We start from the raw sequence: 102042 nt of genomic DNA on the forward strand, positions 1-102042 counted from the left end.
CAGATGTCAGGAGATGCGGCAGCCTCCTGGTGCCTGGTACAGCTCTGGGCACATCAGGGCTGAGGCTGGTGGCAGCACATCTGGGGACAGGCGTGGAGCACCTCATGAAGCCGTGGGCTCCTTTGGGTGCTGCGTCCCCATCATCGGTGTCCAGCCTGATCTGGGGCTCTCCAAAAAATGCCTAAATTCCTCGTCAGGCAGATTCACCACAGCAGGGGGGACATATCTGTGGGGATTAATTACCCTTGTTACCAGAGCTGCTTCCTAATGGGGACAGCTGGGGCTCGTGGGGCCTGCGGGGTGTCCACAGGGTGTCCACGGCTGCGGGGACAGCCAGGGTGGTCCCCATCCTCCTGCTGCTTCTCCGGGGGTTTGGCTTAGAGGGAGCTGGTGGCTGCGACGCAGACGCTGAAAGCTCCAGCAGGAGAGGAACCATCCAGCGCGGCTCCTGGTTCTCGTTCTGTTTCTGCTCATTCCCCTGCTCTCTCTCCCCCCTCAGATCTGGACATGGCCAGGGAGGCCAAGCCGAGCCGGGCCAGGCTGGGCCAGAAGAGGCAGCACAGCAGCAGCCTGTACCAGTGAGTGCCGTGGCGTGGTGGGGAGGGCATGGAAGTGGGGGGAGCTCCTCTTCCTCACACTGCTCTTCATCCCTTCAGTCCTTCTTCCGCATGCCCTTGGTGGTGGATGCTCACCCAGCTCCATAGGAGGTCCCGACCCTGTCCCCGTGGGCACCTCCCTAACCCTAACCCTAACCCCAACCCTAACCCTAACCCCAACCCTAACCCTAACCCTAACCCTCCTCACCGAGGGTCTGAGGCTTCTTCTACCCAGGAGAAGAGAAGATCCCTGTGGTGTCCACGTGGTTGCAGTTTGGGCTTTTAAATGAGGTCCCTCGGGGGACAGGTGCCCAAGCAGAGATCTGGGGGCATGGTGTCCTACCCACGCGGGGATGGGGGCCACCAGCAGAAGGGTAGGTCCCTGTCCCTGTGTGAGTTCAGCTCCTGGGCTCCGCAGGGACCCTCATCCCTGCTGGATGCCACACGGGCACGTGGCACAGAGGGGACCAGAGCCAGCACCAGGCTCTGCCTCTCGTTAGAGAGCTTCTGGATTGAATTAATTGCTCTGCCCGTTGCCATGGCACCGGGGCCATGCAGGGAGGCAGCGCTGGCAGGGCAGGGACCACGGTCCCCGTGGCTGCTGGAGCACGGAGCCGCTGCATCGCTCTTCCCGCGGGATGCTCTGAGGAGCCGTGCTCATCCACAGCAAATCCCATCTCAGGGTCACACCGCAGAGCGAGGCCAGCACGTGGCGAGCCAGTGACCGCACGCGTCCGGCTTCGTGCGTAGAAATGGCAGGAGGCAACACCGCAAGTCCCGGGGTGCTCCTTCCTCCCCGGCGGGACACGCTGCCCTGGTGGCAGCAAGGGACAGAGCGCAGGTGCCCGAGGCTGCTGTGGCAGCGGCGATGCTCTGAGCTTTGTCTCACCTCGTGTGAGGCTGAATCCAGCGCTCATCGACTCCGCGAGAGCTGAAGCGGCAAAATGAGCATCAGCGCCTTGCCTCCTCCGTGGTGTGTGATTTATTGCCGGCGTGCCGGCTCCCCGCGCGGGAGGCAGTTTGGTGACAGATCGCCTCTTAATTTGGAGCTGAGCGAGCTGTCGGCGTGCTCCCGCAGCCAGGGACTGTGAAATTCAACATCAGCCAGCTCCAAACCCAGAGCCCCGCTCCCGGGGATGGGGACACGCGGTGGGCGGCTGTCCCTGCCCTGCGGTGCCACGGCTGGTGACTTGCTGTCCTCTGTCCCCTCCCGCAGCAGTAACTGTGACCTGGACTACGATCTCTACAGGGACGACTTCCCGTACCGGTGAGCGTGGCGGCACAAAGTGGGGGCCCCAGGAAGGCAGCCCCAGCACCCTGGCAGAGGCTGCGCTGCCCCCAAGCAGCACCTGTGCTGGGGCTGTGCCAGTTATTGGGGTGGGGGCAGCGTTTTTATGCTCACGCTGCTTTTTTTGTGCCCTCGCAGGGTGTACGAGTACCAGAAGATCCCACCCCTCATTAACCGCATCCCCGTCAAGGCCAGGAGAACTCACACAGGAGCAGGAGGCAAAAGCAGCCCGAGCCCCCAGCCCGGGACACGGAGCAGCAGCAGCAGCTCCACGGGGACACGGACAAAACGTGAGCGGGACGGGGTGGCTGGGCTGGAGGGGCTGGGTCCTGCGGGAGGCAACGAGCCGGGGAGCCTGGCTGCGTGCCCCTCGGTGCGTTGCAGCAGTGCCTGTGCCCACGCCTCTTGCTCGGTGCTGACCTCGTTGTTACGAGGTTTGGGGTGGGATCCCGACAGCTCCTCTCGCCCGCAGTGCGAGCCGAGGAGCTGCACTCCATCAAGGGGGAGCTGAGCCAGATCAAGGCGCAGGTGGACAGCCTGCTGGAGAGCCTGGAGCGCATGGACCAGCGGAGAGAGCGGCTCTCGGGTGAGGGATGCTGCCTGCCCCGGACCCTGCCGAGTCCAAGCCCTGCTGAGACATTCCCCGCACCGGTCCCCTCCCCTCGTCCCCTTTGGTGCCATGGGGCTTTGCCTCCTGCCCTGTGAGCACGGTGCTGGTGCTCTGCATGGGCACGCCGAGCTCCTGCTGTCCCTGTCCCCGCAGGGTGCAAGGAGAGCGAGAAGAGGGCGGAGGCGGGCGCAGCGTCACCGTCCCCAGTGGGAGAGGGCTCCTGGGGCAAGGAGGGGACAGGAGGGGACGGGCACCTGCGTGCCATCGACAGCGCGGAGGAGAGCACGGACACAGAGGAGACGGTAGGGCAGGGGCCAGCTGCCTTCCCCCAGCTCCCTGCTTTGCCAAAACCGGGTCCTGGTGGGCTCTGGAAGGGACGCTCCGTGCTCCCCGGGGTGCACCCGAGTGCCCCGCTCTGCTTTTCTTTTTGCAGATGAAAACGCACATCTCGGACCCCGAGGGGAGCCACTAGACGGACTGGGCATGCTGGAGCCTTCCCGGCGTGCCAGCGGCTCCTGTCTTGTGCCCGTCTTTCTTTCGAGGCTTCCAGCTCGTGCCACACTGGTGCCAGGTGCCTGCTCCCGGCACTCACGTCCCTTGCCATGGTGCCAGCAGCCCCGTGTCCCACCCTGGCCAGCCACGGTGAGAGAAGTCTGTGTTTGAGTGCGCTTTGGGTTTGTTTTTATTTGTTTTTTTTTGTTCCTCCCGTTTTCCACCTGGGGATAAGTACACAGGGAGGGCAGAAGGCCCACGTCCCGAAGGAGCAGCAGCCTGGAGCAGAAATCCACGGTGTCCTCCCTCCTTGGATAAAGTGCCCCATGCACACCGGTCACATCCCAAACCCTTGCCCCCAGCTCGTGGTGCTGGAGGCGACCGCCCTAAAGCGGAGCCAGAGGGGCTCTCAGCACAGGACAAATCCCCAGCCCCATGCCACCAGCACCATGGCACAGGGTCTGGGGGCTCCCAGTTGCCTGTGGATTTTCCTCACCGGTTCCCCCGGGACTCCCACCCTGCTCCTGGTAGCAGGACAGAGCCTCTGCCCCGGGAATTCACGCCCCCAGCCCCACTCCCCCTGTCCCGCAGAGCCATGCCACGTGTCCGTGTCCCTCGTTCCTAGATCGTCCTTGCTGGTAGGAAGTTGTTCTGTATCTCTAATTTGCTCTGGTAAAAGAGTGTCTTGTGTTGGAAAGGAAAAATAATAAAATTTGTATTTCTTTTCTCTGGTTATTTGACTCCGAGGTGGGTTTTTACCACTCTAGGTGTGTCTGAGAGCTGCTGCAGCTCGTGCTGGGGTCGGGCACTTCGGGTAAGCGGCCAGCACCGCACGCAGCGTGCCCCAAACCAGCTGCCCCAGCAGAACCCGACCCTTGCTCCAGCTCCTTTTCCCCCAAAACCAGGTCAGGGTTTGCAGGGAAGAGGGCCCCAGCAGACTCAGGCAGGCAGAAGACTCACCAGAACAGCCTAATTTATTGTAAAAAACGAAACAAAACAAAGCAAAACACAATGTCTCTGCCACCCTGGAGCACCACGGGCAGGAGTCATGGAGGTCCAAAGTCTGTGATGGGACACAGTGGTCGTGGTGGGGACGTTGTGGTGCCAGGGCTTGTGGTGGTGGGGCTCAGCTGCCTGGGGGGACTCCAGCGTCCCACGGGGTGGCTCAGGGAGAGGTGGCACCAAGGATGGCTCAGGGAGCCCCTAGAATTGTCCAGCAGCACCAGGGGTGTCTCTGGCGGTGTGAGAGGCAGCTCCAGGAGTCTCCAGCAGTGCTGAGAGCTGCTCCAGGGGTCTCTGGCAGCATGAGGGGTGGCTCCACGGGTCTCCGGTGGTGTGGGTGGCAGCGTGGGCAGGTCCCGGGGCTCTCCGCAGGCACCAGGGGAGGCTCTGGGCATCTCCAGAGACTTGTGGGGTGACTCAGGGTGGCTCGGGGACCCTCCACCTCCACGGGGGGACCCCTCAAGCACTGTGCGCCGCATCCCTGCGCTTCACCGCCCGCAGCAAGCTCTGCCTCAGCACGGGGTACAGCCGGTGGCACCCATCCAGACCGAGCCTCAACGCCTCCCCCCAGCTCTCGGGATCCCCTCCGCGGCCTCCCCCGAGCACCGCCGACACCTGGTTGAGCGCGGGCAGCAGCGCCAGCGTCAAGCGGGCAGCGGCTCGGCGCTCCTCGGCCTCACCGGGCTGCAACAGCCAAGCTCCGGAGGGGTGCCCGGGGTCCCGGCAGAGCGCGCAGCCCACGGCCAGGTCGTACATCTCCACTCCGGCGTCTGCCAAGGCCAGGGAAGCGGCGCTGATGGCAGCAGCCAGCGCAGAGCCTCCGTCCTGCAGCAGCAGGGCGCTGACAGCCAGGCGAGCCCGCGGGTACCGAGCCAGGCGCACCGCCGGCTCCAGCGCCTCCCGCAGCGCCGCCGCCGCCTCCCGCTCCGCCTCCCGTTCCGCAGCACCCCCGGGTCTCGGCCTGGCCCCCCGGCTGCTGAAAGGGGCTCGGCGGAACTCGCACACCAGCCTTCCCCCTCCTCCTCCTCCTCCTCCTCCTCCTGTCGTCCCCCCACCCGGCTCGGCCGCCTCCCTGGGTCCCCATGCGGCGCACAGCACCTTGGTGCCGCCGCTCAGCTCCACGTAGGCCGAGCCCTCGGCTTGGCTCAGCAGCCCGGCGCGGGCGAAAAGAGGGCGCAGGGCGCAAGGGTCCCGCGGCCCCGACCCTTCTCCTTCTCCTTGTCCTTCTCCTCCTTCCCCGGCCCCCTCCTCGTCCTCCTCGGCCGCCCACAGCGCCGGCGGCTGGGACTCGTCGGGGCCCTGCAGGCGGCGGTGATCCAGCGGCATGGTTACAGCAGAAGGAGAAAGAGGAGGAGGAAGAGGAGGAGCGCTGTCGCTCCGCCCCAGCCCGCCCCGCAAGCAGCAGCAGCAGCAGCAGGCGGAGGGCAGCGGTGTTTATTGGCAGCTCCAAGGGGCGCAGGGGGCACAGCAGCAGCCACGGGGGGATTCCAGGGGGGGTTCAGGGGGTTCCGTCAGTTTTTCAGCTCGCCCAAGTGCAGCCGGGCAAAGTCCGTGGCCAGCCGGAGAGCCTCGGGCAGGCAGCCCACGTTCTTGCCCGTTGCCTGCGCCGAGACGTCCTTGCCGCCGCCTTTACCGTCCATCAAGCCCGACACCTCCTGCACCCACTGGCTGGCCTTCAGGCCCTTCTTCACCGTCTCCTGGAGAGGAAAAGAAGGCAAAAAGGAGGTTGACGGCGAGCAGGAGCAGGGCACGGCAGGACAGAGCTCCTGGAGGAGAGCATCTGGCCCCATGCCTACAGCCACATCAAGTCACAGCTCTCCCCCTTCCCCTTCTGCTCCACAACCAGGACCCGCTGCCTCTCCCCCCCTGCTGCAGCCCCCTGACAGCACAAGGCTGTGGCTCTTGCCACCCTGAATGATTTTTGGCCTTGTAACATCAGACAGAGCTGCTGTCTGGAGGCTGCAGATCCTCCACCAAGGCACAGACACTCGCACAGACCCTCGGTGTTACCTGGGGTACTTGGCACAGGCAGGTGATTCTGCCAGCTTCATTATCTACAGCGAACAGCATGGTGGCAGTCTGGGGGGAATGAGTCTTGAAGAGCTTCAGCGATTCGTTCAGGGCCTGCAGGAGGACAAAGTCACAGTGGGACACCTTCCTCGGGGCTTGCAACCAGCCTCGCTCCAAACCCTGCAGTATTGTGCAGCCACCAGGGCTCCACCGAGACTTTGGGGACCTGGACGTGCATTAAAACAGCCAGCAGCATCCTGCAGTGCCCATTCTCTGAAGTTTTCTTTGGCACCACCTCTGGCCTCGTGGCAGGCTGCCTCCTCCCCCAGCTGCCTGTCCCCTCACAGCTGCAGGGAGCTTGCAGAATTCGTGGCTGTGCAGCCCCAAAGCAAGCAGCCCTGTGTTTTGCCTAAGTGTAATGGTAGAAAATGGGGAAAATGCTCTGCTCGGGTGTGACGAGAGCTCCCAGCAGGAAGGAGGAAATGTTCTGCAAAGATCAGGACTCAACCACAGCGTAAAGAAGCTGCAAGGGATCAGACCCATCCCAAAGGTTTCCCTGTCAGATTGCCACACCACATTCGCACCCACTGCGGCGAGGGCCTCGCAAACAAAGCAGATTTTGACTCCCACACAGCTGCAAGCAGCAGCGCCAGTGTCGTGGAGATGGAGACAGCAATGGAAAAGGCAGGCAGGAGTCTGTGAGCAGCACCAGCTCTGAGGCTCCCAAAGTGGAAATGTAAATAGGGCATTAAAAGTTGGCTGTTCCAGCCTCACAGCACGATCAGCCCCCGCTGCACGGCACTTGCGAGGAACAGCGGTGCAACAGAGCGCACACAAGGGAGCTTTTATTCACAACAGAAAGAAATTTAACTTGTGCTAAGGGGGAAGGGGCGGCTTCAGCCCTGGCTGGATTAGAACAGGAGCCTTGCTGCAGCGGATGCAATGCCCTGGAGCTGGGGAGCAGCTCCGTGATCTGGCCCTGCCCACGCTCAGCCCAGAACAATTTCCAGAGCTGATCTTGAAGCCTGCATTTTTGTGTCAGGACTCCTTTTGGATGAGTCTTACCTGGAACCCGATGCAATTTCCATAGGGGTCCCTATCCTTACCAGATCTGGAAGCTCAGCAAATGGTCAAAACCTCCCCAACCCTGCAAGCCCCTTTGTAAACCCAGTGGGATGCAGGAAATACTGCGGAGGTCCTGCCCCTCTTCATTGCCACTGCTCAGGGCTGGCAGGAGGCGAGACACTTTGTCTCCCCAAGCAAACAGAGAGCACCCCGCTGCTCCTCAGGCACACGGGAGGTTGTTGAGGAGGGACCAGACTTCCCCGTACCTTTGCTGAGGCTCCGTTTTCCATCTCCATGATGACCACTGGCTGGTTAGGGTGACTCTCAATGACTTGCTTGGTCTTCTCCAGCACCTGAGGACAGCAGTGTTCAGACACCCACACGTCACAGGAACCACCCAGGGTGCCCCAACACACCCGTGGCCCAGCCCAGAGCAGCCCCACGCTGCAGCACCAGGAACAAAAGATGCTCAAAGGTGCATGTGTGTTCTGCGAGGTGGTAGCAGTGCTGTGCGTGGTTCCTCCTCCAGGAAAATCCAACGGGATCCAGAGGAAGAACCACACACCACCCTTACCCTGCACCCAGGTGCAGGGACACCACAGCTACGCCAGGAGCACCCCATCTTCCACGGTAGCAGGCATGGGGGCAGCCACAGCTCAGCTCCCTTGCACGCTGGGCACAGTTGGAGCTCCCAGAAGAGCTGCCCATCAGTGCCCCCCACGCTGCCCTTTATTCCCACCCAGGGCTCACTCGTTTCTGGATGTCAGCTTTGCTTGCACGGTCCAGGTCATCCATAACTTTCTTCAGCGCCTTAACAGCCTCTCTGAGTTCATCCTTCTGCCACTGCGGGATCACAGCAGTGGCCAGTGTCTGCAAAACAGGCGGGGGGGAGGGTTAAAGGGACAGGTGACCGTGGCAGGAGGCAGGCACGCTGCACAGCACTCATAAACCTCTAGGGCCTTGTCTGGCAGAGCCTGATACACTCCCCTCTCCCATTTTCTGACAAGGCTGCAGCTCCCACAGGACGCAGAGCTGGGACCTCTCTTGAGTTTGTGTCCTACAGGGTGCTGGCATAAGATTTCAGTTCACCCCCAATTAAACCCTTGAGACTAATTGAGACGAGGTGACCCCAGGGGAGACGGAGGAGCAGGAAGCTGAACCTGGGCCTCGTTAACGCCACCCGGTGCTGGCAACCAAGGTCCCAGCACTGCTGCCACCCTCACCTCGCTGAGGTCCGTGATCTCCTTCTGCACATCCTTGTTGGGTGCTGTCTGCACCTTCACCTTGGCATCCAGGGCTGCCAGCAGTTTCTTGAGGCTGTCCACCTTCCTGAGGGCCTAGCAGAAAACATTTTGAGTTATATCACGCAGGGAGAGCTTCCAGGCTGGGCTCCTGGCCATCCCCGTGAGAAGGGTCAGGAAGGCTGCAGCCCCAGGCATGGAGCTCAGTAACTCCGAGGGAAGTAGCAGAGCCATGCAGTGCGTGTCCAGAGCCAGGGTGTGATGCTGGCCGGACTCTTTGCCAGAAAAAAATGCCAAAATCCTCCCAAAAAGAGGAGAGCAGCTCCCTCACCAGCCCCCTTCTCCCACTCTAGGCAGCACCAGCCCAAGCTTGTCCAGGACCAAAGCCACCTGCCTCTGCAGCAGAGGATGGCACAAACATCAGGTGGGAACAGCTCCCACCTCCCCGTTCCTTGCCATTCCCACCTGATGGAGACCACGGTGCCAAGGGGCTGAACAAGTTCTGGGGTTTGCCAACTGCTGAGAGCTCTGCACCCACAGCCCGTGCTGCAAACCACCATGAGCTAACCCTGCAGCCACCTCTGGGACCACCTCAGGCCCTTCAACCACTCTAACACGGCAGCTACTGCCCAGACTTCCCTCCCACCCCCATCTCTCTTTGTGCTGTGTTGGCAGAGCCCAAGCCATGAGTCCCTCAGGTTCTCAAGCCAATACACCCTTGTGCTGAGCACCCCAGCAGGGATACTGGGCAAACTTTAATGAAATTAACCTTGGCAAAGGGTTAATATGTGTGCATGCACGTGCCCGTGGTTTCCTGCAGGGCTTGGATCTCACAGATCTCTCCTGCCTCCTCTTACCTTCCGAGCTTCGGCTCCAGTGACTGCCACTATCCTCCGGATGCCTTTAGCAATCGCTTCTTCTGAAACAATCACAAAGTGGCCAGCGTGGCCGGAGTTCTGCAAGTGCCTTTGGAAAGAACCCAGAAACAGACCCGTAACAAGGGGAAGTTACAAGTCCACCTCTCATCTCAGCAGGATTCAGCATGGAAAGCAGAAAACCACCCTGCCAGGGAGGCACAGCCAGGGACAGACAGAAAATCCAACCTAGCCACCAAAAGCAGAGCAGCAAGGGGAGGGTGGCAAGGACCGGCACTGCCAGAGACTCTGCATGTGAGCAGGAACAGCATGCAGGCAGCTTCCCTACACCTGAACAGCCCCCAAGAGCCCAAGATCCACAGGGGCTCCTTTTCACCCTCCCCACTGCCTTCCCCGGCCTCTCCTGATACTCACGTCCCTCCGCAGAACTCGATGGAAGTGATGGAGCCCGCAGGGCCAGAGGGGTCGGCCAGCAGCTCCTCCACAGGGATGCCAATCGAGACCACGCGGACAGGGTCGGGGTAGGTCTCATCAAAAACTGCCCGCAGTCCCTGGATAGCTTTGGCTGCTGCAAGAGGGCAGTCCTTGGCGTAGACAGCCTGCAGAGCACAGGAAAGGGGTGTGGGTGAGAGCTGGTCCTGTGAGCTGTGACTCAGGGGCTGCATTTCCAAGATATCCTGACTTCCTCTGAAAGATCTTAAGGGGGAAGTTACATGCCTCGCCTGACCTGGGGTTTGTGGAGCTGCAGGGATCCCAAGATAAGTGATAAATCTTCAAAGTCCCTGATGCCTGTGCCTGCTCAGACCCCCTGTGCAGCTATACATTCAAATCGTTTCTAACCATGAGCTCCTGAGCAGGACACGAGGTCCTCCTGGGGCCTGATCTGGCACAGGGCTGGCTCTACACAGAGCAACTCTCTTGTCTTTGAGGATGCATCACCACTCTGCTAAACTCCTCGGCTTTTGCAGACAATATGGCACTAGAGCAGGCAAGGAACCGCTCCAACCCTGCAGAGGGCTCGGTAGCAATGAACAGATCAATGTACACGGAGGTTTCCCACTCAAAATCCTCTGAGGTGATGCAAATCTATGCACAGTACTGCATCAGCAGCTCCTAAGACTCCTACTGGGCCAAACTTCCAGTATCCCAAACCATCCAAAAACTTGATTCAAGTTATTTTTTTCCTGATTATACCTCTACCAGCCAAACCCAAGGATCAAAGAGAGAGCTGGACCCTGTATGAGGAGTCAGTGGGAAAAGGTGGACAAGACGTAATTTTCCTCTCTGCCCTGACACTCCGGGGAAACAGCAGTGTGACAAATATTGATCTGCACTGATCAACAGTACAACACACAACTCAGTCCCAAGGAGGGGAGCACAGTGAAGGAATGGGATTCAAACCAGCCTCCTTCTGCAAGCTGGTGCCTCAGCTGTGCACTGAGCCCAGTCCAAACCCTGCAGCAAGCCAGTGGATCTGCCAGGAAAAGGATGGGATCCCTCCTGGAGGATGGGGGCAGCTAAGCACCATCCCACCCCACGGGGCTCACCCCTGCAGCCCGCACCCACCTTTGCCTCCTCAATCATCTGGTTGGCGATGCCTTCAACCTTCTTGATTTCCTGGGTCGACAAGGCTCCCTTGGCTGTGAAGTCGAACCTCAGCCTGTCGGGTGCGACCAGCGACCCTCTCTGGTCAGCCTCTCCCAGCACCGAGCGCAGGGCGAAGTTGAGGATGTGGGTGGCCGTGTGGTTGCTCATCACCGGCCTCCGCCGTGTCTGATGGAGAAAGGCACCGTTAGCTGGGATCCCATATTAGGGCCACACCGGTCCCAGCATCACCTCTGGCACTGGAATTGGAGGCTCCTGTGCTGGTTCAGCAGAAGCACGAAGTAGCTCAGGTGACCAGAAATAACTTGCTGCCTTGGAGCCTCAGCTAAGGGAGCAGGGCATTCCCCACCACATTTATACGTGGTTTTTCCCTGCCAGTCCCCTTGCTGGGCCTTTCTGGAGAGACACCAAGGACAGAGCAGGTCACGGACACTGATCTCCCCTCAACAGGGAAAAGCACTGCAAGATGGGAGCCTCCTCTTTTGCTCCAAAGGTGCCTCTACAGGGAGGGGAGATGCATTTAGCAGGCTGGGCTCCATCCAGCACTCAGACTGAGCCTGCCGGAGCTGGATCTGGAGCAGGGCAGGCAGCCCAGGCTCTCCACTGCCACCCGCAATGCTTGGGGCTCAGAAGACATCCAGCTCCCTGTCAGGACCAGAAGTGTGGTTCTGCTGTTGCTCAGCAAGACCCAGCGAGCGTGGATGATCCTGGAAGGGCCACGTTGCTTGCCTGAATCGTGTGCTGTGGTAACACCGTGCCTGAACTCACCTCGTCGATAGACAGCAGGACCTGGTCTCCTACTTTCAAGCTTCCGTACAGAGTTCCTATGTGAAGCACGTAGCCTCCTCGGACCTGCACGTTCTTCACAGTGAATTCAGTTTTCTGTACAAAGAGGGAAAAGCACCCAGTGACGGAGGTGACAGGCCAAAGGACACAGTCCAGCCAGAGCCCTGAGCTACAACTGGAAAGGAATCAGTGAGAGCTGGACTGGAGCACGAGGTATGAGAAAGCAAAATGCCCCTAGGGCCACAAAACAGAGGTAAGGGAGTGAAACTGGGGCATGGTTATGGGACACAACATAGCTGAAAGGGGCCCTCAGCTCGAGAACACTGTCGAGAACACAGCCACCCCCATCACCAGAGGCACCCACATCCTGGCGACAGCCTGATGCTGCAGCAGAGTTCAGCACAGCCTCCCAATAAGCAAAAAAAGCCTACTGCAGCGTATCTGTGCTGTGCTGCACCCCTGAAAAGGAAACCTGTACAGATCCCAACACCTGCCACAGTCAGAAAAAAACCCTAGAGCTTGCTTGGCCCCTTCTCCTCTGCACACATCTGCCCAGGCCCCAGTTGAAAGGCTCTCAGTGACTCACATCCTCCCTGCTGTCGTCGTCCTTGACCATGTAGCCCTGGTCATAGATCTGCCCACCCTGCTCGGCGTAGAAGCAGGTCCGGTCCAGCACTATCCCGCACTCCTGGCCGGTGGACACCTCCTCCACAAACTTCTTCTCCCTGCGGATGGCTTTCACTGTGGCCACCAGGCTCCCAAAATCTGTCACCAAGACAACAGGCAGCGTCAGTAAAATAGGAAAACCTTGTGGACACCACACGGGAGCAGAATTTCGCAGCAACACGTCCCAGCCACTGCAGGAGCTACCACATTTGGAGGGGGTAAAGAGGAAGGACTAGGGCAACAGCTGGATAACAGGGAATTTCATTCAGTGCTCTCAGTGGCAGGCACAGTCACTTCCTTCCACAGTTATGTGGTAGAAGTCAACAGCACACATGGCTACGAGCCTGGTGGCTCCTGCATCGCCACCAAATCAAAGAATGAGCAGAAAGGGCCAGGGCAAACAAGTGGGCTGAGGAGCCTTTAAGGACCAAGCAGAATCTGCAGTCCCCTGTGACACTGGCAAAGGAACAGCCAGGAAACACAAATAGAGGAGTGTGGAGACACAAAGCTGCAGGAACAGGAATCCCCTTAAGTCTCTCTGATCAGGTCAGCAACAGATCTGAATAGTAGGGCAGACCTGGAACAGTCTTGCCCTTATTTCTCTGCCCCATTTGTCACAAGCAGGCTGTTCACCTGCACCCATTTCCACTCCCACCTCCACATCCCAGGAAAGACAAACCCTTGCTGAGATGCATGCTAGGAAGACAAAGCAGCTCCTCCCAAAGAAATGGGGGAGGAAAGGGTTTGGCAGCAAAGGTTGCTCCTGAGAGGGCTTTTTCATACCGTAGGTCCCGCTGGGATCTGACGTGTAACTGTATTTTGGAGAGTCGTCGGTCACCTCCAGCCCTTGGGCCCTTAGCTCCTCGATGGCATAGATGTCCAGCATGAGGAGGTCCTCCCCGCCAGCACCCTTGCCCTGGGATTTCAGCTGCCAATGACAAACACCAAAGTTTAAGAAAACCTTCCCCAGCAGTGGCGGATGACAGTGCTGGTGTTTCCCACAGGGCACTGGGAGCTTGAGGGGAGAGTGCGCCCCGTAAGAAAGGAGCGGAGACCCATAACCACAGAATAAAATGCCTCCCTGCCTGCTCTCAGCCCAGCTCCCCCACAGCTGTTACCTACCTGTGCGTTTTTCCGCTCTTCTTCAAAGCCCTCCATGTCCACAACAAGGCCTTTCTCCTCTGCAATCAGCCCGGTCAGATCCACAGGGAAGCCGTAGGTGTCGTAGAGCAGCCAGGCGGTATCACCTTCAGAGAACAAGCAGAGAAGTCACCGTGCCTGTTCCGTGAGACACTGCTCTCCCCTTGGCTTTGTGCTACTGCAGGACAACGAACGGGGCTGGTGAACACAAATGAAAAGCTCCTCGCTGCCAGCCTCCAGGGCACAGAGATCGCACTACCACGGGCACCTCAGAGATATGAGCAAGTGAACACAGGCCAGAGAAGAGAGGGGTGGCCCGGCTCTGAACAAAGATCTTTTTATTCCAGCTCTGTGCCCATCCCACCTTCCACTATCTCTCAGTTCCAGCCCACCTCAGCCCCTGGTCCCAGATGGCAAATGCCTTTTGGGGCATACAACACAAGTCACAGCCTCACCAGGGATGGTTTTGCTGTCGCCCAAGCTCTGGATCTTCCTGTCCAGGATACGACGTCCTCTGCTGAGCGTTTTCAAGAACTGATCCTCTTCTTCATTGATAATGTCCTTCACCATATCTGGGTCCTTCTTCAGCTCAGGAAAGGCATCTCCCTGCAGACCCAAAAGGATTCAGCATGGAGATCTGCACACCTCAGCAGATGAAGTCTTCAGCAGCTACAGTGGAGAGGGGGGAAGAACTCACCAGTGACTGCACCACCACATCGACCAGAGTAGCAAAGAAGCCCTTGGGGGCGTTGAGCTTCTCATGGGAGTAGCGCACAGCCCGCCGGAGAATCCGCCTCAGCACGTACCTAGGAAAAGCAGAGCCCTCAGTGCAAACATCACACCTCTGATTTGTTCTCAGGGGATCCACCAGCACCCACCTACCAGCACCCCTTCCCAGACCTCAGCCCCAGGACTTAAATGTTGGGAATTGGCATAATTGTTCGATCTAAGCTTGCTTTAAGCAACCAGGGTAGGCCTTAGAAATCTCAGGGCCTGCTGTAGCTGAGCAAACCAGGCTGCCAGAGTAACTGTGAGAAGCTCCCACGGCAATGACTCCCACATCACCCAATTAAGGAACTCAGATAATATTGTTATCAGCAGCTGGCCTCAAGGACTAGGCCTACATGGCCGTAAAGCACAAAGGGGGTTGTTTTCCTAACTTCTAATCAAAAGGGGGGTTCTTTTCTTGCAGGTGGTGTTATTTTCTTAACGGTTTGTCTGAGTGCTTTTGACCAATAATCTTGTGTGAAACACTGTCCACCCCTGTAAAATTCACTATAAAAGTTGGACTATTCGGGCAATAAAATGGTGAAGCATGATCTGACTCTGCTGGTGTCTGTCGTGCTTTCGTCCGTGCTTCGCAACACTTAAACTCCCTGTGAGCTTAAAAGCCAGTCCTATGAGTCCAGCAGAACCCACGGCACAGCCCTCCAGCCCAAATTTAATTGCTTTTTGGACAGCAGCACTGGACAGCAGCACTGTACAAAACAGACTTTTGTGCCTATCTGTCCACAGCAATCTGTTTTGGGCACTGATACAGCAGGACTAGTACTCACAAGAACCCTCAAACCTGTGCGTCCTGGCCTTTTGGAAGGACTTTGCCAGAGGGATCCAAATACAGAGTAAATATTCTGCTGTCTGCTGTTTCAGTGATGAATTCAGACACCCCAGAGCCACCCCAGGTCCCACTGCCCTCGGGGAAGCCGTGCTGAACAGAACGGGCACAGCAGCACGGCGGCAGCTCCCTTCTTACCCCCTGCCAGTGTTGTCAGGTCTGCCCCCATCGGAGAGGGCCAGCGTGATGGTCCGTGCGTGGTCTGCCAGCACGCGGTAGGCCATGTCAATGCCATCTGCGTCCTCAGCGCCGACCTGCCCCATGTACGGCCTGGCACCCGTGCCCTGAGCAGAGAGAGGAGGAGGCGTTAGGCAAACGGGGTGATAACGGACAGCAGGGATCAGCAAGGAGGCAGAACAGGGGCCAGCCTCGTCCCGCTGCCACACAGAAGGCATATTCCTTCGGGAAAGGGGTGACTCGGTGAAGGCAGGGGACACGGAGGGCTGTGAGGCTGTGTGTGCTGCCTGCACTTCCAGGGATGAAGGGTGTCCGAGGCCAGAGGGAGGTGAAGCCAACTTAAACCACCACTGAGAGCCCAGGACAGAAGAGGGAGGGAGGGAGGGGTCAGAGTATACAGGGAACCAAAAGGGAAATCTGTTTGGCACACTGGCTCACGGGCTCTGCCTTGGCATAACGTGCCCAGCCAAGAAACCTTTCAAACTCTGATTTCAATTTCAAATGTCACACAGGACAGGGTCCCAGCCCCTCTCTTTTAGGGCGTTTCTACCTGTACCCAAAGGAAAGACATTGCTCTAACCACACCATGTGCAGGCACTGCTTTGTTCACTTGAAACACCTGGGAGAGCTGCACTGCTCCTTGTGTCTCTTTCTCCTCTGCAAACATGCCCCAAGGCAGCAATTACTGGGCCAGCCAGAATTCCCACCCTTGGCAAAGTACAAACCCATGGGGCTCACAGTAGCTGGGAAAGCAGAGACCTGCAGACACGACCACCCCTGTTTGACCTGCCTCGTGTATTTCCCCAGAGACCAGGGAATGGACACAGCTGGATCAGGCCCTGACTCTCCAGTTTGTACCTTTTGGATGGCTTCAAAGTAAGGAAGGAAAAGGTCGGTGTCGTAGTTGGACATCTTGTTCTGCAGCACCGAGACCAGCCGCTCCAGACCCATCCCAGTATCAATACTTTTCTTGGGAAGAGGCTTCAAGGTGCCGTCAGCTTCCCTGCCCAGCCACAAAAACAAAACAAAACACAAGCTGGTAAGGATGGAGGCCCTGCAGGGGCATCCCCAAATCTTCTCTCACCTTTATCACATTTATGACATGGGCCCACAGATGAGCCACACAAAAAGCAACTTTAATAAAATAGAATTAACAAAACTCAGTGGCAACTTAGACCCACGGTAGGATGGCATTTTAATTCCTGACAGATGAACTGAGAAAATTTTTCCAGTCTGTCCCCCAGACCAGCACGGCTGATCTCTTCTACACAGGTGGGCTGGGGCCAGAGCATCACAAAGCACACAGCTCCCAGACAAGTGGGAAGAACAAGAAAACCCAATCCTGTTGGTCTTAAGAACCCAAGGGGAGACCCTAAATGAAAAGCAAAGCTCCAAATGTGCTCCCTGGGTCAATAGCAGTGTGCCCAGCCTCCCCTACAGCTCTCACTTCCAGCGGGGCAACACCAGAGTTCGGCAGCTTCCTAGAGCACCCAAATTGCTGGTGATGCTTGCAGGTATAGGAACGAGGCCACAGCAAACAGCAAAGCAGTGCAAAGGTGCCTGGGTTAGAGCGCTGGGAGCATAGGCTGGGAAGCAGCTCTTAACTCACCTGTTGAACTGTATGAACACCAGGTTCCAGATCTCCAGGACATTGGGGTCATCCTGATTGACCAGGTGCGAGGCATCCCTGTCCCCAATCCGGTCATAGTGGATCTCACTGCAGGGGCCGCAGGGGCCTGTGTCTCCCATTTCCCAGAAGTTATCCTTCATATTGCCGGGCAGAATCCTGCCCTCAGGCAGCCTGGAACAAGAAACTCCTGCTGACCAACAGAGGCAAGAGTTCCCCCGCCTAGGGGGGAATCTCACAACAGAAATCTCAGTGCGCTACTTCCCTGGATGAGCAGATGGATCGTGAGGGCAACTGAAACTACCCGGGGGCAGAACATCTATCTGCCTTATGAAAGGAAAAGGGTGGGACTGGAGAGGACCAGGCTGAGTGGCAGACTATGACTGAGGGCTAGAAAAATCCCAGAGCTTCAAAGCAGAATCGGACACACTCTGAAGGCAGAGGTCCCCAAGCAGCGACTAAGAGGATGATCTCTGAACATACACAAACTGGATACTGGGAAGGGAAGATGAAAGAGCAGAGACCGTGGTCAGGGTTGCCTGCTTTCCCTGAACAGCATCTTCTCTGCCCTCAGAGGCAGCACACTTGGCTGGGCAGGCCACTGACCTGACCCAGCAGGGCACTTCTTATGTTCTTAAGCTTACACAAGAGATTTTGAAATGAAAGCTCTAGGGCCTGACCCGAGCCTCAGTCTCTTCTGTCTAATGCCAGTGCTTCCTTTTGGCTTTGTAGCTCCACCACCCTGCAAACCTTATTTGTGACGTTTCAGTTTTGTTACAACCTCCTGTTATATATGCTCTGCCTCGTAGCCCATGGCATCTTTCTCTGAATAAAGCCACGTGGCTGCTGTTCATCAAAACACGCAGCTTTCTCGGTTAAAGGCCCTCACCCCAAATTCAGCCAGATCTGCTTGCATTCCAGATCTGGTTGCAGTCCTGCAGCCTCATTTCCACCAAAGTAGGTGACGTAGAGTCTTTCAGCAGGGATGCCAAACTCCTTGGTGAGAAGGTCCAGTGCCAGTTTACAAGCAAGTTCCTGCAGAAGGAAAGATGAGGTGAGCAAGTGAATGCAAACAGAGCCTCTCTTCACTGTGCAGTACCTGCCCAAGCAGAGTACCAGCTCTTGTAGGTATCCCTGGCTGCCTTGGATCTACCCAGTAAGTCTCTCAAGCATGCAGAAACCTTCCACACCAAGTCTCTCCTGATGTCCCCTTGTATTACCAGCTTTATCAGACAGAAGCTGGACCAAAGCAGCTCTCTGCTCTGAAACAGTCGAGAGCTTTCAGATTTTTGGCATAAGAAAAGGGCAAATTAATATATGCAGCAAAAAGGGCACGAGAAACATCTCACATAGCTTTCCAGATAGCATGTTCTCTGTCCAAATAAAAAGAGCTTGAAATCTGCTGTTATGCTGTATTTTTAACATCACCGTCATGATATGAACCCTACACTAGCACGAAGCTTGGGAAAGGACGTTGATATTTCATGATCACTCCTGTGTGAGGTCCATCCAGTCACACAGCACATGCAATTCCCCACAGCTCCAGGACAACCACTAAAACCTCTACAGGAAGACTCCAAACCGCCAGAGTCAATACAATCAGCTTTGTCAACCTCAAGTGATTAATCACAAAACATTCTGCAGTCAGAGGAGCTTATTCCAAGGAAATCAAATGTATGTTAAGAGCTACTCTGTTTCAAGAGATTCTCCCTCCTCTTGGCAAATGCTCTGCTGGGTTCATAGAGACAAATAATTTTTCCGGTTAGCCTGTTTTACCTTGAAATAATCCCCAAAGGACCAGGACCCCAACATCTCGAAGAAAGTGTGGTGGTAGACATCTTTTCCCACGTCATCCAGGTCGTTGTGCTTGCCCCCAGCTCGGATGCACTTCTGAGTGTTGGTAGCTCTGCTCAGTTTAGCAAGTGGGTGCGAGGGGTCGATAGTGTTGAGGAAGATGGGTTTGAACTGAGAGGACAGAAAAAAGGAGAAATTAAGGAAAGCACGAGGAGCTTGTTTTCATATACTGAAAGCCCCAGGAAGGCAGTGTCATCTACATCACAGTACCACTGGTCTGGATGGCCCTGAGGCAGCCTTCAGAAACTCCAAACCTGCTGTCTGCGGCATGTGAGGAGGATGCAGGGCCCAGCACACCCACACACATGCCTGGGGCACACCAAACCCCAGGACTTCCAAAGGGACTGAGCATAGCCAGGTTCTGAATTGTTGAAATCAATGAAAACTCCAGCAGAACCCTTCCAGCAGCCCAGCCCCAACGGCTCATTAAAGATACTGTTACTAGATTGTGCCAAGATTCTCGCTGCAACTATTTACAGCACTAGCTGTGGTCCAAAGGGTCAAGGAAGAGAGACTGGCAGCGCTCACACTGCATCACAAGCAGCCCAGCAGGCACAGGAACCTCTCCCAGTGCTTTGGCCAGCTCTGCAAGAGCACATGGGGCTCCAGCAGACACTCTGGCCACCTCTTTGTGACCCTAATATGGAGAATGCAACAGTAATTTTTCCACACAATCCACAGAAGACACTGCTAGTTATTTTGTCTGTTTGAAAATTCTATCTTCAGGATGCAAAGGGCCAGATATGAACCTCACTTTAGCAAAACCAAAGCAACCAGCTCAGCCCAGGGAGCAGGCAGTGACAGGTGAAGGGAGAGCCAACCCCCCTGCAAGCTGAAGCACTTACAGAGCCAACCTTACATAGAAAGGAGTCACCTAAGAAAAGAAGCGTAAACGCACCAAGATGTTGTCTGCAGGAGGTTTTAAGATCCATTTATTGCCTAATAAACATTAGCTAAGTCCTGTTGTCCAGTAGAAGCTTATTAGGAAGGAATGGGCACACCAAAAGCTCTGCATACAGCTCCACAGACCGCAGCTGCTACAAGATATGTTCACAAGGACCAGAGTGGGACCTACCTGATTCATACCAGCATTAGCAAAGAGCAGCGTGGGGTCATCCAGGGGGATTGTGGAGGAAGAGTGCACATAGGTATGCTGGTTTTCCTTGAAGAAGTCAATAAATCGTTGCCGGATCTGGCTAGCTGTCAGCGTGGATTCCATCTTGAAGCTGCAGGCCCAAACCCAGCAGAAGGGAAAGCGGCAAGGCCCCGCTGCAGTCTGAGGAGAAGATAATCACAGGATCATTAGGCTTGGAAAAGACCTTCAGGATCATCCGGCCCAACCAGCCCCCTAGCACCAATGTCACCAGCAAATTGGCGCTGTCACCTCGGGCAGGAACACCGGGATCACAGCTTTCACCTCATACAAGGGCACTTTAACACTAATTCTCCACAACCCCTCGGTTTAACGATGAGCCTGCCCCATACGGCGCTGGCATGGCCCTCAGCACCCCCCTCCGGGTCCCAGCACCCCCTCCCGGCCCCCCCAGGCTTCTGCAGCTCTGGAAACATCTTTACAAAGGTTTTTTTTGAGCCAGCGAGCTCCGTGCCCAGCCTGCCCAGGGGCTGCCCCGCTGCTCCCCAGGGGAAGGCCTGGGCGCCCCGCGGCCGCTCTGTGGAGGCTGGGGCTGGGGCTGGGAGCCACGGGGCCACCCGCAGCCACCGGGACCGGCCCCTCGCGGAGCCACCACAGCCCGCAGAGCCGGGAAGGAGCCGGAGATCCCGATCCCGATCCCGATCCCGATCCCGATCCCGGTCCCGGTCCCGGTCCCGGCCCTACCTCGCCGGGCGCCGCCGCCGCCCTTCGCCTCACGCCGCCGGCCTCACCGCAGAGCCCGCAGCGCTGCCCGCCCGCCTCTGATTGGCTGCCGCGGCCGTCACTCATCCGCAGCTCCGCCCTCCCCGCCTGTCCCGGCCAAGGGGCGGGCCGCCCGCTGGCTGATGCAATGGAGGGAGGCGGCGGGCACGTGACGCGGCTTGGGTGAAGCCGAGTAGGAAGGCGCCATTTTAAGGTTGCCCGCAGTGTGCCCTCAAAGGGGGCTCGGGGGCTGCCCTGAGCTCTGATGGAGAGGTGCCCGTAGGGGCTGGGTCCTGTGGCCCCGGGACTTCTGCTGCTCGGTGCAGCCCCGCATGCGATCTTCTGGTCCCATCCCCTCCTGTGGAGGGCACAAGGAGCTTCCCAAGGCTCAACCTAGAAGGTCAAGAGCGTGCAAAGCCTGTGCATGGCTCAGAGGGGGACAAAGTCGAGTTGCTGCTGCTAAAGGGCAGGCTCCTGTGCTTGCCATACTGTACACAATCACAGAGTCACAGCACAGATTGGGTTAAAAGGGACGTTAAAGATCATCTAGTCCAACCCCTGCCATGGTCAGGACACCTCCCACCAGGCCAGGTTGCTCCGAGCCCCATCCAGCCTGGCCTTGGGCACCTCCAGGGATGGGGCAGCCACAGCTCCCCTAGGCAGCCTGTGCCAGTGTCTCACCGCTGTCATCGTGAAGAATTTCTTCCTAATATCTAGCCTGAATCCACACTCGTTTACTTTAGAGCTGTTGCCCTTGTCCTATCACTACACTCCCTGCCAAAGAGTCCCTTCCCAGCTTTCCTCTAGCCCCCTTTAGGTGCTGGAAGGCTGCCGTAAGGTCTCCTCAGAGCCTTTTCTTCTCCACGCTGAACATCCCCAGCTCTCTCAGCCTTTCTTTGTAGGAGAATACCTCCTCTGGACCTGCTCCAACAGGTCCATGTCCTTCTTATGCTGGGGACCGCAGAGGTGGATAAGTCCATGTCATAGCAGGTACCGCTCTGAAGGGACTGTGCCCTTCAGAAAGTCCATGTTGGAGCAGGGTAAGGGTTCACTGCAGTGTTAAACCCTACAGCCTGGTCCAAAGGGGAAATGGGTGGAGACTGTAATGGCTACACTTTTAAACTGTTGTAACCCACAATTTGAGTTGTATGTGTTGTTAGGAAGTACTACAGCAAGAACAACTTTAACCAAGGAAGGACAAGCTTCACAAGAAACAGTGAAAGTGCTGCAGTGACCTGATCTGGGGTGGCTTTGGCATGCAAAAACTCAATGCAACGCACCACCTCACCTGTCCTGAGTCAACACCATAACAGACAGAGGCCAAGTCACAAACTAAACACACTCAGTGTACATGTTATGGACATTTTATAGATGTTTTACAAGGGTGGTCCTCTCCAACCAGCATGGTTCCGCAGGTGTCTTGACAGCATTGTGCTCTTGTAGATTAGTCTCATCTCTTCCCTACAGCATCCCTTCTGGCTGCTCTTGAAGCCCTTCTGGCCCCAAGCTGTGTTTCCTGAACCATGAGCAAGTCTGAACTGCTCTCTTGCTTGGCCTTGGTTGCCATCAGCCACTTCCAAAGGTCACTTGCTGCTTGCTTTCCTCAGCTTTGCTGTCCTGCAGCTGATCCTGGTCCTTCAGCCCTCTTTGCTTGTATCAGCTGTCTCCTTCCCAAGTAGCCTGGAAGGAAAAGAGGAAACTCCAGTCTTGTTGGTTCCTAATGGCAGTTCTGCTCTGGGTGCCACTTTGCTCCTGCTCAGCAGCAGGAGCAGGCAAGTCTGTACAGTGCAATTGCTTGCATGGGTGATGACACCCTCAATAACACCTTCTGCAGTGGGTCTGAGTTAAACGCCAACCAAATCCACACCCAGCAAGCTTATTTATTTCTCCATGGCCACAGACTTCCCACCGAGAGGGAAGGAACCATCACTGCTTTTTCCTCTCCATGCTCTTTTCACTTGAAAGTACATCTTCCAATCTTAGAGCCCCTTTGGCATCTCCCAGTTGCTGGCCCGAATATTTATTTGGCGAGTGCCAGACCTGGAATCACCCACATGTGCAGGGAATAGCCCTGTCCCTCTGCCTGGCTGAGCAGGGCTGGGCAACAGATGTGTGTTTTGGCCACATCCAGATGTGACAGATCCATCCCCACTACTTTCCTCTCCCCACTTAAATTCGGGTTGCTCCAATTCCTCAGCTAAGCACATCCATTTTGGCTGAGACTTTTTACGTGGCGGTTCTTTGTTTCCTTTAGCACGTTACTCACTTCTGCCTTCTGTGTCCCCAGGCTGGTCTGGGCTGCAGGAGCCTTGGCTTTGTGGGCACCTGTTGGTCTGCTAGGCATCCAGCATTGTCCTCCTGTGGACGATGGGTGATGGAGTGAGGACAGGAAGATGGGTGAGGGCTGTGGGCTTGGTGCCCAGCAGCAGGAGGATGGGGCTGCAGGGAGCTGAGGGACTTCTCTGCTGGCTCCTGGGTGAAAACGTGTACAACTTGAGCCTGCTGCAACCTCACTGCTACAAGCAGAGCTCTGCCCTCCCTCTGCACCCAGGCTGGGCTTCAAAAGGTCTTAGATTATCATCCCCAGGTTCAACTGTCCCAAACTCACCTCCCGTATCAGGAGATCACCAGCCACAGCCCAGAGTTGGACCTGCTTGAGTCTCTTCCATTTCTTGGTTGTGTTTCCAATGCTCTTCTGAGCTCTGAGTAGAGGTGACTCTTCAGATTTGGGAGCTAGGGCTTTATTGATGTCAAGTCTTGGGGAGCAGGCAATGCAGTAGACATGTGGCCTTATGATCACTGTTCCCACCCTGGTCCCCCAGCTCTGCCCAAGGCAGGCAGGGTGCCAGGGCTGCTGCTGACACCATCGCTGTCCCCGTGGGTGCCCAAAACCACACCCTGGGCTGTGCCCATGCTCCCATCACGCCAAGGAGGTGGCAATCCCGCTGGGTGCAGCCTGTTTGTCACCACCGTGACAGTCTCACCACCTCGGAGATGGCCGCGCTTCCTCGCAGCGTCCTGGTGACGGGGTCCAACCGGGGCATCGGGCTGGAGCTGGTGAGGCAGCTCGCCGCCAGCCCCCAGCCCCCTCAGCACATCTTCGCCACCTGCCGGGACCCTGATGGTCCAAGAGGGAAGGTCAGTGCACGGGGATGTCCCCAGGCCAGGCCCTTCACCTGATAACTCCCCCAGCAAAAGCAAAGCCACCACGGTCTGCTCTGGCTGGGGTGACCCGTGGATGAGGATGGGATGGGTGGGAATCCGTGGCTGGGACCACAGCGGTGCCACCGGTGACTTCTAAACCCCTGCTCCATCCCTTTGTCTCCAGGCCCTGCGAGAATTATCCGCCCAGCACCCCAGCATCAGACTGGTCCAGCTAGGTACGGTGAAACCTCCCTGCCCATGCTGGGCATGCTCCTGGCCCTCTGCTCACCGTGGGGATGGGAACGGGGACAGCTTTGCCAGACCTTGGTGGTGGTGGCAGCTTGGGAATGCCTGGGAATGTCTGGCAGAGCTCCCCACACGCTGAGCTGTCCTCTGGCTGGGTGCCATCAAACTGGCTTCAGAGGGAGGCAGAGGTGGGTCCAGACCAAGTTTCAAGGGAAAGGCATGAGATCTGTTCTCCAAGGTGCCCCAGTTTGCCTAGCGTTTTGGGTTGGGATGCACAGGTTCACGAACCAAACAGTTCCTGAGTAGCAGGGTTGGGTTGGTGTATCTTTGGAAGTGGCCACGGTCACATTTCCTTTGGTATTGATAAAAGGAGAGAAAAGAAACAGGCTAAAAGGACACATAGGAAATGTGGCCATGCACTGGTGTTAGCATCCCAGGTTGCTGCTCAGGCTTAGAGGCATGCTCCTTTTTGGGATGTCTGCTGGGTTCAGTGACAAACAGACCTGGAGAGGACAAAGACAAAGTGAATTTTTAGCATTTCTTAACAAAGCAGGCACCCCTGAAGTCAGTCTATACTAAAAATATCTGCAACTCTCTCTCTTATAATTGAATAGATTAATGAAGTAGAAAATCTTCTTTGTAATAAAAAATTAGCATCTCCAAAAATACCTGTGAGCCCCAACTGGCATTATGTGATAGGAAAAGCAAACTTACTTTGCTCACCAAAGCATAAAGGGGACACCTCAAGGGGTTGTCCATGGAATGAAAAACCTTTCCAAAAACACACGCACTCCAAAAGACAGGCTATAATGTCCCAAAATAAGCTAAACAAACCAACCAACCAAAACAAACTCTGTCTTAAGGAATGGTTAACTTCAAACTGATAACAGTAGTGATCTTTTCAGAAAGGAAAGAATTTAACTCTAAAACGAGCAAGTCCTGTCACATTCTTTCATTCTCAATTTCTTTCTTTCCCTTTCTAATCCCTTCATTTCTTCCAGCTGAAAGCCGAGGCTTCTGGGTGTGCACATGGCTTGTAGGCACGTTTCAGCTGTGGTGGAGAGGAGTTAAGAGGTTGCCTGAGGGTAATTTGGCTGGTCTAGCAATAGGAACGTGATTGTCCCACATGCCTGACCCCCTTCTCCCTTGGAGCAATGACTTGGCCAGTCCAAACACAGAAATTAATCATTCACCCCAGCCAGTGGGCAATCCCTTGCATGTGGTGGAGTGACAGAGTCCAGAGCTCTGCTCGTTCGTCGCCCAAAACGAAGTCACCAGAAAGTGTGCCGTGAAGTGTCATGAAGCTGATGATACATGAAATGTTCATGCTGAAATGTCCACACCGAAATGTCCGGGCTGTTGTCGTGAATCCCATGGCTGCTTCCCCAGCAGCCCAGCAATGTGTTGGCTGGGGGAAGGCTTTTGGTGCCAGCAGCACCAGCCCCGAGCTGACAGGCACCTGAACATGTTTCAGCTCTCGCTCTGCATCCTCAGCCCAGAAGTCAAAGTCCAAAATCACAAACAGCTCCGAATTCAAGCCAGGTGTTGAGAAAAAGATGCTGGTTTCATAAGGGAATGCTAATCTTCCAAAAATCTATGCTGCCCTGTGGATAATTAACTCCCACACTGCAGCATTTCTCATCAAATCCCACAGACAATTTTCTCATCAAATTCCCCCCACAATGTTCTTATAGCACCTCCCGAAAGGCCTGTGCTGCTGGAGTGAGTCCCAGTCACTCAAATGCTTTAAAAGAAGACTCGAGGTCTTCAACCACCACCATAAATCCACCAAACTGGTTAAAAATGCCAAAAAAAAAGGTGCCCAAGGTGCCCATGCACATGAATATTCATGGAGCTTACGGTCCTGGTGGTGCACTTGTGATATAAAAAAGCAATAGAGATGTTAAATTTTGGTCTAACCTGCCCATTTCAGATGTGTAATGTGTTCATGTGACCCCTTTTAAATGAACAATGGGTGTTTCTGTGGAGAAAGTACTCATCAAGCAATGCAGATCCTGACAAGCAAATCCACAAACTCAAGCAACCAAACACAAACTTAAAAAACACCACCCCTACTGGTTTCATGAAAAAAAGGGGCAAATAAATCTTAGCAGGTTTTCAAAGAGATCCAAACAGGTGCTTATCCCTGTTATAAACATTTCAGGAAAATCAGTAGTTCTGGTTGCTGGAGAGGGCTTGAACCCACAGCCTGGGCTGGAGCATCTGTAGAAGAGGGGAGGCTGAGAATCTGCAAGCAAATGTTGCAAGTCCTAGGAAGTGGTGGTGTGGAAGATCAATTTTAGCACAAATTGTTAAAAAAATAGATAAGATCACTCTAAATGATCTGAGTGGATATCAACCAGGAAAGATCTTTGTGTAATTCAGTAATAAAATGAATCTGTCCCCAATACATTAGCAGCCCCAATGGCCACTGTGCAAATACAGAAGGACACCAAGAGCGTCCTTTATTATTTCTCCAAAAATGCTATCCATCATTTAAAAAACCTGTACACCCAGCTGTGGTTGGCTCCTAGCAGAAATGACACATGAATTACATCTGGGAGCTTCACTGTGCAAGGACCAAGCACCTCTTATAAAATAACCCTTTGGTTATTTTACCAAATATAGTTCTGTCCTTCTTTTTGCCCCGGCAGACACAGTGGACCTGCCCAGCATCCGCAGGGCCGTGCAGGTGGTGGAGTCTTGTCTGGAGGGCCAGGGCTTGAACCTGCTCATCAACAACGCCGGCATCGGCTCGCACGCCACGCTGCAGTCCGTGGACTCGCAGGAGATGCTCGCCGCTTTTGCCACCAACGTGGTCGGGCCCCTCCAGGTCGCCAAGGTATGCGAGGGCTTTTGGGGGTTCTCCTGCACGGGGAGATGCTCTCCTGGGTGGAATGAGCCACGCTGATGGGAGCAGGGCCGTGGCTGGGGGAGCAGAGAGGCTTGAGGAGCAGCATCTCCCATGCTTTGCTCCTCCTGATGGCTCTGGCCTGGCCCATCCTTGGGGCATTTTCCAGCTCCTCCTCCATGGTCTGCAGCCATGGTGTGAGGACTTTCAGGGCAGGCCTGAAACCCTCAAAAGGGTCTGTATTAACAGAGCGCGGGTGTCCTTGTGTCAGGAATTCCTGCCGCTGTTGGAGAAGGCGGCGAAAGGTGCGCAGAAGACAGGGCTGAGCTGCAGCAGGGCCGCGATCGTCAACGTGTCCTCCAAAGTGGGCTCCATCGGGCTGTGCCTTGGGGTGCTGGAGGCCCCCATGTACCCGTACCGTGCCAGCAAGGTGAGGGGCTGGGGGAGGCGCTGGGGACCGTGGAGGGGAGCTCATGGGACCCCCCCACCCGCCCCAGGCCACCCATCCCCAGCCTGGTCCTCCAAGGGTGAGCACGCAGAGCACCAGCCCAGGCTGTGCCCATGCTCCACAGCAGGGCAAAGCCCATTTCCCACCTCCACAGCCCTTCAGCTGCAAAATGTCCCCCTCCCACCCACACGTACCCAGCTCCCTGAGCCCAGTGTGGTGCTGGCATGGCCGTGCCTCTTCCAGGCTGCCCAGAACATGGTGACCAGGTGTCTGGCTGCAGAGCTCAGGGACAAGGGGATCTTGTGCACGGCGATCCATCCCGGCTGGGTGAAGACGGACATGGGGACAGAGCAGGTACTGTGCTGTGCAGGGGAGGGGCAGCGGTGTTGTGTCCTCTGCTGCTCGGTGGAGCTGAAGGCCTGGGGGCAGCTCCGAGGTCTGCCTCCACAAGCACCCTGCCCTGCTCCAGCTGGGAGGAAAGGGCACAGCAGCACCTGTGCACGCTCCAGCCTGGTCAGACCCTGCTGCTCACCATGGGCCATGGCAGTGACACCGATCCTTGTCCTCTTCTGCAGGCACCCATGACGGTGGAGCGCAGTGTGCAGGGCATCCTGGCGGTGCTGGGCAGCCTCTCACAGGAGACCTCCGGCGCCTTCCTCGACTGGGAAGGGAACAGCCTGCCCTGGTGACAGCCAGCTCAGCCCCCCACGTCTCTCCTGCCCACCCATGGACACAGGAAGCAGCTTCTCCCCCTTCCACACTGCACGTGTGGCTGTGCAGCGCCCTGTAGCCCTGCTCTGCCCACACTGACTGTCCTTGCTCCATGCCCTTGGACACCTCAGCCCCTGTGGGGACCCCTTGCTGGCTGGATCCTGTGCCCCTGCCTTGCTTGTGCTGCCCCCCAGAGGGTCATTTCCAGCAGAACACGTGGGTATCCCCAGTATGGGCAGGGGACAGGAGCAGTGGGCACTGACACGCACACAGATGAGTGGGACCACCCGGGAAGGAGCTGCCCTCTCCAGGCTCAGAGTGTGGCAGAGCCTGTTGAGTGCACAGACAGATACGGATGGCAGCACTGCTGCTTTCAGACAAAGGTTTATTGAGGATATGGTGGAGAATGGGAAGCAGCAGAGGGGCTGCTGCCAGGATCTGGGCACGAGGCTGTGCCAGCGTCTCACCAGGGCAATACTTTCCCTTCCCAGTCCAAGAAGGTCCCGGTGTCCTTCTCAGAGAGGGAGGAGATCACCTTCAGCATCCCTCCTACGCTCTCATCTACTGTCAGGGGGGGCTGCAGGGGCAGAGAAAAACATGTAGCTCGGGGTGACAACAACCTCCCATGGAAAACCAGCACAGGGGCTCGGATGGACCCGCTGTGGTAAAGCTCCTACCTTCTTTCCAGCTGCGTTCCCCATGTCCGTCTGTACCCAGCCGGGATGGAGAGCAGCACAGAGGATGCCGTGTTCCCGGTAGCCCAAGGACTGGCACTTGGTGAGCATGTTCAGAGCAGCCTGCAAGGAGACACCGCAGGGATCAGGGTGGGGAGGGGACGCATCAGAGCCCACAGCCGGGGCAGGCAGGGCCAGTTCCCTGCAGCAGCTCTGTCCTATGAAGATCCTCTCAATTAGGTCTGGGACCAGGCACAGGGATGTGCCTTGAGAGGGAACCAGTGACTGACTGGAGCTCAGCCGCAGTGGTGAGAGTTGCAGGGACTGAGGGGAAGGCTGGGAGGTGTGCAAGATCCTTCAGAGGAGAAAACGTCCCGGTTCGTGCCCAGCAGTACCTTGCTGCAGCGATATGAAATAGCTTGTCCGTACTCCCAGCAATAGACGTCCTGAATGGAGCCAGCATAGCTGGACATGTTGATGATGGCTGCCTTGCTGCAGCTCAGCCCCGAGCCTGGGCTCCCCTGGGCAGCCTTCTTCAGCAGGGGCAGGAACACCTGTGAGGAGAGGAGAAGCGGGGGGTCCACACAGAGGCCGTGCAGGGGAGAGGACCAGCTCCTTCTGCAGCAGGCAGCGCCGCCACCAGCACTGCCAGCAGCCGCCTTCCTCTTCCCCCTGCCCCTCAGCACCAGCCCCAGTCGGTTCCACCAGCTTCTTGCTCGGGAGTGCCGGGCCCGTCACCAGCACAAGAGCGGAGCTGGGCCCAGTCCCACCGGCCCTTTCCGACCCCCTGGGAGATCCAAGGGGCAGGGATGTTCCTGGAGCTGTGGTGGGGGCCTCACCTGGCTCAGCAGCAGGGGCCCAATGGTGTTGGTGGCGTACACCTGGGCCATGTCCTCCGGTGTCTTACTGTCAAATGATTTATAGTGTGAAATCCCGGCATTGTTGATGAGGAGGTTGAGACCTGAGTCCTTGAGGCGCTCCCCGACGCTGGCTGCAGCCGCCTTGATGCTGGCGGGATCGGTGACTTCTGCAGAGCCAAGGCGGGGAGGTGAGCAGGGAGCCCAGGCAAGGGACCCTCAGCCTCGGGGCACAGCCTGGGCACCTACCGAGTGGGATGATGACCAGGTTGGGGTGCTTGGAAGCCAAGTTCTGCAGCTCCTGCAAAAGACAGGATGATGTGGGCACAAAGAGGCAGGGCTGGCTGCACAGAGGCTTTGTCCCAGCACTGCCTCACGCCCACTGCCCCGCTCCCCATTGTTTCTGCACCTCCTGCTCCCTCCGTGCACCACCATGGCCATCACCTGCCCCAGCAGCAGAAGCTCCCCGTCTGGCTCCGAGGAGCCCTGGGCACCCCAGGCACAGCTCATCCCATGGCTGTTCTACCCCAGCTTTCTGTGCCCCTGGACTGGGCTCAGGGCTGCAGCCCCATGATGGAGACCCTCACACAATCCTGCCTTGCACCGGGCGCTGCCCTGCCCTGCTGTCCCCCACCGCCACCAGCCTCACCTGTGCTCGCTGTCCCTTGGGGTCCCGGCAGGCTGCAAAGACCCACTCGGGGGGGTTTGGCAGCCCCAGCAGGTGCTGGACTAACCCCAGGCCAATTCCTCGGTTGGCTCCAGTCACCAGAACGGAGCGGACACGAAGCCCTCCCATGCTGCTCTTTCTGCCTCTGCACGGACTCTGAAGGTGCCTTTCAGTCCTCAGTTACCTCGTATTTTCCCATGAGGGCTTGTATCTGCTCTTTGCTTTAAGGCAATATTTGCAGTCCCCCAGCCTCTTGGCTTTTTTCCACAGCCTGGATCCGCCTTTTCTGGTGCTGAGTGACAGAAGTGGTGCCCAGCGTCCTGTCCAGGCAGGGAATGCCCTGGGCTGCGGGTCTGGATAGCCGCTGCTCACTACCAAGCCCTCTGACGCACTCTCTCCTCTGCCCCACTGTCAGCAAGAAAGCTGCCTCCACTCCCAAGGCCACGTCAGCGCAAGCATTCGCTCCGAGTCGCAGGCACTGGGCTGGAGTCACGTTGCTGCTCTTTGTACCCTCCTCTTCTCGGCTCCACCAGAACGTGAGCTGCTTGTTTTCAGGGCCAGAACTACCGCTGTTCCCCCATGGAGGTGCCTCCTCTCTCTTGGGCCACCAGCTTCTGTTCCTCATGGTCAGACAGGCAAGTACGGATGTGTGGACCATGTGCAGCACAAGTTATTGACCTTAATTTGTGCAACACCAAAGCCATGGGCGGGGACAGAGCAGCGAGAAGAGGTGAGTGCCCCTTATCTACTGTAACAGGCTGGAAAACCCAGGAACCCTTCCAGCTCTGACTGGAAACCCTCCCGAGCTGCCCAGAAGAGACCTTTTGCTGAGGGTCTGCTGTACCAACCGGTCTGATGCAGTTTAAGCTGGAAGCGTGAAAAAACAAAATTCACACCCAGCACACAGCAGACACCCAATCCCAGGGTGGTCCCAGTGCTCCTTGGCTTATGTCTGTGCTGGTGAGGCTGACCTGATCGGAGATGATGGATCAAAGTTCTGTCTTCCAAAGACAACATTTGACTGGTCATCACAGGAGCTTTGGGGCCATCCAGAATGTCCCCCAGGACCTCAAGCTGTGCCTAAATTAGTAGATGAGCATCACCAGTGTGTCCACACAGGCTGCTTAACAGCTTGCAGGTGAGAATCTGAATGTAGCACAAGCTCCCCAGGTGTTTTCTGCTGCAGCACTGACCACACCATGCACAGACAGTTTGTAACAGCAGGAGGTGTTCCTGGAGATGCAGAAATGGTCATGTAGGACAGTCTTCTGCACCTATCTAAGATAGTTAGGAGGTGTCTTGTGGATAGTTTAAGGAGATGAAGAACGGCAGATCATGTGTGTGCCACAGCAATCAGGCAGGACTGGCTGGGTGCAAGCTGGGGGAGTCTCCCCTGCCCCAACAGGAGATGATGCTGCATGAGAGACTCCTGTCATCATCTGCACAGCGACCAACCATCCCATTAAGAGATTTGCTTCTGCGTTAACTTCTGTGGAGATCCCAATAAACTAGGCTGCTTGTGTTCTGAAGCCAAACAATTGCTGTCTGCTCCTCTGTGTGGCAGGAATTTGTCATGGCATTTCAGGGACAGACGGTGCACGCTGTACCCAGCCCGGTCCTCACCCCAGCCTCCAGACTGAGGGCCAAAGGAGGCCGACTGGGGCAAGCCATGACCCTCACAGCCCCGAGCAAGGAGGGATTTCAGCCTGGCGAGAGCCCTTCTGTGCCACCAGGCATCTTCTGCGACACTTTGGCTGCAAATGAAAAGCCAAGGGCCTGTGCTCGGCCAGCAAAGGAACCCACCGTACTCTGTTGTGTCAGTGAGGTTCGCAAAGCCCTGCCTGGAGGAGGCGTTTGCTGTCCCCTTGGCTTCTTCCCAGGTGGGCTGTGCTGCCTAACTGCAGGATTTGAGCACCTGTATGGTGTTAACATAAGAGGAGATGGCAAACGGGGAGGACCCTCCAACTGAGCGTTATTGCACCCTGCAACAGGTTCCCCAGGGAAGCAGTCACTGCACCAAGTCTGTTGGAGTTTAAGAAGCATTTGGACTGTGCACTTAGTCACATGGTCTGAATTTTTGGGTGGAACTGTGTGGTGCCAGGAGTTGGACTCAACCCTTATGGGTCCCTTCCAGCTCAGGATACTCTAACTCTACTCTAACTCTACTCTAACTCTACTCTAACTCTACTCTAACTCTACTCTAACTCTACTCTAACTCTACTCTAACTCTACTCTAACTCTACTCTAACTCTACTCTAGAGACTCCTTCCAGCAGGCGAATGCCCATGGAGGACTGGCACTCGGGCAGCTGAGGAACCCCTGGAAGCACAGGAAAACACGGCATTTCAGGTGGGTTATCAGGAAGAGGTTCTTCACCACGAGGCCGTTTGTGCACTGGAACAGGCTCCCCAGGGACGCAGTCACGGCACCGAGCCTGTTGGAGCTTTAAGAAGTGTTTGGACTGTGCTGTTATTTACATGGTCTTAACTTTTGGGTAGACCTGCAGGCCAGGAGCTGGGTAGACCTGCAGGCCAGGAGCTGGACTCCATGATCTTTACGGTTCTTTTCCAACTCGTGAGGCTCCAAGAATCAACGAATTAACTGAAGAACGACCAAACGGCAACCAGCAACGGTCCAACACCAGGAACACACCCGGTACCGGGCCGCTACTGGGACGTGGGACCGACTCCGGGACTCGACTCCGGGGCACGGCTCGGCCCCCCGCAGCCCCGGAGCCTTCTCCCCGCCCGCCCCGAGCCGCTCCGCCCCGGATACTGCGGGGCCCGGCTCCGTTTCTCTTCCTGGGCCGCGGCGGTGTGGGGCGGGCAATGGCGGCGGCCGCTTGCCCTGGCAGGGCTGAGGCGACGCCGGGGGCGAGGTGAGGCGAGGCGGGGAGCGGGGCTGGGGGCTCGGGGCCGGGCCCGGCGGCTCCGTGAGGAGCGGAGCTCGGCTCCTTCCCCGATCCCGACCGCCTCGCGTCGTCCCCTCGCAGGTTCGTGTACGAGAGCAAGAGCCTGTCCGCCCCCAAGGTGTACGTCCTGCAGCCCTGGATCGCCAGCCTGCTGCTCAACTACGAGAAGCGAGACGCCGGCGGGGACCTGCTGGCCGGGCAGGTGCTGCGGGTATGTGCCGAGGGGAAAGCAGCCTGCCCCGGGGTGCTGGATTGGAGCTGGAGGAGCTCCTCTGCACCTCGGTGCTGTCCGGGTTGGGTTCTGCCCCCCTGCATGTGCCCGCTCACAGAGTCCGCAGCCTCCCCTCCTCCTGCTCTGCTTTGCTGGGGGAGCGCGGGCAGCGGGTCTGGAACCCCCTGCTCTACCTGGTGTGAGAAAATCGCAATTTTCTTCACACAGGATCTTCTTCTTTTATCCATGATTGCAAGGGTGGGTGTCCTGCCAACTGGGAGCGCATTATAGCAAACAGATCATAACCTTCTATTCACAAGCTACCCGATGCTCCCCTATACCCTATATGTACAATTTTTCTTTTTTTCAACCCTTTAATTTCCCCCTTTTTCCTTTTTTTCCCCCCATTCTTATGTTTTGAGAACCTCTGATCTTTGTTTTGCTGTTCTCACACTGCTCATCCTGTTTTTCCCAAGCTTCCACCTTATTTTGGCACAGTGAGGCCTTCTACTGCCCACTTACCTACTTAGCATCTCCCCTTATTATGACTACACAACTACCTTGGAATACAGAAAATTAGTTTTCTGCTGCAAAAACACAGCTTAGTTTCTCACACTGGGGCCTGGAGGGACCCCGAGCCGTTCCTCTCCTCCTCCCTCAAGTCCTCCTGCCCCGTGATTCAGGCTGTGGGGCTCCTGGTGGCAGGACCTGCCCCTGTGCAGCCCTTGCAGAGCTTTTGTGCTGAGGTTTTGATGGCTCATCTACCTCAGGTGTCAGGAGAAAGCCGTAACGAGGGAACCTTTGTCGGTCTGCTAGGTGTCATAAATGAAGAAGGAGGGAAACAACCAAGCTGAGTCGGTGCTGCTGACTCCTTTCAGACCTTGGAGGTGTGATGCCCAGGGAGGAAGGGTGAGAGCTGCGTATGGATGTTTGCTCTTGCTCCTCCACCTCACAGCGAGCACTGTGGAGAAAGGCGGGCTGAATTATCATCAGCTGCGGACTCACTAACGTAGTCACATAACTACAAGTTGTGTGAGTAATTTGGTTATGTTAATATGTAGATAGCAGAATTGCTAACTGCTATCCTCTGATGCTTCACAGTCCCCTCTGTGATGTGGCCAGTGGGCTGTGTTTTGGAGAGGTTGGATGAAGATGTGGTGAGATACCCAGCCACACAAATGGACATGAGCTTGGCAAGGGCAGGACATGCAGTTTCTTTCTTGTGCTCAGTTGTGATTATGGTCTGGCTGCTGGAGAGTTGTATCCTTACAGAAGGATGGCAAAAGATGGGTATTGTCTTTTTTTTTTTTTTTTTTTTTTTTTTTAATGGAGGAAGAGATAAGATGGGAGAAAAAAATGACAGCTAGAAGACCCTGTGTTCCTGTTCCTGACCCTGTCTGAAGATGGGGAGGTGGTGAAATCGCTGCAGTTATGCCTAACTTCTTCCTTACCTGTTTTGGACTTGTAGTTTCCAAACCTACACTCCTTATTTTTGTATTTTTTTTTAATTTATTTTTATTTTTTTTTTTCTAACCAGTCCTGTGAGCAGCCCTGTCTCTCCCTGGTGCCAGGGATTGTCAGACTCTTATTGCCAGCACAAGGTCCCAGCTGGCCACAACTGATCTTTCGAGCATGGTGTGCGACACTGCTCTCTGTGCTGGTATTCAGAGTTGCTTCCCTTTGTCTCTTGGCTGGCGGATGATGAGGACAAGAGCATCTTAAATGACACGTGCACATCTTTTGTCAGATGCCAGTGGCATTTGTGCACAGTGTGATGTGCGATTTCATGTCCCCTCTGTGAGTGAAGAACATGAACCAAGCCATAGGTGTGTAACAGGGACTGCAGTGCTTAGGGCAGGCCAGGACTGACCCACAGCTCCCAGCCTGCTAGTCAGGTATGTGTGGGACGTGGAGAAGCTCCTTGCATCCATCAGGGGCTGTGCTGATCGAGTGGGTACATGGCTTAGAATCAGTTCAGGGTTGATACACCAGGACCTTTGTAATTCTGCTCTTTCCCACTGCTCTGTCTCTCCCTTTGCTTTGCTAGAGTGCATGTTGCAGGCCTGCCCAGCTCCTTTTGCTTGAATTCCTGCTGCTGGGTTGGGCAGAAAAATGCTTGGCTGTGCCTTCTCTCCCCCCTTACTGTTGACCACTCTCTCACACGATGCAGCATGTCCCTTATCGTGTCTTGGTGCTGAGCCTGCCCGGTCCCACCGGGGGGCATGGGCGCATACAGCACCCCTTGGCCCTGGGGCAGTCTTTATCATCTGGCTTCACAGGGAATGGTGAACTTCTCTTCTAAAAGCCCATGCTCTCATCCAGGCACTCCTTGTTCACTGGCAAGTCAATGGGTGACGCTTTTTTCCCCCCCCTCCCCAATGTTTTTGATAGGTTTTGAATGACTCGAGTGTTCCAGACCAAGCTGGAGCACTCCAAGATGCTGAACTACAAGTCTCAGATGGGTCCTACTACATCCGAGTGGTCATTACAGCTGAAGCTCTGCGGGCGGAAGAAAAGTGGGTTCTGTCGTGACTCGGCTGTGGCTGGGACAGCAGCTCTCCACAGCTGCTAGTGGGGCTCCTGCCTGGTCTTTTTTCAGGTTTTGTTAAGCCTAATCAATAATGGGGTGGGAAATCAGTGTGAAAGAGGCAGCTGCTGCTAGATGGGGCCAGCTGGAATTCTGGCACTTGGTGCTGCAGTTATGGCTGGCTAGGAAGTGCAGGGATCGATGGCAGAAATGGTGATGCCATATTAACGTGATCAGAAATGACTAAAAAGCCTTTGCAAAAGGAGTTGGAGTGTTAACCATGATATCCTGGGCTGCTCCTTCAGTGCTAGCAGCTTTCCTTGGCTTCTCCATTTGGACATAACCTCTCTGTTTTTCAGCTGGGGCAGTGATAAAAAAGGCAAGGATAAAAAGCAGCTCTCAGCATTGTGCTGCTCTCAGTCCCTGACATTCGTGCTGAGAAATATTCCAGCATGCCCCCCCTGTAGTTGGCATAGCCGTAAGGGGAGCCCCACGATGTGTCTGGGTGGTCTGACTCCATTCTTCATCCCTCCAAGACAGTCCTTTTCTGTTCTTTTTCTAGCACCCACATTCACCTTAAGCTTTCCAGCCTTCTTTGTAGAATTATCGTCTTGCAGAAGTACACGGTGTGTTTCCGGGAGGAGGCCAGGCTGGTGAGTGCTCTGAGGAATGGAAGTAATTTGAGGCTGGAGGGTTGTTAGCAGGACTGGGCTGGGTGCTCGCAGAGGGAGGGAGCAGAGCTGTGGCTGCTCGCCTGTGCCTCACGGGACTCATGTTGTTTACCTCAACAGGAGGACTGCGAGTTTTATCTCACCGCCCATCAGTTCATCGTGCTGCCCATGGAGAGGCAGAGGATGGATTCGTCCAACGGGTACGTCCAAGGTGCAGGCTGGGGCTGGAGCTGCGGGTCGGTGGGGCTTGTGCATCTCCCCAGAGCTGGGGAGCTGGTGTCTGCCACGCAGTGCTGAAGCTGGGAGCCCTTGGCACAGCAGCGTGCACCAGGCTAAGGGATCTGCTGCTGCAACCTGGTTGTGATAGAGATTTTTTGTCTCTTTGACAGAGGAATCTCTGTGTTGGGAGCTCTGAAGGAATGCGTGCATGGGAGTGCCACATCAGTAACTGTCTTCTCTGTTGTTGCAGGAACCACGAGCCCTCTGTGCTGCAGAAGATAAAGGAGCTCTGGCTGTAAGTACAGGGCTGGCGATTGCCAGGGAACACACATAGACACCACGATGAGAGCGTGCAGGCTCTGAATGTGGTTAGAGTGGGCTGGTAAGGGCAGGTACATTGTGGCAGTTCCTCGTTAATCTGTGGGACTTGCTGCCCTGAGATGTGACAGAGCTGAGCAGAGAGTACAAAACGAGTCACTATCACGGGTAAGAGCCTGCTGACACTGATTCCAACCCCAGCCTCTTAAATGGCAGAGCTGGAAGAAAACACCTCTGGGGAATGTGTTCCTACCAGCCTGGGGCAGCATGCCTGGGCGCACATTTGTTCTTCTCTCTCACCTCTCCTAGGAAGCCCCAGTTCTGGAGATCCGGAGGGGTCTCCACTGGTCTGTCCTCAGGAATGAGGCCCCTTCCTGGGTATTAGAGGGATACTGAGAGGAGCCTGGGGCTGGATCTGGCACCAGCAGGGAATCCACTAGTTCCACGAGCCTTTTCTCCCAGGACAGAGTGCTCAGTCTGTAACGCCCTGCAGCAGAGAGCTGCGAAGGGCTGCTGGCTTGCATGTGCCTTGGTCCTAACCCTTTCTCTTATCCTTGGTTATTGCAGGAGGAGTGCCTCTCTGGGGACTGCTCCCAGCTCAGGTAAGCAGTTGTGGGGGGCACACAGTGCCGTGGCTGCCTGCTGGGGGCTCATGGCCCTTCTGAGCATGGTCTGTGTTAAGCAGATCTAGCACAAACACAACCAAATGTGCCAGTGAGCTGAATGACCGGGCACTGCGCCTGCCTCAGCCTGGCTCTGCTGGCAGACTTGAGCCTGCTCTTGCCCCAGAGGTCAGGGAGGGCCTGCCCCTGGCTGCCCAGATAGCAAGAAGCAGCATTGTGTGTGTTTCTTACAGGAGTCAGGATCAGTCCCACACACCCAGGGCACTAGCACAGTTTGTGCCAGAGCTCTGCTTCAGGGGCTGCAGCGTGAAGGGCTCCTCGAGTTCCCCTCTGCCCCTTCTGTTCAGGAAGGTGCCTGCATGTGTGAGCTGAGTCTAGCTCCAAACACACCTTTGTATTTCCCGTGGTCCTGGTGGGGTTGTCTGACCAGAAGCAGTGGTGGTGTCTTTGTCCTATCTGCTTCTGAAATGGCTGCCTGATGTAATCCTTGTAGTATGTTGGGAAGGTATCTGAGGACCTCTGTGGTATGGGGAGAAAAAATGCAGGACATGCAGTTTTGTGTTCCCATGGGTTTCATCGCACCTGGCAGTCACGCAACAGAAAGTTGCATTTGCAAATGAGGCTTGCCTGAACTGAGGTGTCCCTTCCACTAACACATGTGTTGTTCTTGCTTCAGACCCATCCATCTCACAGCTGATTGATGTGATAGGACAGAACCAGCTTGAGACTTTGAAGGAAAGTGCTGAGGAATGCTTGGATTTACAGGTGTCCAAAGAGACAGAGAAGGACGAGCTTCCCGTGACCCAGTGGGAGGCAGAACTCAAGAAAGAGGTCAGTCCAGCTGCTGCAAAGTTCCTGGTGTGGACGGAGCTCTCTCTGTGACCGTCTGGGGCAGGGCTGTGACAGCTCGTGGTGGGGATCCTGCTCTGGAGGGGTGGGAGAAGGAAGGGGAAGAGCAGTGGGCGGATCCAGAGGTTTGCTGGAGGGCGAGATGGTGTTCGGCTGCCAGCTGTGGGTGAGCTCCTGTAGCTTGAGTGAGACTGAACAGCAAAAAACAAGTAACGTTTCTCATTTCAGCCACCTGAGGACACCTTCACGGTCCCAGCCAAAGTCCTGGTAATCCCTCCTGAGGAGGAGGTGGTTGATGGCGATGCTTCCAAGGCAGGTGAGTGCTGTGGCTTCGTTTGGAGGGTAGGCAGGTCAGCAGTTCAAAACCCAGTCAGGTGAAATAAGGGACTTGTTCATGGTTATGGACTGAGCACAACAGTTGGACACCTAGAAGGTGGAATTTTGAAAGCTGCAGGCCCCAGGATTGCAGAACACCCTGAGAAGTTTGTAGTTCTCTAGGTCCTGAGCCTGCTTGGCACCTTCCTTTTCTCGCTATCCCATTCCTCACACAGCTGAGGTGCTGGAAGTGCTGCCAGGTGCCTAAGATCTCTCTGGGAAGGGGAGGAGAATTCCTTTGCTCTGGCTGTGCAGCGTGCTGGTGTGTGAGCAGCAGTGTTCCTTTCATTGCAGATGATGTACGTGGAGCATCTCCTGAGAAGGACAACTATGACAGGACAGTGCCAGATGACCAGACTGGCATCTCCCAGCCCAGCTGTGAGTAGTGGGACACGTAGATCCCATCCAACCTCTTCATATTTTCCTCTGAAGTCTGCTCAGCCCCTTCTGCCCTTGCATTTGAGCAGAGGAGGTACCAGCAGGGCCAGGTCTCTGGAAGACCAGGACTCCCAGCACTGAGTGAGCAGGGAGCAGTCCCATTCCTGCATCCTGTCCTGCCTGCTCTCTGGGCACTATCTCCACTGCCTGGATGAGGTCTTGGTCTGCACAAGCTCAGAATTATTTTCAGTTGTTGCAGGGTTGGGAGTAGACAACAGCTTTCTTGGTTCTGCACTGAGAAATCGCTCACCAAAATCACTTTTCTGCAGCTGCAGAGTCAACGGTGGTGTCAGGGAGCTTAGATCCATCGCTGGACAATCCTTGGAACATGCTTCCCACGATGTCTTTGACTCTGACCTCTTCAGAAGGTGAGTCTCCGTGCTGTGTGGAGCACACACGCTTTGCTGGGAGCAGACAGTCCCTCTCCTGTCGCTGCATGAATGCACGGCTCCTCCTTGGCTCTGCCTTTCTTTCCCCTGGCCAGAAAGTAGTGCTGTGCCTATCTGGTGTCCGCAGTGGTCCCATTTCCCTCTACCTGCCTCATTGCAGCTCTGATGCTCGCCTCCCCTGTCTCATGTACTGGGTGTTACCACCAGCAGCGTGCCCCTTGCCAACATGACAGTTTTTTGTTTGTTTTTTTTTTTTCTCATTTACCAGAGCAGTCCTTTCAGAACAGCTCTCCACGCAGGCCGCAGGACCAGCAGGACGTGGCTGCTGACAGCAACACCCCTGACCTGCTGGAATCGTGTGGCCGCGACTCTCCCCAGGGCCTGCTGCAGGCTGCCCCTGCGCAGGCTTCATCTCCCTCGCTGCTCTCCTCGTATGGCAGCATCAGTCCTGTGAACGCTGGCACCACCTGGGCAACATCAGCTGCAGAGGCAGCCTCCAGCTCCCCCTGTGCTGCTCGAGGCCCGCTGGTTTTGGAGGACTCCCAGGCCAAGCTGCCAGCTCTCTCTCCAACATTTCCCGTCCTGCCCAGCAACCCCCCGGTGTCCCACACCAAAGGGGTGCCTCACCAGGAGCAGGCAGACTCCAGCGGCACAGCTTTCTCTCCAGACATGCTGAAACATCACCTGGCTCACGCCAGGACCCAGGGAGGAGAAACCCCAAAGGAGAGCAGGAAGGCCAAGGGTGCCAAGAGGAAGCAGGTGGTGGGAGGTGGCCCGGAGCTGCCTGAGGGGTGGAGGTCCCTCGGTGGACTGCAGCAGAAGCAGCCTCGATGCGGTGCCTTTGGGGGCATGGGGAGAGAGGTGCGCAGGAAGCTGGAGTCCACGAGCACAGAGGGAAAGAAGAAGATCAGAAGGGAGGAGCACAGGCCACAATGCAGAGAGGAGTCCCCAGAGGAGGAGGAGGAGGAGGAAGAGGAGGCAGCCTCAGCGAGCGGCCCCAGCTCCACGCTGGAGCAGCACAGAGTTCTGCAGCCGGTAAAGATGAAGTAGCGGGTGCCTGGCTCTGTGGGAGACGGGCGGCTGAAAGCAGGCTCAGCACAGCCCTCCTGGCTCCTGGCAGAGCTGCGGGATGTGGGGAGGACCCCTGGCACCAGGGGCACTGGGTGAAGGGAGCTGGGTGGGACCCAGCCCTCGCTGGAGCCTCTCCCAGGTGAAATAAGAGTGGAAGGTTCAGGAGCTGAGGGAGGAAGGGAGGGACAGGAGCGTTTCTGTAGGCGCACCAAGCTCACTGTCCTCTTTGCTTCTGCAGTACGTGAGGGACAGGCCGCTCCAGTACAAATACAAGGCCCCAAGCCCTGAGCTCTGCCAGCAGATACGATCTGTCAGGTCAGTGCAGCGACGGACCCTGCCCTCTCACAGCCCTGAGCCCTGTGGCCACTGCTGTCACCCTTAAAAGCCCGCTAGCCCCGTGGCACCTGGGCACTCCACCTTGCAGCCCAGGGGGTCCCTCTGGCCTTTCCAACTTCCCTGCATCAGGTCCTGAGCTTGTCCCACCCCCCTGCAAGCCCATCTGGGCACCGTTGTGTGTTCCCAGCTGGGTTCCCTTCTCATCCTGGCTCCCGTTTTGGTTTTGCAGGATCTCCAAGGCGATGCTGAAGTGGGCGTGCTGGATTCTCACAGACAGGGACGTGGATGCCTGAGCCGAGACCACCTGGAGCCCAAGTGCGCTCTGAGCGGCCTCTTGTCTCATTTCTTGATCAGTTCAGCAAACTGCGTGGGAAGAGCAGGTGGGGGGGCGGGTGAGGGGACCAAGACCCCTGTCCCTAAGGGGGGGACTGGCCTGGATTCAGAGACCCTGGCTCCAGCGCTGCCAGGGAGATGACCTGCTGGAGTCCAGCACCCCCAGCCCAAGGAGGGGGAAGGCATCTGTTCAGGGATGCCAGAGCGCATGAGCTGGGCTCACTCCCACCTCAGTACCACGCTGTTCCTGTGATGTTCCTATCACAGCTTGGAGCAAACAGCCTGGCCTGGCACACAGGAACGCGAGGGGACCTATTCTCCCTCTACCATGGGCAGATACGGCTACAAAGCCCTGGCACCTGCTCCCTGTCCTGAAGCCAGTTCAGCAGTTTGGACATGTTATCGATAGGTTTTGATAGGGCTCTGCACAGTTTGTTTAAAAAATAGCCTGCGAGGTTATGCTGTAGAAATTAAAAATAAAAGTCATATATTTTTTAAATACACAGCTCTTGTATTAAAAAAAAAAAAATAGGGAAGGGGAAAAAAAAAAAAAGCATTTTGCTGCTTTGTCGTAAACATCGGTGCAGGTAATGCATTTGGTCCAGAGGTGGAGTGGAGGTGATCTGCTCGTGGTTGCCACAGGAGAAAGCCACTTGGTTTTGGGGTAACGCTGGTGACAGCTGGAGATCTGCAGGGACGGAGAGGCAGATGTGGCTGGGTCACTCGAAGAGTAGCGGCTACGGAGCTGCGGCTTGAAGTGCGATGGCTTGTGGTCACGCTGCGAGAAGTGGAGGGCGCCTTGTCCCCGCGAGCTGAGGAGCAGGAGGTGAGCTGGGGGCTGGTAGGCGTGGTGACAGGGCCCTGGAAACGCCTGCTAAAACCATCTCAGCCGCTGCACACCGCCGGGCTGCGAGCACCTCTGCCACCTGCTCTGCCTCCCGGATTCCTCCCTAAAATTGCCAGCGTTCCTGCCACCACCTGCAGCCCACCGGGCTGTGCCAGCAGAGGCAATCCGGGGAGACGAGCCGCTTGCCACATCCCTGCATCCCTCCATCGTGGGGGGGTCCCGGGGCTGTGGCCACAGGTCTGCGCCCCCTGGGCACTGCCGCTCTGTGCCAGTGCCCCCAAACGGGGCCGTCGCTGCACCAAAAACTGGCTGCTGCCTTCTGGAGTAGACGGCGACGCTGCCAGGCCCTCGGCCACGCCAACGCGGTGCAGGAGCGGGACACGGAGCAGCCCCGGGGGGGGCACTTTGTGTCCCCGTGCCCCTGTCGCTAAACACCCCGTCACCGTGCGCTTGCTTGCAGGGTTTTATTGGGGACAGTGCAGCGGCATGCAGGGGCTCACTGTCCCAGGGCTGGCTCCCCCCGGCCTGGCACGGGGCTTCTTTGGTCTACGGCTGAGTCTTGTGCGTTCACAACAGTCTGTGTCAGGCCTCCCGGCCGCTCCCCGTGCCCCGTCGCTCCTGGTTGTGGTTCCTCCAGCCCGCCACGGGGCCGGTCCTGCGGTGTGGTGCCTGGAAGAGCCGCGAACGCTGGGGTGAGTGGGTGCAGGCCTCGCTTAGCACGAGGGGCACTGCGCCTCACTCCAGCCTCACCTCCTGCCTCCGAGGATGGGCTGTGCTCGCCGACCACCTCCGGCCTCCGTTTCAGCACAGGCGACCGCCGCAGACGGAGGGGAATCGTCACGGCTGGGGGAAACACACGCAGACAGCACATCACCACCATGCCACCGGGGTGGGGGACAGCTCTGGGCCCGAGGCTGGGGGTATGGCAGCGAAGCAGGGTCCATGTGGGGCACGTTTGGGTGCCGAGCGTGTCGGCAGCTGGCCCCCACTTACTTCCCAGCTCGGCCAGGCACTGCGGCTCCCTGAGCTGCTCCTCGTGGACTGACACAGCCCGGCGGCCGCTGGGCGCAGCCAGCCGCGGCGTCGCCAGGCGATTGTCTGCAAAAGCAGCGGGAGACGGCATCAGGAAGTCGGGCCGCCCCCGGGGCACACCACACGGCCAAGAGTCACCGCTGGTGGTTCGGGTACCTTCGGTGCCAGAGCGGGGCGATGCGGGCAGGGGGGTGCCGGCGGCCGGCTCCCCGCCGTGGCTGACGCGGCGCGGCGGCGCGCTCCTCCCCGGCCGCGGCAGGCTGCTGCTCCAGGCCTCGCGGCACGCCGGCTGCCCGCTCTGCTCGGGACCCGCGGAGCAGCGCCGGGGCTGCTGCTCCCAGCTCGGCCCCGGCAGCTCCGCGTTCAGCTGCCGCCCCAGCGCCTTCCAGGCCGGGCTGGGCTCCGCCGCGCTGCGCAGGGCCACGTCTGCGGGGAAGAGCGGGGCTATGTCCCCCAGACCCCACAGAGGGGGACCAAGGGCTCCCAGGGTTCCTTGACCAGGGTTGGGAAGCCCTCAAGGGGGGTGGGACCCTGCCCAGGTGCCCCTTCCCACCTGGTCTAACCGTGAGCACACCTACCTGTGGACACGGAGTGCGTGCGGGCCTTCAGGGACGGCGGGGAGTCCGCAGAGCTGTCCACGATGTCCCCTGCAAACACAGGACAGCGGCCGGCTTCAGTACACCCAGGTCACCCTGTGCCACCAGCCCCCAGGCCTTCAGGGAGGTGGCACCCATGGGTGGAGGAGATGTGGGCCCTCACCGTCTGACCCAGCTTTCTTGATCTCGCTGTCTTTGCTCTGCAAGGGAAAAAAAAAAGATGGTGAGAGGTTGGGGATGAGAGGCTGGAGGGGCTCAGGAGGGACAGACAGACCACGTAGCAGCCCATATGATGGTCCCCTTGCATCGGGCTAGGTGACAGGGGGGTGGCAGCACAGCTCAGTGTCACCTGTCCCGGGGGGCCACCACCTCGCTGTGTCCCCCGGGAGGCTCCAGCCCCTACCTGCTGCTTCTTGCCCTCGGCGCCCAGGCCCTTGGTGACGCCCATGCGGTGCAGCATGACGTGGACGCGCTGCTCGAAGGAGTTGGGCAGCTCCCCGTCGCTCTTCTCCAGGTGCCTCTTCTGTGGTGGGACAGCAAGACCGTGCCGGGGTGAGGGGCACAGCACCCATCCCTGTGGGGCTTTTGCTCAAGGGTCCCCGTGGCTCCATCTCATCCCACCACCCCCCCGTTGGTGGGAACAGCGCCCAGCCCGCTGACAAGGTCATCCAAGGTGACATTTTGGGGCTGCTTACCTTGTCCTGCCTGACCCCCAGCGCCTCCTCGTCCTCCCCGGGCAGCAGGATGAGGGACTGGGACTTGCCCTCCCGTGAGTACTTGGGTCTGATCCTGCGGGCAGCCTCCGGGGTCTGGCTGTGCTCGGGCTCGGTGCTGAGGGCCCCCTCCTCGGATTTGCTCAGCGCCTTGCCCGGCTCGCCCGCCTTGCTGGGGGCCCGTAAAATGTCACTGAGCATCGAGCGCCTGCTCCTGGGAGCCGCCGCGCTGCCCTCGGGCTCCTTCTCGCACCGCGAGCCCCGGCTGGATTTGGGCTTCTTGAAGGCAAAAAAATTCCCGATTTTCTTCTTGAGGGTGCGGGAGCTGGAGGACACCAGAGGGGCTGATCCGGGGCCGGTCTCCAGCACCATGGGGCTGGGGGGAAGAAACATGGGGAAGATCAGCTCGAGGATGGGTTGTGTTCCCCACCACCCCCCAAATTATGGATCCTGGCTCAAATTATGAACCAGGTCCCACCACCACTCTCTCCCACCCACTTTGCCCATGGAAACACCCCAGGGGGACACAAGCTCTGCCCCGCTGGGTGCCCAGGGCACCGTGTGCCATTCCCCCCAGCATCCCTTCAGGCACTCAGCCAGCACGGCGGGCAAAGACAGCCCTGGGCATGGTCTGCAGGAGCACCACGCGTGGCCATGGATGGGTGCTGGGACCCGTCTGGGGGCTGCAGCCACCCCCCCGGCTTACTGCAGCTCCTCGCTGATGAGCCTCTTGGTGAAGAAGTCCTCCAGGCCCTCATCCACGCGGGTGATGCTCCTGTCCTCGCTGTTCTCATGGACCACGGGCTGCACCTGCGGGCAAGCGTGGTCATCAGCCTGGTCATCAGCCACGGGTGGGCTCCCTGAGCCCCCACGTCAGCCAAAAACCCACTGCACCAACAAGTACAGCCCCCACATCCCGAGCAGCACCCTCCTTGCAGGTGCATTGCCTCTCTGACCCTCCTCGGGGACTCTTGGTGGCCAAGCTTGCCCTCTGGGCACTGCCGAGGCGAGGAGCAGCTGGATGGCACCTCCTCATCTTGCAAGAGGGAGCCTTTGGCAGGGTTTTGAGCCCCAAGAAAATCATCCAAGCCCCCAGAGGGAGATGGAGCTGGTGCCCTGAGAGATCTGCATCCTGCCACCTGCACAGCCGGGCTGGTGCTGCCCCTCGGAGCCTTTCTCACGTGAAACCCACCCTCAGCCACCTCGGGGCGACCCGGTGGCCAGGTGAAGGTCACCCACTCGGTGCCAGGCAGCAAATCTGCCCACGGAGGGAGTGCCCGGCCCTGGCACCGCGTCGGTGGCTTCCTATCGACCAGGCACTTCCCTGCTGGTGCCATTCCAACCCGTAACGCCTTTTCACTGCAGCTGGAGTCTTGCCTCTCCTTCCTCCTCCGACACCGGCGGCGGTGCCCGGCCCCCGCGCTGCGCTGCAGCGTGCCAAGGTGACAGCCCCGGGGCTGCGGCCGAGCAGCTCCTGCTGCTCCTCCTCATCCTCGAGCCACCGGTGAGCCGGCCACAGGTCTGCCCAGCCTGAACACCGCCGGGGCTTTCTGATGCATGCACGGATCCAGACACAGCTTGGTGCTGGGGGAACAAGCTGGCACCATCGGGGTCCAGCCCTGCTGCCACCCACGGGGTTTGGGTCCCCCCAAAGCCCTCTCCCTGCTCGCTTTGGGTGACAAAGCTCCTGGCAGAGGGTGACCCGAGCTGCCGACAGCCTTGCACGCACCCAGCCTCCCCCCCTCTGTCCCCACCACCTCCAGCTCTGCGCCCGGAGCACCCAAAAGTTGCTTTTTGCTTCCAAAGCAGCCGGAGGAGAAGGCGAAGAGCTGCAGGCAGCAGCTGCCCAGCACATCCCACCCCTCTGGGGCTGAGCCCCAGTGCCCGCAGCACCGAGGGCTGCCTTTCACTGCCTGATGCTCCCCAAAACCATTTCCAAACCGTGGGAGAAAATTCATCACGGATGGATGGAGGGACCCGGAGCCATTGACAGGCACACAGCCCCCTGCACGCACTCTGATTTTTTTTTCCCCTCCCCGATTCTCCCCCAGCCCCTGTGCTTTGCATCGCAGAGTCATAAACAAGGAGCGGGTGCCCGCCTGCCCCCCCCTCAAGCCCCCTGCCCGTCCTCCGAGCTCTGGCTGAGGCGCATAGCAGGGAATAATCACATCATAACCCGGCCGCTGCCCCGCGCATCCCGTTTCCCCGCCGACGAAGGGAAAAAAAAAAATAATAATAATAAAAAAAAACAGAACCCATGCCCATCCACCCTCTCCCTCCTGAGGAAAAAAAAACCACCGTGGGGCTCACGTTCGGCTTGCTCGGCGGCTGCTTGTGCCTGCGGTTGGGCCTGGGCCTGGCTTTGGTGCAGTGCTCCAGCCTCTCGCCCGCGGTCGGCAGGTCCATGAGGGCTTCGGCGGGCGGCGTGCCGGGGAGAGCACCGGCGGCGGGCTCAGCATCCTTTGTGGCAGCCGGGCGTGCCTTGCCGCTGGCCGCCAGCTCCAGCTCCGAGGGACCTGGCGAAGGGCGAGAAGCCCACCGATGGCCGGGGGGATGCGGGGATGCTCCGCCAGAGCTTGCGCTGCGCGTCAGCCCCCGGGGTAGCGGCGTTTGCAGCGCAGCCGGGGACGGATCCTGCTGCCACGCCGACACGGCGCAGCGCGCTGCTCCCCAGGGATGCAGGGGGAGGGATGCTTGGGGACCCTCGCAGCTCAGCCCCGAGATGCCCACCAGAGCGAGCGGCTCGCCAAAATGCGCTCCCCTTCCCCCCCCCCTCCTCGCCGCCACCTCCAGATGGGATTTTTGGGGATGGGGTTAGGTTGCGAGGCAAGGGGTGATTTGGGACTGCCCCCCTCTTCCTTCCCTCTGTGTGTTGTTCCAGCCCGGTGGGCAGCTCCCTGTGCTGTCTGGTTAGGGGTAATTTGGGGGAAGAGGTAATTTGGGGGGAGAGGTGGGGATGCTGCAGGGTTTGGGGTGTCAGGGGTCCAGATGGATGCAAGGCACCGGGGTGCAGTGTGAGCACTGCTTCAGCCAAAGCAGACAGGCATCACAGCCACCCCCCTCCCCTAAATCAAAAGCCCCCCAAAGGCTGCTTGTTTTCCCCAGCAGCCCCCCCGCCACGATCCTGACACACTCCAGCTGACCCCGGGCAGCCCACGTGGGCAGGGTTTTGTGGGATAAAACCAGCCACAAAAAACATCTGCACCCTGCAGCACCCATGGGTGATCCCCCCCCTCCATACAGCCCCCAGATGTGACGTCTGGGACACTGAAACCTCCAGAACTGTCCCCAAACCTCCAGAACTGTCCCCAGACCTTCCAGCGTCCCCACTGGGGAGCTCGGGGAATTTTCCCCACTGGACCTCACAAGGATCCTGCAGGAGCATCACACCCCAAATTCACGGTGTGAGCCCCCCTGTCCCTACAACACCGCGGTGGGGACATGGGGACACCCCGGTGTGGATGCCGGCTGAGCAAGCAGGGAAAGCAGGAGAAAGGTGGCCTTACTTCTCACGGTCGTTGTGGGCCGAATGCTCCTGAAGTGCTTGTTCTTCCTCCGCAGAGCCATCTTGTACTGCAAGGACAGAAGGGTGCAGAGAGCTGTGGTGCCCGGCCACCGGTGGCACGGGGACAGCCGGGGGACGTGGGGTCCTCCCGGCTGGAGATCTGAAGGTCTCCTCATCGTCAGGGATCATCGCTCGCGGATCAGCACCGCCATGGATCACCGTGGTGGATCACCCAGCATCACCCCGCTGGGTGCAACCACCGCCCCTCCATCCATCCACCTCCTGCCCAGCTCCCCCCTGGCACCCCAAGAAGCATCTGCACGGCCTGGGTGCTCTGCTGGCTGTCACCCCATGCCACATCCAGAAGGCTGGAGGGGACACGTGTGGCCGGGGGCATGGCCAGGACGTGCCGCAGGCTGTCCGAGCCCACAGAGGCAGCAGGGTTAAGCCTGGCATCATCCCCTAATGCGGATAAAAGCCCGTGGGCATCATCACGCAGCGGCGGGGTCAGCACTGAGCCCAAGGGGGGGACCAAGCCCTACCTCCTCCACCACGAAGCCTTTCTCAGCGAGGTCCGAGAGGTTCCTGCTCCGCGCCAGCGCGGCGGCATCGTCCTCAGCGGGCTCCAGGAGATCCAGCCCGTGCGTGGGGAGGCTCTCTGCCTAAAACCATTAGGAAGCGCTTAAATTATCCCTCCGGCTGAAGCGCGACGTGCCGCTCTGCTCCCTGCCTGCGGCTGGGATTTGCGAGGGGATTTAGGGCTGATTAGCCGGCTGCTGGCCCCGGTGGCACTGGGTGCTCCTGGCCCAGGTGCCCGGCTCCACCCCAGCACCCCACCACGCTTCCCTGCGGGACGTGGAGGAGCCACACGACCTTAATTCTGCCGTGGCCACCTTGGGAGAAGATGTCCCAGGAGGAACATCAAGCAGGGTGGGAACGGTCCTGCTCTGTGGACAGCAAACCCACGCTCACCACGCTGAGTGGTGTCTGCTGAGACCCCCACCTTGCCACGTCCCCTCCGCGGGGTTTGGCCCCCCGGCACTCACCAGCTTGCACTGGGCAGCAGACAGGTCTCCCAGCACGGCATCCACAATGCAGTCAGCCACGGCGGCCGTGACAGACAGCTTGATCTCACTGGGAGCAGAGAAAGGTAACTCAGGGATGCCACAAGTCCCCAACATCGGTTCCCAGAGGAGACATGCAGCGAGGCAGGACGGAGCAAGGTGCCTGCAGCCCCCCTGCCTCCATGCTCCCCTTTCCCAGCAGTGGGATGTGCCTGCAGGAACAGCACCCCGCGGGACTTCCCAGCCCCAAACCGGACACGAATGGGAAGCCTCGCGTTGTTGGGGTTCCCCAAAACCACCACCGAGCCCCACGCTGCTGGAGGAGAAAGGAGCAAGGCACGTCACCCACTTCAGCTTGCTGAAGACGTCGGTGACCATCTGGTCCAGGACGGCGCTGAGGTTGAGGTGCTCCTGGAGGTGGATGCGCTCCGACATGGCGTTGACCAGCTGGTCCCTCACCCCGCTCCTCTGCATCACGGGTGGGCACAGGCTGTGCGCCGTGTCCATCGCTGCCTGCATGATCGCCTGCGGCAGACCCGGGAATTTTTTGGGGAAAAGGGGAGTTTTCGGCACCTCACCAGGAGCTGGGTTTTCTCCTGTTTGTTCCAAGAGATGCTGTGGAGGGTACGGATGGGGGAAGTCCCCACATCTGGGGCTTCACTGCAGGTTGGGGTAGGGCAGACAAGCATCCCATGCTGCTGGCAGCCCCCTGATCTCCCAGCAGCTCCCCATGGGTTCCCACCTGGATTTCCCGGCCGCAGGTCTGCGAGGCTTCCTCCGTGAGACACTCCAGCTTGTGCTGCAGCTTCCCGCTCTGGTACGGGGTATTCCCCGCTTCGTACAACAGGGGCAAGATCTGTGACGGGGACAGAGAATGCATGGGTCATCCCGCGGCACCTCACCCTTGCTCTGCTCAGCCACGGGAGGTCTGAATCCATGGGGAGCATCCCCTGCATCAGCAACGTGCTGGGGCCTCCATCAGTGCCGAGCCCAAGAAGTGAGGATGGGTGCCATGGGCCAGGGGTGTTGCTGAAGTGGGGGCCCCCGAAGCTGCTGCAAGAGGGGTGGGCGAGCAGGGAAACCCCCTTGCTGGAGAGGGGTGTTGGAATATTTTGGGACTTGTTACAGAAAAGGGTTCAAAATGTGTAGCTGTCCTTTAACATTTTGCAAGCTCACACGCAGCTGTCGCGCTGATGATACCGATGTTCACTGATTGCTGGCTAATCACACCGTTAACGAATCAATAAACCACTTTGATCCCAAATCCGAGCCCTTGGGGCCATCTCCCCGCCCCGGCGCACAGCAGACTCACGCTGACGGCCAGGTTGGCGTTCCTGATGGCTTCCTCGGCACAGAGGATGTCCGCCTCCACCTCCCGTCCCGGGCAGGAGCTCAGGATGTCGACGTGCTTCTGCAGGCTCAGGCAGATCTCGTTCACCATCTGGAGCCGAGCGGAGGAGCTGCGTCACCCGCGGGGAACCCGAGCGTCGCCGCCAGCTCCCCTGCACGGCAGGGACGGGGCGAGCTGCCCGTCCTGCCTGCTGTGCTCGGGGCTGTCCCCGATGGGGGGGACAAGGGACGGGGCAGCGTCACCTGCTCAGAGGAGGAGGCCAGGATGCCCTGCTGCAGACGGAAGGTCTGTGCGGGCAGCGCGCGGCGCATCTGGTTCCTTGCCAGGCAGGACTGGAGCTGCAGCAGGAGGATAGATGGATGGATGGATGGATGGATGGATGGGTGGGTGGGTGGGTGGGTGTCAGGGGTCAGATCTGTTCCCCGGACCCCAACCCCAACCCGTGTCCCCTCACCTTGTGCACAGCCTCCTCCGTCCTCTCCGGGTTGCTGCGGTACGCCTGCGCCACGTCGCTCATCGGCAGGGGCATGGACTTGAGGGTGTAGTTCCTGCCGGGGGAGGGATGGGGTGAGCAGGGGGCACTGCCCCGCCTGGCAGGGATCTCACCACGGCAGCCTGGTGGGGACTGCCCCTTGTAGGTCCTGTCCCATGGAGGTCCTGAGCCCACCCAGGTCTGGCTTTGGGGATGGACAAACCATCAGTGGATCAGCAGACCCCGATGGGGCTGCAATGACCCACGCTCTCCATCCACCCACACCAGACCAAGTCCTCTTTGTTCAGACCCCCAGAGCACCTACACGGCCACACAGCAGCCTGGGCAGGTGGATGATTTCCACCCATCCTTCACGGCAAGGAAGGAGAGGAGCATGGGGTCTCCAGGTCCCCACAAGCAGCAGATCAGTTCATGGGATGGTTCATGGGATGGGGCTGGGGAAAGCTGGGGACAGTCTCTTCTGCACGGTGGCAGCGGGTCAGGAGGTCCAGGCTGCTCCTTCCTTACCTCTCCAAAGCCTGAGCCACCTCCAGGAGGCCAAGGGCAGTTGTGTTGTTCCTGTCCCAAACCACGGTCCTGCAAAGAGGACAGGAATGAGCCTTGCCCGCCTGCCAAGCAGGGCAGAGCCTTGCCTGTGCTGTGTCCTCAGCAGCCTCCTTCCCTTTTCAGACACAACGTGGTCAAAAAGGGGCATTTTAGGATCTGGATGACAGAGCCCAGTGAGGCAGTGACTGCATGGGTCCAGCTGTAGCCTCCTGGATCATGCAGATGCAAAAAGGTGGCCAAGACCTGGGACAGGGCCAGCCTGCAGGTACAGAGATCCAGCTGCTCCCTTGCCCTTTGCATGTCACCACGCATGTCACCAGCACAGCTGGCTGTCACGAGAGCAAGATATGGTCACAGCACAGCCAGGACCAGGCTTGTTGTCACAAGGACCATCCTCTGGTGGCATCAGCTTCCCCACCAGGACCATCATATCACAGCCACCAGGGGAAAACAGCCCCCAGGAGGAGCTCTGCGTGGTCCTGCTGCTACCTGAGCTTCGTGTTGATCTGCAGGGCCTTGGCCAACATCTTGGCACCGGTGTCGCCCATGGCGTTGCCGCTGATGTCCAGCGCCGTGAGGCTGGTGTTGCTGCCCAGGGCGCTCAGCAGGACGTTGGTTCCCAGCTTGAGGCGCGACTCAGCCACGGACAGGGACTGGAGGGGCTGGGTGGGAGAAGAAGAGGGGGAGACGTGGCCGTCCCCGTCACCCGGTCGCCCTGCGGAGCTGCAGCCACGCGGTGGGGACACGTGGGCAGCCCCGGGGATGGAGGCTGCTCGGTGGCTGAGGTCCAGGCAGAGGTGGGATGGTTGGGGGTGGATGGGGACGGGTGATACTCACGCAATCATCCTCCTGGGTGAGCTGGACGATGCGGTGCAGGACATCCAGCAGCCCGTCCCTGCGGGAGAGGCGGGCGGTTACGCGCGCACTCAGGGTGCACGGCGCCAGGGGGGCTCCCGGCCTGGGGACAAGGTGCCGCCAGCACCACGTACTTGGATTTGATGTTGAAGTTCTTCCCCAGCGAGACGTGCCGGATGGACTTGCTTCTGCCAATGGACAGCACCAGTGTCACCATGTCGGAGTCGAAGCCTGCGAGAGACGAGCACACTGCGATGCTCCTGGCCCTCCGGAGCACCGAGGTGGCACCGTGGTCCCCACAGGGACCCTCACAGAGCCACCACGTGGGACAGCAGAAAGGTGCAGCCCCTGGCCCTCTTCCCATAAATGCATCTGGGGGAAGCTTGGCATTTTGGTTAAAACAGAGAGTTTTGGAGCATCTGTGAGCCAGGGGGACCAAGAGCAGGATGAGTTTCTGATGACCCCAAACACCTCAGCTTTCCTAGAGGTGTCTGGCTGTAGAGACACTGTGTGAGCTGCTGTGAGATTTCAGCAAGGTCGCTTTAAGCTTTGTGTCCTTTTAGGTGAAATTAAAGAGGCAATAGGATTGATTTCTGCAGTAATTAGGGTGGCTCTCCCATAGCCCCATGGCTGCAGAGGCAGGACAAGGTCAGCAGCAGACAGCAAATTCCCGTGGAGAGGTGGGATGAGATGCAGCCCATGTCTCACCTAGCCTCAAAACCTGAGCCAGCAACGTCAGACTGCTTCGGATGAAGCAAGCTGAGGAGGTTTGTGGCACGAGAGATGTGAGGTGACAATTTTAGGCAGATCCTGAGGCAGGAGGGGCAGCACCCCCTGATGCTGGGTTAAGCAGCAGGGGGGGATTCACAGAGCAATGCCCTGGGCGATGGGTGGACACACCAGCACATCCTCTGAGTGGCCAGGCAAGGGAAGCAGGTCAGGATGAGCGTAAGGGTGCCTGGTGGGACTCCAACCCTGTCCTACACACCCACAGATCCGAGCTGGCCTTAGGGGAGCAGCCTGAGGCAGGAAAACCTCCCCTGGGTGCAGAAAGGGCAACCCACCGTTATCAGACAGATCCAGGTCGCTGATGGCGCTGGCGTCGGGGATGAGATCCTGGATGACCTGGGCCCCTGCTGACCTCAGCTGGGAGCAAACAGCAAGATGTCAGCACAAGGGGAGACCCACGAAAGAGATCCTGCTGTCGGGACGGTCACACAGACCCATGGCACCCATGGGCGCCCTCCCTCACCTCGCAGCTGCTAAGATCCAGGTGCAGGTCGCTGACGTGGCTGTTGTACGCCAGCCCTTGCAGCATGGCCCTGGAAAAGTCCCCAGAGCCACCCATCAGCATGGGCAACGTGGGCTCTGCCCCTCGCAGCCCCATCCAACATCCCTGCAAAGCCCCAGGTGAGAGCACCCGGACTGCATCCACCCCAAATCCACCCCGTTGGCAGGCTCCCATCCCCATCCCACACCTGACGGCATCTGGAGGCAGCTTGGTACCCGCCACGGAGACGTGCCTGAGCGCACGGGCCTGGCTGAAGAACTGCTTGATGTCAGGAGGGACGGCTTTCACCTTCCTGGAAGAGAAGGGCACAAAATGGCATCACCTCACCATCCCCAGCCGCCCGCCTGCTCCCCTCTGCGATCCGGGGCTCACCGGTGCGAGTACGTGTTTTTGGAGAGGTCCAGGTGGACCAGGCTGGCGCAGCATCCTCGGACCAGCGCCCCAAAGAGCTGTGAGGTGTGGGGAGGAGAAATACCACTCAGCCAGGGCACGCAACCCCAAAATGGACCAGAAAGGGCAGGGTGCTGATCCCCACGGAGGTGGATTTGGACTCACAGTGTCCAGGGAGCAGTCGGTGGCAGCCAGGCTGAGGTGTGTGAGCGAGGCGCAGCGGCCCAGGAGGCTCTGCAGGCTCTGCAGGAGAGAGGGGCTCAGCACCTCGCCCGGGACCACACCACCCACCCCACAGACCCCATCAGCGCTGCTCCATGCTCACGGTGGTGTCCTCCAACGCCAAGCTGCCGGGGTTCCCCGAGAGGTCCAGGTGCCGGAGCGAGGCGCCGATGGCTTCGTTGGCTGCGAGCGCCTGGCACAGCGTGCTCATCCCTGCACGGGGGGAGGAGGAGATGGGTTTTGGGCAGCAGCACGGCCTCGCAGGGGGCCCCACGGCCCCTCCAGGAGCACAGCCTGGATGTACCTTTAGCAGCAAGCATCGTCCTGGCCAGGTTGAGGCTCTGCAGGCCCTTGGGTCTCTTCTCAAAGTACCGGCTGAAGGCGATTACCCCTGGTGAGAGCAGAAGAAGCCCTCAGCACCTGGGTGCCTGCACCACGAACAAGTGGGGCAGCGTGGGCCCCACCACGGGCATGGTGACCCTGGGATGGATGGAGGGCTGGGATATAGAGATAAATATCTCGTGTGGGCTTGATCTGGTGCCATCAGGTACCTCTGTCCTCCAGCTGGTTGCCGGCGAGGTTGATGGTGTGCAGGACGGAGTCGGGGTGTCTGCTGAGCGCCTGGGCCATCCTCTGCGCAAAGTCACTGCGGGGAGGAGGACACCGCCGGGAGATGCAGCCACCACCCCGTGGCCTTACAGGGATGCGCCACCATGCCGGCTCCATGCACAAGTAGAGCCTTTCCCCCCACCCAAGGACCCCCACGTTCCTAAATTCCCTGCCGCAGCACCAGGGATGACCACCCCATCCTCCAGCCTCCAGTTTGGGCGGCAGGAGCTCGTCCTGCCAGGTGCTGAAGCGCTGCACCCAAACTTTGGACATTTTAAGAATTCGGCAATGCAGCCACCAAAGCAGCAGGAGGAAGGGCAGGGGATTCCCTACACATCCAGCAACACCACAGGGCCCCCATGGGGAAGCGAGGCCCCCCCGTACCATCTCAGCCCGCTGCTCTCCAGCGCCAGCTCCTCCAGCGTCACCGACTTGCTGAGCATGTACAGCAGCTGCTCGGCGATCTCCTGGTTCTGCAGGGGACAAAGCCGCTCAGATCCCGGCACGGCCATCGGGGACAGAGGGCTCGGCACACGCGTGCACTCACCAGCCTGAAGTCCTTGCAGGAGAGCTTGGTGAACCACAGGTTGAAGGACAAGGCCGCGACGCTCAGCGCCACATCCCTGCGGGGACACAGGGATGAGGGTGTCAGCAGCCATCCCCGCAGCCCCTGCACGTGTCTCCGGGCAGGGTTGGAGTTTGTGGCCCCATCACGAGGTGCTAACCCGTGCAATAACAGCAATCTGGGGACGCTGCAAGCCCTCCGAGCCGTGCAAAGCCTCGCAGCTGCGAGCGGAGCCGGCTGCTTTGCATGGGGAAACGCCTGGCTGATGAGGCCTTCAGCTCACGCCCCCGTAACAGTAACGGGCTGCCTGCCTCGTTTATGTGTTAAAAATGAACTCTGCCCGGCCTCGTGCCCCACGGGACAGGGCTTCTAGCGGTGGGAGGACAAGCACAGGCTGCAGATGTGTCCTCCCTGAGGTGCAGGGTGATGAAAGCTCTGAAGATGAGCAGAGGAGCGCGACGTGCCACCCGGTGACCCCTGCCCCTTGGGGACAAGTGGTGGCAAGGCAAAGGGCGCCGTGCAGCGGGGCCGAGGCACTCACCGGCTCTCCAGGTGGCTGAAGTCCAGCAGGTTGAACTCCCGGCAGTCTTGGCCGTGGTAGATGTTGTCCACATCCTGTCCGAGGGGACAGACACACGGACAGAGCTCAGCGCCAGCTCCTGGGAAGGGCTGCGGTGCCTCAGAGCTTCAAAAAGTCCCCTGGCCATCAAGGCAGCCAAACCCCAACCCCAGCCCTGGGATGTCACCAGCTGGAGCAAAGGGACCCATCCTGCTCCCACGGGGCCAGCAGCTCACCCACTGGACCTCCTCGCGGAAGACAAAGCCGTTGTAATCGCATAAGGCGGCGTAGGTCTCTGAAAACCCACCTGCAAAGAGAAGGTGGCACCGTCAGCCCTGCTTCCCAAGGAGAACACGGAGGAGGACCCCCGGGGAGGGCAGAAAGCAGCAGGACGAAGGCAGGGGCTCTCCCTGGATGGTGGAGCCTCTGCTCCCAGCTGCTTGTGGTGGTTCCCCTGGCACGTTCTGCTTTCCTGCTGCCCACAGAGCCCTGGCCTCACAACCCCGGTGTCACCCCGATGCCCAGTTTCCCCTTTACGATGACCCCATCACTTGAGGAATTAATGCATGTAACAGTAAGAGAGGTATGCCAGGAAACGTGCTCACATCATCATCTTTTCAGCAACCACCTCCTCGTCCCTGCATCCCGCTCCAACCCTCCTCCCTCTAAAACCTCTGGAGCCTTAAAAGCTCCTGCTCCAAATCGGGCTGCAGAAGAAGCCGCTGGTTCTGCAGCAATATCGTACCAGGTGGATGGGAACATCCCTGGCTGCTCACCCTCACCCGTCCTGCCCCTTTTTTTGGGGAGCTGTGTCCCCCCAGCTCCCAGCCTGGGTGTGTGCTCACCGCAGGGCCCCTGGTTGCTCTGCAGCATCTCCTCCAGCGAGTCCGTGACCCTCCGGATCCTCTCGTACAGGTTGGGGGGCGAGTTCTTGAGCAGCGTCCTAGGGAAGGACCAGGGACAGCGTGGTGGCGGGCTGCCAGGGGAGCATCCCCACAGGTCGTGTGCCAAGCCCAGAGGATGACCAAAAGCATTCATCCCACTATGTTCGGGGAACAGGGAGCTCATTTGGCCTCCATCAGCGTGGCTTTCTCCTACCACAAGGACCCAGCAGATGTTTTTTGGACCTTTCTGAGCCCTCTGGTCCCTACAGGACAACCCCAAGGAGCAGAGGACCCTCACCCAGGGGATGAGTCTGGGAAGACCTTCTTCAGTGACATGGTGACGTGGATGACAACTTGCTCCACGTCGTCGAAGGACATGAGCCGGAAGGAGTAAGGGGACGTGTCCGTTTCTATGACAACCTGCAGAGGCCAAAGGATGGGAGATGCCTGAGAACACCGCCAGCGTCCCCAAAACCCACAGACACAGCGGGGACAGCAACCAAACACCCGGCCTCTGCTCGCATCCCCAGCCTATGTGCACAGGTATGGCCGAGAACATGAATTCATTAGCAATGTGATGTGCCAGAACAAGGCATCGATCCGCCCCCAAAATTCAAGTTTAGCTACTGTTTAGCCATCCCAAAACAGTCAGGGGGAGAATAGGGTTTGATCAGCAGAAACTGCAGGACGTCAGTCCTGACAAACCTCCCTCGCTGCCCTGCTGCGCCAGCCAGCCCCTGACGGAGGTTTCCTCCCCGAGTTTCTCTAATTGGGTTTCCAGGCTTTTTTAGCTCCCGGCTCCTCCCAGATCCCATGGCAACACGCTCAGTGATTTAATTACAGGCTGGCTGAGCCACAGGAGCGAGATGGCAGCGATCTGCTGGGACCGCAGCCTCCGGGCTTCTCCAACCCCGGCTCTTGGAGCTCAGACCTGCAGCTTGATCCTAAACAGATCGCATCCCCCCCTGCCCAGCCTGTTCTTTCTGCAAGTGAGCACAACAAAGGATGCTAAAGGGGACCACAGCCCTGCTTTGGGCCCTGGCGACCCGTTCAGGCATCCCACTCCATCCTGCTCCGCTCCCACTGCCTCGGCCGCCTCGCTGTAAGAGGATTAGTGGGGTTTAAAACACCTCCCAGCTAAATTTGACATCGTCTGGGTTAAGCCAGCCACAGTTTATCACCTTGTCCCCGCCAAGCAGGAGCAGCCAGGGCTGCACCCACAACTTGTCCCCAAGCACCCGTGGGTGCCCCCGCGGGGAGGTGGGTGCCACTCACCACGCTGGGCTCTCGCACAGCGATGTCCCTCACCTCCAGGAAGCTGAAGCTGCTGTGCACCTGCATGAGAGGAGGGTTGGGACACAGAAAGGGACCCAAGGGTGCCCCCCCTCTGCCCCACGCTGACCTGGAGTCCCCTCCTTCACCCCAGAGGCCCCGCACTCACCCTGACCGGCAGCATCGCCGGCACCACGTAGGCTCGCCAGGGCGTCAGCACCTGAGGCAGGGGGAGATGGGTGGGATGGGAGCAGGGTGAGGCAGGAGCTGCTGCCCTGCACCCCTCCACATTCAGTACGAGGGGAGAGAGGAGCAAGGCAAGTGCAGAATTCGGATAATGAGGTCTGCAGCTTGCAGCAGAGTCCCCATGTGTGCCGTGGGTTTGGGCCCCCAGCCCCAGCTCAGGCTAACTGCAGAGGGATGCAGTGGGGGACGCTGCACGTACCAAGATAAAGTCGTCGTACTTGGATTTCACCTGCAGCTGGACGCTCTTGACCAGGAGAATCTTCTTTGCCCCCAGGGAGGCGGTGATGCCCTCTGGAAAGACCGGTGTTGGCGTCTTTCCTGCACCCCTGTGCCCGTGGGGGGCATGGCACAACGTGCCCAAGGAGACCCCCCTGCTCCCCATGCCAGGAAGAAGCGCTGAGCATCCAACTCCCCTAACCCACAGCAGCAGCCCCGTGCCCTACTTCCAGAGGGACCAAACACCCAGCACATCCCCCAGGGGTAAGCCTCAGACTGAAAGCTTTCACCCGGTCCCTTCTCCGCACAGCCATCCCGCTCGGGGGTATTTTTCTTTGTGGGTCTGTCCCCACGGGGGCTCTGCTGCCTCGGTTACGCACCCAAGGGAACAAAGGAGAGTAAAAACGAACCGTGCAGGTCCCCATCATCCCCAGGGACCCACCCTGGTCGAGGTGGGAAGCAGGGCTGCAGTGACCTGCTGCTCCTCACCAATGCAAGCACCGGTGGGGCTGCTGAGGCTGCAGCACCTCCAGACCTCCACAAGCTTCTTTTTTAATTTCCCAATCGAATTTTTATTTTCTCCAAACAAAGCCAGGAGGCAAGAGAACTTCCCCAAAGCTGCAAGGTTTCTCGCATCCCTCCCTGATGAGCCTGGGGCAGCCCAAGGCTTTAGCATCACCAGACCCTGCTGGCCAGCAGGAGGAACCAGCCTGGTTTCGGGGATGCTTCTGACCTCAGCAGCATCCTCGAGGAAGCGGGCTTTGCGGGAAGGAGCAGACTCACCCAGAACCCATTGAGCAGCGCCTGCAGGCCCCGAGGAGCCCCGAAACTGCTCCCGCTGGCCCTGGCGCAGCTGCGGGGCCGAGGAGGCCGCAGAGCAGCGGGCACCCACGCGGCAGGAGGAGCAGCGAGGCGGCTGCTGCTTACCTTGCAGCTCAGCGGGGATCCCCCCGGGGGACGTGGCCATGGCGGGGACCTCGGGCGAGCCGGGCGGTGGGATCAGGGCAGCATCCCCCAAGCGCAGCCCCTGCTCGGGGCGAGGGGCACGGTGCCGGGAGGAAGCGCTGAGGTTACCAACCGGCAGCGCTGCCGCCTCGGCGCCTCCTCCCCCTTCCAGCTCTCGGTGCCTCTTCCTGCCCCGTCAGGCAAGATTTACCCAGCGAGCAAGAGATGCGAGATGAGAGCAACACGGCCCACGCAAAGCCTGCGAGACCCCGCGCCGGGGAGCACCCTTGAGCTTTCCGTGGAGGCCAGGAGCAGCATCCTCGAGTTGGAGGCTCCTCGGTCTCTTCTTGTCCTGCAGCCAGCAGCCCCAGGGTGGTTTTTGGGGACACGTTTCTGCCCCGGTGGCTGGAGATGGGTGGTGAGTGTAGAAAGAGAGGCTTCCTGCACGGGGAGGCCAGCCCGGCTCCTTCACCTTGCGTTGGGCACCCAAGGGTTGGTGGTGGTGGTGGTGCAGATGGGTGCTGGTGCCCATGGCGCGGTGCTTCTCCAGAGCTCAATGTCCCAAATTTCACACCCGGGTGCCCCCTGGCCAGCCCCAACCACTGCCCCAAAGCCAGGATGGGAAGCAGGAACTAACACACTGGGCACACACCAACCCCACTCTGCTCTCCCAAGGAAGGCTCCAGATTGGGCAAGAAGGTTGGAAGCAGTCCAGGATGGAGCAGAAAACTGTCCTGTGCAGTGCTGTGGGACTTCACTAGACACAACATTTCTCAGCATTGGTTCAGCAGATGCTACCAGGGACTCAGAAGAAGGTCCTGAGGGAGGATGGTGCGCCCACCCCCATCCCTTTGCTCAGCTCCGTGAGGTTCCCTGCAGCCCAAGGCTTGCTGAGGTCCCTCTGGTCCCACCTTGAGCAGATTGACTGCTCCCTTCCATTTGGCATCAGGCACACACCTGCTGAGACCCTACCTGTTGCATCAGCCAGATCATTAACAAGATATTAATTAATAAGATGTTAAACAGTGCTGGTTGCAGGGTTGATCCCTGAGGACCGTGGAACCACCAACATCAGCTTTCATATTGCTGACCATGACGAAACTGGTGGCCCAGCCAATTTTCCAGCCTCTGGAAACTGACTCCAGAGTGACTCCAGTTTGGCTATGAGGAGGCTGCAGGAGACCACGTTAAAGGCTCTACCAAAGTCCAGTTGGACATTCACTACTCACTTCTTGCCCACACAGCCTCCTTGGAGGATGTCAGGCAGGCTGGATGTGCCCACGACAAGGTGAGTGTTCCCAGTCAGCTCTTTGGCTCTTGTCCACCTGGAAATAGCACCGAGAAGGGTTTGCTCTCAGAGGTGTCTGCCCGAGGCAGAAGACCCAGCTCAAACTGAATGAGGAAAACCAGGCTGTGTGACAGCGCTGGTTACTGAGCATGCATGTGGAAACCAGGTCAGCTGAACAGACTGCGAGGTAGGAGTCAAGGGTGAAGAAAAAGGAGGAGAGTCACAGGTGATTGCTCCCATCCCCATGAAGCCCTTGCTTGGGCCTCTGAAAAAAAATACCCAAAGCAGTCTTTGATAAATTAACAGGCCCAGTCTATGTGCATGAACACTGCTCTTACCTATTTTGTTAACTACTGCTGCTCAGAAATTGTTTCCTCGGGAAAAGCAGAGCAGGAGTTGCCAGCGGTCCCTTGGAGATCAGCCGCAGCTTCCCACGCGTGCTGCTGTCGCAGGCTGCGCCTGGCGGGGCAGGAGCTGCCAAGAAACACAGCACAGTCAGCACAGCAGAGGAGTCGGGAGCAGTTCCTGCAGTCTTTGTCCAAACACACCTCTCAGGCTCCTTTCCGTTCAGCCCAGCCACGCACACAGCTATTGCTGGAGCTGGGGGAAGAGCTGGCAGCATGAGCCTTGGGGTTTCTTGGGATTTGGGGTCACTCAGGGCTGGGTGCAAGGCACAAACTGCGTGCAGACCAAGGATGGCCTCTGCTAGAGCGCGCACAGCTCCTCAGGGCACCTTCGCAGGTCAGTAGTTAAAGCCATCACCAAACATCTTCCACGCTCCACTTGGCAGCAGAAGCCTGTCCCAGTGTCTAAGAGCTCGTGGCTTACCCGTCGGGCTCACGGAAGGCAGACTGACAGCAGTCACTGCAACCCCAGGGACGTGGCATCGATACACGCCGCTGCTACAGCACAAGCAGAACAGGGCAGAGGGATGGCAACAGCCCCCGATGGCTGCACATCCCTGCTCCGTCACACCAGCACACGCTGCAGGACTACGGCTGCCGACACCTTCAGCTTTCTGGCTCACCACAAGGCATGCCTAGCTCCAGGCTAACACAAAATTGCATTTCCTTCGGAGCACTGCCTCTTGTCTGAAGTATCTCTACGGGTTCGTGAGCACACAAGCTCCTTACCCAGCTGAGGAAACGCGTTGGGGTTTGTCCACTTCGTCTGCCAGACCTGGGCAGCCTCACAAGGCAGCCCTGATGTTTACATCCCCACCTGCTGAAATAAGCTCCCGTCCTCCTCAGGATCCCAGGCATCAACCCCAAGACAGCTTTGCTCTGCAAGTTTAAGAAGGACCTCGTCTCAGGATCAGTGACAGGTAGTTACCACACACCTCTTTCAATACTCCTGACATTACTTCTTGCTTAGAGCTGTAAATGATACAAGTGTCAGTGAGCAGCCAGTCCAGCACATTTTACATTACCTGCAAATACCTAAATTTACCTAAATTGCCTAAACACAGCCCCAGCAGAGCAGCTTGGACACCTGGGACACAAAGGAGCTGCTGTAAGGTAGCTCCATGCACTGCCTACGCCACAGTAATGATGCCTGGTTATCTGCACACTCACCTGTGACTGACAGCAGCACGCCACGATTTCATTTCACAGCTTGCCACCCCACATTCAGCACGCTGTAGAGGAACACCCACGACGAGAAGAGCCCAGTGCACTGTAAGCAGCTGCTCCGTTTGCGCAGGCAGGCCTGCAGCATCCTTCCAGGAGGGGCTTTACAGTCCGGAGATCACTGCCAGCTCATGCAGTTGTTATGCCCAAAGAAAGCAGCCGGTGAGCACGCATGTTAATCCATTATTATTTATTAGCTGTACAGCAGTATATTCTCCTTCCCAGCTTTCAAACCCCATTACATATTTTATAACAGTATTTTTTTTCCCATGTTGGCTTCCTAAAATAATGAAAAATATCACACAGTACAGCTAAGTACAAAAATGCATCAACCTAGAGTCTGATAGCTAAACTGATAGCTCTCTTAAAAGCGATACATAGAAGAAAAATTTGTTTGAAATCAGCAAGACTGAGGCTCTATAAAAAGCTTACATATTTTAACATGTGACAGTTTCATATACAGGCATCATTTGTATTTCACATTATTCCTTTTTGTCTTTATTAGAGATCCAAAATTGTGTAATTACTGACCTATTAAAATTTCCTGGCCCAGGTTTTGAGGGCTGCAGTGACCCACTTATAAATCACCACTTCTGCCTTAACATAGGATTCATAAACACAAAATACAACTACAAGATAGAGCAAAGAAAATGTAGTCGTGAAGTTATAACTCAAAAAGAAGGTTAATTATACATGTTTCAAATGCCAGTTTTGTGCATTTCAAAACCAGATTTCATGTGTGGGTTTCTGTTGTTCTGCAAGCAATAGTCTGGGTACATCTCTACGTGATTGGTTATCAACAGTTTTTCCAACATTTACACTCTATCGATCTTCTTGTCACTTAGTTCAAAAGGAATTAAAATACTGGGGTTTATTTAAACTGCATTTTTGCATACCTCTTAATTAATGGAAAAAGATTTAAATGTAAAAAAAAGTTATTTACAAGCTTGACCATTACAGAAATGCTTTGCAGAAAGCAAAGCATATTAAGGACAGAAACCAGTTGGAGCATGCCAAAACTACCGTGTGCAGCCGACTTGGAGAACCGGAGCTAGTCAGTGGGGAAAAGCAAAAAACATTTTAAAAGTCTAGAACCCTCCCAAGTCTGCATTTACAGTTAAAAACACTACTGAGAGAAGGAGGCTCAAGGACTCTGGGAACTGGAAGGGCAAGTCCGGAGTGGTTTACCACATACTCTAGTCAAGGCTTCCACTTTTGTATAATAAAAATTGTTGCATGTAAAGCTGGCCCAAGGACCGTGTTTACGATGCAGTTCAGAGCAAAACTAATCAAGCACCTCACAGGAAACCCTCAAGGACTCCAAAATATTTCCTAATGTTCCATGATCCTGTAATGCTAACATAAAACAGCAAGTTCTAGTTAAATCACATTCTAACATCATTTTGAAGTTTTATTTCCCAGTATGTTTGGTAAAATGGTCTAAAATGATGCATTTCCCAAAGCCAAGAAAAAAGGTAAAAGGAAAAATAGATTTGAGCCGCTTAAACACAGCCCAGGCCAGTTCAGTCATCCAGCGTGGTCTTCCTCCATCACCGGTCCATCATGCTGAGAATCATCTCAGGAGTGAGGTCTCCGTTTGGAGCTTCCACTACAGCAGGCTGAGCTTCCTCCTCTTCCTCTACTGTTTCTGCATCGGGTTCTTTCTTTACTTCAACTATAATATTTTCAATTTCACCAGTGTTCTGGTCTTCAACCTGAATGATTGCTGCAGCTAGAAGGGCAGAAAGAAAAGGGTGAGGGAGAAGAATTACACCTTTTTTTTTTTTCTGTTGTTGTTCCAGAGCTGGTCTCATCAGATGATTTTTTTAGTAGGCATTTAGACTCTTGCATGGAAAGAGAAGGCGGGGCCCACAATGAAGGCATTCCCACATCAGTGCAGTGATTCACTCTGCTTCACTCATCTAATCATCAGCCTTCTGTTTCCTTGCCTCTGTATAAATACTTGCTACCAGCACAAGTATCATAAGGTACACTGGAACTTTAAGACATTATACAAAGGGGATTTTGCAGAGTAATCCACAAACAAGGCTACACCAATGTCTGGATGTGTATCCAATCAGCCTCTCTTCATTCATGGTGCAAGGAAAAGCTTCAAATTTAGGTGAGTCTGGTGACACTAGTGACAGAGTCAGCACAAAATGCTTCCACAGGTTGTTATTCTAGGACGGCCACAAGGACACATCTGTAGCACTGAGCAGACAGCCAAACCACTGGGGAGCCATCACCCCCTGCAGGAACAGATTTGCCTTTCCTGCTTTGTTCCTAGTTGGTTGTTTTGTGTTTTTTTTTTTTTTTTTGAATTTTAGACTTTGCAGAGTTATTGATTTTTATTCTTAAGGAGAAAACTCTACAGTTGAAACTGTCTGCACTCATGTTATGCTCAGCAGTGTGTTCACTTGTGGTTGAAGTGTGTTAATTTGTGGTAATATCTGCAAAAGCCTGCAAAGGTCAGAATAACACAGTGATTGTGCTAACAATTACTTTAACAGTAACTGTACATTAATACACACACCAACTAGGGAAAAAAAAAAAGAGCAGTTTGCTCATCTGTGAGTTTAAATAATACTAAAAAAAAAAAAAAAAAAATCCTCTCCTTTTTGCATAGGCTGAAGCAATTATGCATCCTCATGACCAGGAAACACTCGTAACTCTTTTCAAACCAACAGTGTGGTCTTTGCAAAGTAGAGGCAAGTACAGTTATTTATTTATTTTAAATTAGCTCACTTGAGGGGATCAGTTCTCTTGTAAGAATTGCCAAATCCAAGGAACAAAGCAGTTCAAGCAGAGTAACACGAGCTTCAAGCAGTGACTTACGCTGGGATTGTTTTGTTTGAGTGGCAGCTTTGCCTGGTGGTCTTCCTCTTCTTTTCTTACTGGGAGGTGGTGCAGGAGCCTCTTGCTCGACTTCTGGTTCAGCCTCAATTTCTACTGCTGTCTCCTCCTCATCTTCATTATCATCCAAATCTGGTTCAGCATTTTCCTCTAAAAGAAGTATTGTACCAGTTAAATCTCCAGTTTAAACAAGAACGAAACATCTACCTACAGAAAACCACCAAATCCTCATCCAAAAGGAGTCAAGTCAGGGGAAGAAGGCAAACAAGGCCTTTGTCGAGACCCTGGTGGCACAAACTGCTAGTTACCTTCACACTAGAGGCGACAAATGGCCATTTAGAAAGGCAAAATGAAACATGACTATGTTAGACTATGCAATAAAAGCCCATGAAGGAGGTCAGAGAGATGTTGGCCAGATGGGGAACCCAAACACGACACTGCTGGGCTACTCCCAGGCCCATCAGAGGGGCCATCAGCCCACTGCAGCGCCACCTGCACAAGAGCAGGCAGGAACCCAAACCAAGGACTCTCAGGAACAAACACCTCGTCTAAGCCACTCCCAGGAGAGCCATCAGCCCCCGCTGTCTGAAGTGCTTCATCACAAGGGTCTGCTTCACCATAGCTTTGCTCACCGTTCTTAGAAATGTAGAAGTTGCAGAAACTCATGAAACTGCAGATCAAGAGATAAGAACAACACTGCACCCTGCAATTCTCAGCAGAGAATGTAGTTGGAACCTCGTCCATACTGCTACTCAGCTCACACTGGTGAATTATTTTTCTATCAGATGACTCCTGAAGAAGTCAGTCAAGACTTGGCAACTCATGTGAGGATGGAGGAGTTGTCTCAGCCACAGTCATACAACACTCACCAGTTCATCTAACAAGCATGATTCTTGACCACCTTCTCCCAAAACAGTTTTGAAACCCAGGCAATACAAACTAAATAAAATTAGAGTTTTCAACCTAAGTGATTCTATGATTCTACATTTACTGGAGGCCTACAAATCAGATGTGATTCTGGAGTATCTAATTTGTAACATGTTTTGATTTGGTTTCCATCAAGATTTTACTCTTTCTGGCTCCAAGATGTTTCCATGTTTTAAATGAACAATTAGCTACATGTGCTTTATACAACTGACTGTAACACCTTTTCAAGAATCTGTACAAATACAAGCTTCAGAAATTGGAGTTTCTGCTGTCAAGGTTTGCACAACCAGCAGTTTGACCATACCCATCTTAATTCCTGTAAAACCTGTTTGCCACGTAAGATTTTCAGATGCACATTCACCAGAACGTATCCCTGTTGCCCCAACCTACACCCCTTGTTAATTGCAGAAAGCACTTCAGATGGAAGACTAATTAGCAACACTGCCTTTGCAGAATCATCTTTGAGCTGGCTGTTCTTTAGACTCCATCTGGATTTTCTTGCTGAAGACATGACCATTTTCCCTCCATTGGGGGAAAGGCTATGAGCTTTTCCTTCACAAAGAATACCACAGTGAAGGCAGTTTATCTGCTGCAACAGCTCCTGTTCTGGAGAAGCTTACAAACAGTAGCCACCCTATTACGAATTACACCCAACCCATCTTCTGGCATGCTGGCCAGCACATCCAAGAGCCCCTCAGCGACCATCTTCTCAATACCAGTGTGTCTGCAATGACACCTGTCAAGTGGAAGACACCACCAGCTTCCTGACCCTTTAACTGGCTCAGCAGGCTTTTTCCAGGAGTCCATCAATTGCCAGCACTCTCTCCACCACTCTCTTGTATGCTCCCTTCCCTTTCCCACAGAAGGAGCCAAGTTAATCCAACGCTGGGGTTGTTTGGACATGCCGCATGCTATCCTGTAGCAGTAAGGTGGGAGCACGTGGCATTTCGTAACAGAGAAACACTGAGTTTCTTCTGGGACACTAAAAACACTACCAGAGAATGTAACACACAGAAAAGCAGGAAGGGCAGGAACTGAGTTTTTTCAACTGCACGGTCTTAGGAAGAGCAAGGATGGCAGAATCCATACTATCCATTACAGGCAGTCATTTCTGTACCTGGCCGTATACTACTATTTTTTGGTTACCAACTAGATAAAAGCCTTTTAAGTACCAAAACAAAGCTGCCAAGTGGACAAATTAACAGCTAACAAAGACTGAATCACAGGTCTCTAACTCTCAGAGTTTACTGAGTTGTTTCTTACCACTGTCAGAGGAATCTTCTTTCTTAGAGCGCATCTTCCTCTTTCGGCCACGTTTGCCCTTCTTTGTTTCTCCCCCATTCTCTCCTTCCCCACCATCTAGGCCAGAACAATTATCAGCATGTCTGGCCATTGTGTTCTACTCCATGGAAAAGATGGAAAAAAAAAAAAAACCACAACATACATTAAAATAGGATCAAATGTTCTGGTCCTGTATTTACAAACATATTTCTGACAACTTCTGATTAACTAAGAAACCCGGGCAAGCTGGAGAATTGGGCCCACGTGAACCTAATGAGGTTCAACAAGTCCAAGTGCAAGGTGCTGCACCTGGTTCACAGCAATGAGACATGAGGACAGAGCGAGAGAACTCATTGAGAGCAGCCCTGCAGAGAAGGACCTGGGGGTCCTGGTAGACAAAAAGCTCGACATGAGCCAGCAGTGTGCCAACTGCATCTGGGCTGCATCACCACAGGAGTATTCAGCAGGTCAAGGGAGGTGACTGTGCCCCTTTGCTCTGCCCTTGTGAGGTCCCACTTGGAGTCCTGTGTCCAGTCCAGGGCCCCGGCACGAGAAGAAGATGGGTCTATTAGAGCAGGTCCAGAGGAGGCCCACAAAGATGACTTTTATTTGTAAAGTTGAATTTTCACTTTGTTCACAATGTCAGTGCTAGTACACAACAGTACTAATTCTGAGTTATATCAGGTCTCATCTAAGAATTGTTCTGTTTAAAAGGGTAGTGTCGTGGCCTGTATCTCAGTGACCCTTCCCTGTGGGTAAATATGTCATTGTTCCCCTCTTCTCCCCCCACCGAGCCTCACCAAAAAAATCTGTAATTCAAACCAGTACGTTCCCTTACCCTGCGAGTGAATGTTTTACCACACTTGGAACAGACAAAGGCAGCAGGGACAAAGTTGGGATCATGGTATCGTTTGAAGTGCATATCAAGGAGCTGTTTCTGACGGAAGGTTTTATCACAATGGCTACAGGCGTAAGGCTTTTCTCCAGTATGGGTCCGTTTATGCATGACCATGTGCCGCTCCTGACAGGAACAATCAAGACAGCAAGAGTAACTTAAGTAACTCATACAAAAACAGATGAGATGATTTTTCAGCCACAAAGAAGCCAAACTTTAGTTTAAGAGCAGAGTCAGAAAAAGATGGTTCTGCAGGAATGTGAGAACATCTCAACGAATGGTATATTCGGTCCTAGCTACTGCCATCCTTACAGACTTATTTCTTCATCAACAGATACACCAAGGTTGTGACTTATCTGCCTTAGAAGGTACTGCTCTACAGGGGGGAAGCACTACACCAAGCAGCACAGGCCACCAAACTTTTCCTTTACACCCTTCAAAAAGAAGGGGAGAGCTTATTTGATCTTGTCAGTCAAACTTAACAGCTAAGATTTCTACCTCCTGTTGTCATCTCCTGCTCCAGTGCTCAGAAGGGGTGCCAGTCCCACCAGCTTACCTGTCTGCATGCGTAATCACACTGGTCACACTTGAAGCGCTTCTCGTTCTTGTGAGACTTTTGATGCTGTATGAGGGCATAGCGTTCATGAAACACAGCATCACAATAGCGACACTTCTTGCCCTGTTCAATGTAGGAATGCTGCTTTCGCAAATGAACACCTAGGATCAAAGAAACAGAGGCTTTAACCACGATGGCTTTCCAAACACGAAAGAGACAAGTTTGTGGTCCCTTAGCATTATTCCCTCCACATATTCCTGAATCAAGTCAGGCGACTGAACAGTTAATTTAGGATTCTACCAAAAAAGAAAGATATGTAAGTAAAAGCAACTAGAACAATTTCTAGACAGAAAGGTCTTGCAGAAAATCTCCAAGTTTTCCCACAGTTAAATTCTGGTTTACCATTAGTAGTCATCAATGTTCACACAGTGCAATTCTATTTGATGTTATGCCACGTACGGTTTGTTTTTTTTAACTTAAGTTATTATACACAAAAAGCTCTGCAGGCATCTTAGATGATTTTTCAAACCATCTACACTAATCTCAAAACACAACAGACAACGGGGACATCAGCAGCCAGGTCTGATGCTGACAGTATCTGTCCACAAGGATTCCCTTGGAGGACGGTGCAATGTGAGTTTTTGCTAGTGAAATTTATGTAACACATGAAGATTACCTAAGTAAAACATAACAGTCCACAAGAGACTAAGACTACTCCGAATTGCCTGAATATAGCCAGAAGCCAGGTAATACGTTGGGAAACAGGATTTTCTGCAAGACTGGAAGCCAAAGTGACAGGGATAGAAGGCAATGAGGATACCAGCAGATAATCCTCAAGAGAGGTTTTAGCTACTCCTTTAAGATACTCAAACTAAGAGCATACCACAGCTGCACAAGGTAACCTGTTGTAGACTAAACCATTATTAGGAGAAAGATTCTTCATAGTTAACATCAGTTTTTCTCTGTTGTAAACCAGTTCTCGTTTGCTCTGGGAGACACCTGACATCATTTGGCTGCCATCCACTCAAACTGCCTCTCATTGTAGCACTTCAAATTCTTCTTTATTGGAAGGGAGCCTGCCTTTCCATTACATGGTTGATATTTTGCTTATTTTGCTTACAGACTGAAAGTTCTGCCAAATCGTGGCTTCTTCTTTCTCAGCTGCTCTGGGCATGATATTATTTTTCACGTTCTTGTGCATCAGAGAGCTTGCCTGCTGGAATCACTGCTCACTAGATCAACACTGCTACTGCAAGGACTCAGGGCTTTTGTGGCAACTCTGTCTCCTATTCTGTCTGTGGCACACAGCTCCACTTCCTGGAAAATGAAAGTATTTATTCAAATTCAAGCCTTTTAGCTCAGTCAGATGTATATGGATGAAATGTAATGGCCTCCGACATGAAGGAGGTCAAGCCAATTGACTTTTTGGTTTCTCAAACCTAATCCACACGTAGTTGTAATATTAGTCTAAATTCAATAAATGCCTTACATCTATAGTCCTGAAAATAGTAACTTGCCTTGTACACTTGGAAAGCATCCTACGCTTTCAAGTAATGAAAAGAAACAGAACGTTCTCAGTCTGCAGCAGTTATGGTAAGCTAAGTGTGTATTACAAGCCACACATTTAAGCCTTTGCTTCATTTTGGAGTTATCAGAACTATTAGGTTAAAAAGCAGACAGCAGTTGGCTTACTTGAACTCTAATTTTGGGAAAGTCTTTTGTAGTTATTTTCACCAAATGACCGCTTCTCAGAGATACATACCCAAGTCACTCTTTCTCGCTATAACAGTATCACAGTGAGGACAGTGAAATTTGGCCACGTTCTCTGTGTGCTTCTGCAAGATGTGCATCTTCATGGTACCACTTTGAGTGAAGCGAGCATGGCAGATGTAACATTCATATGGCTTCTCTCCTTCAGTAGCAGAAAGAAAAAAATAGCACAAGTACTTTTATTAAAAAAATCTAACCAAGAAGCCCCAAACCTCTCAAACTCGCAACAGACAGCTAGAAGATAGAAATAGTAACTATAGAAAGATCTCAATGTCTCTTTGGAAGTTTTAGTTCTTTTATGCATCTTTCTGCAAAGAAAATCAAGTCCACTCTTTAAGCAAATCAGTTAAATTCATACCCTGAGGAAACACCTGGAAGGCTACCTGCTGACTGCCACAAAAAAACAAGTAGCATCAGATTATCTTTTTTTTTTTTTTTTTTTTTTGGGGGGGGGGGGGGGGGGGGGAGGATAAGGTTTCTGAATACTTATGTACATGCAAGGGCAGTTCTTCCCCCTTCAGGTTTAAGGGTATCATCAACCTGGCATTCCAGTAACATTCTGTGCTAAAAAATGCTATTTCTATCAAAGAAAAAAATCAGGGTCTTTATGAACTACAGACATGAGATGCATTTATAACTACACAGTTATGAAACTGAAAATGGCTCTAACCTTTAACTGAAACACTAATAATAGAAGAAATGTCTTCTTTTCCTACTAGAAGGGGACGTATTTTAACACCTTACATTGAAACCAGATCCTCCAAGCTCACTTCTCAGTGTAGTAATTACTAACGTTTTATGAATTTTATTTGAAGTGCTTATAAACTATGGCGCATACTCTTCAGCTACAGAAAGTATTTCTTTTTTTTCCAATTAAGAGTGTCACCATGCATTACACAGTCTCAGCAATCTGACACTGAAACAAACCAAAAAAACCACGTCAACAATACCGGAGTGGGTTCTCATGTGCCTCTTCAGTTTGTAAGTATCCCTGCTGGCATAGCTGCACAAGCTGCACTGGAACGGACGCTCCCCAGTGTGAGAACGAATGTGGCGTTTCAATTTGCTAACCTGAAAGCCCAGAATAAGACTGAAGTTAGCATAGATGAGCAGGTCAGACTTCCAAAAGTACAAGTCAAGAAAAAGATTTTCATTTTACCTTGTCACTAAAACAAATATAAGCAAGCACGTTTCAATACCACTCTCATGCAGCACATAACCACTCCCTCTCTCCCATTGTACTTCATCTGCCAACCTCATTCACAAACAAGCCTTGTCCTTCCCACATGCAGCACAGCTTAATTTAGAGTTTTGTGCTCCTTACTGGTATCAACTATGCCGTTGTTTGAGGACACACTAAAATTTGAAACTACCCTGGAGAGAAACAATAAAATGTTCTGGGAAACCAAAGCACCTAAGGAGAATATTGGATGGTGGGGGAAGAGCGTAATGTCCCCCCACACCATACATTTTTCTCCAGAGGGTGCTTTCTTGAGTGTTCTCCATTTACTTTGAGATAGAAGATAAATTCTTGCTAAGAAGAGCTGAAGTCTAGACCTACAATCAACAGGGTGACTTCATTCTTTTGCTCTCCTGCTTTTATCTAGAAGGCGTGAACCCAGGTTAAAAAAAATCAGCATAAGGAATTTTCTGCTCAAGTAGGAGCATGCTGCATAATCAACAACCATTGTCCACAAAATGCAGCACAAGCTCACATTAAGACCAATTTGGTCGTTCTTTCTTAACACATACTATGAAAAATCATTGCAAATGCAGTTTACTCAGCACTCGAAACCACAGGGCCCAAAATTACAGCACTGCAGTCACAGCTCAGGGAGATAAACACAATCCCTTGCTCAACATCCCCCACTGTACCCTTCCTCCACTACACACGTCCCGTATTTTAAGTCATGTTGCTTATATCTTGCTCCAATTTCTTATCCCCATCAATTCCTATTAGAACACAAAGGTTGTTCTTCAGCATCAGTAACAGCACTGCACTGGGGAAAGCATTCAAACAAGCTTTGTTTACTTGAGCAAATTCAACAACCAGCAGATAGCAGCAAAGGTGATTTTCAGTAATATTGAGGCAAAGGGCCATTAATTTTGGCTACAGTCACCTTAACAGCATAAACAGATAATGCGTAGAATACATGTTTCTAAAACTGTCTGCAGAGTACATCCTACTCAGGAGATGGCTGCCTCCTTCAACATGGAGCACACTACAGTTCCTGTCATCACCTTTAAGACCAATTAAAAAAAAGCAAAACCAGTAACAACTATTGTCACCAACAAAGGAAATGGAAGTCATCTAGGATCTCAGTGTGCTCTCAGTGCTCTCAAACCGGTTTCTCATTAACTAAGGAAAACCCACCATTTGTTTCCAAGAACAGACCTGATTTATAACTTTTTTGCTTAGATTTTTTTTTTTTTGAATGGCCAAGGAGGAAATGCCTAAGAGCAGAGCTTGTAACAGATGGTGAACAAGGCTTGAACTATACAAGCGAATATTCAGAACTGTAACAATTAACTCACGTACCTCCACACTAGCATAATCGCACATTGAACATTTGAAGGGTTTCTCATGGGTGTGTTTGTAGCGGCGATGCCGAACCAACTCTCCACTGGTCACAAAGGCCATGTCGCAGTCTGGGCACTTGTGAGGGCGAGTACCTGAGCAGTTGCAGCAAGACAGGAAGATGATGACATTCAGATTTAGCGACAAAAGAAGATACAGGACACTCACAATGCCTCTTGGTTATTCACAAATCTCAAAGCACCCAGCTAGACATAACACGGGTATTGATAGGAAGAGAAAACAAGAGATTACCTTTTTTTTGGCAGAAACATCACAAGACACGTATAGTTTCATCACAGTTTAATTACCTGTTGTTTTATACTAGAAACTCAAGTAAGGATTAACAGAAATGTGCTACAGATCCTACCACTAAATTGGTCCTGTTTTATAAACACCCCACTTTGGTTTTCAACTCCCTTATGTTTCTCTCCAGCCTCTTTCCTTATCTTATTTCTCTGCAAGAAGCAACAGCCACGTGAAGCTTTGAACACAACTACTAATAACCAAGACAACTGGAACATTTTCTGCAGCTTTAGGTAATTTCAGGTCAAGCCCGGGACTGGTTTTCTATGTACAGGATGAGCTCTGCACCTGACCTGGCCAGGCAGAGAATAACAGCATGTATATGAGAAATGGACAGCAGCCTTGCATAGGTTCTTCTTTAGCTTGTTCCATAACAGGTAATGAGAGATTCAAGATAGATCACCTTGCCTTTGATCTAAAGACAAAGCAGATGCTCCAAAAACAACTTATACAAAAGCAAGAGTACCTGTGTGAGTGTTGAGGTGGTTCCTCAGTAACGTGACTGTCCGGAAAGCCCTGCCACAGAGATGGCACTTATGTGGTCTTTCATCAGTGTGGCTTTTCATATGGCGGTCCAAGTTGGAACGACGTGGACAAGTGTAACTGCACAGTTCGCACTGGAATGTCTTCTTTACACCTAACCACGAAGGAAATAATCTTTACTCTCAACAGTACTGTGGTCTTCCGCATAACGTTAAAGAACAGCAGTGAAAAGGAAAGATTCCTGTAGGTTTAGCTGCTATGAGGAACAATCTTGTACCATTAAATCCAACAGCATATCCTTAGGAACACAGGCAATGACTAGCTTGGCTTGAATTTTCATTAGTATGCCAGTACTCAATGTTCCTACTCCACTTTAAAAAGGGCTCCTTAATTTACAGTTTTAAGTTTCCAGAAAGGAGAAGTCAGATGTACGTAACGCTGTATTTTACACCATTTACTCTACTCAGCACTTGGTTAGAAAAAACAAAGCTTATTATACTGTTTGTTACCGATGTAAAATGTGCACACAAACTCTTAAACATGTATTACAGCAAAATGCAGAATCTTTTCAGCTGTAGTTATATGGGAATACAAATGTCATATCATCAAACCAAGGCAAATGAACTCCTCTGTAGCCTATATGCATGACAGGAGACTTACCCACAAAACAGTAGAGCTGAGTATTCTTATGTAATGCAGCAACACTGGACACGTCTCTTTTACTCCCACTTGCATCTACCCGGTCACTGCAACCATACGGCAAGGTCCCCTCCTAACAAACACATTCCCAAAACCCCCTTGCTAATGACAAGCTTACCTTTCTTTTTAATTTTTGTTGGTTTAGGTGGCTTCATGTTGCCCACCACCTTTTCTGCATTGACCTCAGACAATAAGCCCTCCTGCTGCTCCTCTTCAAAGTCATAGACAGAGACATCCACGTCTTTGCCTTCCTCAGTGTAACGAAGCTTACTCTTTTTGTTTTTCTTTGTTTTTTTGGCTGGTGGCTGATAGTCTGGATCTTTTTGCCAATTGGGATCTTCCTGTGGCTGGAGTTCACCTTGTTCCAATGTCTCCACCTCACCATTTGCACCCACTTTCACTACTTGGAAGCCTTCTGGTAAAGGCAGGGTGTGGCAGATCATGGGCTCTCCTTCTTGCAGGCCTCCTTTGGAAACCTCGTTTTCATAAGCTCCCTGAAGCTCTTCCACAGATGTGGTGGCAACAGGTACAGTCACTGGAACAGGTACTTGGACCAGCTGAAGCTCACCGAGGTTTATAGGCTGCTCTTCCATATTAACAACCTGAAGAGTTATGATCTGTGTGTCATCCACCGTGGCCTCTGTCTCCTGAGGCACCGCACCTTCCATGACTTCAGTCTTCATTTGAAGAAGAGTTGGATCCAGCTGTTCCATCATCACCATCTGCACTCCGCTGTTGACATCCTGCACTACTTCACCTCCGTCTGCTTGGTTTGGTGGTATATGACAAGCATCGTCCTCCTGTCCGCCTTCGCGGCGTCTTTGATAGGTTTTTCTCTCTTTGCCCTTAATAAAAGTTTCTGATTCCTCCACAATAGCTTCAACTGCCTCACCTTCCATTTCACCTTCTTGCTGTAAAAACAAAGAGAGAAAATGAATGCTGCACATCATCCGAGGTATTTTAACAATTGCACAAAGCCCACAGAGGGACAAGTGGCCTAACAGAAAACAAGCAATGCAACAGCTGCAACATATTGTAGTTCTATTCAGCAAACAGAAACTGAGAATTAAGGATTAGTCTCTGCTAGCCTCCTGTCCCTGTAAACCAAGTCAGTCTCAGAACACTCTCAGAGATGAGACGACTCTACCAGTTCCTTGGAAAGGAAGGAAAACAAAGAGATGAAGTGATATACATATTCCCACTTCTCAAAGACCGTAAATCCTACTGGCAAGACATAAAGTAATATTACTCTTTACTGAGCTTCTTTAGTATTTCATTTAGCAATATCTGTCACTCTTTGGCTATAAATATCAAAAGCAAAAAAAATACCGTCACAAGCAAAAAACTTTCTATTTAAACTATTACTTTTGAGAACTACAAAGTTTTTTCAGGGAGAAAAAGCACTAAAAATCGAGTACAAGAATTTAAGTCTTCAAAGTTACTGTATATATTCTTAGCTGTTTGATAGTGGAAACGGTTATTTCCTGTAAGTTTAAATTTCTCTGCACACTTGACTGGTACTGTTATTGAAACAAAAATAAAAAAAGACATGATCAAGTTATTCAAGCATATTGTAAGCAGCCTGAGGTTCAGTTCCTGCTCCCACCCCGGGGCGCTGCCTGGCCTGAGAGCACAGTGCCCTCCTCCGGCTGAACGAGCAGCAGCAGGGCTCAGAACAGCTTCACTTCGGTGTAAGCGATCTGCACTCAGAGCTGGGGGACTCCGAGCCTTCTTGTGAGAACTGGGTTAATTTTATCCACACAGACCCAAGCACACAACAGTGCTAAAGCTGTTTGGGAAGGCCTTAGTTGTAATTCTGAACTGTTGTAATTCTGAACACAGCCATACACAAGCACAGCATTTTATGCTCTTCTTTCTCCCCAAACCATCCAGCACTCTTCTCAGCATTTGCCAAGGAATATGCAATTCCTGTACTCTGATTCTGTAGGAAGGTTGCTTCAAATCATCATTAAACAGTTATGTCTTTTTCTCAAAAAAATAAATAATAATGCCAGTTTCCCTATGGACTTGTGATAAAATTCCAATCCCAATACCAGATTTTGACTTCCACATTTTGCTATTATATCACCTGACCTTTCAAGACCAGACCTCTTTAACCTGTTTTTTCAGCTCAGCAGTTAAACCTCGTTATCACACTAGTTTCAAATGTCTACACAATCTTGGATATTTATTTTGGAGATACATGGGTACATACACATGAACACGAAACACAGCCGTCAGTCCTCATTAGCTGTTAAGAATTACAAGACACATTATTTTTAGACTGGCTTTTCTAATATTCTCCACTTCTGCTGGGAGAACACGGTTCTTACTGTTCTTCAGCCTGTTCTGTCTAGGGTCATCTATTTACACGTGGTCTTGATACTGGTTGCATTTCTTTTGGGCAGCAGCAGTCTCCAGGGGGCACCAGATACCCAGAAATACTGGCATATGGCTTCACAAGCACTCCCTGCAGGGATCCTGCCTCTCCTTTCTTTAGCACCCCTCAGCATTTCAAGTCACAGCAAATCCATATGGACAAACAGCTGAAGTACCCGAGATGATGCAAGTACTTAACACTAGCCAGCAGGAGATCAGAACAGAGATTTGCTCTTTGGCCTAGAGCAGCTGTGAAACAATCAGAGCAAATTGTCTTTCAATTATCTCAAGTATTTGTAGGGATAGAGAAGGAGAAGCCTTTTCAGGTGACCAAAAGTCTCAAAGGAAAGGAAGGAGGGAGCTAAACAGAAGAACACGATAAATGGCTGGGGTGGGTGGGAATTAACAAAGGATTTCTGATAAGGCCTAAAAATACTGAAAACCCATCTGCAGGGCTAAGGCAATTCTGTCCTGATGCATGGCTTACGTTGGCAGGAAGGTTTGTCAGTTCCAGAAGTAACGCTGGGGTCGCTCAGGCTCGTGCTGAGACCAGGTAAGTGTGCAAGCAAGACCTTGTTCAAAGGGCACTCGCAACGGGAGGATGTGCACACGTGTGGCACAGATGGAAGGACTCACAGCCACTCAGCAAAGAAACCAAGCCATCCCTGCCCCTTCTCCTACGCTAGGGACAAGCATCTCTCGCCACAGAGCTCCCCAGCACTATCACGATGTCCTCCAGCAGTGAGCCAGCCGCACGGCAGCAGCACTACCAGGAGGGTCTCAGCCCCAGCTCATAACCAAGGTAATTCAGCAGACAAACAAGGATTTACTCCTGCCTATTCCGTGCTATGAGATATGCTCTGTTCCTTGCGGTAAAAATAAATTGATCTGAAAAATGGCTGTATTTTTAAGCCAGGTTCTTGTCACCAGGGGAAATGCTACAGTATCTTACAGAGAACTATCAACGATCCAGGCCACGTTGGCAGTGTACCACCAAAAATAAAAAAAGAAAGCCGCATAAATGTACAGAAGGTGCCTCAGTTATCTCAGTGAGTCTTGGCCAGCTCAGAAATTGTGTCCAGCTGCCCAGGTTTGTCCCCAAGAAAGTCTGATTCTTCAGATTAAAATCCTCCTGTAATGCATGCACATGGATGGACGGATGGCCTCTGAACTCAAGGGGAAGGGAGGCAAAAGGTTGGGGCTCTCCCCTACTGGACCAGCCCTCTGGAGCTACTCTACCTTTGCACTGCCCATCCAGCTTCACTTCTCAATCTTTACCTTCAAGTATTTTTTGCTCCTAGAAGTTATATTCCTCCCAGGCCAAATTCTGAGACTGTTTCCAATATTTCAGAGAACGTGTCCTTTGCTATCATGAAGGACATTATAGCAGGACACTGGGAATAGTAATTGCTGAACATATTTTGTCTTACCCACCTCCTAAACTTTTGTTTCTGGTTTTTATCTTTATCTCTCTTCCTACCTTTTATCAATAACTTAGTTCCAGAATGACTGAATCTAAAAAGGAAAACAAAGAAGCAGGCTAACAGTAGATGTTATAGAAAAGTCAAGACTGAAAAGAACTGCAAGGAAGAACTTCCAGGAGTGACCACTTAAAAACCACGAAGCATCTGAAATCAACAACTAACACAATTCCCACATCATAGTTCAACCAAACCTTCACACACCTGCTCCCTCAACAGGCTCTAACGATTCAGATGAGACACAGCATCACTAACCAGGTCAACGCACTGTCACAATCCAGCTAACCAGATAAAAAGCTGGAATGCCAAAAAAACAGATCTAAGATTATTCCAATAGGTTAATGAGTTACTTATCTAAAAAACTGAAGCAACCAGAAATACGATGGGGGCAGCTTATTCAAAAAAAAAAGAAAAAAAAATCAAGATGTTGCTTGAGAGAAAGAAATTTAATTCCATCCAGCCCTGCTGATTGCTGCACAGGAAAAAGTCTCAGCCACGTTACAGCACAACATTTTGCCACCCAGGGCCCCTCACAGAAGCCTCACGGTTAACTGACACAGCATTCATATTGAAAGTTTAAAATCTTAACATTCAGAAATATGATTTCAGAACATTTCCAGTACAGCACAGCTGACAAAACTCGCAGTAACTAAGATTGAGAGACACAGCATTCAATTAACGCATTCCCACAATAACATTCATCTTAGTCATAGAAGCATTAAAGACAACTTGCTGTGGATGTCAACGCAGACTGTACAAACCCAGAGACAGTTGTTTACATATTAGGACTGCTAATGCCATTGCATGTTTTTCTAGCTGGGTTATTTATAATAAAGCTACAGTCACAAAACAACATTTGCCTGCCTCTCAACTGCCTCTGAAACAAACCCTGAACCGCATCAAGCTTCATGGACCAAGTAACAGCAAGTATTTATTTGTTGCCAAACAAAGCACGGTCATTAAGAACTGTGGGACATTCAAAGAAATTGTATATTGGGGCTTTAAATCTACTTTTCAGTTCACTTGAGACAAAAAATCAAAAATCAATAGGAACAATGAAGCCAAGAGCTAGCTGTCAATATTTTTTTGGCCTTCATAAAGTAACAAAAGCCTCTGCAGCTGTACCAGTGCAAGCAAAAACAGCGTAACATTCAGACTGAACTCGAGTCAATCCACATACACATCCCACTCCAAAACCATCATGGCTTTGACACTGATGGATTAGATACTTGCTAAAATTGATATGGCAGTGGAAATAAAACTGTGTGTTAAAACATAGGAACCTTGGTGTTTCTCCTGCATACCTCCAACTTTTGAGACCTAAAGGGAGGAACAAGCAAAAACTTTACCTAACAGCCCCTAGTCATGCAGTGTTTCTGCCACCTAAAGCAAGAAAAGGATTTAAAGAAAAAAGCATACATCCAATAATGCATTTTTTTCTCATTTCCCAACACATATGTCTTCTTATTTTTTTAAGGACATTAGTAGACATAAATATGTGCAGGAGCACTTGGCCGTTCTCCTTTCCCCATCACAAAAATATCCATAGCTTTCTTTCGAAAAGCTTCCCACTAGACACAGAGATGATGCAGATAAACTGGTGAGCTTCTGCATTTGTTCCAGCAGGGCTTCACTGATAAGAGATGAACACGCCATGAATGCAGCACAAAGCATTAAGTATAGATGTTCCTAGCACTGCTCTTATAATAAGATTTAAAGTTGATTAACACCAACTGCTTCTACCACTCCTCATCACAGTCACTCTCAGTCTCCTGAGCTTATCGATAGCACTCCTATAAGCAACAAATCCAGAGCGTGAACTTGCTGCATGTGCCTCCCCCTATACTTAAAAGGATGCCAATTCTCCTTCTCCACACAGTGTGGCACTAGAACCAAAGAAATCCTCACAACTGGGAAAGCAATACAGAGGTAGGGAAATAGCTGCATGGAGGGCTGCACACAGCCAAGCAAGGTTGCCAGCTGGGGGCTCAGCACTTCCCAAGCACAGCTGTAAAGGTTTTGAACTCAGGATGGTTCTCGAAGTAGCTCAGCCATATCTGCATGGTACTACACTCCAGCCAAGATGTTCAGATGACTCAAACAGGCTCGCTGTGCAGAACACCAAAGACCAAGTGTTTAAACAGAATTCAGATTATAAAGATTGAAATTTCCTGAGACTCTCACCCATTTCTGTTGCTAACTGTCCAAAGAAATCTAAAAGATTAATAGGGATAAATTTGCCTAAGCATCCAATTATAAAAAGTCATACAAAGGCTTCATCTTGTGTTGAACTCTTTAGGAATACATGAGAGAAACAACTTCTTCCTTTTTTTTTCTTTTTTTTTTTTTTTCCTTTTAAAGGTGAGGCTACCAAATGTCAAGCTACTTGACAAAGCTCACAAAGATTTAGCTAACAGGTAGCAGCATCACATGAATAACCCAGGGTAGGATACCTTCACAGTGCTATCACACGCAAAACTTGCCAGATTTACTACCATCAGCAGAAATTAAGAAGCTGAGATCAGTTTATTTTGTAAAGTAATTTTCTCATGCTGCAAACTTAAAGCTTTCATTTGCCTACGTCCACTGGCTACAACTGCTACGCCCATCTCCAGCTGCTTTGTTTCCTCCTCGCCACCCAGAACCTGGCACTGAAAACATTTAAAAAATAACATTACTTGACAAACATCTGACAACTTTTTTTCTTTCAAAAAGACAAGCTCATTAATTCACTAGTAAACAATTACTTGGAGAAATATTTTACCATCTCAGAGAATAAGGAAATTAGGAAAAAAAATCAAGAGGCCTAGAATTGAAAAGTAACAAGTTCATCAGGGGTTAATAAATGCTTCTGGTTTCTCAGTGTATGAGAAGCCTATCAATATGTATGAAGAAACCAAGAAATATATAAAAAGCTATGTGAATGACAGCTGCAATTGCAGTAAAGGGTTACAAGCACGCAGCTGTAGGATGGCTTCCTGAAGCACTGACCCTTAGGGACAGGACACAGGCAGGCAGCTCTGATAGCACTTCAAGTCCTGCTGGTAGTTACCTAACCAAGGTGCCTCTGCTGGCCTCCCTAAACAGGGCAGGGAGAAGAGCACGTTCTTCCGGGGAATGATTCAAAGCATTTAAGTGGATCCCTATGCCAAATTACCAGCCAGAGGAACCCACCTTTCTTCCCATTAATCAGATGGGACAACAGATCCTCAACTTGTACAATGATTTCACAATCACTTTAACACAGCAAAACACCGTGCTGCCGCTCAAAGAGCTGGCCTCACCTTTTCCTTTGCACTGCTAGAGTAATTCACTCACCTGCATAATTAACTTGATCAATAACTAACTCCAGCTGAAAGTTAATACAGGAAAAATGGTTAATTATGTCAGAACATGTTCAATCCCTCACGTAACTCCCCATATGAATGCTTGGGCAGACAGGGAAGGGGAGCAGGTTAGAAGTGCCAGCACCACTCCAAGCAGCAGTGAAAAGCAACCACAGCACCAGGAGCCTTCATCCCAGAAGCCAGGGGCTGCACTGAGCCGTGTCCCTCCACACCGTGCACCCCGCAGTGACATTGCTTTCCCTCACACATTGTGCAACCCCCCGGGTCACAGCCAGTTTGTGGGCACCTCTTCAGTATCACTAGCATTCAACTGTCACCAAAAACACACTATTTCATTCAATTAGCTCTTCACTTTGAACCTTCGTTGAAGGTAGCACGCTTTGGGCCAGATGTTATCAAAATTAATCTTTACCTTTTTGCCTTTATTATGCACTCCCCAAGAGCACAGCCAATAAATCTCCCTGGATGCAGGACAGTCAGCACCACGGTCGTTATGGGCAATGAATTAGAATTACAATGCATCCGTGACATTTCCACAGCTACCTCAAGCCTTTTACAGAAGACATTTCCAATGTCCATAACGTATGAAAGCAATCTTCCCAGCTGCTGCTCCTTCCCCTGTTCACCCAGGGATTTTACCAGAGCTCTTTCAAACGTGCCTCAAGAGATAACACAAAGCGATGAGAACTTGCAGCCAGCACCAACGCCTATTTTTCAGTGAGTAGTGCACACCAGTGGTTTTCTGCTATTATTTAGGATAAAGTTAACCTGTTGATTTGGATCAAGAACTCAGGGGAAACACTCTTGTAAGACATGCAGAGAGAGTATATACACTAGGCTCCCCAGCAAGACAGAAGGAATCTCAATTCCATCTCTTTCCTAAGCAGTTTGTAGCACAAGCTCTCATAATTTCTGCACCTCACAGTGGCAAAGGTGCCAGGTTCACAGATCTTCCAGAACCAACACTGATCATTCTGCCACAAGAAGCTGTAGCCTACAATAGAGAAAAGCGTAAGAGAATAACGTGAAGTTTCAATTACTTGAAACTTCCATTGGGAAAAACTACTTCAGTTACTGATAACGAATCCCACACACATTCAAGTCTCTCGGCCTACAACTAACCTCTAACAGTAAGCCTTCATGAAGAAAGCAGGCCAGTGGAAGAATTTCAGCTTTATCTACAGAAGCATGATGTATTTCCTTGTTTTTCCTGAAGATTTGCAAAATTAAAGCTATCTTAAGAAGAATGTAGTTGGGACACCTTTATTTAATAATCTTGTTCTTAAACCTTGTTTCATTCTTCGACTTCTCTATTGCTACCTAACATTCTTACACAACTAGTTTTACATTTCTCCTGTTTCTTCCAATAAGTGCTACTGCAGTCTCACTAGATGACACCAGTTCTTCAGTCATGCACAGTAATTCTCGAAGTGAAAAAAGGGAAAATATGAATTATATGTTCTCACACCAACCATTTTTCAGAAATAGTTCTCTCACATTAAGCGAGGTGCTCTGTTTTGGTAACCTGATGGTTCATTTCAGAAGGACAAACATGCAATTTTATCTGGTGCAAAATATAGCAAGATTTACATTTTACAAATAACAAGCACTGAAGACTTCATTTTTCAGCTGATTAATAGTGTCTGGGAACTACTCAGTCCCTCCCCTCTTAGAGCTCTTCACAATATAAAAGTGATGAAGGAGCTCATAAAAAGAGCAGTGGAATACTTGAAGGTAATAAATTGAGAACAATGGAAAAAATATTTCAAAAGTCAAAACAGCCTGTGAAGTCAACTGCCACTAAAGGGAAAGTCTGATACAGTAGGCAGATTTTTGGAAAAGATTAACAGTTTTATTGATAAGTATTTGTGGTCATTTCCCTTCCACACATGTTGATTTTGAAGAAATCTTTTCCTGCTTTTCGCAGCTTGCTGATACCCTAAATGGCAGCGTGAATCAGGATACTCTGGCCATCTGATGCAGCCTTGTATGATAACAAAACGGCAACACCAGATACTACCACACCTGGAAAGAGACCAGTGTGACAAGTTTCATGGCATTCTGGAGACTTCAAAACAAGGCACAAATATTTGGATTTCGTTTTCCTCCAGGGCTTCATCTAGATGAAGTACCACCCAGGAGCAAACTTTGGGGAAACAGCTACTCCTTTTATCTCCGCACAAACACTTATTAAGCAGTGATACTCGGCCTGTACAGGGGAATTCACGCTTCAAATCACAGGAGAAGGAAGTGCTCATCCCTGCGCTGGCTGCATGAGTCCTGCCCCATCAAAAACAGGCTGTGCGTGCAGTAACTATTAATCACCTCACAAATTACACCCTGATGCATTTAAGGGAAACCAAGGTCAGTGCTTGTTGGGTTAGCAGCAGCTGTAGAGGTGTAGTTTGCTGTCCTTGCAGCAGGGACAGGAAATTCCAAGAGTTTTAGAAACACTTATGGGAGAAGGGTGGCGGACAAGAAAAACGCCTGTAGCCTTAATCAAGTCATCCTTCTCCTGAATCACAGATCTCAGGGAAGTTCGTCTGAATTAATGAGTGTTGGAACAGATGTAAACTGAATTTAAGCCACAAGAACCCTACACAGTGGTCCGAATGCTGAAGCTTTTTAATCCATTTTACACACATCTCCAATTCATCTGAACTCAAGTTTCAAACATTTTTAATACACCATGCCCTAGAAATGCCATTACAATCAGACTTCAAGCTAGACGAAAATCCCACACGGGCACTCAACCTTGGATTAAAAAAACAACACAGAACTTTTGCACCAGGAGCAAGGCATCATTTTCAACGACTCCTAACCCTGCCGCCAAACAGCCATCCCATCCTTAAACTGCCCGTGTGCTCCCACCCACATCACTTCAACTATTCCTGGTGTTAGCACAAGGGCTTCCAAGACTGCAACCAACTGGTCAGGAAATCAATCCAGGCCAGAAATCACCCAGCCCCAAAGACACTTATTTCCAGCCAGCCCAGGTCTCTGGTGTGACCAAACGCTTGGGCCAGCCAAAAGAGAAGCACGGTAAGAAGGTTTCTTCCAGCAGAGTGCTAACTTGAAGTGTTCAGGAAACTACTGCCTCAGCACAGAACACATGGCACATGTTAAAAACCCTTAATTTACATCATGTTCCTGATGCTTCTGCACTTCTGCCTGGACTGATTGGTTCTCTGCAATGTCAGAACACACTCTGGAACTGAATAGATGAGTAGCAGTAGTAACACTACATGGAAGAGAAAGGGAAGATCGGTGAAAAAGCACTGTTTGAATGCTTAATGCTTGTTTAAATAGAAAACGTGTACTCCTACACTGCTATGAACAGCAGCATTGATAATTGCTTATGAACTCCCTCACTTATCAAACAAGCCTTAAACAAAACCCAGAGAGTGTTTCCATCAGCTTTTATCAGGAAGAATGACTGTTTTTACAAACTCCTCTCTACCTCTTCTCAAATTCAACATCTAGTTCTTACAACCTAAATCTCCATAGATCTAGTGTGAAATTAAGAGTGCAATGCAACATTTTAGAGCTGGATGTGTCTATTTCAGACGTCCTTCTTCTCCTGCGCTGTGGCATACCAAATCACAACATAAAACTAGTCATTATTGTCAAACAAGTGTAAATTACACAAAGCACAACCTGTTAGGTGCTGTCAAGGTAGCAGGTAACACTACCAATACAGTAACAAAGTCAGCTCTAACACACTTCTGACCTCGTTACCCTGCAGAAGAGCCTCAGCTAGCTGAGGAGTTTTGAAGCCAGCTCCATTACCCTGATCAATTAAGAGCTTAAAATATTCACCTCCACAGAGCTAAAACAGTTACAAGACAGCACAGAACTTCTCATCTGTAATCCTGTTCAATCCGCGGTGTGCATACAGAGTAAAAACCCTGGGAACAGCAAGCAACCCCTCAGAACAATTCTAAAGCGAAACACGTGCTCTTGCTCCACTTGGTGGAGCTGGCCAAACAGTGTTAAATTTCACACTGGTTTCCATGCCCTTTGAATTCAGGTACTTCTTCCCCTGGTTCTTCTGTCATTTATTCAGTACAAAGCACTCAAGTCTCGCTCCTGGCTGCGGTATGTCCCTGGCAAGTCGATTTTTAATTGTTTATCAGCCTCAAAGAGCACTACTGAAAAACTTGGCAGAGAGCTGTGGATGCTCAGCGACAGCAAGCTTTCAAAGAAGGATCTGGAATTGATCTCTTTTTAGCCAACACTTAGTAAAAATCCCATAAGCTGTATACATCCACCGACCAGAGAAGGGGATGCTCAGCAGGGAGCTCCACTGTTAAGGGCACATTATGACTGCTGCTGCAAGCTGCATCCTCCACAGGTTCTGTGCACAGCGGCAGGCAGAGAACATCGCTTCTCTTAGTGGGAACAGCGCCTCTGTTAGTGGAATTTTTCCTCCTGACCTGTAACCGCAGGGAAGACCGCTATTTCCCCAAACTTAAGAACTTGTAAGTTAACACCAAAAAAAAAAAAAAAAAAAAAAAAGACTTAGGAGTGAATGACTTAAGGACACCTACTGCAAAGCAACCACCTCCTGCGTGGAACTGCATCGTCTGGCAAAATGTGCCAGGACTCTTCAACAGCACACATTTAGTTGAATGATCCTTTTTATCTACCTGTTTGTTCATCTTAACTTTGCTTTCCGTAAAATTTTGGCTTGAGGAATAAACTTCTGGTGTTCATAACCAAGTCATCTGCTTGGAAAATGACTTCACAGTAGAGAGACCTGTTTTAGGTATTTGTACCAGGGGCAGCCTCTTCGTAAGGGAAAAGAGACACAAAGCAATGGTGACCGTAGTTCTTTTCCACACTACACACAACACAAATTCAGCGTATTTTACAGGGACATCTGGCCTTTACAGCCATCACCCTTCTCTTTCCAGAAGGTTTCTCCTTTACGACACAATGCACTAGAGTTTCAGAGACGTTTTGCAATAAGCAGCTCAGCCACCACTCAAGAAACACCAGCTTACCAACGCACAACCCAAGGAACAGTTTCCCAGCACTGCAAACGTACATATTACAAAAATGCAAGGCGTATTTGTCCTAATCCACTGCATGTTAACGTCACAGAGCGTCACAGAGGGAAGAAAAGCCACTCCTACACTTGTTTACTGGGAAAGTAACACGCGCATTTCTGGCATAAAATGCCTTGCAGGAATTTTCCTTTCAAACAGATCTTTGACATGTAGTAAAGGTACAATAAGCCGGAAGGAAAGCAGGATAAGCTGGAAATTTAACAGCTCCGTGTGCTGTTTTCTGAGCTCCTTAGTACACTGACACATACTGAAAAGAGCCCAGCAGAGGGACACGAGACAATTTGGGGGCAGAATATGCAACAACATATGCAGGAACAGGTTACTCAGAGATATGGAAACTTTTGTTTCAGATACTGAAAATATTTGGTAGACACAACCTTAAACAACCTCACTTAACTTCAAAGCTGCACTAAGCTAGGGGTTGAGCCAGCGTACCTCCAGAGATCCCTTCCAGACCAAATGGTTTTCCATTCAGCAGCACAAGACTATGCAACACTAAGGATAACCCAAAACTTCAAACACCATGAGTTTTTATTCATTTACACAGTTAAAACTATAATGCTCTTAAGACAGATTTGTTGGTCTCACTCAGCACTCACTTTCCACACAAGTTCTAGGGGACCTGGGATACTTTTTCAGGATCTCAAACACCTGCTAGATCTTAGAGGGCTGTTAACATACAGCAGCACTGTCATTCTTGGCAGATCAGTAATGACCTGCACTTTCAGAGGGGTGAATATACAAAGTCTCCCAGTATTTAAGAGAACAGCATTATCAGAGCAGCAGCTCACTGTGTCATTGTTTAGGAGAGATAAACCATGTGTGGTATCAAATCAAAGCAGCGCTACACAAACACCAACATCAGCCAAAAGCTCCTCTGTGAGCCTCCGATGGAAAAGGTGGAGGCAGTACTGACAACGGACCTCACTTTTTTTTTGTTGTTGTTGTCAAAGAAAACCCAGGATCACAATATCAAATCAAAACTAATAAAGAAAATCTGTCTTTCAAGAAGGAAGGACTGATGTGTGCACTTCTCTGCAGAACCTTAACAAGAGCTTACACTTGGAGTGCCAGGAGGAAGCTGAAAAGGCTCCTTGGCTGCCAGCAAGGCAGAGCCCATGCGAAGAGGCAGCTCTGGGACAAGAACAAGCAGTAACACACCGTGCTGACCAGTACGTGCACTGAACCAAACACCTCTAATCAGGGGGACCCAGTCTGATAGCACTGAATGTTTGTCCTGCTTTGTTATCTCCCTTCTTTGCATCTGGTAGAGTTGGAGAAAGCATCCCTAAGGATTTGCTTGCACAAGGCACTCAAAGCAGATGTCTCCAAAAACGTTACAGATGTCACGTCAGGCAAGTCAGACAAGTGAATATTTGATAGTCTGCTCCATCATACTGCCACGGAAGCTGCCAAATTCTTTTTCATGTAGGTCAAAACACTGGCAGAACAGGGAGAGAACACAGCTGCTTCAAGAGGACAAAACTATTTCCATACACACAACAGGAGCCAAGTATAAACTACTCTGGGCTCGTGTAACACTCCGGCAGCTCAAAGGGCCGGCAGAGCAGGTAGAAGTCACCAGTAGTCATCCCTGAGCAGGCTGGAGAAGAGTGCATGAATATGGAAGGCAGATAAGGACCAAGTAATCAGTGAGCACCTTTTGAGTATTTGGTATCACTACACAAATCAGTAAATTTCTCTTCAAAGACCAGAAATTGCAGTAAGTTATATGCTCAGAAGGCATGCTAGATAATGCTACCTTCCGTCCTCCAAAAAAGAAGGAAAAAGGCTTCAGTAATCTGGTAAGCTTTAACTGAAACCACTGTCTTAAAAATAAAAACTTCCAGCCTGTGGTCTGAGAACTCCTCAAGCGACTGAGGAGGGCTCTCTTGCAGTATATATTGGGATGCTGGACACTGGCAGCAAAAGACCGTGGAGACCCGGTAGGTTTGGAAAGGCATCGGCAGGTCCAGGGACTGATCAGGCTCCCCAAGGACTGGGAACAGCCCCAAGTCTGCCTGAGTGCAAGCAGCCTTTGGTTAATGCTCTCAGACGTTTGGTTTAATTTTTAGGTAGTCCTGTGAGGAGCCAGGAGTTGGACTCAATGATCGCTGGGGGTCCCTTCCAACTTGGGAGATTCTACAATTTGTCAAAACCAAGGTTTATATTGATATTTCCATCCCCAGTGCAAAGAGCCTAGCACACAGGAGAAAGCTACCATTTTAAAATGCAGTATTATTGCACTTTTAAGGCAAGTACACATAACCCAAATTTGGGCCATTTTTAATCCAGCAGCTTTTCCTATTTTAAATCCCTGGTTAGAGTTGGCTACAAGGTGACAGCTTTGCAAACTGAACACAACCAGACAGAGAACCTGTACAAGAAGGTGCGGTAACTGGCCAAAAATCACTATGGGTTCCACGGCAGTGAAAAGTTCCTCTAGGAGCCAGTCCAGAGCGATGATATTTATTTAATTGTTAAACAATGGGAGAATTCAATTCCTCTGACAGTGATTTTAAACATACATACTGCTCTATTTCGGAAACATCAAAAATGCTTAAAAATATCCAAACGCTCTGATGCAAGTAGTGCTCCGTACTTGTGGTCTAACTGACCTTTTCAGAAAGCCTCTACTTTCCCCAAGATATTTTGAGGCATGGTGGCACAAAGGCCGAAAACAAACTTGGAGCTTTTCCACTTCGACTTACAACTAACTGCGTGGGTGCATGTGTAATAAGAGGCATGCAAAGTCCATGCCCTGACCAACTCATTCCCTGGTGATGCATTTGCAGCACACAAGTGGAAGGACACGGGGTGACAACAGCCCCAGTGCAAGCCAACCTAATTTACCAGGAAAACCATGAATTTTACTTCCCTAAATGATTTGGTGTTAACTTTCATGAACACAAACAGGAAAATCTCCCTACAAAGTACGATCAGTGTCCATCTAGTCCAGTAACCTGTCCCCCAGAAGCTCGAGCAGAAAACAGTGTAGAGAAGCAATCAGACCTAGTCCTGTCTGTGGGGACGAGGGATCTTACTCTCTGGACTTGCCAATGTCTTTCGAAACTTAACGTGTCTCCACAGCCTCTCAAAAAGGTAAATTTTCCATCAGTTGTGTTTTTCCTGTCTCTTCCTGCTACAGGCTCACAACAGGACTCACTGCATCTACCTAAAAAGTTGGCCTCGTATGAATGCTACCAACCACACTGCAGAATAGCAATCAGACTGGACACAGACTGAAACCCTGAAGGAAAAAAAAAAAAGTAGTAGCAACGGAACTACCGCATTTGCCCTCTTTACAAACTGCCAGGAGAAACCACAGTTGCCAAATTCAAGCTTCAGATGCTTGCACTGAAACTACCAGCCAGAACAACACGTGGGCTGTACGCAAGCTCACTCTGCAGTTGAGATGATTCTCAAGCTCACTTTTGTCCCTCACCATCTTTCTAAGGTATGTAAGACATGAAAAGTACTTTACAATTTCAGCTATGTCCACCTAGAGATGCTTAGTCCACTGTCAGGCTAATCACTGTAACACTGGAGAGCTTTGCAAATGTCAAACTGTCAAGCCTCTAGACACAAGGCACTACCGAAACTTCAAGCTATTACACGTTGTTTGTTCTTTCTTCCACGGCTTTACCCTCCTTAGTTTCCTTCCTGATTCAGTATATTTACTCAGCATGCATTTTAAAACAAGGATCACTGCATATGAAGTATTACACAATTCACATAAATACAGTATAAAAACGATTCAGTAAGTATTTTCATAAAATGCATATAAAATAATGATTTTACACAGCTGTATTTTCAGAATTGGATTCAATACCAACCACCTTGCTTCACCCTCACTGAGGGCATCCCATGACACGTCCCTTCCCAGAGAAGGAAGAACCCCTTCAGTGATGCAGGCTTGGGACTGGCTGGCTGGACAGCTCTGCTGGCAAGGTCCTAGGTCTGGTGGTAGACAGCAAGCTGAACGTGAGCTGGCAGCAAAGAAGGAACGCTTATTCCACCAATAGCTCCCTCATTCTATAGCCACAGATAAAGATTTTTACAGTCACAGGCTCGGACTAAACATATGGGACCCTACTTTCAGACACCCCCGATGCACACCAATACCTGTTTACTTCCCCACGTTCACACCATTTTACTGGCTTGTTCATATTCTAGATACCCACTGAAAAGTCCTAAGCCTCTACTTAGAAAGAGGGAAGCTGGCAAAAGATGAACACGAGGAACTGCTCCCCATCTGTTTTCTTTAACACGATGACCCACATTTGATCACCTTGCCTGACCTCTCATGAATTACAGTTCTTAAAGCGTACACAAAACAAAAAAAGTTCAGTACCTTCCAGTGGACTGAAGCAATTTTCAGTATTTTTCCACAATATTTCAGTATTTTTCCACAAATATTGATAAATAGAGAAATGCACAACTGTTCTTCATATCACATAGTCCAGTGGTTAATCACCTTCACTGTGAAAAACTTGCATCGTGTAAATTGACCTTATCTGGCTACAAATTCTTGTCGTGTTTGTCAGCAAGGTTAAAAAAATCTAGCTCACTAATCTCCCTGGCAAGATAACAGTGGGTGTACCTGAGGACTAATCAAGTCACATCTCAGTTTTGCTGAGAAGCTGCACAGTAATCTAACATTTTACTGCATGGCAATATTTCCCAGCTCTCTGTCAATTTGGAGATTATTCCTCCTTGCAGCCAGCATTATTATTTTTATTATTTTTTAAAGTGCTGCTGCCAGAGCCGTACCTTGTGTTATGATAATGACTTCACCCCACACCATACAGGTAAGAACGCTACCTCCACTCATTCCATTAATGCATTTGGCAATTACATTAGCTTCTTTGTCACAGCATCACCTTGGAAACTCACGTTTAAGGTGTTTATGCACTAAACTCCAAAAGGCAGTTCAGCCACTGCTTTCTAGGATACTGTCTGCCTTGATTTAAATTCAATTGAATCTCCTCGTTCCCAGGCGTATAGCTTTACATATGGCAGCCTTAACACACACATTTGAATGACCTCACAGCCACGATTGCTGCCTCATTGCTGTTTGTCATTCCACGAGCCACAATTTTATCCTGAAGAAGTTCTAAATTGGACCAGCACAAAACCAGTAATGAAAAATTGTGACAAGTTCCAGTTTTTGCCAAACTTCCCTGGAAACTATTCTGTCTTGTATAGCCCTGGACTATTCTTAACCTATCCTGAACCACATAGCATTTACTGACTTTGTGTACTTTGTGTTTTGTGAGTTCCTCAACGCAAAGGTACTTTTACCAAAGTCAAATAGTAAAGGTAACAAGCTCTGGTATCCTGAAAGCCTTATTCACTGGGATGAATTACTTAATTTCTTGTTAACTACTAGGAGAGCTGGCATTAACGTGTGCACACATGCACTACCATTGTGCAGTGCTAGCCAAAGACCCAAGGTGGCTCACATGTCCCCATGGAGCGCTACATCACTTGCTGTCACGTTTATCTGCTTCATCTCCTTTTAATGCTGCTATATCAGCATTTCTCCAGTTTCCTGGGATTTCCTTATTATTCCAAAGTGTATCATCTATGCAATACTCCTTCCAATACCACAGCTAGGAAGGTTCCGGTGATCAAAGTGGAAAAAACATGCCAGCCAAGACAAACATCTTTCTCCCCTCCCAACATACTAATGTACTTTTATTTTATTAAAATAATAATTAAAAAAAAAAAAAAACCACAAACAGGAAGAGGAATTTCAGAAGCTGCAACTTATTTCTAAATACCTCTAGAGGGAGTAAGGATTACTGTGACTTCCCCATTAAAGTAACTTGGTCCAAATACATAACAAACGTTACTTCTCCTCTAGCTTACAGATAGCTTACTTTACCTGCTGGTGTTTCAGAGACATACAAGCTTCTAATCTTGATGCATATTAGTACAGACAAAGGTACATTTCATGCTCCAAACAATCTGTGTTTTGGCTTCCGTTTTGTTAGCATTTGACAAGTTCAATGATGTCAACATAAATTTTTAGACTCTGGGGAAAAAAGAAGAGAGGTTAAATAAATTTTTCAGTATAACCCAAACTTAGTTCATAGTCCCTTTACATTTGAGTGGCTTTAAAAACTTCAGGGGTTCGTTTCTGCGGCAGAGAAATAAGAGGATGCTGACAGCTGACTGACAAAGTATTTGGGTATTTGGGCGTATTATCTGAACTGCAGGATGCAAGGAAAGTACCCTGTAACGCAGCTCGCTGCACTGCTACAGCAGTCCTTGCTTGAGTTACCTGCCCAGAATATCCTAGCTGAATGCTACACACCTTGGGCTGATAAACATACCCGGCCTAGTCTCTCAGCATCAGCTCCATACAGCTCACAGCACGCCAAAATCCTTGGGTAACTGATGGTAAAATGTGGGAGGGCTGAAACTGAAGGGTCCACAAAACCGGACCTTCACATAAAACGTGCAGCTGAACATCTGGGAGACAATTTAATTGCGTGCTCATCTGCAGGGACTGTTAAAGGGCTCTTCAGGAACCCACCCTATCTCAGGTCTCCCAAGTTATCAGCACAGTTCTTGTACTATTTCTGGATTTTCACCCTTAAGAACCGGAATGGAAAGACATTTAGACTTGATAGCTTCCAAGTTTTTATAGCACCGAGGAAAATTTCACCTTAGCTGTAATTTATATCAGACATCAAAATTGAGTTATTCGCTGTACCTGAATACTAACACGACCCAAAAATAAAACTCACTACCCCACCTTTTATGTATTCTACCCTCCTTCTCAAGGTTATTTTTGTTAACCGAAAAATACTGAGATCACTCAGCTGAGCAGCTATTTAGATTACGTATTAAGTATGTCTAGCACAAGCGCATGCCATACAATTCCTGGAAAAGGATGGATTATTAGCAAGAAGGGGGAGAAGCAGCAGAACAGAGGGTTTGAACTGAAATTTGAGCATCCTCAAGTACAAGGAAAAGTAACATCTGAGTTATACTTTCTGTAAGACAAAGATGCTAAATTTCAGAAAAAAATAGAAAAAAGCACAAAAACGGTGTTGTGAACCATTTTTATGAGCAGTAACTATAGTCTGAAACAAAAAAAAAGGGGGAATTTAGTGGATTTCATGGAACTACATGTAAAGACCAGACCAAGTGCAGAGCAGCAGAGCTGGACACGGTACTGAAATGTCACGGTTTAGCACAACAAAGATGGGACCAGGCATCTGAGCTAGGGCCACCTGGATGAAGAGAGGTTTCCAGTTACACGAACAGATCAGTGCAGTTCAGTAAGTTCATGCAAACAAAGCCACCAAGGCGAGGCTTTGGTTTCTTTTAGCTCCGCTGCGGGACCTGAAGACTTGCAGCTCAGTCACCGTGTGTGCAGGGAGCAGCGGGGCCGTTCCTCGCTGCGAGCATCTCTAGAGCACGCGCTGCGACCCTGCTGCTCTGCTGCTCCCTCGGGCATCCCACCTCCGGGGGACAGAGGCAAGAGAGGCACAAGTTGCCAGGAAGGGAGAATCACAAAGTCATTATGCCAGGGTTTAGCAAATATAATCAATGGGTAGAAGAAAGAAGCCTTGAACTTCGCAATGGGATGGCGTCCAAGAGAGCTTTAGCCTCTCCAGAGAGGCTTCCAAGGTGCCAGATCTGAGGCCAGGAAACAACTTCCCTGGTAGTAGTCAAGAAGGCAGGAGGCTGCTGCAGCAGCGAAGGAATTGGATTCTCCTTCCTCTATCCAATGGAAGGAGGCTTGCTTCTTTGGCACTTCTGTTGCCCTAGGTCCATCCCCACTGCAGTAACTTTGGTCTTGGTTTCCTTCCTGCCTAAATTACATTTTTTTTAAATATATTTTCCCCGTTGGGTGCTTGTTTATTTTGTTTTGCCTTTTTTTCTCTAGAGAAAACGTAGAAAAAGCTGTGACAGAGCAGGAAGAGCTATCCAGAGCTGTGAGAGCTCACCATAGCTCACTGGTACAAGAGTTAAGAACTCACCTAGGTACGGAGCATAAGGGCAAAGGATCGCTCCAGCTCTGCTCACAGGGCTGATTAGCCTAGCAAAGCTCAACACCTGCCTTCCAAAAACGTTAGCAGGAAAGCAGAAGTTCTTGGCTATGAAGCACCATGGGGAAGAAAAGAAATTCCTAAGCAAGCTAGTAATCACATACGATTAGATTTTTCAGATAAACGCTAAACAAACAGGAAAATAACCCAAGTCAGCTTCTGGCGTTTTTAAGACAACAGCAATGGCACCACATCAGGCAGGTACCAACCTGCAGCCACAAAAGCTGGTAACGATACACAAATTAGTTCATATTCAAGATACAGCCTGCTAATACCAGAAGCAGGTCTTGAAATAGCTCTCTCCCTTGATAGCAGCGTAGGCATGAGTTGCCAGCGAGCTTAACGCTGTAGTGACAACTCCCCAAACTCTCCCTGAATCGGACACGACTTGCTGCGTATTATTTCAGCCCAAGTGCCACTTGAGAGTACAAGACCTGTAATTTAGCACCTCTTATTCTGGCGTTATTCCTCAAAAACATCCCACAAAGTGTTTCGTGAGCATTAGGGAAACCGCTCTGTGCATCTGAAGGATCTTTCTGATGTACACTATAAATACAGAGGATATTAGAAGTGAATTAGTCCTATACATCCAGAAGAGAAGCCAAACAGAGGTAACGAAAATCTATCACCCTAAAAAAAAAAGAAGGAAGCCACTGCTTTGCCCCTACGCTCAAATTGTTGCTTCCTTCAGCCTTAATGATTTCTTCTGTACTAACGTGAAAGGTTAGATGTGTCTCAAGAAAGAACTACGGCTTGGATACAGCGCAGAGCTATTTCTGATACCCAAAGGACTCCTGCAAAATCAACAGGCTCTGCATAACTAGAATAAACGGCAGAACCTGAGAAAATGTTTACACTTGCCGCACTGAAACAGAAAAAACACATAGGCTGGAAGCAGTACGCAGAGCATTTCAGATACTTTTAATGACACCTCTGGGGTTTATTACCAGAATTCAGCAACTGGCAGGAGGTGACGAACGGCTATGCGCTTATTTGAGGGAGGGGAGGGAAGGGAAAAAAAAAAGATCGGGTGAAAAAATAGGAAGTCACCAACAGGAAAGCGAGCTCATTCGCACCAGCAGGCAAGTCCCAAGGATTGCACGAAGCAGAAAAAGACGCGTAAAGAACGCGACAAAAAAAAAAACCCTGTATTGGAGCTGTTTGACACAGGGAGAAGAAGCACGATGCTGCCCGAATCCTGGCGCTGGAGAGGAAACCCAAGAGTCGATGCCGGGCACAAAAAGCCAACTGCGGGCTGAACATGTGCCATTATTTCCACCCCCACGCACACACACACACACACACCCCGCGGGGAAGGCTCAGGCTCTGAGCCTTCTTCCCCACGGAGAAGAAGGGGAGGCCAATAAATAAATAAATAAATAGATAGATAAATAAATAAATAAGCGTTTTCACAGCGGGTTTTTGGCCTCTGGCTCCAACACCGAGGTGCCTCGGGGAGGGAAAACCGAGGACCTTGGGGGGCGGTGGGGGGGAGAGGAGAACCGGGGGGCAACCGGAGCCGGGCAAAGAAGCACAGGGGAAGGGGAAGGAGGTGGAAAAGGGGGGTGGGGGGGTGGGCAGCGGGAGGGCAGCAGCGGCGAGAGCGGGCGCCCCCCAGCCGCGCCGTGCCGTGCCCGCGCCCCGGTGCTGCATGGCGCTGCTCAGCCTGCCTTGCAGAGGGAGCTCGAGTCCCTCTCTGCGCCTCGCAGCGCCTCTCCCTCCGCAGCACACGCCAGCGCAGCGAGGAGGTGGCGGCCGGCCGGCAGGAGAGGAGGCCGCGCAGCCCCCGCCGCTGAGGGCCCTGAGGTTGGAGCAAAAAAGAGAAAACAAATAGTAATAACGATAATTAATAAGGACGGCGGAGGAAGCCGGGGACGGCCCCGAGGAGGTTGGAGAGAAAGGGGGGGGAATGGGAGAGGGGAACGAGGGAAGAGGGACGTGGTGGGGGGGGGGGAACCGGGCCTGGCTCGGGGCGGGGACGGGTGAGGAAGGGCCGGGACGGGAAGGGAAGCGGAGAGCGGGGGGGGGGGGTGGTGGCGGCGGCGGAGACAAAGGAAAGAAAATGGCGAGGGGAGAAAACGGCGGCGGCCTGGGGCCGGGGGGAGGAAGAAGAAGGAAGGGCGAGGAGGGGGGGGGGGGGGGGGGGTGGAAGAAGCGAGGCCCCGGGGCTCGGTCCGCAGCCCAGCGCCGCGCTGTGGGGAACAGGCGGCGGTGGCGGCAGGCGGGGCAGGCGCCGGCCGCGCTGAGGGACGATAGAGGGAGACAAAGCCCCCTTGCTTCCCCGGCGGCGGCCGCTGCGGGGCCCCAGCCGGCGCGGAGGCCCCATCGTGACACCTAGAGGCCGGCCAAAGCGACTGCAAACCCCCCGCCGCCGCTTACCTGCCGCCCGCGGCCCCGCCGAGCTCCAGCTCCCGGCCTTAAGCAGCAGCCAGCAGCAGCAGCCGCCGACCTCGGCCTCACGCCCCCGGGCCCGCACGGAGCCGCCGCCCGCCCAGCCCCAGCCTCAGCCCCAGCCCCACGCCCGCGGCCGCCGCTCCGCGCCGGGCACCCGCTCGCGGTTTAATCGCTTCACAGTCGCTTCGGACACAAAATGGCGGCGGGGCGGCCCGACTGCGCCTGCGCGAGCCGCGCGCGGCTGCCCGCGGCCGCCGCCGTGCCGTGAGCGGGGAGGGGAGGGGGGAAGGGAGGAGGAGGAGGAGGAGGAGGAGGAGGGGGGGGGGGGGGAGGGCGCGCGCGCGCGGGGAAGCGGGCGCGCGGGGCAGGCTGGGAGGGCGGGGCGGGGTGGGGAGGGGAGGGGGGAAAATGGGAGGGGGGGGCGCGGGGCGCGCGCCAACTTCAAACGCGGGGCCGGGGGGGGGCGGCGGGGGTGGCGTCACTGGGGCGCGCGCGTGCGTGCGTGCGGGGGTCACGTGCTGCCCGAGGGCGGGAGGTGGGGGGGGTGAGGGGGGGAGCGCGCACGCCGCCCCTCGGCTCCTGAGGGGAGCCCGTGCGTGGAGTGTGGGTGCAGTGGGGAGACCTGGGGGCCTGTTAGGGTCCCATTAGGGTCCTCTTGGGATCCCTCTGGGTCCTTTTGGGGTCCTTCTGGGTCCCAGTAGGGTCCCCCTGGTCCTCCTGGGTCCTCTTAGGGTCCCGTTAGGGTCCTGTTAGGGTCTGTTGGATCCTCTTAGGGTTCCATTAGAGTCATGTTAGGGTCCTCTTGGGGTCCCCCTGGATGCTCTTGACATCCCATTAGGGTCCTCTTGGGGTCCCTTAGGTCCCATTAGGGTCCTCTTAGATCCTCTTGGGGTCCCTCTGGCTCCCATTAGGGTCCTCTTGGGATCCCTCTGGGTCCCATTAGGGTCCTCTTGGGATCCCTCTGGGTCCCATTAGGATCCTCTTGGGGTCCCTCTTGGTCCCATTAGGGTCCCCCTGGGTCCTGTTAGGGTCCTGTTAGGGTCCCATTAGGGTCCTCTTGGATCCTCTTAGGGTTCCATTAGAGTCATGTTAGGGTCCTCTTGGAGTCCCCCTGGGTCCCACTAGGGTCCTCTTGGAGTCCCTTGGGTCCCTGTAGGGTCCCTCTGGGTCCCATTAGGGTCATCTTGGATCCTCTTGAGATCCCTCTGGGTCCCATTAGGGTCCTCTTGGGGTCCCCCTGGGTACTCTTGACATCTCATTAGGGTCCTCTTGGGATCCCCCTGTGTCCCATTAGGGTCCTCTTGGATCCCCTTGGGGCCCATTAGGGTCCCCCTGGGTCCTCTTGGGGTCCCTTAGGTGCCATTAGGATCCTCTTGGGTCCCATTAGTGTCCCCCTGAGTCCCCTCAGGTCCCCACAACCCAGGGCTTGTGCCAGCCCCAGCCCCTGTACACCTCCCCTCAGCCTCTCCCAAGCCCTCAGGCCCTCCTGGGCAGGGCAGCTCAGCCCCTCGGCTGCTGTGGGGCTGGGAGTGCCCCAGGATCCCAAAAGCCCAAGCTGATGTTTGTGTCCGTGCCATGGAGGGGTCTGTAGGCTGCGAGAGGGGTCCTTTCCTTAAGCTGCGTGAGGACTCAGTGATGCTGGCTTGATCTAGGACGATTTTGTAAATCCCAACGAGGTACAGGAGTTAGGGGGTATTTTCCCAGTGGTTTTGAAGCTTTCCAGGCTGGCAGTCAAGCAGACCGTGCTGTAGGAGTGGAAGATGGTGCCTGTGGTACCGGCTGTCCCACAGGGAGCTTCTGGGGATGCTGCTGCGGGGACTGCAGCCCCCCGACACCAACTCCTGCCTGCAGCTTTCTCCCGCTGCCCCCCAGAAGCTGGAAGCAGCCGTGGCACCCGTAGCACCGAGTGTGTTGCACGTGGCTGTGGTGCCTGTGGGCCCTGCGTTGGGATGGGGCTTGATTTTACATCTTAGTTGAGTTTGGAGCAAGTGGCCTGCAGTGAAATGTAGTGAGGTGTCCCCAAAAAAGCGCATCTTGCAAAGGTGGAGGAGGTGATGAGCAACAGCACATCCTTAAAAACTGTAGGGGCTTCTGCGTCCTTCACACTGTGGCGTTTTCTGCAGTTTCCTGTGGTGATGGATCTGGGTTTAACACGTTTTCTAGTCTCCAGTTGTGTTGGTTGAAAGGCAAGCTGAGAGGAAGAGAAATTTCTGTGAGCTCGTGCTACATCCCCTTTTTATTTTCTTACCATTAAAATGTGAAATGAAGTGAGTGTGATGAGTTAAAGAACTAGTAGTTTGAGATGCAGTGGAACGAAGCTGCATTTCTTCCTCCTTTTGTTCACCTATTGTTCTCTGGAGGATAATAAGGCAGGGAATTCACAGGGAAGAATAAACCTAAAGAAACCTAAGCGCAAACTCTGCTGCCACGACCAAAGAGTTCTCGTGCTCATACAGTTGAAACGGTTAACAAAAATCTTGCCCCGAATTTTCGCCTTGCGAGGTGTCATTGCAGCACAGAGTAAAAGCTGTTCAACAGCCCGGCCTTTACCCCAACCTGCTGAGCAAGTGACACAAATATCAGACAAATTCAGCATATATTAACACGTCGAAACAGTGCCCTTCAATCCTAGCCTGAATATCGCTGTGTTGCAGGGAGTGAGAAGAGCCTGCCAGGCTCCTGCTGTGTGGAAAGAGCTTGGCCAGGAGGTGTTGGTGAGCGAGGAGGTGAGGACCTGGGTCTTGTGCCCTGGCTTTGAGGGCTTCTCTCACCTCAGCTCCGCCAGGTCGCAGGGCTTCATGTCTCAGGGCTGTTGGTAGCTGAGACCAAGATCCCTTTGGAGGACTGACACCACCTGAGTCCCTTAACGCATTGCAGCAGGGGAGCTGCGGCATGGTGAGCAGATGGAGAGGGCGAGCTGCGACTGCTTGGGTTGCTGGGCTGGGGCTCTGCTCCTTCAAACTCAGCTGGAGGTGGAAAAAATCAGTGATAAAGCGGTGGCAAAAAGTGACGGTTACAGGAAGGGAGAGGGTGCAGCCCCCAGCCGTGACCTCCGCGGTCTTAATCGCTTGAGAAACGTGGAGGATCTGCTCAGATCGTTTCTGGGGAGAAGAGGTTCTGCAGTGTGAATTTTTAAAAGCTGTTTCATTGTAGGCTGTCAAGCCATCGGTTCTTATTTTGGGGAGAACGGCGTATTTTTCATCTAATGCCATAAACCCCACTTAAAGCTCAAAAACATAGCTCCGGCGTTGCTCAGCGTGGAGAGAAGCGCGAGCTGTAGGTCAGGTCATGTTTTATATTCCTTTAAACACTCATACCTTCAGTCGGGAGCCATCCTGAGACAAATGTTGCTTATCGTTGTATTAGGAGCATCACTGCTTAGGAAGCAGAAGTAGTTCTTGCAGACACCACCTCCTCCTGGACTTTTCCTTGGCAGAAGTGTCAGACACCATCCCCAGCGTGTGCTGGAGGGGGTTCCTGACCTACTGGTCCTGTGTTCCTCACTTGGAGGCGCTTTTGAGCAGGTTTGCAGAGGATTCAAACCCGGGCACTTCAAGCACCTCACACCCCAACTTCCACCTCCTGAAAACCATCCTCCTGGCGCCTCTGAATTAGACACCCAGGGGCAGGGGTTGCTTTTTGGGAAGCTGTCAGAGAGAGGCCTGTCCTAGGGACAGCTTGCAGAAAGGCAGGAGCTGGAGCTGAGGAGCGCCCGGGCGCTTTGATGAGGCCCTGGCTGAGCTCAGCCCCTCATATCCTGCTCCTCACAACTCTGTGCTTCAATCACCCTCGGTCCATACGAGACAGGAATCACCCCTGTCCCTTCAGGAGGGGAGTGGGTGCGTTTGGGAGCTAGCATTAAATTAAGCTTTGGAGTCTGCCTGGACCATGCTTAGGTCTGTGTGTGAAACGCGGCCCCACCTCAGGAGCAGGCCCGCGGTGCGTGTCCCTGACAGCCCTGCGAGGAACGAGGCGGTGATCTTGAGGGGGCTGCTGCTTTGCTGGGGCTAAATGCAGAGTGCTGAGCTGTCTGGATCGTTTCTAAGTGCCTTAAAATCTGCACGTAGCGAATGCCTTGGAAACGCGGTTTCATACCAGGTGATAGCTCCAAATCTGAGCCTGCTCAAGCAAGAGTATCCCAAACTACAGCCTCTCTCCCCTCCTAAATAAGGCTGAGCATCAAAATTTGAGTCATTTCTTAGGCACGAGGGTCAACCAGAGCTTGTGACACCCCGAAGTTGCAGTGTCTGCCTGGGGTTGTTCTGGCTTGAAGAAAACAGCAGCAAATGGGGGAAAGGAAAATCTTTCTAGATCCCAGAGCACATGGCTAATGTAACCATGACAGAGACACCCTCCCACGGACTGCAGCTCACACAAGAAAAGCAAGGAGCTGCAGCAGGCATTGGTGCTGCCGAGCGCACGCACGTCCGTGAGGGAGAGAGATTTTAAGCGCTGACACAGATTT

General features: G+C 53.1%; 7 protein-coding genes across 10 annotated transcripts; 2 read left to right on the top strand and 5 right to left on the bottom strand.

The window, feature by feature from the left end:
- Positions 1-3942: 3942 nt before the first annotated feature.
- EXOSC6 (exosome component 6) lies at positions 3943-5453 on the bottom strand. The gene has a single exon (XM_082769886.1). The coding sequence runs from the start codon at positions 5312-5314 to the stop codon at positions 4448-4450; it is 867 nt and encodes a 288-aa protein (XP_082626012.1). The 5' UTR covers positions 5315-5453; the 3' UTR covers positions 3943-4447.
- On the bottom strand, positions 5407-20539 carry AARS1 (alanyl-tRNA synthetase 1). Its single transcript, XM_082769867.1, has 21 exons — positions 20487-20539; positions 19725-19925; positions 18572-18760; positions 17685-17830; positions 16778-16969; positions 16027-16171; positions 15130-15275; positions 14074-14182; positions 13832-13982; positions 13359-13483; positions 13020-13164; positions 12157-12335; positions 11553-11666; positions 10746-10952; positions 9594-9778; positions 9162-9270; positions 8287-8400; positions 7814-7933; positions 7330-7416; positions 5999-6112; positions 5407-5685 (listed from the first exon to the last, which is right to left on the bottom strand). The coding sequence occupies exons 2-21, from the start codon at positions 19866-19868 to the stop codon at positions 5500-5502; spliced, it is 2907 nt and encodes a 968-aa protein (XP_082625993.1). The 5' UTR covers positions 19869-19925; positions 20487-20539; the 3' UTR covers positions 5407-5499.
- Positions 20540-23411: 2872 nt separating this feature from the next.
- LOC309882634 (C-signal-like) lies at positions 23412-27882 on the top strand (the record flags this gene model as incomplete). The annotated part of the gene is made up of 6 exons (XM_082769899.1): positions 23412-23642; positions 23833-23884; positions 26549-26736; positions 27017-27175; positions 27437-27547; positions 27769-27882. The coding sequence occupies exons 1-6, from the start codon at positions 23499-23501 to the stop codon at positions 27880-27882; spliced, it is 768 nt and encodes a 255-aa protein (XP_082626025.1). The 5' UTR covers positions 23412-23498.
- A 396-nt stretch (positions 27883-28278) lies between these two features.
- Positions 28279-30947, bottom strand: LOC309882627 (C-signal-like). The gene is made up of 6 exons (XM_082769889.1): positions 30085-30947; positions 29685-29736; positions 29418-29605; positions 28974-29132; positions 28582-28701; positions 28279-28481 (listed from the first exon to the last, which is right to left on the bottom strand). The coding sequence occupies exons 1-6, from the start codon at positions 30229-30231 to the stop codon at positions 28368-28370; spliced, it is 780 nt and encodes a 259-aa protein (XP_082626015.1). The 5' UTR covers positions 30232-30947; the 3' UTR covers positions 28279-28367.
- Positions 30948-32849: 1902 nt separating this feature from the next.
- ACD (ACD shelterin complex subunit and telomerase recruitment factor) lies at positions 32850-41842 on the top strand. Its single transcript, XM_082769876.1, has 14 exons — positions 32850-32980; positions 33095-33224; positions 35616-35740; positions 36314-36404; positions 36543-36622; positions 36892-36936; positions 37527-37561; positions 38259-38413; positions 38660-38747; positions 39101-39184; positions 39514-39612; positions 39902-40668; positions 40943-41019; positions 41270-41842. The coding sequence occupies exons 1-14, from the start codon at positions 32931-32933 to the stop codon at positions 41331-41333; spliced, it is 1890 nt and encodes a 629-aa protein (XP_082626002.1). The 5' UTR covers positions 32850-32930; the 3' UTR covers positions 41334-41842.
- An 86-nt stretch (positions 41843-41928) lies between these two features.
- On the bottom strand, positions 41929-59705 carry CARMIL2 (capping protein regulator and myosin 1 linker 2). Its single transcript, XM_082769900.1, has 40 exons — positions 59557-59705; positions 58613-58704; positions 58337-58387; positions 58171-58230; positions 57194-57315; positions 56857-56954; positions 56248-56318; positions 55994-56067; positions 55435-55510; positions 55272-55360; positions 54830-54924; positions 54583-54669; positions 54382-54491; positions 54222-54299; positions 54039-54115; positions 53854-53958; positions 53628-53697; positions 53440-53521; positions 52510-52606; positions 52358-52415; positions 52010-52182; positions 51482-51550; positions 50936-51029; positions 50724-50819; positions 50443-50571; positions 49873-49986; positions 49480-49655; positions 49113-49200; positions 48609-48728; positions 48068-48134; positions 46872-47077; positions 45268-45371; positions 44544-44937; positions 44252-44371; positions 44012-44048; positions 43831-43899; positions 43409-43678; positions 43214-43318; positions 42971-43063; positions 41929-42889 (listed from the first exon to the last, which is right to left on the bottom strand). The coding sequence occupies exons 1-40, from the start codon at positions 59594-59596 to the stop codon at positions 42717-42719; spliced, it is 4329 nt and encodes a 1442-aa protein (XP_082626026.1). The 5' UTR covers positions 59597-59705; the 3' UTR covers positions 41929-42716.
- Positions 59706-62669: 2964 nt separating this feature from the next.
- CTCF (CCCTC-binding factor) lies at positions 62670-97800 on the bottom strand. Of its 4 annotated transcripts, none has more exons than XM_082769871.1 (13): positions 97563-97799; positions 93005-93154; positions 90951-91074; positions 74954-75746; positions 74120-74290; positions 73312-73445; positions 71723-71843; positions 70765-70914; positions 69003-69163; positions 68390-68572; positions 67534-67669; positions 65326-65493; positions 62670-64222 (listed from the first exon to the last, which is right to left on the bottom strand). In XM_082769871.1, the coding sequence occupies exons 4-13, from the start codon at positions 75732-75734 to the stop codon at positions 64041-64043; spliced, it is 2187 nt and encodes a 728-aa protein (XP_082625997.1). In that variant the 5' UTR covers positions 75735-75746; positions 90951-91074; positions 93005-93154; positions 97563-97799; the 3' UTR covers positions 62670-64040. The 4 variants fall into 4 exon arrangements, with proteins under 4 accessions (XP_082625997.1, XP_082625998.1, XP_082625996.1 ...); XM_082769872.1 differs by having other exon boundaries at positions 90951-91103; XM_082769870.1 differs by lacking the exon at positions 90951-91074.
- Between the last annotated feature and the right edge of the window lie 4242 nt (positions 97801-102042).

This window comes from Aythya marila (genome assembly GCF_965140915.1).
Source record: "Aythya marila genome assembly, chromosome: 12".
NCBI classification, from domain to species: Eukaryota; Metazoa; Chordata; class Aves; order Anseriformes; family Anatidae; genus Aythya; species Aythya marila.

Bases quoted from the DNA above. Each gene is read 5' to 3' on its own strand.
- LOC309882627 (XM_082769889.1), bottom strand. From the start codon at position 30,231: ATGGGAGGGCTTCGTGTCCGCTCCGTTCTGGTGACTGGAGCCAACCGA. The intron at 29,606-29,684 runs GTAGGTGCCCAG...TTGGCTCTGCAG, and splicing joins CCTGGTCATCATCCCACTCG to AAGTCACCGATCCCGCCAGC. The intron at 28,702-28,973 runs GTACTGCTGGGC...GTCTCCTTGCAG, and splicing joins TTTCATATCGCTGCAGCAAG to GCTGCTCTGAACATGCTCAC.
- CARMIL2 (XM_082769900.1), bottom strand. From the start codon at position 59,596: ATGGCCACGTCCCCCGGGGGGATCCCCGCTGAGCTGCAAG. The intron at 54,300-54,381 runs GTGAGCATGGAG...TCTCTCCTGCAG, and splicing joins TGGCGTTGGAGGACACCACC to AGCCTGCAGAGCCTCCTGGG. The intron at 54,116-54,221 runs GTGAGTCCAAAT...CACACCTCACAG, and splicing joins CCGACTGCTCCCTGGACACT to CTCTTTGGGGCGCTGGTCCG.
- CTCF (XM_082769870.1), bottom strand. From the start codon at position 93,025: ATGTCTCTGAAACACCAGCAG. The intron at 75,747-93,004 runs GTAAAGTAAGCT...TTGTTTTTACAG, and splicing joins TGTCTCTGAAACACCAGCAG to CAAGAAGGTGAAATGGAAGG. The intron at 68,573-69,002 runs GTAAGCTGGTGG...TGTTCCTGTCAG, and splicing joins GTGATTACGCATGCAGACAG to GAGCGGCACATGGTCATGCA.
- ACD (XM_082769876.1), top strand. From the start codon at position 32,931: ATGGCGGCGGCCGCTTGCCCTGGCAGGGCTGAGGCGACGCCGGGGGCG. The intron at 38,748-39,100 runs GTGAGTGCTGTG...CTTTCATTGCAG, and splicing joins TGGCGATGCTTCCAAGGCAG to ATGATGTACGTGGAGCATCT. The intron at 41,020-41,269 runs GTCAGTGCAGCG...TTGGTTTTGCAG, and splicing joins CAGCAGATACGATCTGTCAG to GATCTCCAAGGCGATGCTGA.
- AARS1 (XM_082769867.1), bottom strand. From the start codon at position 19,868: ATGGAATCCACGCTGACAGCTAGCCAGATCCGGCAACGATTTATTGAC. The intron at 13,165-13,358 runs GTAGGTAACAGC...TGTCATTGGCAG, and splicing joins AAGAGCGGAAAAACGCACAG to CTGAAATCCCAGGGCAAGGG. The intron at 7,417-7,813 runs GTGAGCCCTGGG...TGCTGTCCTCAG, and splicing joins AAGCTGACATCCAGAAACGA to GTGCTGGAGAAGACCAAGCA.
- EXOSC6 (XM_082769886.1), bottom strand. From the start codon at position 5,314: ATGCCGCTGGATCACCGCCGCCTGCAGGGCCCCGACGAGTCCCAGCCG.